Genomic DNA, 144,179 nt, shown 5'->3' with positions numbered 1-144,179 from the left:
AATTCAGTTTGCGAGATTACATCGCGACATAAATACGCCTTCCAATCTCATAGGAAATCGCGATTTATTGACTACGTTTGCACGTAAATCTCAGCGTATTAAAAATACGTTGCCATACGGGAGCTCAACTCCGAAAACTCCGCTCTCACATTCAAAGTCATACAGACGAAAGTTAGACGAAACTGAAGAAGACACGGTGTTTTTATCCGTCACTGACGATAGCGATGACGGTAAAACATTAATAAGTAACGAGGATTCACGGACAAAAAGGAAGAAAGGTTTATTTCATTGGAGCAAACTCGAATAATGGAACTCGAAAAATTGTATTACGATCCCTCGCACTACGCAAGCTATTCCGCGACGGAGAATTTATCTAGAGCTGCTAAACCACATTTTACGCGTAACGACGTCATTGAATGGCTTAAATCGCAAGATACGTACACGCTACATCGTCCAGTACGACGAAAATTTCCGCGTTTACATTATAACGTGACAAATATCGACGATTTATGGGAGGCTGATTTAATCGATATTCGTAATCTCAAGAGTTATAATGGTTATTCCTATCTGCTAACAATTATTGGCGTGCTTAGTAAATTTGTTTGGGTAGAACCCTTACGTGACAAAACAGCTATCTGCGTGACAAAAGCCTTTCAACGTGTGCTTTTGAGAAACAATAAACGAATTCCTGTATACCTGCAGACGGATAAAGGTAAAGAATTTATAGCTAGTTCTGTACAAAAATTCTTTAAAGAAAAAGGCATACGTTTTCGTGTAGCCCGCAATCCCGATATTAAAGCAGCTGTTGTAGAACGATTTAATAGAACACTCAAGGAGCGGATGTGGCGTTATTTTACACATAAAAATACGAGACGTTACATTGATATTTTACAAGATATCGTTCACGCTTACAATCATACTCGTCATTCTTCTATTAAAATGCAACCTGCAGTCGTTACGCGGGAAAATGCTCGTATCGCGCGTGAAAATATTAATTGTCGGTGATGACATCGACGACGACGTCAACAAGAAGAAAAAGTATCGCGGACGCAAACAAAAAGTTAAATATAATGCTGGTGATCTCGTACGCGTCAGTAGAGCAAAAGTAGCCTTTGAGAAAGGATACGAGGCAAAGTGAAGCGAAGAAATATTTCGAATTCACCGTGTTATCGAATGGAGGAAACCCTGCGTATACGAATTAAGTGATTTAGAAGGCGAAATTATAGACGGAATTTTTTACGAACAAGAATTAACACCGGTCAATAAAGACTTACAAGGAGAAGAATTTATCATCGACCACGTGATAAAAAGCAAGGGACGCGGAAACAATAAACAATTGTTAGTTAGCTGGCAAGGTTATCCTTCAAAATTCAATTCTTGGATTTCTGCATCGAGTTTAAGATCTTTGAGTCAAAATGAAGGAGGAGCAATTTTACATGATTCTTCCGAGCAATAGTAGTATGAGTTACTTTCCGGAAAATAAAACCACGTGTTTTACCACTGAATTACCTCAACGTATAGAGTTACATGGATGATGGGAAGTAGCGCTCGCTGAGATTCAGTTTCCATATAGTTTTTTACATATACGATCAGACGAGGAAGGAATAATCAGGTTTATTGATATTAGTGAGAAGGAAGCAGTAATTAAGGCTGAGAAATCACAACTACCGACGGGAGTTTACTCGAATATGCAAGATATTATAGATGCCTTAAATTTCGCAGCCAAATCTGTTGAATCGCATATAATTTGGCAATTCGATGCTAGCAAAGGTGGTAAAACTTTCATGAAACTTTCCTGTGAAAAAAAGAAATGTTCTATGGTTCATTATGTAAATTTTTCCGAAAAAATTCACAGCATACTCGGATTTGATATACCAGTAGGGAACTTGATCAACAGAAAAGTGATTCTGCTATAGCAACTTCTTTGCCGGCAAGATTTTATAATGAAATCAGTAAAGGTATACACAGTAAAGAGAATCTCGATAAACTCATAAGTGGTTCAGTTATCATAGACCTTATGCTGCCTTCATGGGTTTATGATGAAGAAATTTATTCGTTACAATTTTACAAGCTCTCGCGCAATTATCCGATCATATCCAATAAACCAGCTAGTTTGTTGTGTGTCATTCCCGACAAGCTCTTTGTCTATTGTGACATTTACGAACCTTATATTATAGGCGATGTACAAGCTCCACTTCTTCGCGTAGTCGCACTCGATGCACGAAATAATTACGCGTTTGCATCCAGTCAAGTAAGGCATTTCTCGCACATGTATTACATTGCATTGCAACAAACGTGTTTTCGCACGATCGAAATAGATATAAGAGATCAACTTGGAAAGAGTATACCATTTGAATTTGGAACGTTGACGGTGACATTACACTTTAGGCGAGTCGATTAAATATTATAAGAATACTCAACAGCTACGATAGAAAAAAAATAAAAAGAGAAAAAAGCAAATTCATTCCTATTAATGGAGCACTATTCGGAATATTACGAGCAATTACAGAACGGGGGTAGTCGCGGCGGCGGAATTCCGCGAATTTTTGTCGAATCAGCCTATCAATGTGGTCATGGTATCGAAAGTTTTCTCGGAGGATTATTCAGACGCGTGCTGCCTTATCTAAGTAAGGGTGTACGGGCGGTAGGAAAAGAAGCTTTACGTGCCGGTGTTAATATAATCGAAGATGTTGAAAATAATACTCCGTTTAAAGTAGCGGTAAAACATCGTTTTGAAGAATCACGCGACAATCTCAAAAGAAAAGCTAAAGAAAAAATAGGTAGTCTGATGAAAGGTTCAGGATATAAATCGGATGCAAAAATGCATGTAGCTCAGTTTCCATTTGGGGGGCTTGACGCACACATCGTTAAATCAGCGACAACAACAGGACGTAAACGACGACGTACGAGTACGAAAAGTTCGTCGAAAATCAAGACAGTAAAAAAAGAACAAAATTAACGAAGAACAAGAAAAAGAAGAAAAAACACACGGCAGTGAAAAGACTCAAGACATCAGCGAAACGACAGAAAATTGGCAAGAAACGCACCGTCTCCGATATATTTTCTTAAACATTATTATTCTAAACTCAGCAACAACAAAAAATTCTAGAAAATAAGTATGTCTTTTCTTCACACACACTCGAGCGAGTGTTTAAAGAGTGAATTCGATCTCTTTTCTTTACCGCCTACGCAAACTAGTATCGAAAGTTCGCAATGGATTTATTACAAGCCCGTGACCTCTCTCTCGGACGACTCACCGATAGAATTCGTCATCCCCGGTCACGGAGAAGAATATCTAGATCTCACACATACAATGTTGAGTCTTCGTATACGCGTAGACCCGTTCGACGTTTCAACGAGAGGAACTGCAGGAACAAGCAGCAGCAGCACCAGCAGCGAAAGCAACGTAGGCCCCGTAAATCATTTACTTCATTCGATTTTCAATCAGATCGACGTATACTTCAATCAAAAGCTCGTGTCACCTCCAAACAACGCTTACGCATACCGCGCGTACATCGAAGCATTGTTAAATTATTCTTCACCCGCAAAAACTTCCCATCTAACTTCATGCTTATGGGACGCGGATACACCCGATCGTATGGACGAATTGTTGGAATCGAAAACAGGCAATCCCGCTCTCGTGAGACGCGCACAATACATCCGTGGCGGACGAACGCTAGATCTTATGGGACATCTTCATTGCGATGTTTTCAATCAAGACAAATTCTTGATTAATGGTGTGGAAGTACGATTAAGACTCGTTCGCTCGAAAGATTCGTTTTGTCTTATGGAAAGTAATGGCTCCTCAAAAATTCATATTCTCGATGCCAGTTTGCTCATAAGAAGGACAAAAATTAGCGCCGCAGTATTACTAGCACACGCTAGAATGCTGAGTGAAGTTACAGCCAAGTATCCGCTCACGAGAGTCGAAGTCAAATCATTCACGATTCACAGTGGTGTTGTGGGTGAATCTTTAGATAACGTAATACTCGGGCTACTACCGAAACGTATAATTGTCGGTTTCGTAAATAATAGAGCGTTTAATGGTGATAGAAAATTAAATCCGTTTAACTTCAAAAATTACGGAATAAATTTCTTCTCGCTGTACGTCGACGGCACTCAATTTCCTAGTAGGCCGTTACAGCCAATTTTCACGTCGGAATAATCTCTTTACGTCGAAGCTTATCAAACTCTTTTTTCGGGAACGGGTATCCATTTTTTAAACGAAGGAAATTCCATAAGTAGAGATGATTATTCCAAGGGATATACACTTTTCGCTTTTGATCTTACGCCTGATTTGTCAGCTAATTGCGCCGGACATTGGAATCTCGTGAGACACGGAAGTTTACGCTTAGAAGTACGATTCGAAAAAGCTCTCACCGAAACCATTAATTGTATTGTCTACGCAGAATTTGATAACGTGATAGAAATTGACTCGTCACGTCAAGTTATCGTTGATTTTTCCGGCTAGATTTTACGTCACTCAAAATAATACTCTGTTAAAAATTTTTTACGTATTTTCCTCATCATTCAAAATATTATCATCATCACTGACGTATGTACTGTCACGTCTGGGTGATCTTCCTTCTCTCTCTATGCCTAGGCTAGTGAGAAAACGGGCGCTCTCTATTTTTGTGAGGCAACCTGCTTACACCGGCTATACCTCTGGGACGCCGAGAGCTAGGACCGAAGTTACGGATCTAGGGAATGTTGTAGGTCACAGGAGTGGGGTATTAGTTACTAGTTGGGAGTATCGAATCTATTAGCGATATCTTCGATGTCGTTTAAAATAGTTATGACTTGATCGAAAGTTATTTTACCATTCAAATATTCATAGATCAAATTGAGTATTAATTGGTAAATTGTATTGCAAATTAAGCCTTGAAGTTGTTTATTCATCTGGATAATAATAATTCAGGGGCTAATTAATAAAATGAATTTGATATTTATTTAATCGTCTGTGAATTCGACGCTTATTTGAGCACCAGGGATATGAAGATTATCTAAGCAGACTATGAGTTGATCGATATCAATAGTTCCTTCTAAAACGTCAGTTAGTAGCCCGATAATTATATTTATAATTGAATTTGCATCATCGTTTGTTAATCCTTGGACGTCTAATTCAGTAGATCTGGGTAGCATTTGAATTAATTGGTAGAGGCAATGATGAGAATAATATATTTATAATGAGTTAGATAAGGATTATCGTGAGATAACATGAAGGGGAACTAGAGAGAGTGAGATATCAATATCCGATACGTCTATTCATTTGGTTTTAAATATGAATTCAAAAGGAAGGTCGATGGTTAAGGAGAATGTCTTCGGGCATACGAAGGATGCCTGTCGTCGACGATGGAAATAACGTAGGGTGTTGATGGGAGCTTTGTCACCAGGCACTATCGCTGGGTGCTCGACAACGAAAGGAAGTTGAGGAAATGGCAGAAAGTTGCTTGTGCCTACGGTAAAAGTATGCGTTGCAACTATAGGTAAAATGAGGATTGGACCACGTCCAGAGCGAAATTAATTCTAGAATTCTATTTAAGAATTCTTACGCGATATATTGTCTCTTGTTATCGATATTATTAGGCGAGAGAAGGTAATGAGAAGTTGTCTTCGGGCATACGAAGGATGCCTATCGTCGACGATGGAAATAACGCAGGGTGTTGAGGGGAGCTTTGTCACCAGGCACTATCGCTGGGTGCTCGACAACGACGGGATGCTGAGGAAATGGTAGAGAGTCGTATGGACTTACGAAAGGTACGTCCAACGGCTAGAGGTAAAATGTGGATTGGACGACGTCCGAGTGATATCAAGAGTACTGTTTCTACACGTTAATATTGCTAGTTTCTGATATTGATACCTTGAATAAATTATGGAAAGGTAGTTGGATTCTAATTTGATAAATACCGATTGACAACGGGAAACTGTTAACTGCATGCAATGCTTAACAGTGGATTTCGTTTATTTGTTTTAGGAGAAGGTAGTGATTGAAAGAGAATTGTCAGTCTAACGTAACTTAGAATTAAAATTGGCGTGTTAAATAGTCTGGGTAATTATAAGTACTTACCTTGTGATAGACTGTGAACTTCAGGCAGTGGATCGTAATACGCTCGTTCGCCTTCTTCCCTTCTCTAGGACTTCGGTCGCGGGATGTTTGGCAAAATCAACGTATTCGAGTTTTGAAGCACAAGAGTTCTTTATTTAACTTTTACTTTATAATTCTATGCGCGACTAACAAATTGGGTATGTCTACGCAGTTGACGGCAAACGCGTGACTTTATACAGAGTATCGTAAGGCTACAGAAATGATGTACTGTAGAGCTACGGTAGGATCTCGATAATGAGATGCCGTAGAGTTACGGTGAGATGCTAATGATGGTATGCCGCTAATGAAGTTAAGAATTAAGGGTTTATATACCCATCAAATCGAGAAAAATCTGAGTGTCGTGTGCAATTCCCTTTTGGTGGGGATTTCTAAGAAAGACGTTTTCTTGGAATATGTCACAATAAATTGTACTAAGAGGTCATGATACGGTGACCCGCAGGAGCGAACGCTCTAGGTGTCAACTATCAATTTACGAGTTTTAGATAATCTGGACCGGATATCGAAGTTAGGCGGTGAGCTTGAGATGAGGAGCGACGATTCCAAGAAGTGTCTAATTTATTATTCTTTTGTGGTTTGAACGCTAGCATCCGATAACGCGAGGGAGATAACGGACGGAAGCGGCTTGTCACCTACGATCGGCACTTAATTACTTGCTGATTATGAGCTGTTTTTAGAGAGGTCTGCGCATAGATACATGTTAAAGTTTCTTGTAGTTCGCCAAATATTCATTTGTACGTTTATGGAATCATTTCTTATATAATTTATTTTATATTATTAATTAGAATTCTTAATGATTGATAATTTATAATAAAACTTGAGTTTAATGCAATAGGGTAAGATTAGGTTATTTCTAAATTATAGAATTATGATTCCATAACGTAATATCGAGACTTTCTTGTTCTCGTTTGACTTGATTCTGTAATAAAATATTCTCTTTAATTATATCCACTTGGGCCTTATTTATAAGTCTCTTCATTTAATAATTTACTCAATAAATCTTAATAATCTTGGGTTCGTTATCGAAATCATTTAATGACTGAAATAAGGCTTCGTAAATATAATTGCGGATGAAATCTTAAAATATTAAGTGTTTGAACACTTTTAGTAATTCATCGAATGCTTGTCGCAGGCTTGTCGTTACAATGCATCGCAAGATAAGGATTTATGGAACCTTCCTCATAATAATTCTGTCAGTGATTAAAATACTTCTAAAACTCATTACTATAAGTCTTAAATTGTTAAGTAAAGTTCGACAAGTTATTATGTTTCTGATTCCATAAATAATATTATTATATTGTTTAATTAATATTGAATATTCATATATAGGTGGGTTAGTCATGATTAAAATATATTCTTATTGCTAAGGGTTAGTTTCATTTAATAATAACTGGTTAGTTGAAGTATACGCTCAGGGGTCTCGGATGACGTTTGATTGGTCGGATCGCTAGTTCCTGGTAGCGGCTAGTTAGAACTAGATAACTGGAGACCCTAGATTTGGTATGGTTAGTAATTAATAATATAAATGCTTGATTTTAGTCTAAACAATTATATGTAAAGAGGAAAATCATTAATTATCCTTAAATTTTAAGTATTGGCGCAGGAAAAACAGTAGCGCGCAAAAATATGGTTTCGCGAAAATGACGGGACGTTACACCTCCCCCCTTATTTAAGAACAAATTGCGATGTATTCGAAGGAATTTGTTCGAGATCTTTTAAACGATCTCTTAAATTCTGATATGAATTAATATCAGAAACATTATTAGTAGTTGCTGATTCGATGTTGGATGAGGCATTATCATTTGGTCTTGAAAACCCATTAATGATTACGGTAGGTTCCCTGGAGAGGTCTTCAGGAGCAGAAGGTGACGGTGGTCCCTTGGCTGGTTTTTTATTATCGGTCTTATCGACAGGTCCTCGTGCGAGATGAAGTAGTAGATGAGTGAGAGAGCTCCAAATGGCTCCAGCCAAATGCATGCTCCATCCATAGGCGGAATGTAAGGCATAACCGTGAATAGCTGTATCGACGAAGACTTTTATGATGCGAATAATTATTAGAATGCCAAGGATTCCAGCGGTTGCGGATCCGAATGAAATAAATCCGGTCCATACTCGTGAGGCGGCACTCTCGGCAATTTTATTGAGAGAGGCTTCGTCCAATAAATTATACATGGAGACAGCGTCGGAGTTAATGGAGTATCCCGTAATTCCTCTTGCAATTGTATTTAGAAGAGCGGGTTTCTCTGCGGGGAACATAATGTGATCCCTCAGTTTTTCTATATCTTCTTCGGAGTATATTCCGCTGACAGCGAGGGCTCCTGGCGTCAAATAATCCCAGGTTAATGTCGTCATTGGTTTTAATTGTTGCGGAGGTAACTGTCTGATTTGAGGTTCAGGTGTAAATTGAACCCATGTATCCTCGATACGGTACATAGTTGGTAATTCAAAACTGCATTCCCTTTGATTTCCATATTTAGAAATTATCCGGGATTTCGGGGTGAGAAACAAGGAAGTGTTGCGGGTGGTTACAGGTAATTCCGTGTAACATTCCTTTGTTTTCCTTACTACAACATCTACAGGTATGCATTTGACGATGTGCGTGGTTTCCCCGGTTGTAACTGCCATATAGCCGGGTCCTTTCATAAGGCGATATGCGAATTCATCTGGTTGAAGAGTAGCGAAAGACAGGGCGTTGGTGATTACCTGTCTTTCTAATTCGCATTTTTGTTGCATAACATTATAATATAATGAAGTCATTTGTTGTCGGATGTGTTTTTCCACATACACGAATTTAGAATTCATATATGTGAATATATCCAGGTTGTCCACGGGGATGATACCTCGGCTGGCGAAGGTATCGCCTTGCTTTGTCTCTAGGATAAAGAGCTTAGGGTGCTCTGTGCGAAATAAAGTGTATCCGCACAAGGGTTGTTCTTTTGTCTTCGTAAGTGCGAACGTGACGTCCTGCGTAGTCAGACTATAAATAATCGGAGAAAGAGGGTTAGTTGAATTATCTGTAATTTTAGTTGCTAAACCCTCATAAAGAACGTCATATTGATGGAAATTGCAAGCGGATGTTGGCAAGGATTTCCAATACGAGTATCCGTTTTCGGAATCGGTGCAAAATCCTTCGCTCAAGAGACAAATGGTTCCGGATTTTAATATTATTTTTCCGGAGTTTAATTGTACGGGAACGTGCGATGTCCTCAAGGAGATCTTGACGACGGCTTGAACAACGACGTTGTCCCAGGTTCCGTAAGGGTCGGAGTACTGAGTGCCTTTGCAGGTTCCGTCGTTATTAGTGCGTCCGGCTAAGGTGAGACTATGATAAGTAGTCTGATTAGCTCTTAGTCCGTGAATGATATTGCTATCTCCGAGAGAGAATGTTCCATCTTGGAATGCCCTTCGGCACACTGTATATCCGGTTTCGTGGATATAATCTGCCTTTCCGTTATGGACTATGGAGACATGCGAGTGCATTCCGCAGTGGTAAATTGTCCGTGATATTTCCACCTTGCACTGGATGACTTCTGCATGATTGTAGTCCGAGAGTTGTAAGAGTTGCATGTAGACGTCAGTCGAATTGGGTTTCCGTATATCAAGATTGCATTCTCCAACATCGAGCAACGATACCGAAGTAATATTCAGGTGTTGTCCGCCACAATCGAATCCAATAAGAGCGTGAATCGGATTAACGAGAACGAGAATCGCGAAGTACGACAACATGTCTGTAATAATGCATAGTGAAGTATATATATATAGATATTCTTAATCTAATTGTCGTGTATGTGATATTGCTTTAAAATTATGGTTATATGTGTATGTTTGTATTCATATAGCTTTGTAATCAAGTAGGATATATATATATGTGATTATTATTGAATATATATATATTCTTATTCTAATTATACGTAAATATATATATATTGTTTTATTATTATTATATTTTTTTTTGTGTGCTTTTTGGGTTTTTTTCTTTATATATATATATATCTATATATATATATAGTATATGAGGTATCCTTTTGTCACCGAGTAAAGTATGGAATTATAATAGATTATATGCACGTTTTATTCCAAAATTATGAATATGTAAAATTTTTTTTTTTTTTTTTTTTTTTTTTTTTTTTTTTTTTTTTTTATATATATATATGCTATATGTCTTATAACTTTATTTTGCAACTGAGTAAGATATAAGAATTGTACTTGGGTATATATGTACGTTCTATACTTAAGATATATATATTTCATTAAAATTACTTTAATTAGATCAGTTAGAACCAATGCGTAGATGTTTAGGGTGAAGCTTATCGTAGCGAGGAATATATACTATATTAACTTACATAGATGCTTAATGATAAATAAAAATTCTCTTCTCTCTTTTTGTTATTATTTTTTTCGAGGACGCTTTCGTATTTTGCTAGTTCTCTGAATCAGGCCGCCAAGCTGCGAGGGTCTGATATTGCATCCATATGTGTAGTTTTTCGCTGGGAAAGGTTGTGTTTTAACGTCTTTGGTAAGTTAGAAAGGGCGTGTCAAGTCGTAAACATATCATAGGTAGAAGTGTATGTGAGTAGAGGGGGAATGGGAGGAAAAAGAAAATGGTTTTCCACGTGCAGGTCAACGAAGAAGAATCGCACAGTCGCACTTTAGTTTTTGCAGTGGTAAGAGTGTTGTGAGAAAAGAAAAATTTATAATGGAAATTGAAGTCCCGTATTCGAAAACGAGGGTGGTGATCAGGCGATTACCGATAATTCTGGTGATGGAGTTTGATAAGGAGAACGTAAGTAGTTATTCATGAATGTGTATGAGTCTGTTTTATTATTAATGCTATTACCTCTGATATTAATGATATTTGATATTTGCTTAATAATTTGGAACGGGGCGATCGAGATAGGGAAATATAATAATTAAGGGTTTTCTTTCTCAGCCCGACGTTATTCTTTCTGTGTATCAATACACGAAGAAGGATCGCGAAGATCGGCGAGTGAGAGCCGAAGAGAGACGGCGCTGGGAGGCTTTCCTGGAGGAGGAAGGGGATGATATTTTCTCCCTGAATAAATTATTCGAGGAATGGAGCGAGGAGGAGAGATTGTTCAGAGAGAGATTTCTGATCACCGATGAGATGCTCAGTAAGTTCTTTTAAATTTTTTTTTTTATGACGCGGTTTGTTAATATATAATTGATAATTCGATGTATGTAACCTTTATTTGTTTGTTAGAGGACGACTGGGATTGTGGACCACCGTGGAGGGTATGCTTGTGGAAGAACGTAGTGAAGATGAGTAGACTACGTGCTGAAAGAAGGGTGCAGAGAATGATCGATTTCGCGGCGCCGGTGAGGAGGTGTGAGGACGCGGGGTACGATGATTTTGAAGACGCGGAGTACCGTGAAGAAGTTTTACGCCAAGCGGGATTCTATAAGAATTAGGTAAGTAAGCTTTCTTTTACTTTGCCTTGGGTTTATCTCATTGCTTGACATTATATTATTTTTGTGCATTGTTTCAGAACTGCCTTGATAGCGTCATCGATTCAGGTTATTCTGAAGAGCGCGCGCGCGATTGCAAACGTATATATTTTTAATAGTTCCTTTATAATAATTATTATCGCATGTATTTTACGTAATTATTAAAATTATGCTTATCGAGAAACTGCGTTATTTTATTTCATACTGCCTTCATAAGTACTTTATATACTCGTAAGATTAGAGGAAACACCGTAGAAGCATTTTATTGTTTATGATTAAGATTCATTAATTAAAATATATATATTCTTATGATTTAAATCCATATATATATGATTCGTAAGAAGCTAAGAATGCACTTTGTTATATTATTATCGTATTAATTATCGTATATATATATTTTGTTTTTTTTTTTATTTTTTTTATTTTTTTTATTTATTAAATAGGACGAGCACTTTATTATCTACGATCAAGATTAAATAAATCAGATATTTGTCAGCCATATTTGCTTAAGACTAGTTATTTGTCGTAATGTAATTGTTTCGCCAGAATAATTATAGTAGTAAGATCGAAGGAAGCTATAAAGAGACATTTTATCATTTTATATATAAGATTAAATAGATAGGACACTTTATCGTATTAGGATTAAATAGATAGGACATTTTAAAGTTACTTAAAGTATAGTATATTTTATATAATTTTAACGATATATTATCATTTAATATATATATATATGTATTATCTCTATAAATTTGAACACTAATAATGATTAAATGCTGCGTATAATTTTCATATTACGTTTTAGACTGTACGTTTAACGAAATGTAGTATAACTAGTTTACTGTATCTCCTAATTTTAGTTAATTACGCGGAATTGCATTTGCCTTGGACTTAAGTATTTATAAGGTTATAATAAAGATATAATTTATTCTATACTTTGTTATAGATTAGTGATTTATTTGGTTAATAAATGTTAAGCTAGAGACCGTTTATAGAATTGTTTTAGTTATGACTAGATAACTCATCAAGGTTAGAATATAGGTTACATAGGAGTATGTAAATGTTAGAAAATAGATTTTGTTTTAGTAAATAGATTATTTGGTTATTAGGTTGGGGTTCTCAATTCAATTTCGAAGCCAGTGTCGTTATCGTACACCGAGAGGTAAAGAACATCCAGGGTAGCAGTGTCCAGAACTAGAAGTGCGATTTTGTTAGAATAGTATGTTTTAAAGGCATTCATGAATTCTATATAAGCGATAAAGCAATCGTTACATTGTAAAACAGAGCGTTTTTCTATGGCTATTTCGCTGCTGCAGATTTGACAGTCGGCAGGGCTCATATCTCCGTCTATAACTCCATGACCAATTATATGTTTATAACCCTTTGGGGTTGTGCGGTTATAGCATTTAATACAAAGTCTATTGCCACTTTCTTCAGCTTGGTAGCCAGATATTCGTAGGCATTTTATTTCATATAGTTCTGGAAAATGCTTTAACAAGGGATGTGGGTTGTATTTAAAATTCTTCCCGATGCGCATTTTGCAATTAGTAAGTATAGCGTTAGTATTTATTGTTGTTAAAGTTTTTTTTTTTTTTTTATGCGTATAAAGTGGGAATATTTAGTACGGTTGCTGCATTTAAGCAGAAATTAAGATGGTTTATTAGAAATGGAAAATTTGTTAATTAGTTAATTAATAAAAGATGTCAGGTGATCCGTAAAACAGTGTTGATAAAAAGGAGAACTGTTTCCACCTGAAGTTGATCCGGGGCCTTAGGGGCAGTTCGTAGTCACAGACGATGGAGAGCTGTTAAAGAGGATAACTGCTTTAGGCCCTGGAATAATGTTTCGTTGGCGCTGCCAACATCTGTAAACAAAGATGATACATGTTATTTTATCCTGGTTCAACATGTGCAATTTTTAACTTGATAACGTGAACAATTCTGGGATTTTTGACTAATAATTTGACGTTGCACTGCGGTAGAACTTCTATAATTTCATGGGGTCCGGTATATTGGTCGGCGAATTTTCCTTTTGCAGGTTCCTTTAGTAAAAATACACGTGATCCTACTTGAAAATTTTGTTCGTTAACTTTTCGATCGTAATAATGTTTACTTCGTTCTTTAGAGTTTATGAGGTTTTTGCGTGCGTCTTCTTGTGTGTCATGTATTCTATTAAATAAATCAGTCAGATAATCTCGATAGGTAGTCTCTAGATTTCCTTCGACAGGTGGGTGAGCGGAGGGTAATCGGGCTATTCTACCGAAGATTAACTCAAATGGTGGGTATTTAGTTCCTTCATGAACACTAGTGTTATAAGAAAACATTGCCATGTTAATATGACTATCCCAGTCTCTCTCTTTCTGGACCTGAATTTTAAGATATTCTGTCAGTACATGATGTGATCTTTCAAGAGAACCGTTAGATTGAGGATGATAGGCGGTGGTTTTAAAGTGTTGTATATTAAACATTTTAGCTAAATTTCGTATGAGACCAGAGAGAAAATTAGTTCCTTGATCCGTAAGGATGGCTTTAGGAGCGCCGTATATGCAAATGAAATTTCTAGTGAGCGCAATAGCAATGGATAAAGAATTAGCTTCTCTTAAAGGAACGGCTACAGAATATTTAGTCAATAAATCTTGCATAGTTAATATATATTGATTTCCAGAATTTGTTATAGGGAGAGGACCTACTATATCGAGAGCTACTTTGTCGAATGCGGCCCTAGGTGTATCTGTAATTACCATGGGTTGTCTTGTTTTTACACGTGTTAATTTCTTTAACTGACATTGACGACACCTCTGAATAAGATGCTGTATATCTTTTTTCATAGTGTTCCAATGATAATAAGGTCTTAATCGGTTATAAGTTTTAGTTACTCCTTTATGACCACCGTGAGCGGAGGAATGATTCTCGATAATGAGCGTTTCGCGTTCTTCGGCAGGGGGAATTCGAACTAAGTTTTCGCAGACTGTAATGTGGATGGGTAATTCTCTCAAAAATTCTTGAATTTGGCTAATCACGTATCGCCATGGTATATCGTCGAAACGATCAGTTTTACTGATACTAAAGGAGGCTAAACGTAATTCGGTTACGGCATCTAAAAGGGAACGCATACAATTTTTTAACGTTTGTTGTTCTAAGCGCGAACGATTATTTAATCTTATAGGAATGGATATTAATGTTTTTGATTTAACTGTTTGTACATTTACTCTTTCAAACGTGAGGTTCTCATATACAGGTAGTAAATTTGCTTGTTGATATTCTTTAGCGCCGTTATCATAAGGAGTTCCATCCATTTGAATAAAAATTACGTGATCGTCTTTTTGTCTTAATAAACAGTCGCGGCTTTCGGTTACTAGAATTAAATCTGTTTCCCGTGGTTCTGCGAGTTGGAGTACTTCTTCATATATGTGATCTCCTTCGCGTAGGTCAATAACTGTTCTTCGTTTATTGTCGCCGTCTTCGCTGCTGTCGTCGTCACTGGAATATTCTTCTACTATTACGTCAGGTTCCTGAGGATGTGGATTAGGTGGAGGAGTCTTAATAACTTCGCAATAAATATTAGGGTTACTAGAAACAGGTTCGACTAATGATTCGTTTGGAGGTTCATCATACTCGTGATTTACGAATAGAGGAATGGCGAGATTAATAGGTGGATTTCTGGATAAAGCATCTGCATTATTATTTAAACTCCCTTTCTTATATTGTATTTCGTATTCGTATTCAGCCAATTTTGTTCTCCATTTCCATAATCTGGAGGAAGGGTCCTTAATAGAATGTAACCATACGAGAGGTTTATGATCAGTAATAATAGTGAATTTCTTTCCATATAAATAAGGTCGAAAATGATTGACGCAATAAACTATGGCTAAGCATTCTTTTTCGATAGTAGAATAATTTTGTTCGGCGTTATTTAACACGCGGGAGGTATAAGCGATAGGTAAATCTTTTCCGATTTGCCCTTGACTGAGTACTCCTCCGACAGCATATCCGGATGCGTCGGTTGTTAAAATGAAAGGTTGAGTGAAATCGGGATATTGAAGTATAGGTTCAGAGCATAAAGAGCGTTTTAGAATGTCGAAAGCCTCTATTTGCTTTTGTTGCCAATTAAACGTATTATTTTTCTTTAGTAGGTCTGTGAGTGGTTTAGCGACCTTGGAAAATTGAGGGATAAATCGTCTATAGTATCCAGCTAATCCTAGAAATTGTTTTATGTGTTTTTCATTTTTCGGAGGGGGAAATCTAACTATAGATGCTATTTTCTTTGGATCGGGCCTGACTCCGTCATCTCCGATAATATGACCGAGGTACGCTACTTCGTGATGTAGAAATTCGCATTTATCGGGTTGTAATTTTAAATTCGCGTTTCTTAATCTTTGCATCAATTTATTAAATTTAATTTCATGCTCTTCTAGAGATCTGGCGTAAATAACTATGTCGTCCATATATACGAATAATTCATTACCCTGTAATCCAGAAAGAACGTTATCCATTAATCTTTGAAAAGTCGCTGGAGCATTTTTTAGACCGAAAGGCATTCTTTTAAATTGATAATGACCGTATGGAGTTGAAAATGCGGTTTTAGGGGCATCTTTAGGAGCCATGGGGATTTGATGGAAACCGGAGGCTAGATCGAGAACAGAGAAATATTTAGCGGATCCTAATTGATCTAAAATATCAGTTATATTTGGGAGAGGGTATGCGTCTCCTATGGTTTTTTCATTGAGACCGCGATAGTCGATGACCATTCGCCATCTTTTATTTCCCTGCGAATCTGATTTTTTGGGTACTATCCACACGGGGGAATTATAAGGGGATGTAGAATATTCGATTAAATTATTGGATAATAATTCATTAACTTGTTTATTGATCTCGTCTTTGTGGACAGGAGGAAATCGATATTGTTTCGTATGGATAGGGATCTCATTAGTAGTGGGTATGAAATGCTGAGTGGCGTTAGTAGCTCCGAGATTATCGTCAGGAAGATGAAATCTGTCGGCATGATTATGAATTAATGATTTGACATTATTGAACTCCTCGGAGTTTAAATGTTCTAATCGTAGAAGCTGCATGGTAGCAGATGTGCGATCGCAAGAAGCTTCGTCATTGCGAACTTCTTCGAGATATGAAGGGTTATTAATATATAAAGGAGAAGTCGTTACGAGCCCTCGGGTTGCAACGACTTGGGTAGAATTGTCTTCAAAATCTAATTGATCATTATGAATCACTGGGTGCCCTAAGGTTGCAGTGATATTTTCGTATCTAACCTTTTCATTGCATTCAGAAGAAGGACCATCGGTCGTCTCATTCCCTCGGGTTTTGACGACACCGTCTGGGATCGTGGATCCAGACGTATCCGCAAAGTCAAAATCTTCTAATTCGGCAGAAGGGACCTCTACGTGATAAGCACGGTCAGAGGTATTAATAATGGGTAGGTAAGCTTTACCGTTAATATTAGAGACTATAGCTTCTCCGAGATATACATCTTTGTTATACACGAAGCGAGGTATATATCCGTATGATTTATCTGGGTTAGTGATATTAATGAAAAAGGGCGAGACGGATCGCGGTCCGACGCGGAGAAAACTTGCCTCTGAGAATGGAATTCTAATATCGTCGTAATGTAAGCATCGATTTTTATAATCGATAGTAGCGGCGCGTGTTTTCAAAAAGGTGTTTCCTAAAATTCCATCCTGAGGAAAAGTGACGGTATCGGGAATTATATGAAAACAGGTAGGGAGACCAAGAAAATTTATAACAACGGAGCCTAAAGTCGGCATCACTTCTGAAGATAGTCCCTGAAGAGCTAGGACATCTTCTTCGCGAATTTTTATTTTTCGATCAAGACAGTGTCGTTTTATGAGATTTACTCCAGAGCCTGAATCGACCATGAAGAGGCAGTCTCCCTGAAGGTCTGGGGATGAAAGGACAACAGTGGGTAAGCTATGGGGTTTTGCTTTTTCTTCTATTCTTCCAATACTGGTGATAAGGTATGAGTCGGGCTTAGAGGTCGCACTGTAGTAACTGGTGCGCGTTGGAGAAGAGAAGGGCGTCCCGGTTGAGCATCGTTCCGGCGGGCGCCAATTGTTACCGGAACGCTCTGGGCGTTTCCCTGATTATTGTTACTGGTAGAAGGGTGAGGAGGGGAAGAATTATTTCCGAGGGAGCGTCTGTACGCGAGCTTGCGACATTCGTCAATAAGATGTCCGGGGTTTTTACAGTAGCGACAGATTTTCTCGGTAGGGTAATTAGGTCCGGGTTGTCCTGGGATAAGAGGTTTTATAAAGGGGATATTATTTCGTGATGATTTTGATAGAGAGGATTGTTGTGGATCATGAGTTATTGGTTGTTGCAATGGTCCGGATCTATTCGAGAAATCAGCGCGAGGAGGAATGTTAGTTCTATGCATGGAAGTAGCCCGTTTGCGCGCATTTTCTGCTTCTAGAGTTTTTGATAATTTTATAGCAGTCTCGAGGACGTGGTCGAGTGAGAAGGCTCCTTCTAATTTAACTCTAATCAACAAATCAGTAGGGAGACCGTTAACGAAACTAGTACTAACACTACGGTCGATGGTATCTTTGGTGGATTCGTCGATTTCTCCGTAACAGTCGCTTTCTCCGTCGATTATAGCTGCACGTAATTCTTTTACTCTGGCTATATAATCGAAAATATCCTCGTTAGGTTTCATATAGATGTTTGCAAGTTCACCGCGATACTGATCTACAGATTTATTTGGACCGAAAATAGTTTTTAACTGTTTTGTTAATGAAAAAACAGAGTTATATTCTCTTCCTTCTATTGCGGAGTAAGCATGTCCTTGTAATTTATTAATTATAAGTTGCACTAAGTAATGTTCGTGATATTGTGGTATTAATTCGCGGGCACGTTCGCAGATTTTACTAAATTGAAAAACAGACATTTTGTGTCCGTCGTATTTAGGGATAGAATCGACTACGTCTTTAAAACGGATCGGAGAAGGTATGTCGACGGGACTAGTCGCATGAGTGTTTTCTGAAGGGAGGTAATCAAAATGAGCTCTTCTTTGATTGGATGCATCGGAAGTCAGACTATTATTAATACGTTGGTTTAAAATTTCTACTTGTCTGGGTAAAGCACTAAGGTGAGAGATTTGCTCAACTAAAGTAGTTAATATTGAGTCATGCTGGTCGTCTGATTTTTTGGTTTCGATTTCTCGTAATAGTGCTTTAAATTCGTCTGTCTTTTCCTGCAGTAATTTGTGTTGTTCTTTGAGTGATTTTTCTTTTTCCGTTAACATTTGACTAAAAATTTCAAGTTCGGATCGTGATACACCTTCCTCAGCCTCGGAGGGAGGATTAGAACTTTGCGATCGTGTAGTCGGCATGGCGCACTTACCTTAGAGAGAAATAAGAGGCTGAAAGAAAATATATTAATAAGATTAGTTACAGTGTTCGGTCGCTTAATCGGGACCGAATAGATGTCGAATTTTATAGATTTTGCGACGGGGATCTGTACGTTCAATTGTTTTGTAATCAGGATATTTGCATTCGAATTCTATTGGCGTTGGGTTGTAATCGATACTCTTATTTTCGTTAGATAGTGGTTCGGGGTCGTTTGTATTATTAGTTAAATTGTATAATTTGGTAAATAAGGGAAGGGGATTTTGGAAAGAGGAGATTGTTTCTTTGATCTGGAAATTAATCCTCTTAATTTGAACTCGACGCCCGCCTTTCCTGGGCATGAGGGAAAATAAAATGTATTTGAAATTTTAACTTATTTCTCAACTGTTGCCACACTCTTCGTCAGCGACAGTTGGTGTTGTTGCCACACTTCGTCAGCGACAACTAAGTCGAATCTCAAATCAAGATAATCATTTAGGAAAGGAATTGAATATAATTGAAAATTCAATCATAATCGTCTGTTGCCACCCTCTTCGTCAGCGACAGCGATAATTGTTGCCACACTTGTCAGCGACAATTTGATCAAATTTCAAGTTACACTCGTTATTCACTTTCGATTTAAATTTTTAGAATTTTAACGCGAAAGAGGATTAATTCCTGAGACCTTTACACAGGAGGATCCTTATCAGTCCTTTAGGCAATCCCACCGCTGCCACCAAAGTTTTGGATTGTCACGTCTGGGTGATCTTCCTTCTCTCTCTATGCCTAGGCTAGTGAGAAAACGGGCGCTCTCTATTTTTGTGAGGCAACCTGCTTACACCGGCTATACCTCTGGGACGCCGAGAGCTAGGACCGAAGTTACGGATCTAGGGAATGTTGTAGGTCACAGGAGTGGGGTATTAGTTACTAGTTGGGAGTATCGAATCTATTAGCGATATCTTCGATGTCGTTTAAAATAGTTATGACTTGATCGAAAGTTATTTTACCATTCAAATATTCATAGATCAAATTGAGTATTAATTGGTAAATTGTATTGCAAATTAAGCCTTGAAGTTGTTTATTCATCTGGATAATAATAATTCAGGGGCTAATTAATAAAATGAATTTGATATTTATTTAATCGTCTGTGAATTCGACGCTTATTTGAGCACCAGGGATATGAAGATTATCTAAGCAGACTATGAGTTGATCGATATCAATAGTTCCTTCTAAAACGTCAGTTAGTAGCCCGATAATTATATTTATAATTGAATTTGCATCATCGTTTGTTAATCCTTGGACGTCTAATTCAGTAGATCTGGGTAGCATTTGAATTAATTGGTAGAGGCAATGATGAGAATAATATATTTATAATGAGTTAGATAAGGATTATCGTGAGATAACATGAAGGGGAACTAGAGAGAGTGAGATATCAATATCCGATACGTCTATTCATTTGGTTTTAAATATGAATTCAAAAGGAAGGTCGATGGTTAAGGAGAATGTCTTCGGGCATACGAAGGATGCCTGTCGTCGACGATGGAAATAACGTAGGGTGTTGATGGGAGCTTTGTCACCAGGCACTATCGCTGGGTGCTCGACAACGAAAGGAAGTTGAGGAAATGGCAGAAAGTTGCTTGTGCCTACGGTAAAAGTATGCGTTGCAACTATAGGTAAAATGAGGATTGGACCACGTCCAGAGCGAAATTAATTCTAGAATTCTATTTAAGAATTCTTACGCGATATATTGTCTCTTGTTATCGATATTATTAGGCGAGAGAAGGTAATGAGAAGTTGTCTTCGGGCATACGAAGGATGCCTATCGTCGACGATGGAAATAACGCAGGGTGTTGAGGGGAGCTTTGTCACCAGGCACTATCGCTGGGTGCTCGACAACGACGGGATGCTGAGGAAATGGTAGAGAGTCGTATGGACTTACGAAAGGTACGTCCAACGGCTAGAGGTAAAATGTGGATTGGACGACGTCCGAGTGATATCAAGAGTACTGTTTCTACACGTTAATATTGCTAGTTTCTGATATTGATACCTTGAATAAATTATGGAAAGGTAGTTGGATTCTAATTTGATAAATACCGATTGACAACGGGAAACTGTTAACTGCATGCAATGCTTAACAGTGGATTTCGTTTATTTGTTTTAGGAGAAGGTAGTGATTGAAAGAGAATTGTCAGTCTAACGTAACTTAGAATTAAAATTGGCGTGTTAAATAGTCTGGGTAATTATAAGTACTTACCTTGTGATAGACTGTGAACTTCAGGCAGTGGATCGTAATACGCTCGTTCGCCTTCTTCCCTTCTCTAGGACCTCGGTCGCGGGATGTTTGGCAAAATCAACGTATTCGAGTTTTGAAGCACAAGAGTTCTTTATTTAACTTTTACTTTATAATTCTATGCGCGACTAACAAATTGGGTATGTCTACGCAGTTGACGGCAAACGCGTGACTTTATACAGAGTATCGTAAGGCTACAGAAATGATGTACTGTAGAGCTACGGTAGGATCTCGATAATGAGATGCCGTAGAGTTACGGTGAGATGCTAATGATGGTATGCCGCAATGAAGTTAAGAATTAAGGGTTTATATACCCATCAAATCGAGAAAAATCTGAGTGTCGTGTGCAATTCCCTTTTGGTGGGGATTTCTAAGAAAGACGTTTTCTTGGAATATGTCACAATAAATTGTACTAAGAGGTCATGATACGGTGACCCGCAGGAGCGAACGCTCTAGGTGTCAACTATCAATTTACGAGTTTTAGATAATCTGGACCGGATATCGAAGTTAGGCGGTGAGCTTGAGATGAGGAGCGACGATTCCAAGAAGTGTCTAATTTATTATTCTTTTGTGGTTTGAACGCTAGCATCCGATAACGCGAGGGAGATAACGGACGGAAGCGGCTTGTCACCTACGATCGGCACTTAATTACTTGCTGATTATGAGCTGTTTTTAGAGAGGTCTGCGCATAGATACATGTTAAAGTTTCTTGTAGTTCGCCAAATATTCATTTGTACGTTTATGGAATCATTTCTTATATAATTTATTTTATATTATTAATTAGAATTCTTAATGATTGATAATTTATAATAAAACTTGAGTTTAATGCAATAGGGTAAGATTAGGTTATTTCTAAATTATAGAATTATGATTCCATAACGTAATATCGAGACTTTCTTGTTCTCGTTTGACTTGATTCTGTAATAAAATATTCTCTTTAATTATATCCACTTGGGCCTTATTTATAAGTCTCTTCATTTAATAATTTACTCAATAAATCTTAATAATCTTGGGTTCGTTATCGAAATCATTTAATGACTGAAATAAGGCTTCGTAAATATAATTGCGGATGAAATCTTAAAATATTAAGTGTTTGAACACTTTTAGTAATTCATCGAATGCTTGTCGCAGGCTTGTCGTTACAATGCATCGCAAGATAAGGATTTATGGAACCTTCCTCATAATAATTCTGTCAGTGATTAAAATACTTCTAAAACTCATTACTATAAGTCTTAAATTGTTAAGTAAAGTTCGACAAGTTATTATGTTTCTGATTCCATAAATAATATTATTATATTGTTTAATTAATATTGAATATTCATATATAGGTGGGTTAGTCATGATTAAAATATATTCTTATTGCTAAGGGTTAGTTTCATTTAATAATAACTGGTTAGTTGAAGCATACGCTCAGGGGTCTCGGATGACGTTTGATTGGTCGGATCGCTAGTTCCTGGTAGCGGCTAGTTAGAACTAGATAACTGGAGACCCTAGATTTGGTATGGTTAGTAATTAATAATATAAATGCTTGATTTTAGTCTAAACAATTATATGTAAAGAGGAAAATCATTAATTATCCTTAAATTTTAAGTATTGGCGCAGGAAAAACAGTAGCGCGCAAAAATATGGTTTCGCGAAAATGACGGGACGTTACAGTACATTGTAAAAACATGTAATGAAAAAGAAACATGTAATGAAAAAGAATTCAGTTATATTCGAGACACGAACGTCGTCGGTTCGCAAAAAAAGCACCTCCGCATTATGGATATAGTCGTCGACATACAAGGCTTTCGTGATATTAACGGTGAGTTCATTCCTAAGGAAGTAGCCGTTGTTGCGATTAACGCTGCAATCATTAGTCATTGGCTAATATTGCCACCGCATCCGTTTGGTGAATTACCCGAAAGAGTAAGACGAGAAAATAATTGGCTCACAAGAAATTATCACGGCATCGAATGGTTCAACGGCGACGTTGATCTAAAATATTTTGCATCACATATGCGCGAAATTACAAGACACGTACGTTGCATTTATGTCAGAGGAAACGAAAAAACACGATATCTACAGAATCTACACTCTAGAAATATAAATAATTTGGAAGGTGAATCGCCGGCATTCAAAAATCTATTGCTAGAGGCAGAATACGGACGACATTGTAATCATCACGGATTTCGAAATTTCGTCAACTTTCATTGTGCATTACACAACGCTTACAAATTAAAATCTTGGTTAGTCGAGCAAAATAATCTTGATACTGACGTCACGTACTACAAATGTCATCCTATTTGTAGTACCCCTGAAAATTGGGAAATAATCACCGACAACAACACCAAGGATTATACTTTCAACATTGAACCTTTCAAACTAAACCCGAATATTAAAGTACAATCTGATATTGAAAAAGGAGAAGAACAACTCAATTCTGTCAAAAACGCAACAAAACAGTCGAAATCAAAGCTTTTCAAAAATATTTGCCTTTTCTTTTTATCAAAAAGAAACAAATGAAGTCACGCGAAATACTACATGCATTGCGTCAACTCAATGTCAACCATGTGGGTGTCTATCCTGCGGACAGAGTTCCAAGAGTATGGACAAGATCAACTGCCATCATTGCTAATACAGACGATCATAATCGACCTGGAGAACATTGGATTGCTTTCTTCCTCAACAAAGACGGTACAGCTACATACTTTGACAGTTACGGATTGCCACCTTTGGATCCCAGATTTCTGCTACGGCTTCGTCGAAACTCTATCATCCATCGATGGAATAATCAACAATTACAAGGAACTTTCTCTCTAACTTGCGGACAATACAGCTGTGTATTTTTATATTACATGAGTAATGGTTACGATCTCAATCAGTTTCTTACTCTTTTTACCGAAAATTATGAACAAAATGATCGAATAATCTTACAATTATTTCGTAAAATTTTTCATCGCGGAAGACGTGCTTAGAGAATATCTTGAACTTTATTTACATATAATAAAGTAATATTGTCTTATGTAAAAAAATCAATTTGAATAAATGTGAACTTTTTCTCATTAAAATTATTTAGTATTTTCTTCCCATCATTTCCTTTTTTCCTTTTTACTGCGAAACACTCACGTTTTCTCTAAAAATTAAAGTTACATCATAATCAGTGCGATAATGTCTTTTCTTTATTCGATTCAGTCGTCCTAATGTTCGACTTTTCTCTCATTGTCACTAAAATTAATATTGTTACCTGGCACGCGAGCGGGGCCCGTCTCCCTAAACTTTAACCTGTGGTGGGACCGTGGTCGGGACCCCCGCTGGGTTAATGACCTGCGACGAGACGGCACCCCCCGCTGGGTTAATGACCTGAGACGAGACGGCCCCCCGCTGGTTTAGTGACGTCACCGGCGCCAGAGGGTGAGTGGTGGGGGTTTGTTTTGACGCACCATAGTGCATTACTTACTACTAACGATTTTCTTATAAAAAAATGAATCAAAATCCGAACTAGAGTCACTAATAGATACTTGGTGTAGCAAAATTATAAGTCTGTATAGAATTCTTAACATTTTTTGAATAAACACTTTAATATAGCAACAATTGTTATTAATAAATAATAATAAATTTTCTGGTTCACCTGCTGTTTTGATGATCTCGAGAACGCCATATTCATACCATTGTTCTGTCGGGATTGATAATTTTTGTTTTGCTTTAACAATTTTATACGATTCTCTCAAAGAGAACGGAGGCCATTTCGAAATCATCTTGTCCTTATTAAGCCATATGGTCGGTACGACATCAAGTCCTTCTTCAAATTGCACTATAGAGAACATTTTCTAACATACAAATAAATAAATCATTATATTGTAATTAACATTTCACGAAACTGAATAAAAGTCACTGTAAGAACTTTTATCTCGAAACCCAAGCAAATAAATGTTTTCTACAAAAAAAAATCTCAGTGAAATTGGTCCATTGTAACATTAGTCACATGTTGTCTTTATGTTGTCGACTTTTCAGTTTACTATGTAAAAAAAGGAGAAACAAAAGCTACGAAAAAATCTTAAAATTTATGAAAATTTTTGCCGACTTTCCTATTAAACTTACAATTTAGAATCATTTTTCTATTTCTTTTGTTTACAACTTTATTAAAATAAAAAAATGGCGTTTTTTCGATAAATAAAAAAATTTGTTTTAATTTACAATATTTTTCGTTATCATTATAACTCTTAAAAATGAATAAAAATTAACAATACATGAGAAAGTGCAACAAAAATTATTTTAAAAATTTAAGAATGTCGGACGGCTTATTAATTGCAAATTTTGGTAAAACGATCCATATGTATATACAGTATTGAGGATTTTATTAAATAAATAAAGAGGTCCACATTGCAAAATGTACAAATACAAAAATTTTAATAAAAAATTGTTAACATCTGATTATATATTTTATATTTACTAAAAATTAGCAACATAAATTTAAACATTTTGTGTATGAATAATAGGAAACAGAATTACATGATTGCGATATGGCATCTTGCAGAATATGCCTTTATATACCCATGCTTCAACCGATTTATAATTAGAATTAGTAACAATTTTTATATTAATAGATGTTGAAGAGCATGGTTTTGTATATAATTGTTTATTTTTCTCTTCTAATTGTTTGCCTATTATATATAATTTATTTTGTGATATGGCAAAGTTATAAATTTCAACAATAATCCCATTCGTAAGTTGTACGCAATTATTTCGATCATCAGTAGAATTTATGACTAAATTATCTATTTGTAATATCTTATATTGAAATTCAAAATTCAGATTATAAATTACTGGGCTTGTATTATGAGCTTGCTTTAAGTAAACATCGTCTTTGTAACGAATTTTATTACATTTGTTGAAGTCAATTTGTATATATTGATGACTTATATAATCTGATTCAGAAATTCTTCTACTAATCTGCTGAAGTGGTTTCTCTCCTTTTCTAAGTAAACATTTTAGCGATTTCAAATAATTTTCGAAGACAAATGCACTGAAGGTCTCTAATGCCCCGAATTTTTGTACATCTGCCGATAGATGCAACAGATTATGGACGTTAAACGTTACATATCTTTTTCCATAGGTAGCTTCAAAGCATTGTACAAAATGTTGTAGAAGTTTCCTGCGTAAATGATGTTATTTGATTCTTTTATTAGACCAGGATTTGCAAGTATCGTCACAGCCACGTGTAAAGTTAAAAAATTGTCATATAAATCGTCTTTTAATATATTTTGTAGCACTAAAGGACCCCAATATAATAAAAATTGTCTAAATTCCGTAGCTTTCCATTTCCTCCATTCTTTCAAATGTCTAGGACATCTAACAAATTCTGTCGGTTTGTATTTCCTTAAATTCAATAATCTATTAGAAATTTGATTGACTTCATTTGCTGATAATCTACTAATACTGAGAGGACCTGATAACCACAGCCGTATTAATGTACGCATCACACCTAGATAAAAACTAAGTGCATGGGGTCTAAAACAACATTTGATACTAAACCTACCAAAGGTAATTTATTCTCTCCACGTTGGTAATCATCTATGTAAGCTAATTGTTTGAATTCATTATCTGTTCTTAAATGATCGATTGATCCGGGGAAACATATTACGCCATTAATGCATTCACCTTCGATTTTACATTTAATGCAACTTTTATAACCACTGTGATACTTAACATTCAGAATGTAAGACTTAGCTGGAGAATCACATACAAACGCAACAATTCTTATAATGTAAGTCTTATTATTGTAATAAAATCCGTTATTAATTAAAATCATGGCTTCTTTGACAAAACATTGTAGATATTCATTACAATTTTCAGGCTTTCCTACTCCGCAAAAAATTCCAATAGGATGTATGATGTTTACTGTAGAATCAGTGCATAAAATAGGCCATAGACTTTTACTTATGAATTCTCCTACAGGGGCTCCGTCAATATTTATTATTAACTGTAAAGTATGAAAGATATGCTGCATTTTAAGACGTTGTTCAATAATTTTTTTACTGCAATAGTTAACCCAAAATGACAATAATGCCCATGCCCCATGACAACAACATCAGTAGATCGTGGAGTACGGAATAAAGTACGAGCATCCACAGGTAAAGTAATATCTGGAATTTCATTTAGCATACGTGTTGTGCCGCCGTACGGCACTGGGATTGCGCCGAGTGAAAAGGATGAGAATCCTCGGGTCGCACAGGATGTCGTAGGAGCCAAGGATGTATATTCTTAGAAATATATACTCGTTATTTCACTTAAATAGAGTTTTCCCTTTATTCTCGCCCTTCTCTCGATTTAGAGGTATTCTTATAGTAGTCGGTTGTTAGGTATTAACCGTTTCGTATTAATTCTGTTTAATGACTCGATCTTTTATTAGCGATTTCGTTACTTCTTATTTAGATCTTAATTTGCGACTCCCGTCGCGGGCTGACTCTCGGTCTTTTATATTCTTTGTTTCTTGGATTTCTTTCGGGAGAGGCCCTTGGAAACAGGTCTCTAATTGGTTAGTAATATTCACGCGTTTTTGTTCTAATTGCAAGCGAAGCAGGTTGAAGTCGCAGGTCTTCGCTTGCATCTCGCGGTTTCCGGTGCTTCGCGCGTGTCTCGCTGCGTTAGCGTTTTCACGCGACGAGCGTTTGTCGAGAGCGCTCTTTTATAAGCTAAATGTTTTACAGTATTCTATAAAGATATTCAATAAATTCTAATTTCTAATAACTACTGGTTATAGTTCGGGCTATAACATCCCTCCCCCGTAAAAAAAAGAAAAACGGAGGTACGAAGTTTTTCACTTACTTTCTTACATTATTTTAAGATTATTTATAATGTGTGTTACGTACAATTATAATTCCCGGTTACAATGTAGTTTTATAATCGTTTCTTATTTCTAAAATCTAGTACTTTGGCTTCTTTTTAATATTGATCTTGATATGTCAAAGTCATCGACTATCCTAACTGATGGTCTTCTTTTGTTTTTATTTCTTCGTCGTATTATTATCCAAAATACTATAATGGTTATTATAATTAATATTATTATTATTCCGCTAGATGTCATTGGATAGATAAATTGTTTCGTTGCGTAGAAGTTTTGTTCGTTGTTTTGTAAGTCGTTATCTATATCTGTCAATTTGGCTTTGAGGTTTGTTAATTCTAAGCGATGTTGTGAGATATTTTCTAGCGTGTCTTCATTATGTCTTGTTATATTTCCGTCTCTTGGGATTGTTATATTGATACTAGGTAGAAAGGTTTCTAGAACGGTTTCGTATGTTTTTTCTTCTGTTTCTATTGTTGTGTCTGGTGTTGTCAGTTTACAATTTCCGTTTAGCGTAATTTCGCCGGTATTTCTTATTATTTTATTTTCGAGCTGACCGTCACATTGTATGGTTATCGTTTGTTCGGCGTCCGTCGAGTATAACCAAGTGTGCTCTTGGTGTAATGCTATCCATAACATGTGGGTCGAGACATAGTGTCTTACATTACATTTGCTCTGATAATGTTGTCGCTGCGTATACATTTGAATTTCGCATGGTGCGTCTAAATCTACGCGGTGTACGGGTGAATTGCGTTTACATACATATTGTGTATTAATTTTATTACAATATCGCAATTCGCTTTCCGTCATTGTCGCATATGTTAATTTTTCTTTATCTATAACAATTATTTGATTATCTATTTTGATATAATTGTATACATGATTATAGGATGGTGTGGGGAATTTTATTACTTTTACAATATCATAAGTCGGTTGCGCAATTAAAGGGAAACGCAAAATAGTATATATTGTTGTCGGATCACAGTACGCTGTTATCGCGGTGTTTTCTTTTATCGCTGACCAGTCGTCTGTGCGGACTTTAAAAGGAAAATATAATCCTTCAGGCAGTTGCGCTGCCGCTTCTTTTAAATGGATTACAATGTCGTTAATCGGCATTAATTTAGGGTGCATTTCGTCTTTTCGTATATATGTTAAATATTCCATTATGTTTTCTGCGTCCTTTACTAATTCGTTTATAATTGTATCTATGGCCCTGAAATGGTCACGTATTTCCTCTAAAGAAATAGATTCGATTATGGTTCTCGCAATATTTTTTCGTTATGTTCAATTATATTTTCTAATTTATCTAAATGCGCTACAGTAGCATTTACTAATTTTAATTGATTTCTAATTGCGTGTTCTGTTACTTGTCGATTGTTTTCTAATAATTCTAGTTCGTTTATGCGTTTTTCGTCATTTGCGTCCATGGTCCCGAATAATGTTTTCGTTATTGAGCCTATTCCGTCTGTTAGTCCTCGACGTTTGTTTATAGATTTTTTGTATATAGTGTTGATTTGATTCATTATGTTATTCAAATATTTTAATTTTCGTTTCGCGATATTATTCGAATTGATACATATGTTTTTATAATAAGGGAGTCGTAAAATAGTTGAATCGCACATTGTTTCTGTTTGTTTTAGATAATTTTTTATTTGTTCCTGTCTGTAGTTTAGGGGTGCTAGGTCTAATTTTACTACTAATTTCCATGTTTTCTTGGAATAGTGTAGTTGACCAATTTGCTCAAAGTATATCCCTGGGCTATGCTTGAATTCCGTTATTTCATACGGTCGATTCTTCTCGCGTTGATTCGCGGATGCTGCAGCGTCGCAGATTAAGAGTGTGAGTGTCCTGTAATAATATATTAAGTGTTTATTTTATCTTTAATGGTATTGCTTTGGTTCGCAACTTTTTATCAGGTGAGAAAGGTGTTAGTTTCATATGTGACTCTTGAGTCCTGGGGTGCTTCTGCATCTCATCGTTTAGTCTTATGACAACTTTTGTGCCGCAAAGATTAATAAAAAAAAATTATAATGAGTTCTGATTTGTGGTTCAACTGCGTGGCTTGTGCCGACCTTACCCCGTGGTGGGAGCCTTTATGCTCCGGGTGTAGGCGTGCGGTGCATCGGTGGTGGGGCCGGAGCTACCCGCCACCAGTTTAGGACGGGCCCGTGCGGCTATCCGTCGGACCGTGGGCACCCCGTTTTCCCTTCAGGTGTCCGTTGACTTTGCAACGGGAGTGCGTACCGTGCAGAAGGTGGTGCCTGTGCCTCCCGAGGAGGCGTTCATGATTCCGGCCATGCTGACACTTGAGGCCCTTCAGCTGGGGCGGCCCCTTCCTTACGGTTTCGCTGGCCGTGACACCGACGAGGAAGATGATTAAGTAAGTATTAATTTTCTATAAATAACTTTAATCTATTCGTATGCATGCGCACTGCTTTTCTTCCCTTTTTAATTGTGTAGTTTACGTCGGAATTCTTTTCGGTTATTACATACGGTCCTGTCCATAGTGCATCTAATTTTTTCGATCGTCCCCGTCGGAGCGTCTCGTCGTATACTAGTACTTTGTCGCCTATTTTAAATTTTGTTTCTTTTGTGGATTTATCATAGTACCCTTTGGCTTTTATTTTTTCTTCTTTAATATTCTCTTTCGCGAGTTGGTTTGACGCCCGTATTCTTTCTTTTAATTCTTGCGAGTAATCGTCGTAACTATACGTTAGTTTAGGCGGTCTCGCTAGGGCTGTCGGTAAGTCCGCTTGATGTTCGTATACTAATTCGAAAGGTGTATGCCCCGTAGCCGTGTGTGGGGTCGTGTTATACGTAAACATTGCGTAGGGAATCCACTCGTCCCAGTCTGTTTGGTCGGCATTTAGAGTCTTAAATATTCGGCTAACGTACGGTGTGAACGCTCTAATGCACCGTTGCTTTCGGGGTGATAAGCTGTTGTCTGAATTTTATCGATTTTAAGTAATTTGCACGTATTCTTAAATATTTCACTTACAAAATTTGTTCCTTGGTCGGTTAGAATTTTTTCGGGAATCCCGTATTCGAAAATTATTTTTGTGGCGAATTCTTTCGCGATCGTGTTAGCTTCTTGGTTTGCGATCGGTATCGCTTTGCTAAATTTGGTTAAATTATCTTGGAAAGTTAGTAAATATTTATTTCCGTTATTAGTAATTGTTAACGATCCGACTATATCTAGCGCGCATTTTCGAATGGTTTACTCGGCGTGTCGGTAATAATGAGGGGTGCTTTTACTCGTCGCGATAATTTATTTTTCTGGCAGGATTCGCATTTCGAGATATATTTTTCGATGTCTCTTGTTAATCCTGGCCAGTTATGTTTTAATCGAATTCTTTTTATTGTACGTTCGATTCCCTGATGTCCTCCTGTGCATCGTGATATTCGTAGAGTATTTGTTGTTTCTCCTCTTCGGTATATACTCTAGCGTTATCGGCGAGTTTTTCTTCTCTCTCTTCTTCCTCTTCTTCTACTTTGAAGATTTCTCTCTTTCTTCTCTCGCTTGCATCTCGAGTTACGTGTCGACTTAGCGCGTCGGCGTTCGCGTTTGCTCGTCCGGCCTTGTGAATTATCTCGTAATCGTATTCTTCTAATTTTAATCTCCAGCGGATGAGTCTTGATCCGGGGTCCGTGACGTTAAATAGCCAAATTAGAGGTTTATGGTCGGTTATTATTTTAAATTTTGTTCCATAGACATATGGTCGAAAATGTAATTTAACTGCCCATACGATTGCTAACAATTCTTTTTCGGTCGTATTATAATTTTGCTCTGCTCGAGATAACACTCGGCTGGCGTAAGCGATAGGTCGGTCCTTGCCTACCGGTCCCTGTGACAGCACGGCTCCGATTGCGTAGTCGGAGGCATCGGTGGTCACGTTGAATTCTTCGATGAAGTCCGGATATTTTAGCACTGGCGCGGACATTAATTTTTCTTTTAGAGTGTCGAACGCGATTTGTTGTTCGTTTCCCCATACAAAAACTTCCGTCTTTTTTGTTAGTTTTGTTAACGGTTTCGCGATTCGCGAGAAATCTTCAATGAATTTGCGATAGTAGCCCGCTAGTCCGATAAACGATTGTATGTCTTTTATTTTTTGTGGCGTCGGAAAGTTTTTTACCGCGTCTAGTTTCGACGGATCGGGTAATATGCCGTTCTCGGAAATAATATGCCCTAAGTATATTACTTCTTTACGTAAAAATTCGCACTTTTCCGGTTGCAATTTTAAATTATGTTTTCGTAATCTCTGTAGTACTTCCGCGAGTCTTCTGTTATGATCCTCTAAGCTGGATCCGTATATTACGATGTCGTCGAGATAAACGAGACATCTGACCCTTGTATCCCTGTTAGTACCGAATTCATTAATCGTTGGAAAGTCGCAGGCGCGTTTTTTAATCCAAACGGCATTCGGTTGAACTCGTAAGTAGATATACTAGACCGGTTCTAACCCAGGGGCAATGAGGGGGGGTGAGGGGCGAGGGGAACCCAGGGCGAGGGGGAATGACGTCACGCGGGAGGCGTCCGCGATGTACCGCGAGGGGTCCGCGGGGAGGGGGAAGCGTCCGCGATTTTGGTGCCGGGTCCGCGGGGAGGGGGAGCGTCCGCGATTTTAGGGTCCGCGAGGGGTCCGCGGGGAGAGAGGAACCCGCGAAAGACCGCATGAAGCTTTTCGGGTGAGGGGTCCGCGGGGAGAGAGGAACGCGAAGGAGAGCGCGAGGCACACGTGAGAGAGATGACGCAAGCGAGGCGTATATGCAAGAGCGAGAGAGATAGTGCGAGATGGTTAGGTAGCGAGATGACGCGAGGAGAGCGCGAGGCGCACGCGAGAGAGATGACGCAAGAGTGAGAGAGATAGCGCGAGATGATGAGAGGTAGCGAGATGATGCGAAGGAGAGCGCGAGAGCTGATGCAGCGAAGGAGAATGCAAAGAGAGAGGCGTTCGTAAGAGAGAATTTTTTTTTTATAATAATATTCTTAATAATAATTTAATATTTCTTATGCTATTATTAATAGTAGGGATGCAAGGAGAGGACCTATTCTAAAATAAATACATTTATTTAATATTTAAAATAATTTTTATTTTTTAAACAGGAATGTGTATACACGTGTGATGTGTGTGTGTGTAAATTAAAAAATTTTAAATATAAAATATTATATACATATAAAATACATTGATGGCTGCGTTATGATGATCGAACCACATGAGTCGATATGATATTTCGTGACGATCGACCCATGTATCACGACTTGTGGTATGAGGCGGAGGCTGCGAGGTGGTGGCTGCGAGGTGGCGGTGGGGCGGTGGCTGCGAGGAGGCGGCAGGGCGGAACTCCTACATGACAGAAATTTTTATTAAATATATTATTATTTATTTTATTAATCAATTTATTATTTTAATAATTTATAATTGAAGAGAAATACTTACTAGGCCCATAATGGCTCCGGGACATGTTCGGGAGGATAAGGTTCCTCCCCGAACAACTGGCGAAGGCAGCACACATCATCCCATTCACCGTCAGGGAGCTCTTCATCCATATCGCCCCACAGCTGGTCATTGTAAAATCGGTCATATTCCCGACCTATCCGCACCCACCTAATGTGCACCTCACGCTCCGACTCGTACCACAAGTCGTGATACATGGGTCGATCGTTAGGAAATATCATATCGACCCACCTGGGTCGATCGTCACGGCGCACTATCTCTCCAATAAATTCCATTTTTTAAAATTGTTTTAGACACTAACACGTCAAACGCTAAAACTTTATGACGAACATCGCGGAGACAGACCTGCTCACGTTAAAAAGAGTAGGGGATGTATGACATAAGAATTAGCTTGAACGCTTACTCGGTACATGAGATAAGAAAACAGATGGTCCGAGACAAAGATTCCATGATGAGAATAAGCATATGAATAATATTTAAAATTGAAACCACAATCGAACGTCAATAGAACCACATTCAAACATCGATCAACCACCTTCAAACCACTTTCGAACCACGTTCGTACCTCGATCGAACGTCAATCAACCACCTTCGAACCTCGATTGAACATCAATCAACCACATTCAAACCTCAATCGACTACATTTAAAAATTATAACATAAGAATGCTGTCGCATACTGAAATTAATACGAGCACGTGCGGACATATAATTCTTGTATGCATATGAGGAAAGGAGAGAGAGAGAACAAAGAGAATATTATTTTAATATTAATTTATTAAAAAAAAGGGTGTGGCGAATCATTGCGATGATTTGACCACCAATTAAATATTTTAAATACATTTTCTAAAGCACAATTTTTTACATGTTTATCGCAACGTAGGCTATAGGTAGTATCTAAGTTGTTTAAGGTAGGAATATCTTCATAGTCTGCATCCAAGGTCTCAATAATGAAACCGTTTCTCGGATCGTCCATTATATCGATCAACCATTCTCGCTTTTCATGGCCTTTTACGTACACAAGAGAGGATGACTCTTCTTCTTCTTGTATCATACCAGCGATGGCTGTTGTAATCAAACGCTGGGCCATGCTGTATGGAACGTTTCCATCTACCCATTGCAATCCATGATGATTTCGAGTCAACCATGAGGCTTGACGTCTCTCCGATTTTATGAGCACACCCCATGGTACGGGGCATGCGAAAAAATAATGTGAAACAATGAATCCTCTTCTCAGGATCGCCGCTTCCTTCACAATAAACTGTTTATTGAAAATAAATCCTTGTAGATCCACAAACGTTGGTACAACCATATTGTTGCAAGAATGTTGGACGACTGATGTCGATTGTTAAAAATCTCAATCTTTTATATCGGAGGATAAATGCTGATTAAGTAATTTTACGAACTATGTTGGTCAACGGACAATATTCGACAACACGATGATGCAAAATGAGACAATAGGCGGTAGTATTTGCCGGTACATCTTCCTTACATTCAAATTCTATTCTCACGTCCACGGTAGAATTTTTGACAGATTTATTTTGTTGCGAACAATCAATAACTGTGAGAGGGCCGCAATGTAGAAATTTTGCTATAGTTAGTACATTCTCAATATCACACCCGTAATAAGATTTGCGAAAACGAGAGTACATATCATACAGAATCGACCATCTGTTTTTATTGAAATCTAAATTTAAATCATCATAGGGATAAGATTCCGAGTTTAGATATAGCTTACGTTGGCTAATTTACAATGATCGAATGTAGTAACATCTTTTGTCATAACATTCTTTTTACCAGTCTGCAGTGCAAAGATCACATATCGCGGCTTTTCCAGCTGAAAGGCGGTTTTCACAGTCCACGAATGCTTGGTCGTACTATGTAACAGCGGAAATTCATACAGATCCCAAGAGCGAAAACTCATGTTTAAGAATCGCCCGCTTTCCAATGCTCGTAACAAGGATAGTTTATTGATTTCGTTAAATATTACATGCGGCATACGCCATTGTATCTTGATCAATTCAATATCAGCTTCAGCAGGTCCATACAGACAATTGTTGTCGTTGCGCGAACGTATCAAAATTAATTCGTGGCGAGCATTAATCACAACTCGCTTGTAATCTTCGCAAAATCCCAACAGCATGTTGAGCGGTACGCAAAAGTTAAACATGCAACTATCACCACATGATCCATTATGTGTCATATCCCACCCGGCTTCAAGATTTTACTTCTCTCGGTAGTTAAAGAGACATAATTTTTCAACGTAGAAGTTATTCCAATGGTTCTGTTGCGATCAATCTCCACACCATCGAATTCATATCGAATTTCATCAAACATGAACGCAACGCAGTTATTTGCCAATACCAGCGTTTCATTTGCATCTATTTTAGATATCGTCAACTTTCCCTCAACATACAGAAAGCTTTCGCACGGTAACGTGTACAAATCCTGGTGGTGTATAGGTATCCGTATCTCATCGCTATGTCCAAGCGATGAGTTGGCGTATGGATTGTACGTATGTGTCTCAACCTTGACGATACGATCATCAAAGACTGGTTCACCACCAATATTCAAAATATCAATCATCTTTTCGTACGATGAATCCCAATGATTTTAAAAATTCGCGATTCAATGCGCTGAGTTTCTTTTTAGTGTAACGAGATCTCTGATTATTGTCGCTCACTGCCGCAGCTGCTCTCGCAAAAGTATTGTCCCTCGTAATGTCCCTCGTAAAATTATTGTCTCTCACGTGCTCCGTATCATTTAGCACGAGCATCACACGCTAATTTTGTCGACGCCGTACGTGCAATCTTACAGTAACTTCCTCTCCTCGAAAATCCAGCAATCGTCCTTCTTGATCAACAATGCGTATCGTTAGATCAGTAATGCTCCGTACGACGATCGGGAGATAAATGATCTGTGCAGGCGTTTCCGATATCTTATATCCTGGCGGCACGCTCGGTGAAAATTCATGTATCGTGTGTACGCGCTTGTCATTACTGTACGCACCAATGGTAACGCTACATTCTATACGGATAATATTCACGCTAATAATATTTATAGGTAAATCCGAATCATGCCATTTGTGAGGTTGCAATATACGATTCGACGAGAATCCCAACAGCGATCCAATGCTGTCTGGTTTACTAAAATTTATTCTATAGATGCATTTGATTTCGCTCTTTAGAGTATTATGATTGGCGCGAAGCGCTATTGCATCTTCATTCTGCTCTTTATTGGAAGGATATTGTGAAATTGCACGTCTCAGATACTCATCTATAGCTTGTATTTCGTATGATCCTTCGGGTATCGTAATTTCCTTGTCATCGTTATCAAAGTAAAATTTATTATTCTTAGAATTTACATTCGGTATCATATGATAAGTTTCAAAATCTGTTAAACCGAGCTCATAATCACCATTCGATAAATCTATAGCTGGAAAGTAGCTTACAGCGAGAACGCTACTTTTGCCAGTCAACGTTAGTGTTAGCGACATGTTGTCAAACTGAATCGTGATGATGGATTGACAGGCTTTATATCAGTCGTTTGAAGAAATCGTAAATACAATTGTCCACAATTATTCTGATTATAATTTTGATGGGATGTGTGATTGTATTCTATTTTCGCAACATTTAAATATTGCACCAATTCTTTGGGTGGTTGAAGATTGCCAAAACTATCGAAATATATTGATCGATTTCCTCTCTTTACATATGCTACCCAATGGGTACCGGAACCATCAACGTCATCCAAATTTACAATACCGCTTTCATTTTGTCGTATATTGCTTATTGGTAAATTATTGCGCATGAAAACACCTCTAAAGAATGGTATACGCATACGTCTTGCCAGTTGCAATTGTATATTAGTTGTTACGCCCACAGGCATTTTTAGCGTTTTTTTTTGATGTTTTTTTTTCTTAGTTGAGAATCCCTGTCCACGCTTGTATGGAGCGAAATAAACTCCACGACCTTCCATAGCGCGATTATGACGTTGCATTTCTTCAAGCTGACGTTGCGCAGCCTTGCTATCATTCACAGCCTTTGCGACTCCCGCTGCTCCACCAGCCAACGAACCGAGAACTCCCAACAATGGTAAAATTGGCAAGATACCACCACGCTTCGCCACAGGCAATATTCGTTTCTTTTTCTTTTTCAAAGATTTTTTCGTCTTCATCCCCATACCGAATTTTGTCTTTGCTTTCATAGCTGCCCAAAAAGTCGTAACGGCTGCTATTTCACCAAGAGTCGAATCTCTCGCAGTAATACGTTTTCGCGCTTTCGCAGCGAGTATATTGTCAGCAACGTGTCGTTCTCTGAGGGCGTTGCTTTAAGAATATGCAATGTCGTGCTCGCGACATGCGGCATCCAATGGATTAATACCTCGATCACCTCTAGCCAATCGCTTTTCCAAATGAGTTCCCGGACCGCAAAACTGATAGCCGGGGATATGGAATTCGATCGGAAGTGCGTTTATCGCGCGATTAAAGAGACCACTACCTATTTTCGTTGACATTCGCTGCAATCCTTTATCATCGGCGCTGGACCGTCGATGTGCGTTTGCTGCCACGGTCGATTGTAATGTTTGAAACAGCGGCGACAGGTCTGAATCTCTGAATCCGCCTTTATGTGTTCCGGAAGCTTGTGGATGTGATTTTCGTATCGCAATAAAAATGCTTTTGGCACAAATTGCAGCTGTTCGGCGCTTAAACCGTGAATATCGGAAGCACTTGTTAGCAGAACAAACATTTTTTCGATACTGAGCGATTCATGGTTCCGCGCAGCTATAAATAGGCTCTCCATGACTCATTCATTCATTCGAGAGAAAACATGCGGTTCGTTCAGCAATCGACGATAATCAAAGATACAAATTTCGACGATAAAACACGGTTAATGTTGGATAAAGAAATACGCAGACATGGAAACATGCTACCAAATACTATACGCGGTATCATCTGCGGCCCCTCAAATTGCGGTAAAACTAACACGTTGATTAGTTTGATAGAAAGCCCGTATGGTGTTCGCTTCGAGAACATGTACGTTTACTCGAAATCGCTTCAACAACCGAAATATCAATATTTGGAAAATTTGCTATCACCGATAGAAGAAATTGGTTATTTTACATTCTCTAATAATAGCGATGTCATTCCACCGAGTGAGGCGCTTCCGAATTCCATTTTTATCTTTGATGTGGTATGCGACAAGCAAGATATGATAAGAGAGTACTTTGCAATGGGACGACACTCGAGCGTCGACTGTTTCTATCTTTGTCAAACGTATGCCAAGATACCCAAGCATCTTATACGTGACAATGCAAACTTATTAATTTTATTTAAACAAGATGGGACAAACTTGAAACATGTGTACAACGATCACGTAAATACAGATATGTCTTACGATAATTTTCGCGCTTTTTGCCAGAAATGTTGGCAACATAAATATGGATTCGCGGCGATTGACAAGGACAGTCCGCTGACTAATGGACGATATAGAAAAGGATTTAATGAATTTGCAATACCGCAAAGCAATTAGTCGCTTTCAACACATTGATCGAGCAACGTCTAAATTGCAACATGATGAATAACGATCGTTAAAAGATTGTGAGAGAGATTGCGAAAACGAATGATTCAATCCGTAAAAAATATCGTTTCTTGAAAACTGGTAAAATGGAGGAGGACGATGCATTGGAGAGGCATTTTAAACCAATCTCTGAACCTCTGAAACAGCTTGTTGAAAATACAGTCGGTGTTGAGTCTGGTGAAGAAAACATTGAACCATCGAGTATGCTCGGAGAGAAAAAAGAGTTTAAAACAAAGCGATCAAATATATCATTGAGCGGTATAACTTCTACTCCAAAGCGAATCAAAAGCAGGCGAATGCAACAATTATTGGATGCAACTACTTCTACACCGATACAAGATGTACAACCAAGGCAATTATTGCATGATAAGACGTCTATCGAAGAAATTTTCGAGACTTCACCTGAATCGCTTGTGACATCGATTCAACATTCATTACAAACATCTGAGGGTCAAAATTCATTGCGTAATCACCTGGGTCCACTTGCTCAAAAATATGTGGCAGCTATATTGAGTCAAGATAAAAATTCCAAGATGGATTACGTATACGGTGTTAAATTTATCGACAAAGGAATGATGCTCGGTAATAAAAATTTCGATGTGGATAAAAATGATAATATAATTATCGATGGATCAAAATACGTTGGAACAGCAGGTCTTTACGAGTTGGTTTTCAAGAGAATTCCCGACGATGAAATATATACAGCAAACGACTTGCAGAACTACAAAAGTATATTAATAAGAAGAAATGCGCACAGACGAAATGGTAATGTGAATCAGCCAGTATTAGGTAACAAGGGATACAAATATAAATATATAATCGCACCATTATTCTCTGATAAAAAATCTGGAAAAGGTATACCGCATGCTATGACCTTAAACAATAATAAGATTGATTACGTGCATTGCAATGATCCCAACGAGTTGGTAGATCGTCTGCGATTGCTCGAAGCTTCACGTCAAGCCGGCAACAACGCCCACGGTAATGAAATATTGTCGATTATCGAGGAACTTTACGAAGCTGGCATTATTATAAAATAAGTTATACATCCACGGTACGAGTCAGTCTGTCAATATTAGTGGTATCGAAATGTCGATTAATAAATTTGGATTATCACTTGGAACGTCGAATAATAATAATTCATATTATCAATGGAATGGATTACTAAGAAATTACGTGCGCGATAACACTCTGTGTCTAACAACCTCCGGCTATGACGCAAGGTCGCGCAAGGTAGCGCAACCGGAAGATGATAATGATGCAGCCAACAAACGATATGTCGAAGCGAGTGTCAAGCTTTTGAGAGATCAACAGAAAGAAATTGAGAAAAAAATAATCAGGCTTGAAAGGAATATGCAGGCGCTATTATTAACGCTGGATAAAATGGTTGTAACGCAGATTACATCAAAAGATACATAAAGAACTGTATGTGAAAATTATATCACATTATTACAAATATGCCTCGATCAAACACCTCTGAAAAGCAGCTACTCGTGGAGGAATTGCACGCTCCAGCGAGAAGAAATTTTCCGCGTAGACGCGTCATAGTACGTGGATACGACGACCTGTGGCAAGCTGACGTGGTCGAGATGCGTCCTTATGCAAGAGTCAACAAAGGATACAATTACATACTCACCGTCATCGATGTGTTGAGCAAGTATGCATGGGCCGTGCCGCTCAAGAATAAGAGCGGACGCGAAACAGCTGACGCTATCGCTGAGATAATTCGAGATAGCAAGAGATGTCCGAGAAACATACAAACCGATAGAGGAAAAGAATTTTACAATGCAAATGTGCAGAAACTCGTAAAAAACACAACATCAATCATTACTCGACGTATTCTGTTATGAAAGCCTCAGTGGTGGAACGATTTAATCGTACTTTAAAGAACAATATGTGGAAAATGTTTACACTTAATGGCAATTACAAGTGGACCGACGCGCTGTCCCGACTCGTTGCAGAGTACAATGCGCGAAAACATCGCACTATCGGCATGAAACCTATCGATGTTACTCCGGAGATTGCCGAAAAACTTTTAAATACGATATACAGTAACGTAAAAATTGCTGCTCCGGCAAGATTCAAAGTAGGCTGTCAGGTACGCGTGAGTAAATTCAAGACATTCTTCGAAAAAGGTTTTACACCAAATTGGACTACCGAAATATTTAAAATTATCGAAGTGCAGAAAACTAATCCTGCGACATATATACTTGAAGATTCGCGCGGAAATTCCGTCGCCGGAGGATTCTACGAGTATGAGTTACATCATGTTGCAAATCCCGATGTATATCTCGTGGAAAAGGTTTTGCAGAAAAAAGGCGATGATGTTTATGTGAAATGGTTGGGACTGGATAAATCTCACAACTCATGGATTCATAAAAATAATGTATTATAAACATTTATTTAAAATATTTGTACACTGTTTATTTTATAGTATATTTATCTAATAATTTTATAAATACACATATACATATAATATACATATTTATACAAAATATACATATTTTACAACAAATATTATTTACAAATGTATTTTATAATGTCCCCATGGTAATGTATCAGTGGTTTCAGGTATGATATACCGCTTGTCATCGTGAGGACTTAGAGCAATTTTCGTCTCGCGAATGGTGTATACTTCATGCAATTTCGATCTTATACATGACTGACTACGTGTCATTTCAATCTCTTCATTCAAACACCGCGTATAATCATCAAACGTTATCGTTCTCGCGACAACGTTACTCTTGACTCCTTTTACTTTTTTCGTATCTTTCTTGCCATCCACTCGCAAGGCATACATTTTTGCTCTAACCCCTACAAATTCAGTCATAATCACACCGTTGTTTTCATCTTTCTTTAGACCAGCCTTTTTATTCACGAGCGGTATACCGTACACATTGTCCGCAGTGTAATCGCTCGTATCAAATTTGTCGAGGTTGCGCTTTATATTCTCGTACACATCTTCGCATTCGATGTGGTATATTAGGCTGTCTGTGTCGGTGTACATTACCCGGCATCTGTCACGATACAGCGGTGACATGTACTCATGATGAAATTCATATAAACATGTTTTGGAGATGTCGAGTATGCACATGCCAACATAGATTGGTTTATAAAATTTTACCTCGAGTTTGCGTAATTCGACAGCGATTAGATTTTCCGAAAAGATACTTCTACTGTGAAAATTTGGTTTCGTAATCATTGCCTCTGCACCGTATCTTCCTTCCCAATGTGTGATAAGTTTTACATCAACCCGATTACGCACATTTTCCATCGTTTTGCCGAATACTGCATTATTCATCAATTTATATAAATTTTTTTCAAAATCATTTTTTGCTTGCGTTCTAAATTGTGTATTAAGTTCGATATAATTTCGAAGCCATGGAGATTGCGGGAATTGTAATATGCGATGTATTTTTGCAACGCGAAGGCCGTGACGCGTACATTGCTGCAGGTTGCGGTAGTGTATCACATATCGCTTCTTGTCGTATAGCGTTGCGAGAAGCTTATCTTCCCGCTTGCCTGGCGGCTTGTCGCGTGTCGGGCAAAACGGTAGGTCAGTGTGCGTGTCGTGAAGATGTCGCGGATATTCTAAATCTACCTCGAGGATGTAGCCTGTGGGTGAATCGAGCGCGATAGATGATGTGTCGAAATTAGATACATCGTCGACCCATTGAAAATCAGCATAAGGCAATGGTTGACACATTGCCCATCCATACAAATTATTTACATCGAAATACATTAGATATGAAGATGGTTTCAATGGATCGTACGACTGCATGTACTTGTTATTAGCGTGTGCATATCTGTTTGAACATTGACTCAATCCATCGCGTATACCCCGTTCGATAAACATTACCATATCAATGTCTGTGAGCAGTTCGAACGTAATTTTTGTATGCTTTAACATGGCGTCCCACGTATACCCGGGGAGAGTATAGTAATACGCGGGGTCGAACCCATAACTCTCGATACATTTATCCCGGAAATTTTCAAAAATGTCAGCTAATAACAAGACATCAGTTTTTAAATATAAGTAGCTATATTCGCCCAGCGTTTGAATGGAGAACCGCTCCCAGACGTTTTCGGCTTGCGCGTAATCGCTCTCGGATATTGTGTCGCTGGTCAAGGAACTGTAGAATGATTCGCGGGGCGGTAAACACGTATCTTGCAACCTTTCAAAACAGTTGATATATTCGTATGGAAAGACGCCCTTCCGTGTTAATAGATTGAAATTTTCGGTTGATAAATTTTGAAATTCCGAATGTAAAATTTTGAGTTTTTCTTTATTCCAAAATGATGCCAATTTGTCGAGACTAGTATTGAGAAATTTATATGAATCGATAAAACGTAATTTTATGCAAGCTTTCCAATCTTTGTCATCGTTGGTACTATTGACAGTTTTTGTAAATGATATATATTTTTCTTTAGTTATTGGAAGTAAATCGATTCCCCCTTCGAACGCTGTAGCTATTTCCTTAATTATGAAATGTAAGTCGTAACCGGATAAATTATGAAATACTATTGGAATACAAAAAGAGTTTTTATAATTTAAGTTGCAATTTGAGTGTGCTGGACCTCTGTATCGCCCGGTCAGATGGCAATGATCGCGTACGCGTGTATCGTCATCTTGCATGAATTGTTTCTCACATATATGACAATGCGTCCCGCTATGAAATTTTTCCCACTCGTCTGATGTTAAATTTACCATGGGGACGTTAGTTGCTAAAATATTCTTTACGCGTATCGCTAAATTTTATAGTTGTTCGGAAAACCACGAAACGCAATCTACACTACGAGAATAATACTCGGATAATAAATCGTCATATGAGCAATGTACATAATATGCTATATTAAATACTTGGTGATGTTGATATAAATTCTTTTCTTCTTCCTTCTTATCCGTCTTCACACATTCAGCACACATTCGAGGTCAGCGTATACGACAAAAGGAAGTCGCTCTTTCCTGGTGTAGTTGGTGAAGCTGAGCCACTTGTCCTTATCGCTCGGTAACCGGATAGCGCAGTCATTCATCTTTCCGCAGTCTACTGTATGTGACTGCAACTTGTCTTCCGAACCGAAATAATGCAGACATCTGTAAAATAACAATTATAAACAATTTTATTTTATATACATATATAATTTACAATAAATATGCATACCGATCGCAGATATATTTCTTGTGATCTTTTTTGCTCAATTGTGAGCTGACAAGTCGGGAGAGATTCTTGATCCAGGCGAAATGTCCAACGCTGTTGCTGTCTTCCACGTATAGCAAGTTGACGTGTCTGTCTTTCTTCTGCTCACTGAGACGTATCGAGACAATGTTCTTTTCTTCGATGCTGTACACATTTATCGAAATGTTTGATAGTTCAAACTTTTTAATTTGATTCACAGTCACTGGAAACTCAATGTCTTGGAGATTCAGCACTGTTGTGTAATGCGGATATGAAGATTCCCGTTTCACTTTTCTATCAGCAGGATATAGAGCAGCGACAACTGCCCATGCAAAACATGCATTGTCTTTTGATTGCACATTAACCACTGCTCTCTTCATCATTATTTCTCGCGGTAATTTAATGTGGCATCCCGCACGCATTGGATTATACTTGTTTATATTTACAATTAAATTGATTATTCGCGACAATGCCCAACCACTATCGCGTTCTTGAAACTCTTCTAGCGATGCTAGTGTGGGGTCGATAACGCGGCGTTTGTACCAATCATGTAAATCGGAGGTGCGAAAGATTTCAAAGTTTTTCGTATTGATACTTTTATTAGCACGCTTATCGCCCGACATGAACTCGCCATTAAATATAGTGTTCACTTTGACACTTGGTGTTTTTACAACACTTTTTGCACGTGTCTGATCACAATGTCTTTGGCCTCCTCTAGAAATTGACGAGGTTCGATGTGATTGCTGTTTATCACCGCACCAGTCAAGATGCGGTTCTCGAACGCCGTATCAATCTCTCGCCATATGAGTCCGATGTCTCGCGAACTGCTTCCGGCACCTGCATGTACAAAACGTCTGCGTACCGAATTCTTCAACCCTTCGAGACGCGCGATTTGGGAGACAAGCGATTGTCGAACTCCGATCGGTAATCGTGGTCGTTTTATTCGACTTTGTTCTTCCAGTGATTCGATGTATTCGTCACATTGCTGCTCCCACACAATATATTCTTCCACCGAATTCACCCTTGTGGCTTGCTCCAACAAACTTGCTTCCACTTGTGCCATATTTGAGATGCTCTTGCTGAACCTCTGACAAAGATACTGACAGAGTATGCCTCCTTACCAGCATTTTTATTTGATCACTGACACTTGAAAAACTCGAGTATGTTGCATTTTGCACATTTGACCTTGACAATAATTCTAATATTTCATTAAGGATGATGTCATAGCAGCCGTGCATCGGCGCTTGAAAATTTTGAATATGTTGCATTTTGAACACCTGGGGGATGACAGCAGCCGGTGCATTGGTGCTTAAAATTTTGAATATGTTGCATTTTGCACATTTTGACCTTGACAATAATTCTAACATTTCATTTGAGGATGATGTCATAGCAGCCGCGAATCGGCGCTTGAAAATTTTGAATATGTTGCATTTTGAACACCTGGGGGATGACAGCAGCCGGTGCATTGGTGCTTAAAATTTTGAATATGTTGCATTTTGCACATTATGACCTTGACAATAATTCTAACATTTCATTTGAGGATGATGTCATAGCAGCCGCGCATCGGCGCTTGAAAATTTTGAATATGTTGCATTTTGAACACCTGGGACTGATGTCATAGCAGCAGCTGTGCATCGGCGCTTTGATTGGTTGAAAATAATATCGGATCAGCAATAATCCCCACCCCATCACAATGGATATTATGGATAAAATTTAAAAATAATTTAGTATTACATTGATCACTCGATTGAAAAAGTTCTTTTAAAATGTACTCCGCCAGCATGAATTATTACGTTCCAGTACAATAGAGCAATGTTTTGTACAAGAAGAAATGTGACAAGTAAGTTTCAATATTATCTGTTAATGAATTTTTCAATAAACAACTTTTTTTTTTTGTTGTTAAATAATTATTTTCAATAAAATTTTTGTAGCGCTTCATCTCATCGTGCGGCTCGTATACTTGGAAGAAGATACGTCTTAACCCCAACATCATACAAATATTTGGAAATAGGAATCAGCGTCGGAATAATATCCTATGTGGAATTGGCTCTCGGTGATAATCGAGGCAATCAAATAATATTACCCATTGAAACATGGAAATCTCTAATGCGGAAACGAGCAGACATTGAGCAGCTAACTGGAACTCCGCTATGGATTAGTGATCTGACACTCGAAGCGGTTAACATGTATACTTCAAAAATTATAAAAATTACTTCATCTGATAATTCTTTGTACATGAAACCATCAACGTTACTACATTTATTCGATTTCGACAAATGTATTGATCATATGTATTCCTGGCTGTGTGAGAATACTCATAGTGTTAATGAAAAATTTAAACAATTTGTAAATATTTTACAATGTGATAATATCCGCGATGTGAGCAATGCCGCAAAGGTGATACGTGATAGTAATATGTTTAATAGCGAATCACTTATAGATTGTGAATTGATAACTTGTGCTATAAATGAAATTGTTTATAATGCTTGCAACAAATAAATTATTTTACTGTTAAACTGTGTGTTTAATTATTTCTTTCCCGCCCCTGTTCTATATGTATATGAATAGTATGATGTGCACATGCATTATCAACAAAACTCTTTGGAGATGTAGAAAAATGATGAGCTAGATGATACTCCAGTTAGAACAGAGAGATGAAGAGAGATGTAGAATTAAAATCAAGAGGGGAGCAACATTATAATATATGTGTCGTGTCATAGAGTAGCAGACTTATACTCGCATGCTCGTGCTGTGCGGTTGCATGAAACTGTAAGATATACTCTAATTGAAGGGAAAACCCCCTGTTGTAAAGATGATAACTCTGGAGGAATACATTGCATCGCTGGAAAAAGATGTGTTAAAAATTGCTGCTGCGTTTGAAAAAAAAAATTTTGCAGTGCGTCCGACTGAAAGTGATAAAGTGAGTTATAGTAAATGGGAGTTGGAGTGCGATGGATGTATCGATTTGCTAAAAGGACAATGCTCACAAGAACTATTGACATTTGTAGACCTTACAATAAATCCAAAATTATTGATCGGAGATTTGCAGTCACGGACCGCTCGAATCGCGCGATTTGAAGAAATAAGAAGATCGCTACGCAGACGTTACTTAAGCGTAGATACCAATGTTCCAGCACTATCGACAAACACTCCAGTAAATTCAATCGTGCAGGCAATACACGGGCGCGAAATAGGTTTCAAAAAACGTCACACGGAAAACCTGTATGATTGCATCTTTACGCATAATTTGTATCATTCTCCACTCGACTATTTTGATTGGCGAGTTCAAAATTTCTATGTAACAGAACTCAATCCTGGTTGTATGGCAAACGAGTTTTGGTAATCTGTGTAAGTATCATTAATTTTATAATAAATAAATTAAAATATTTATAAATTAAAAAATTAGGAAAATATTAATAAATTTTTTTTGTTATGCAGAAACCGCATCCACCTCGCCCTGCCATGCCAACGTCCGCCGACACCCACCACCTCGCAGCTGCTGTATGCATTTTACATTTTTATATTATTATTGTATTATTATATTTTATATTTTAAATTTTATATACTTTTTTACATTTTATATTAATTTATATTTTTATATTATTATTGTATTATATTTTAAATTCACACACACACACACAAAATTGTATGATTGCACACACACATAGTTATATAATAAATATTATTTTAAATATTAAATAAATGTTATTTTAAATATTAAATAAATATTTATTTTAGAATAGGTCCTCTCCCCTTCCTCATCCTAAAAATATTAATTTAAAAAAATATGAAAAGAAAAAAAATATTTAAAAAATTCTCTCTTACGAACGCCTCTCTCTTTGCGTTCTCCTTCGCTGCATCAGCTCTCGCGCTCTCCATCGCCGCATCATCTCGCTACCTCTCGTCATCTCGCGCTATCTCTCTCGCTCTTGCGATATCTCTCTCGCGTGCGCCTCGTGCTCTCCTTCGCTGCATCAGCTCTCGCGCTCTCCTTCGCGTCATCTCGCTACCTAGCCATCTCGCACTATCTCTCTCGCTCTTGCATATACGCATCGCTTGCGTCATCTCTCTCACGTGTGCCTCGCGCTCTCCTTCGCGTTCCTCTCTCCCCGCGGACCCCTCACCCAAAAAGCTTCATGCGGTCTTTCGCGGATTCCTCTCTCCCCGCGGACCCCTCGCGGACCCGGCACCTAAATCGCGGACGCTCCCCCTTCCCGCGGACCCCTCGCGGACCCGGTACCAAAATCGCGGACGCTTCCCCCTCCCCGCGGACCCCTCGCGGTTCATCGCGGACGCCTCCCGCGTGACGTCATTCCCCCTCGCCCTGAGTTCCCCTCGCCCCTCACCCCCCTCATTGCCCCTGGGTTAGAACCGGCCTAATATATCTACTCTCGTAGTATCCATAGGAGGTTGAAAAGGCGGTTTTATTTTTATCGCGCTCGGCCATCGGTATCAGGTGATATCCTGATGCTAGATCAAGCGTCGTAAAATATTTGGCGTTCCCTAACTGGTCCAATATATTGGTAATATTAGGCAGGGGAAATGAGTCGCCTATAGTTAAATCGTTAACTTTCTGGAAATTTACTACCCTGAGTCTTTGTTTTCCTGACGCATCGGCTTTTTTCGGCACTACTAATAATGGAGCATTCCATTGACTGATGTTTGTTCTAATAATTTGGTCTTTTAGCATTCCTTGCACTTGCTTATTTACTTCTGCTTTATGCTTCTCGGGAAGGCGGTATGGTCTTACGTTGACGGGCGAGGTGTCGGCGCGCGTGTTTATCTCGTGCTTTATCGTCGCGGTGCATGTCAGTGGTTCTTCATTTAAATGAAATATATCGCTATACTCTTCGCATATCCGTTGTACTGAGTGTTTTTCTTCGACGTTTAGATGATCCGTGCGTAATAATTGTCAGATTCGTTCGTCGCGCGTTGACGAGTTATGAGTGTCGCCCGTGTGTATCGTGTATACTTTGTGTGCGTTATCTTCACATATGTCTTCTACGGTTACGAGCGGCGTACTAATCTCTACGGTCTCATCGATCGTATTAATTATACTGACGGGGCACAAAAAATTTTTTGGTTCTACCAGGCATCGTCTAATATATATTCCCGGTGCTGTTTCTTCGGCCTTTATCACGCCTATCTTATTACGATTCGTTGCCGCTTGTATTATCGTTTCGCTACGCGGTTTTAATTGAATTTTATTGTACGGTCGTAATTTTAATATGGCGTTTCCTATTTGAATCTCCTGTTTTTTGTAATCGCACGCGACTTGTTGCTTTTGTAGAAAATCGATTCCTATGATCCCTTCATCCTTATTCCATTGGGAAGTCGTCCTTTACGACATAAATCGCGTGTTTGATTTTTCGGTTGCCTAAATCGATAGTCGCGTAGAATTTTCCTATTGTTCGCGCTTTATGCCCGGTTATGCCGATCAAAGTAATTTTGTCGTTGTATATCTCGGTTTCACCTTTCAGATGTTTAACTTTTATTAGAGAGACAGTAGCTCCAGAATCGTAGAGCATGTTAATCTTGCCGTTCTTTACTTCGCGTATAGATAGAGTTATTAAATTCAGGCTCGCTGCTCCACGAGGCGTCTGTCGCACGTGAGTCACCTGATATTCTATCGCGCGTGTCTTTTTATTTTTTCCTTCTTGCCGTTCTTCCTCGTCACTGCTATACTCGGATTCGGTATCTCTTTTTCGCGATTGCGGTTTCTTACGGTTTTCAATTTTATTTATGCTTCGCGATTTTTTATTATCGGTTCCCTTATCGCGGTCCAATGTACTTGTTTTCGGCCTTCCATTTAGAGTCCAACACTCTTCGCGATTATTGCAGAATTTCTCTACGGTATTTGCGCGAGGGGGCTTTTCCGGTTTTGGGAACGCGTATTTACTGCTGCGGCAATCGCGTCCGTAATGTCCCGATTTTCCGCATTTATAACATTGCGTGGTTTTATGTTGACCTAGTCGCGGTTGTTGCCCAGTTTTGCTTTGCGATGCATTTGTCGTTCGCGACGGGTTAGATCCTATTAACTTTTCTTCTGCGGTTGCGCCCGTTATCGCTTCTTGGAGTGTTGTGTATCGTTGTGATCGCACGAGTATTTTCAATTCGTTACGTAACCCGAATTGGAAATTGAGTAATGCTTGGCTTTATATGGTTTCTAAAATAGCACGCTTATAGGTACTCGAACGCTTTTCTCCCTCAATCATTGAGCTATATAATTTCCTGGCAAGTTTGTCGACGCGTTGTCCGAAACTCTGTGCCGGTTCGTTAAAGTTTTGTTTGAGCGAGATTGAACTCGATTTGTAAATGCGCTGTACTCCGCTTACTTTGATAAGAATTTTCTAGTTGGTCTTTCAATTCTTCGAACGTTTGAATGTCTCGTGTCTCGAAATCTTGCATGGCTTTTCCCCGTAATTTAGTAAATAATATTCCTTGAATTAACGATTCCTCGTCATCGGGGTGAATATTTTTAATTGCGTACGTACAGGAGTTTAAAAATTCTTGTAATCGGGTTCACGTTGTGCCGTCGAATTCCGGTATCATTATTCGCGCTTCCTTTAGTGACATGTATCGTTGTGAGGCATTCCGCCGATTTCGGATGTCACGCTCGGTTCGTCCGTAAGCCATACGAGGCTCGTGCTCTTCGTCCGAATCTCGATCATAAGCGCGTTCGCGGGATCTAATCTGCCTATTGTAGCGCTTATCCGCTCCCTGTTCGCGTGTGTGTTCGCGTAGATTCCGTCGATCTCCTGCGTCTCGATTGCGAGGGTGGTCGCGGTGATCACGTTGATTATTTCGGTCTCGCTCGGGAGTGAGTTCGCGTAAATCTTGCCGACTGTCGCATCTCTCTTCCGCATCTTGATTACGGGTGTGTTCACGGAGATGTCGATTATCGCGGTGCCTATTTGCATCCCGTTTGCGTGCGCGTTCGCGGGAGCTTTGACGACTGTCGTCTGATCTCTCTCCGCGTGACCTCGAATCGTACATTTTATTTATTTCTGTCCGCATTTCAATTCGTAAGTCTCGTAGGCCTTGTAATACGTCGCGCATCAAAGGGTTTTCCTCTTTCGCGTTGTTTTCGACGGGTGTCCTATGTTCGGCGGGTGTCCTGTGTACGTCGACTTCTACGCGATGTACGTTTCCGCGCTCTATAGTTTCGCGTAGGCGACCAATTTCGCGGTCTACAGCACCCACGGATACGTCCGCTGCATCATTTGGTGGAGTGTGCATTACCGACATGTTGTCTTCGTTAGAGTCAAAATCGCTACTATCGTACGTAGTTGACCATCCGCTTTTCTGCGACGCGTTGCTAGGGGTTTGGCTTGCGCGTATTTTAATTTTTTTTATATTTTCGTTATTACCGTCTGTTCGCGTCTTTAGTATACTTTCGTCAAAACTATCGAAGGGGAACTCGCGTTTAACAATGACGTTCGCGGGTAATTCGTCTTCGCTTTCGCTTGAATATTCGTTCTCTAATTTTCTACGAACTCGCTCGAGTCTTTCTACAGTTAATGGTAACGCTTGAATCGCTCGTTTGGCTGAGTCGCTATGTAGCCAAGATTTGTTCGCTATCGGTTTCGGGGGTGTCTTGTTCCCTTCCGACATTCACGCAGAAATATTATAAGGATCGGACTTAAGGCTCATTCAGACAGGACGCGTCAAGCGTCAAGCAGCGAGCAGCAACCATTCAACAACCAATAAGCGAGGTAATATTAGCAATGGCGTAAAAAATATTGCCTCGCTTATGGCTCGCTGCTTGACGCTTGACGCGTCCTGTCTGAATGAGCCTTTACAGTATTACGGCTCGCATCTTTACGCTCTATATCGCTCGGTACGGCTCGGCTGCTGCAACTCGATCGCTCGTGGGCTGATAACGGCTGGCGGCTCGGTGCTCGTGATTGATACGGCAGGTCGTCGCTCGGTGATGATGCGTTGTCCGTGAGATCGTCGCAGGTCGGCGTTGTCCTTGGGACGTTGGCGATCCTACTCAGCTGCTTGCTTATCGCTCTTCGTACTGCTTGCGTTGTCCATCCTTCTCTCTCACTGCACTGTGGCTTCTGCTTATTTCCGTCAGCTGTTTTTCTAACTGACGTGCCTGCTTCCACACGTTGTGTATGTGTGTATTGCGGATCTTAATTTTTAGTATGCTGCTTCCTGTGTTGTCCGTCGATTATTTCGACGTGCCTGATTTTTCTAATACTTTTGTATTGTTTTCAGGTCTTCAGGTTCCTGCTGGTCCTGGCGGTCCGTCGACGCGATCCCACCGCTGCCACCAAATTGTTGTGCCGCCGTACGGCACTGGGGTTGCGCCGAGAGAAAAGGATGAGAATCCTTGGGTCGCACAGGATGTCGTAGGAGCCAAGGATGTATATTCTTAGAAATATATACTCGTTATTTCACTTAAATAGAGTTTTCCCTTTATTCTCGCCCTTCTCTCGATTTAGAGGTATTCTTATAGTAGTCGGTTGTTAGGTATTAACCGTTTCGTATTAACTCTGTTTAATGACTCGATCTTTTATTAGCGATTTCGTTACTTCTTATTTAGATCTTAATTTGCGACTCCCGTCGCGGGCTGACTCTCGGTCTTTTATATTCTTTGTTTCTTGAATTTCTTTCGGGAGAGGCCCTTGGAAACAGGTCTCTGATTGGTTAGTAATATTCACGCGTTTTTGTTCTAACTGCAAGCGAAGCAGGTTGAAGTCGCAGGTCTTCGCTTGGATCTCGCGGTTTCCGATGCTTCGCGCGTGTCTCGCTGCGTTAGCGTTTTCACGCGACGAGCGTTTGTCGAGAGCGCTCTTTTATAAGCTAAATGTTTTACAGTATTCTATAAAGATATTCAATAAATTCTAATTTCTAATAACTACTGGTTATAGTTCGGGCTATAACAATACGTAACAAAGAGGATGTAGCATTCAATGGTATTTTAAATTGTTGAGCCCAAAAGCATAGTTTTTGTTGTAATTTCTCTTCTTGCTGTTCTGAATAAGTATATTCAAATAAATTCGTCCCAACAATTTGTTCATTTTCTATGTCTTTAACTACGACACATTCATCGTTATTGTCATCATCCTGACTTTCTGCATCCGATTCAAACTGTTTCTCACTGAATTGGTCAATGTATTTGATATAAGATACATTAGATATATCCAAATCATCTGCTTGATCAACATTGTCATTTGGCGACGAAGAATTTGTAAGATCTGCGAGCTGTACATTACTGTCACAGACTTGAGCACCATTATAATATGTATCAGCATTTGTAGAAGATTCGATAAAATTATCTTTACTAAAAATCCGTCTATGAATTTCGTTTGTCATTTAATGTTTGCTGACGAATTATACGACGAATGTGCCTTTTACTGTAATATATGTCTTCAGCCTTTTTTCGTTTATTAGACATTGTTGAAAGAAAATTAAACAAACTACAAAAGAAGCGAGATATATGTATATAAGATTACGCATATTCAAAGTAACAACGTAATTGTATATATACCAACTGCTAGCAGCGAGAAAAGAAATATATATGAGACATTATTCTTTTACTTATTCAAAAATTATGCGCACTCATCTATATATAATATAATAATAATATTATTTGTAATACTAGAATGAAATATGAAATGACTCCTTACACTCGGTATATAAGAACACAAAAAGAAACAAAAAAGGGCAAAAATAAACAAAACAAATTGAAAACAATTAAATTGAATATCTTACCTTTCACTAAACTCGTTTTTTTCTTCGTTTTGGTGTGGCACCTGCTTTATTCTTATGAATTAAATCTTCTTTTCGGTATATAATATATATATCAGCACCTTAAAAATAATATTTAACCTAACCTAGAACAGATTGAAAAATAATACTTAACCTAGAACAGATTGAAACGACACCCGGACACAAAAAGAAACAAATGTAACAAAAAGGGGCAAAAATAAGGAAAACTGAAATTGAAAACGAATAAATTGAATATATCTTACCTAAACTCGTCTTTTCTTCTTTTTTTGGCATCTATCTTTCACGAATTATATATGTCTTTTTTTAGCTTGTAATACCTACCTTTTTACGAACGTTAATACTTTCAAGGGGAGGTCGCGGTTGACTCTTCACCGATTTTGATCTCCTTTGATATGGTGAATCTACATCGAAAAAAAGTTGCTCCGTGTTCTAGCTTTTCGTCCAATGCGCCATGTAAAAAAAAATTTTTTTTCCCCGAAGTTTAGAGAAATTGTCAGGTTCGTTACGAGGCCTGAAGAAAGACACACTTTCGTTCGGTGCCGCTAGTGCAGCGGCAAAGCACAAGAATAGTAATCCCGGGATCCCAGGTTCAGAACTTTGGGCTGTCATATTTTTTTTTTTTTTTTTTTTTTTTTTAATAACGTATTATTTATTATGATAAATAAATATTCGGCATATTTTTATCGTTAGTTATGCATATATCTCTTTATATATTTAAAATTAATAAAATGATCGTAATATAAATAAAATATTTTTATAGAGAAATATTTTTACTTTTTAAAAAGATTTATACATTTTTTCAAATTTTCTTTAATCTAATAATGTTAGAATACACACTTTTCATAGCTTTACAAAATTCGGATTTTCTACCTGCTGTGAACCGTTGGATGCAACCGCTGTCCAGCGGTTCACAGCAGGTAGAAAATCCGAATTTTGTAAAGCTATGAAAAGTGTGTATTCTAAAATTATTACATTAAAGAAAATTTGAAAAAATGTATAAATCTTTAAAAAGTAAAAATATTTCTAAAAATATTTCTCTATAAAAATATTTTATTTATATTACGATCATTTTATTAATTTTAAATATATAAAAAGATATATGCATAACTAACGATAAAAATATGCCGAATATTTATTTATCATAATAAATAATACATTAAAAAAAAAAAAAAAAATATTATGACAGCCCAAAGTTCTGAACCTGGGATCCCCGGATTACTATTCTTGTGCTCTGCCGCTGCACTAGCGGCACCGATCGAAAGTGTCTTTCTTTAGGCCTCGTAACGAACCTGACAATTTCTCTAAACTTCGGACAAAAAAAATTTATTTTACAAGGCGCATTGGACGAAAAGCTAGAACACGGAGCAACTTTTTTTTCGATGTAGATTCACCATACCAAAGGAGATTAAAATCGGTGAAGAGTCAACCGCGACCTCCCCTTGTTAGTGTTTTATACGAAGATCAATATATACACACAACAACAATATATACGGCTATATATAACGCGCCTGCAGTTAGAGATCGAGAATAGTCGGGGAATAGAGTCGTTCCCCACTGAAATTAATATATATTTCAGTAAAGAATTCAGAGCTGCGCGACATTTTTGTCAAGATGATGGTGTCACATCGCGGTAAATACAAAAAATTGTAAATTTTGATTGCTGCAAATTTCATATACATACGTATGTGAAAAAACAATTTCCAGATATATTTCCATCAAAAATAAAATATTTATAAAACCATTCAGAGAGAAAAAGATTTTCAAAAATTTAATAAGTTCCTCAAAATATTTTTAAGAATAATAATTGAATATAGTAGAATATATAAAGAACATTTTTAAAAATATATTGATATTAACTTTGTAACTGTGGGAAAATATATAATCTATTATAAAATCAATAATAAATAAATGTAAAATAATATTTTTAAATATTTTGGAACAAGATTATAAAATAATAAATATATAGATTTATTAATATTTCAAAAATATGTATCAAATATTTAAGAAAATATTATGTGAGTGATTAAGAAGAACATTTTTAAAAATATTTCTAAAAAATTTTTTAAATATACTAAAAAATGTTACCACAAAAATTTTTAAATTATTATAAAATATTCCTAAAACCATTTTAAAATGTTTCTTGCAATATTTTTATAGAATATTTAGAAATATTTTTTGAAAACATTTATAATATTTTGTGCTGTATGGGTAGCAGACGATATCCATAACGAATTGCAATAAAATTGGATGATCAGAATATTCATCCAATAGATATAATGTTAAGTAGATTAAGTTTTAGGAATTATTTTCTATATCATTTTATTATTGCTCTCCTCTTTTCACGTTTTCACAAGTTACAAAATAATTTAAATCTCTTCTCTATCTCTGTCTTATAAATAGAATAATATGCAATAAATATGTGTGTTTAAAGATGTTTCTAAAATATTAGTTTGGTTTCAAATTTCAGTTAATATAATCACGTTTTCAAATTTAAACACTTTAACGAGAATAGAAACGATATTGTAACAGAGATATCGAAAATAAATGTGTGACCAACATTCTTGAAAAGCCTCGAACATCAAGCCATCACTTCACTAGTTTCATCGCCTTATATACTTTCTTCGCCAACTTCTTACTACGGAAAGATTGTTTGCCGCGGAGCCATCTCGCGGTACAATGGCGGTACTAACTGTACCAGCTTAAAGCACTCGCGAGAAACTCACTTTAAAATGCAAAATAAATCTAATATTGAATTTCTAAACAAACTAATAAATATTGAAATTAAAAATTATTTATTAAATATTAAATTTCGAAATAATTATTTATTATACTCTGAACGAGTTTATTAAGGTTATAATATTTTATAATAAAAATAAAGAAAACACGAATTTATAGAAGATTCAAATGTATTAAAGGTATATGTATATATGTATATATAAAGGTAGTTATATATATATATATATATATATATATATATACCGGGTATTCAAAATAAAGCGTTACAAATTTTTATCTCCAAAAATATTGTTTTTAGAAAAAAATGTTTCAAATAAAGTGCAGTATTTCAAAGGCGAGATAAGTTGATGTTATAGAAATGTTTGTAGAAGATGGTTTTCAAGGTTATTTTAAGGTCAACTTGATTTTTTTAAATGGAATAACCCTAAATATTTTATATAAATAGATTCCTTGTAAGAAAGAAAATACATACTTGTTTTTGAGAAAAAATATGTAATTGCATGTTGCAAATTGTATATTTTTTCTGTAAAATAAGTATGTATTTTCATTATATCAATTGATTTGTCTAATTATTCTATATATAAAAGCATTAAGGTAAGATAATTGAAAACTAAATAATTTACGAGATATTTTGTATTTTTATATCAAAATATGTCAGATATTAAGATGTAAATATCTCGTGAACCGTTCGATTTTTGACTATCTTACTATTATAATTTTTTATGCAGCATGTTACAAGAAATCTATTTACATAAAATATTTAGGGTAATTCCATTAAAAAAAATCAAGTTGAGCTTAAAATGACCTTGAAAACCGTCTCCTACAAACATTTCTATAACATTATCTTATTTTCCCCTTGAAATACTGCAACTTTTATTTGAAACATTTTTTTCTAGAAACAATATTTTTGGAAATAAAAATTTGTAACGTTTTATTTTGAACACCCGGTATATATTAAAAAGTATTAATATAGCGAGCTAATTAAATTATAAAAATTAAAATAGCAATATGTTATAATACATTTGCCTCGATTATTATTTTTTAACAGAAATCAGCTGATTAAAACTTTAATTTGTTAATTAAATTTAAAAATAATAGTATGTAATAAAAATTATAAAATAAAAATATGCTTTAAATAAAATATTATAGTACTTTAAACTTGATTAATATTTTTTGACAGTTATCAGTTCATTTCTGTCAAAAAAATATTATTCGAGTTTATAGTATTATAACATATTATTTATAATAATATGTTATAATACTATAAACTCGAATAATATTTTAATTTTTGAAAAATGAAGATGGCCGTCGGAGTAGTGACAGGTGACGGTCGGTGCTCCGAGTTTAGGTGAGAAGTGGTGGCGTTATAGAGAGGGTGAGGAGGAAAATGGGTGTGGAGGAGATGGCTTGGGAGCAATGGAGTGAGTGGCCGCGAAGGAAAAGAAAAGGATGGAACGGCGGAGGTGCACTGGCGGAAGGAAAATTGGAGTGTGGAATTGAAGGAAAGATAGGCACGGGATGAGGAAGGATGACGTGGCGGATAAGGAGAAGCGTCGGTAAAAGGAGGATAAGGTAGAGAGCGGTAGTTTGGAGAAGAGGCGCTGTCAGAGAGGGCGCTGGATGTAGCAAGGAGAGACACGTGCAGGATCGAGGGCGCCATGATAGCGGCAGAGAGAACGGAAACAGGTGGTTGGAACAGTGGCACGTGTGCGTAGCAGTATAGCAGCAGTATAGAAGCAGGATAGAAGTAGAGAAAGGAAAGAGGAAGAGAGAAGGTGGTACAGAACGGTAGCCAGTGTTGTGAGACGGGCCGGGTTTTCTCGCGCATGCGCGGCCATAATGGCTGTTAGCAGTGATGTATCTATCTGTAGTGAAGAGGTGGTAGGAGATAGGGCGCTGACGGTTGACACTCTTGGCGGGAGAAATATGTAATATATATTTAATAATACAATATATATGTATATATATATAATTGTGCATATGTATGCTGTATTATTAATTATATATTACAAATTTTTCCTTATATTACAAAAAATTTTGCAGAATTATGTGATCATGGTACATCTTTTTATCTGTACATATACTTCACTGATGCTATGTCCGCCGCGCATGCGCGAGAAAACCCGGCCCGTCTCACAACACTGCGGTAGCAGTGCTAATACGGAGTTGGTTGGATAGAGTGGTAGCGGAATGATGGAGTGGATAAAGGTCGGTATGAGAGAGATTAAGGAGATGAGGAGGATGATGGAGAGGATGCTGAAGTTGATGGAGAGAAACACGGAGAGGGAGAATGTGGAGGAGGAAAGGAGAAGAGGAGTGGAGAAAAGGTTAGAGAGAATGGAGGCGAGTGAGAGGTTATGGAGGATGAGCATGCAAGGGGAGGCAGCGAGAGAGGAAGAGAGAAGAGTTGGAGGAGAGCGGATGGAAGATGGCAGGAATGAGGCAGTGCAACGGAGGGAAGAGGTGGCGGAAGGAGAAGGGTATGTGAGCAAAAGGCAGAGAGGAGGAGATATGCCGGGGAAGGAGGAGAGCGGAAGAAGAGAGAAGAAAGTTAGCGCTGGCGGAAAGAAGAGAGAAGGGAAGAGAGACGAGGTAGAGGAGGTCGAGGAGGAAGGAGGAGAGAGGACATCGGACGAAGGCGAGAGGGGGGTGGTGAGAGGGAGGAACGTGAAAGGGGAAGGGAAAACGATGAAAGGGAGAGAGGGGGGGAATGAGAGGAGTAAGACAGAAAGGGATAGTAGGGAGAAGGAAAGAGTCGGGAGGGAGAAAAGGAGAGAAGTAAGCGTAGAGAGAGGAGCGGGGGGTAGTACGGAGGGAAATAGGAGGGACTGGTGGTGGAAGTTGATGGAAGAGAATGAATAGGTGTGGTAGATGTTAAATCAGAATCACCAGTAATATAAAAACAAATTAATGGACACCTTATCTCTCGACCAAACTGGCAGTATATTTATTAAGAAAATCACAACGTTTCGACCTCTATATTTGGTCCTTATCAAGTGATCTGTACAGCAAGATTTTATATCATTAATGAGGGATTAACAAATGAGATAGTTAATTTACACTTACATAGTTTCTTAAAGTTATACACTTATGTCAAAATTGATACGCGTCATGCTAGACAGACAGTTTATTGCCGACTAAACGATCTTTATTATTTTGTCATAGATATTATTAAGATTCTCAATATCCTTATGTGAATTTATTGTGTTGTTATTTTTCTTTATATAAAACATCTCAGCTATCTCTCTTTTTCTTATATGTTTTTCGTTATGTAAAATGTTTGGGGTAGACCAATCGAAATCATGGTTAAAATCAATCCTATGCTTACTAACCACTGAAAGATTACTGTTGTGAAGTTTTATATTATTTGAATGTTCTTTGATTCGCGTGCATAATTGCCTTTTTGTCTGTCCTATGTATGAGGCGCTGCAATCCTTACAGTTTATTTTATAGACTATTCCCGTTTTTTCCTGTAAAGATAGGATATCCTTCCCAAGTTTTATTACATGGTTTAATTTCTTAGGAATGTAATGCACAATGTTAAGACCGATCGTTTTGAAATTCTGATAGATATTATTTAGGCCTTTTACGAAAGGGAGCGATATAGTATTAGTAATTTCTCTTTTCTCCTGATTGTTACTAACGTTATTTGTTACGCGATTTTCCAAGGTATGCAGTCTTTTGTGAACAAACCGATTTATGAATTGTTCGGGAAAGCAATTGTTTGTCAATATTCGTTTAACAATTTCAATATTATTATGGTGAAATTTTTTATCTGCTAGTAAAATTGCATGATCGACTAAATTAAAGATCGTATTCATTTTATACTTGAGAGGATGATTTGAGTAGAAATTTATGTATCTATCTGAGCTAGTAGGCTTTCGGTACCAATTAGTAACCAAACCTCCGTTCGATCTAAAAACCGTTGTGTTAAGAAAATTCAGACAACCATTAGATTCTAATTCATATGTAAACCCTAACCGCACATGATAATCATTAAAGACCTTCAAGATTTCCTGGACATTATTTTTTGGAACGATCGTGAAAATGTCATCCACGTACCTAAAATAAGTTTGAATGTTAAAACTTAGTTTTGACAAGCAAAAGGTCTCGAGATCGTCCATTACTAAATCCGCCAGAATAGGCGAAAGGGGGGAACCCATTGGACTGCCAAAAATCTGTTCGTAGAAACTTCCATTGAATGCGAAACTTGTTGAGTTTAAAATGAACTCGACAGCATAGGAAAATTGTGTAAGACTAAAATCTGTGTTAGGAGAAATTTTATTCCAACGTTTCTCAATGGCGTTTAAAGCCAATTCTTTAGGAATATTAGTATAGAGAGCCGTGACATCCAATGACAAAAGTATTTCGTCGTTTGTTATATTTTTATCTTTAATTTTAGTGGCAAAGGACCATCCGTCTTTAATATGTGAGGTAGCTTGTAAATTTGATTTATGTAAAATGTTATGAATATATTTCGCGACATTATAGATAGGACTTCCAATCGCTGAAACAATAACACGTAATGGGAAACCCTCTTTATGGATTTTTGGCAGTCCATAACATGGTAACGCGGTAAATTGCCGTTAGTAGTATTTAATTGTCTATAAGTGCGTTCGTCGATTAATCCGTTATCGCGCCAGGATTTTAATAGAGAATTGAGTTTGTTAGTGAGCTGTTTTACGGGATTTCTGTTTAATTTCCTGTACGTTGTCATATCATTTAGTAAACATTCCATTTTTTCTCCGTAGTCTTTTTTGTTCCAGATCACCGTGCATTGTCCTTTGTCGGCTTTTGTTACTAAGATGTCGTTATTTTCCCGAAGAAACTTATTACAAGTTGAAATTCCTTCACTGACAAACCTATCGATATAACTAATATGCTTATTTACACATAAAAATTTTTCCAGAGATTCAGCGATTGATATTCTAGTTGTTTCAATTAATTCTTTAGGAAACTTAGTTAGATTGACCTCTGCATTCTTTATAATATCAAGTGAGATTAGCATACGGTCATTTTTGTTGTTTGAATTTATGATAGATACATAAATTTCTACTCAAATCATCCTCTCAAGTATAAAATGAATACGATCTTTAATTTAGTCGATCATGCAATTTTACTAGCAGATAAAAAATTTCACCATAATAATATTGAAATTGTTAAACGAATATTGACAAACAATTGCTTTCCCGAACAATTCATAAATCGGTTTGTTCACAAAAGACTGCATACCTTGGAAAATCGCGTAACAAATAACGTTAGTAACAATCAGGAGAAAAGAGAAATTACTAATACTATATCGCTCCCTTTCGTAAAAGGCCTAAATAATATCTATCAGAATTTCAAAACAATCGGTCTTAACATTGTGCATTACATTCCTAAGAAATTAAACCATGTAATAAAACTTGGGAAGGATATCCTATCTTTACAGGAAAAAACGGGAATAGTCTATAAAATAAACTGTAAGGATTGCAGCGCCTCATACATAGGACAGACAAAAAGGCAATTATGCACGCGAATCAAAGAACATTCAAATAATATAAAACTTCACAACAGTAATCTTTCAGTGGTTAGTAAGCATAGGATTGATTTTAACCATGATTTCGATTGGTCTACCCCAAACATTTTACATAACCAAAAACATATAAGAAAAAGAGAGATAGCTGAGATGTTTTATATAAAGAAAAATAACAACACAATAAATTCACATAAGGACATTGAGAATCTTAATAATATCTATGACAAAATAATAAAGGTCGTTTAGTCGGCAATAAACTGTCTGTCTAGCATGACGCGTATCAATTTTGACATAAGTGTATAACTTTAAGAAACTATGTTGAAGTGTTAGATAGAAAGAAGAGATTAGAGGGAGGGGGAAGGGAAAGAGAGGAGAGAGAGAGGAAAGAGGAGATAGAGAGGAGAAGAATTAGGAAAAAGAATATAATTTGGAGAGGGATAGAGGGGGAAGATGAGGAAGAAAGAAGAATGATGATGGAATGGTTGATGGCATGGGCAGTAGGAAAGGAGGTGAAGGTGAGGGAAGTTAGAGAGAGAGAGAGAACGGGGGAAAGGGGGAAGAAAGTGCTGATAGTGGAATTGGAGGATGAGAAGGATAGGGAAAAGCTGTTAGAGAGAAAGTGGGATTTTAGGAGAAGGTGGGGAGTCGGTATAGACGAGGATTTGACGATGGAGGAGAGGAGAATAAGGTGGAAATTGTTAGAATGGGCGAGAGAGGAGGAAAGGAAAGGGAAGGCGGTAAGGGTATGGAATAGGAGATAGAAATAGACGGGGAGGAATGGGGGTGGGATAACGAGGGAGGAGAGTGGGTCAAAAGATAAAGGTAGGGAGATGATAAGGGGAGAGGCCGTGGAGGGGGGAGGGCTGGAGTAGGGTAGGAGGTGGGAGGAGGATAAAGAGGAAGTGGAGAAGAGGGGAGAGGGGAAAAGGGTGAGGGAGGTTAGGTGAGATTATTGTGAGGTCTCCAATTGGCCAGGTTAGGGGATTGAGAAAAAATTGTGTAAAAGGGTGAGGGAGTGAGGAGCGGAGGAGAGGAGAAGGAAGAGGAAACAGAGGCCCGGGAGGAGATGGCGCAGAGGGAGAATGGTTATGGTTAGGTCTATGTTTAAGTTTTGATTTATGTGTGAAGGTAAAGGAAAGGGGACTTGGAGAGGAAGGAGCATACGTTGAAGGAGACGAAGGAGACGGAGTAAGACTGGAGATAAGAGAGAAGGAAGGATGAGTCTGGATGAGAGGAGAGAAGGAGGAGAGAAGATGGAATAATTTTGTATTTTAGAGATATTGTGAGGTCGCAAGTGGCCAGGTGGAAGAAGGGAGATTGTAATGGGTTGGAGCTACCCTAAAGCTCCTAGGCAAATCCTTAGGGGACGCCGAATAAAGTCATCTATCTTTCTATTATTTTAATTTTTATAACATTTTTATTTTAAAATTTAATTAGTAAATTAATGCTTTAATCAGTTAATTTCTGTCAAAAAATATTAATCATGTTTAAACAAATTTTATATAAAAATATCATTTTTTAATATAAAATCGAAAAATGGCGCGCGCCTAGCGCGCGCTTGTGTTGTTCTAGTACGTACAAAAAGTGCGGTGTCCTTTATTATTGCAATGTTCTTCACGTAGGAAATAACAAATAATTAAAGACAAACAGTGAATAGATCGTCAAAACAATTTTACGAAAAGGATTTACATTTTATACATTTACTACGTTTACGCGAGTGCTACTTCTGTAGAAACTTACTCAAATTATCGTATCTTACGATAATTCACTTCGCGTCATGAAGTACAGACTAGACCCCCATTTACGCGAAGTGAATTATCGTAAGTTACGATAATTTGAGTAAGTTACTACAGAAGTAACACTCGCGTAAACGTAGTATAATTATATTATAAACACTTACCTGTTATAAGTTACAGATTGGAGTTCTTGCTACTATTTCACTATAATTATCGATTACGAGTGAATATCTGTCAAATGTCTTTCTGGCTCAAAGTCTCTCAGACGACTAATTCGAGATTTTTGTTTACATTGCTGAACGTGTGGATTAATAGGAGAATAATGTTGTGAATGTTTTGATGCTCAAGCGGTACGGTAGTAATTACAATGTCATGCGGTCACGCAATGATGATAAACCTCCCAAAGCACATCTTTTAATTCAAAACATTCAATTGAAAATTAAATTTTTTATTGCATTAAAATTTTAATTATTTATTCACAATCCTGCGCGACGGTGCAACTCTTAACTCTCCTTCAGTGTCCGCCTATACTCTTATCTCACTACTGCCGCTACATTAGTTGAGTTCGCTCCTTATTGCATGATTCTCTTAACCTATAAATAACCACAAGTTCAGACTGCTATAAGAGGAAATAATTGTTATATAAAGAACTTTTTTATACTTATCTAATTATAATCCAGTCTTCTGTTAATAATTTTATCCATCTACGCGCGCCTCCGAAAGGGCGAGCGATCCTTGACATTCTCTCCTGCTCTATACCCAACTCTCGGGAAGCGCCTCTATAAGGGTGAGCCTCCGCCTATCCTCAATGTCACGTCTCTCTCAGGGCGCAACGCACTTGCTTCTCTACCTGCAATTAATAAAAGACTGAACTAATTATATACTAATAAATAAAGTCTGTAAATACACACACATATATATATATTTTACATCAATTTAGCATTATTTCTTACCACAAGCAATAACATAGTATATAAGAGGTCTCGTATTTATTACTTACACTTCCTTCCATTGCAATCATACACGCACCCATACTTAAGCGTGCGTATTAATTTTCACTCAAGAATAAATATGTCGTCCTGGCACGTCGCGTTCTCCACGTAAGCCCTGACCACGCGTCTTTTACCGCTTGGCCCGCGAGCCAGGCATACTATTGCGTACCTTTGTAGAGTCACGCCAGAACGCGTTAAAGACTTCCCACCAGGCCGTAACATATCAAAATTGGTTACAGCGAGGTGAGATATCGACACTCATTCGAAATTCTGAAACAAAATAAAATAATAATTTATTTTAACGCGATTCTACAAATCCTTAACACACATTTTTAATATATAATACATATACATTTATAAGTAAATTACATTATATATAATACACATAATATTAATTGACACTACATAATAACTAGTAATTATTTCGAATATTTATAGCAAACATATACAAACGCGTAATTATAAAAAAATGGATTGTTCAGAGGACACTTCAAATTATTCTGCGAAAAACGAGGATCGCGTCAATTATGAAACCGCGTTCAAAGAAATGCACGAAAAAGAAATGGAACTTAGCAAACGTACCGAAATGTTGGAAAATATGAATCTTACTTTTAATTTTCCAAATTCGCCAACGCAAACGGCAACCACGATGAATAGTATTCCTCAAACAACGGGATATCTGAAATCGTATCTCCGCGATGCTCTCAAACTAATAACAAAATACAATGGGCACAATATTCCCGTCTGGCAGTTCGCAAGAGCCTGTAAAAAAGCAAAAGAGTCAGTACCGTTAGTGGACAAAGCATGTTACGTAATAAGTTAACTCACCACGCGTATCTCGCCGTAGAAGATAAAATTCACCTAACGGTAGAAAAATTCGTCGACTGTCTCAAACGCACCTTCGGACCCGGTAGAAGTTTCAATTATTATCGCGGACAATTAAGTATGACCTATAAGAAAGGTCGGAAATCTCAAAAATCCGCCTAATAATAATAATAATAATAATAATAATAATAATAATAATAATGATAATAATAAAAATTCAGAGAATTTATTTCAATCCGTAGCAGAAACTGCACACAAATACGCTGAATCCGCTACAAATACGCAAACCATGTCTAATCGACCTAAAAACAATTATAAAAATAACTATAAAAATAATTCTAAACAATCACGCACCAAAAACCAAACACTAAATAATAAATGCAATTGTAACCTTACTCCTTTTGGCGCGCAAACGCGAGCTGCTGATTTAGATCAGCATCTTCACGTGCAGGAGCACTGCTTTTCTTTTGCTGCATTAAGGTGCGTCGTCGATTCAGATCGACATCCCAAAAATACCTCTCCACTCCTCGTATCCTCTCCTGAAACAAAAATGATTTCCAAATTAACAATTGTCTCCACACATGCAAACAAATCTTCCTCTATTCTTACTATTTCTTCACAAATTATCGCCGCAAAAAGCACCCCCTATCACGCCAGCAGACGACGCCGACGTACTCGCTCTGGTGCAAACTCTTTTTCAAAGTGATGACCTGATGAATCCAGGCACTCCTTCTCTTACTAATTATTCTTTTTACTCTCTCCCTCTACTCGCAATCGCGAACTATTCCTTTTCATATGTGGCTGCAAACAAAAAAGGAAATCAGTCTAATATAATTAATGAGAATTTGCAAACCTTTTCAGAAACGATCGTCGAAAACGAATCGAAAATTAATCAACATCAAAAAAATATTACCGCCAGCAAAAAGGGTGATAATATCTTAGTAAATAAAAATAAAATAAATATATCAATGCGTGTAATTACCAAGAAATTTTGCGAAATGACAGTAACGATAATAATAATAATATTAATAATTTCAGCGAACCGCTATTTAGTAACGATACATATGACGAACAAATTGTAAAACCAATCAAGGCTAACGAGTATTGTAATAATCTACATGATAAAAAAATTGTAATCACGAAACACAATTTAGATCCCGGTGAAAATTGTAATATCAAAAGAATAGACAAAATCTTACAATTATTATGACTTGTTAAAGTCGGAAAGAATAAATTCATATATGTTAAAATCGCGAATAATAAATTTACACCTGTTAAATTCGAGAATAATAAATTTATATATAAGACTCGAACATAATAAAATCTTATCGCCGTGCTGCCTTTACAAAGCGGATAATCCGCAAATACGCGTTCAATAACAAACGTCTTTGTTCTCGATGTGTTTTCTCGTCTTCGTATTTATATCTCATATGTAATCAACAGACAACCGTTTCCACGTTTCATGGAAATATTCGACGATTACCCGGAGCTTGGGATTCCCTTTCTCCGTTCTTCGAAATTTCTAGACGTTTCCCCGAAGAGTTTAAATACCGAGGATACGACTGTCTCGGGCTCTTATCGAAAATATAATCGAGTAATAAACATACGCTAATACAAATCTGTGAGTTAAGTGCGAACACGGCGATAGATTAACTTTCTGCATCGCAGATCTTTCAGTGACTGCGAGTGCGAAAAAGACGAACTCTTTATAAAAGACGTGACTTTAATTGTTCTCGGACACTTCGAGAGTTAATTTAATCTGTGGATTAACCGCGTTCGCAATTTCGCCATTAATAGAATAAAGACATTCTGTTCTAATAACGGACCACCTGTATTATCGCACTTTTCTTAAACTCTCAATCTCCTCGTTCTCTCTCACTCGTTCTCTCTCACTCTTTCTCTCTCACTCTTTCTCTCTCACTCTCTCACTTTATCACGCTTCGCTGTTATCTCTAAACCTCAACCGCCAAGCTGATACACAATAGCATTCGCTATCCTTCTCGCTCCTCAGTCTTAGTGAAATCACATTCCCTGTTTCCGACTTCGATTCTCTCTCGCGATCAGCAAATTCTCTCTTCTCATCAGTTTGCCGCGACAAAAAAGTGATCGCTCGCGCGCAAACATAATTTTGGTCCTTCGAGCCGGATACTGAGAGAAATCTGTACGGAACTTTCACGGTGATCTTTGGAACAAAAGGTGCATCTCAGTGAACAAAATGAGTGAAACTATCATAAAGCAGCAAACGCTGTTATACTCGATCTCTCGCGCACTAGACAACTTTAAAAAAATCGGCAGAAATAATTACACGGGAGCCAAAATTCGGTCGCGAGTGACAGCGCTTAAGGAAACCTGGGTGCAATGCATGGAAACGCATGCGTCTCTGCTGCTCGTCATTCCAGACGACAAACGAAGCAACATCGACTATTTCAAGGATCAACATTTCGAGAAATACGAGGAAATTTACAACAACACATTGGACCACATGGCCGACTGTCTTGAGGAGATCGAGCCACACGAAGGGTCTTTCAACCCAATAAACACGGATTGGTATAAAAAACGTATAAAAAATCATAGAACCATACGTATCGTACGGTGTAAAAACGTATCAGATAAACGTATATAATCGGTGGACATGTCCTCAACCCATCCCATTTAATATACGTTATTTAGAAACGTATTTATAAACGTATTCACGAATACGTTTATAAATATATTTATAAATACGTTTATAAATACGTTTCTAAATACGTATATTAAATGGGATGGGTTGAGGACATGTCCACCGATTATATACATTTATCTGATACGTTTTTACATCGTACGATACGTATGGTTCTATAATTTTTTTATACGTTTCTTATACCAATTTGTGTTTATTTGGGGCTCTAGTTGATAATTGTTATTAACGCCATATTCGCTTTGTTTGTTGAAATATAAAGAATCGGTCTTTCCAGAATTTTGCCCTATATAATATAAAATCCAGAAAATCTTGACTTCAATGTACGCAAGCTTTTAAATTCATCGTATATGCTATATAATACACAGTACATATTAATGTATTTTTAAAATAAATAGCTGATATATGTATATACATATAGATAAATAAATGAAAAACTACGAAAGTAAAAACTTATAATTCTTATAATTTATTATTATAAGAATATTATAAAATAGTATTCACACACACAATACAGAATAACTTTATAATAAATTATAATAAATCATAAAAATGGTTATTATATAGATTTCTTATTAAGTGGATTAAAAAAAATACGTAATAAAAAGAATTATAGAAATAGTTAATTATAGTAATTATAATATTTAAAAAAAATTATAAGAATAGTTAATTAAGGTAATTATAAAAAATTAATTAGTTTTTTTAGTAATCATAGAATAGCTTAACCGATTATTTGCTAACTTTAACCAGTCTTTTACGGCGCTTTCAATAACCTTATCTCCTGTGGATGGGGGTCCATTTATCTCATTAAAGGCAAGTCTAGCACTTTCTAAAAGAAATAATAAATATATATTTATGTGTATAATTTTTTTTTACTCAATTAGGTAAAAAAGTATTAGTAAAAAGTTAATAATAATATTAATATTTTTATATATTATATGTTATATGTATCATAAATAACCCATAAAACATTAAAATATACATAGTATATGCGGTATATATACATTTATGTATATTGTATATTCCATGTATATACCTCATTTAGCAAATACACATACAATGTATGTGAAAAGTATATGCAAATGTAACCGGAACTATGTACATAATAGATCCATAGTATATACATATGCACATGATTAGTACAATCTATGTATATACATTCTGTATATACAATTTACATTTAGTATGTACATACTGTGTATGTACATCTGTATGTAAATTACATATCAAATAAACATTAAAATAATATACTTAGTATATACATCGTATATACATTTATATATTTCATGTATATACTTCATTAATCGAATAGACATACATTGATATATGATATGTATGTGCAAATGTAATCTTTACTCTGTATATACATAGAAGATCCATGGTATCTCTCTCTCTCTCTCTCTCTCTCTCTCTCTCTCTCTCTCTCTCTCTCTCTCTCTGTCTCTGTCTCTGTCTCTGTCTCTGTCTCTGTCTCTGTCTCTGTCTCTGTCTCTGTCTCTGTCTCTGTCTCTGTCTCTGTCTCTGTCTCTGTCTCTGTCTCTGTCTCTGTCTCTGTCTCTGGCTCTGTCTCTCTCTCTCTCTGTCTGTGTGTGTGTGTCTGTCTGTGTGTGTGTGTGTCTGTCTGTGTGTGTGTGTGTGTGTGTGTGTGTGTGTGTGTGTGTGTGTGTGTGTGTAAAGTCATGTAGAAGAGAAGCAATTCTACTATATATTTTATGCTTTTACTAATCTACCTATATTATATATATATTATATTATACTATACTATTATTATATATACATATACATAAAAATCATGTAAAAGGGAAACAACACTACTAAAGAAAAAACAGACTTAAATAAACCACACATATATTGCATATGTAACTTCGGATACAATTATTTATGTCTTTATAAAAACATAAATTTTTCTTGAATATATAATATTGAATACAATATTATATATTACCATACATGTAATCTCGAAAATGGATAAAAAAATTATTTTTTGATATTTTTGGAAATTATAGGCTATTTTATTAATTAATACATCTTGTTATTGTAGTTATATAATTATTGTAATATAATAAAAAATGTAAACAAGAAGAAACTACAAATATTAAAATCTATTATTATTTAAGCAAAAAGAAAATTATTTAACATGTAAAAATAAAAAATTGCACAAATTAATTTAATTGATTTAAAAATTTAAACAATAAAAAAACTGCAAACATGTTTTAAATTTTAAAAGAAAATAAAATATTAAAATCCATTTTAAAGTAGGCAATAAGAAAATTAGATTACATCTAAAAATTAAATTGCACAAGTTAATTATTGATTTATAATATATAATAAAACAAAAAATAGATTAAATTATATATATATATATATATATATATATATATATATATAAAATACAGAGTATTACATAAAGTGTTGCAAGTTGTTTTCTTTGCCAGTACTAAAGATTAACTTGAATTTTTTTATTAAATGGAACAAGGTACCTGAAAATTTGATGGATCAAAAAAAATAATGTTGGGAGTTTTTAAGGAACAAAAGGGAAACTTTCCTTTTATTTTTCTTAAATAGAACTACTATAATTTTTTTATATAAATCGATTTCTTGCAATATTTAGCATAAAGAATAAGAATAGTATATGATCAAAAAGTGAATAGATATTTTGTACTTTAATATGACATAATAATCATATATAAACAATAAAATATCTCTCAAAATATTCATTTTCCAATAATCTTATCTCAATATTTTTATGCATAAAATAATGGAAAGAATCAATTGATGTAAAGAAAACATAGTTTTTTTCCAGAAAAAATATGTAACTGCTAGTTGCAATTTATATACTTTTTCTTGAAAACAATACGTGTTTTCTTTACACCAATTGATTCCTTTCATTATTTTGTGCATAAAAGTGTTGAGGTAAAATCATCAGAAATTGCGTATTTTAAAAAATATTATATAGTTTATGTAAAATTATGCCACATTAAAGTACAAAATATCGTATAAAATATTCACGTTTTGATCATCCTACCCTTATAACTTTTTGTGTCAAATATTGCAAGAAATCGGTTTATATAAAAAAAATATAGTGGTTCCACTTAAAAAAATTAGGAGAATCCCCTTTTGTTCGTTAAAAGCCTCCGACATTTATTTTTTTATCCACCAAATTTTGAAGCTCTCATTTAATTCAAAAATTCAAATTAATATCTCTAGCAGTTGCAGAAGAGACAGCTTATAATACTTTATGTAAAATACCTTGTATATTGAAATAATATTATTACTTAATATTAAGCATGAACTTTTTACGTCAAAATTTCTTTTCCATTGTTAATGAGTCGACTCTTCAGTTCTTTCATCTTCTTCAGAGATGATGTTTTTATTTTTGTTATTATTGTTAAAGCGATCTTTGCTTCTTACACGCTTTTATAAAACATATTATTTCGGAATCTGTACAATCTTGAGTGTTCTTATTAAGTCGTACAGCAGCTGTAAACATTTATACAAGATATTATATATATAGAAAAAAAAAAATATATATATGTATATATATATATTTTTTTTTTCTATATATATAATATATATATATATAAAAAATATATATATATATGTCATAAAAGATTAATTTCAGAAATGTTATACATTAAAGAGCAAAAGAACAGTATTAATTTAAAAAAAGACACCGAACTTCTTGACAGTTCTTATTTTGATGTTTTATCTAAATTGTCTGAGTCTTCATAACATAGAAATATATATAATAACCTTGTAATAACTAAATAAATATTAGTTGGCGTTGTCCCTTAGACTTATCATCATGCTCTATAACAGTTACGTTACACAAGAACAATTATAATGAAGATAATAATCGCGAGTTTCTCTTGACTTGACACTCTTGTAAGTACTGTCGCTTTATTTTAAAATTAAAAAAAGATATGTCTGTAAATTGTTTTCTAGAGTTACATGTCACATTATTTCTACAGCACATGTTTAACACACTGACGAATATCGGATCATAAAATTAGACGTTGTTCAAAATGTGACATCGAGAAAAACCTGATTGTCGGTTTTATGCGTTTACCAGCGATAAAATTAGATCTATCAGCGTCCGGTTTCAGTTGAATATTTGTTACCTAATATAACCATGTACGTGTCACGTTGCGATATATTCAACATTTATAGTAATTTGTTAATTAATCTAGCAGTTAGATATAGTCTCTTTATAAACAAATTTTAATTTGTCATTTTCAAGGTAATAATATGTCTTAAGTTTTTGTATTGAAAAAGACAGTTGTACTGTCGAAACGTTTACATGTTTTTTTAATAACTTAATTTATTCCTTAATAAAGAATCTGTTTAACATCTTGATTATTCGGCTCGCAAGTTGGCCTATTATTGATTGTTTGATTTTAATTATACACGAGCCTTATCTTAATTTTGATATTATTAATTTTATATATATATGTATTTATTTAAAAAAAAAATATATATATATATATAGTATATCTTTTATGTTATAAAGTATTAAGGCATACGCGTGCTTGTGCCACAATATATATATATATATATATATATATATATATATATAATTTCAAATATATTTTAAGTAAAATACATAAATATACAGTATACAGTATACATTGGTTGAGGACGGTCGTGTTTTGGTTCGGCGGCCTGTTTTCGTTAAATTCGTATACCGCCTATTTCGCTGTTGCCGAGTTTTCTCTAGTTGTGATTCTAACGAAATGGATGGAAAAAAAATATGCAAAGGATACGGTGTAGCCGTGGCAAAGCCTGTAACTTGTGGTGGATGCAATATAGCATCGCATCCGAGTTGTCTCGCACGTAGCGGTCATCCCTTCTTGAATGGTCAGTTCTTGAGTTGCCCTTCCGGAAGTTCGCCTCAAAGTTTGAATGCGAGTCCGCGGCTCCTAGAGGATATCAGAAAGGTAATACATGAAGAGTTTCTCACTTTCCGGAGAGAGATCGTGGAGATGCACCAGGCTGATATGGACAAGGTCAGAAATGAAATTCAGAGCATATCGAATAGAGTGGACTTACTTGAGGGCCGGTCGACAGTAATTCAACCATTGGACCCCTTGTGCTCAGTTGAGACGGATGTTATCGAGGAAATGGAAGATAGAGAGAGAAGATCGACTAATTTGATATTTTTCAATCTGGAGGAGTCCGATAACAATGGCTGTGGAGATGATGATCTGGTGAGGGATATCATTCGGACTATCCAGCCTGGCGTGAATTCCGCAATGCGAACGGAGAGACTGGGAAAGGCGAAGCGAGGTCATTCTAGACCGGTGCGTGTCTCTTTTTCCACAAAATGGGAGGTGCTGGAAATCCTGAGGAATAAATCGCGATACTCTGGTCCTGTCAACATCTCTCAGGATCAAACAATGAAGCAAAGACAATATCTTAGGGACCTGCGGGCCGCTCTGGGGCGCCTGAAGGACGAAGGAGAAACAAATAAAACAATTCGTTATATAAACGGTGTGCCGAAAATCGTCGATGTAAAGTCAAGTTCAAAAAACTAACTCGCTCTCCCCTTATTTATTATCAAAATGTTCGCGGTTTGAGAACGAAGCTTTGTGATCTGCGGTGTGCTGTGGCGTCCGTATCTGTTGACTATGATATAATAGTCTTGGTTGAGACGTGGCTGCATGAGGGTATATCGAGCTTGGAGCTGGGCCTTGATAATTTCACCGTGTTTCGCAATGATAGAAATATTGCTAATAGTGTTTATTCGCGCGGAGGAGGTGTGTTGATTGCTGTGAGAAATTCTATATTTAGTCGTGCTATAAATATCTCAGAGTCACGCGTCGAACAGCTGTTTGTTGACATTCGCCTCGATCATGTACAATTTATTGTCGGCACTGTTTACATGCCTCCTTTATCGGAGCCGTCTCTATACGAGGCTCACTGCCTCTCTGTTGAAGAAGTGTTAGTCGCGTCACCTAATGCTAATTTTCTTATTGCGGGCGATTATAATCTTCCGCATATTCAGTGGCATAATAATAACAATTACTTGCAATATGAATCAGATCGACACTGTAATATGTTACCGCATGCTAACATTATCTCACACTTCTTCAATGAATTTAATTTTTACCAGCACAATAGGATCATTAATGTGAATCGGAATACCTTAGATCTAGTGTTTTCCACACTGCATAGCGCTTCAGTGGAGCTAGCCGTTGATTATTTATGTGCGTGCGATCGTTATCATCCGGCCATCTTGTTGACTTTGCCACTGAAAACATCGCTGTCATCTCACATTGAACATAGGTGGAACTTTAAACGTGCGAACTATGATGCTATTAATGATTACTTGGGCAGTATCTCCTGGGATGAAGAACTAAAATTTCTGGATGCAAATGAAGCTGTGGATTTTTTGTATGGGCATCTTGATTATGTCATCTCTAATTTTGTTCCTACATATATGACCCGCAAATCACAGCATCCTACATGGTTCTCAAATGAACTGAAAACTCTCATCAAGGCCAAAAAGAGTGCTCACATCCGATTTAAGAGAACTAATTGCTTTTCGGATTATATGGAATTTTCGGGTCTGAGGGCTCGATGTAAATCCCTTTCATCGGCGTGTCTGCGGAGCTATGTGCATCGTACGGAGGAGGCTATCTCGAGTAATGTAAATGTTTTCTGGAGCTTCACAAAATCCATGTATACTTCTAATAAATCTCCAATGTCAATTTATCACAATGGCTCGTCTGTCTATGATGGATCAGCCATAGCAAATTGTTTCGCAGACTATTTCGAATCTGTTTACTCCGGTTCGGATGTGCATGGTGGCAGCGATGTTGATGTGTGTGAGCATGATCTGAGCCTATTGAATGTAGATATCTCCATCGGGGATATATTTAATTGCATAAATGCCACGAATTTGGCATCCAACTCTGGCTATGACGGTATTCCTCCGCTCTTTCTTAAAGCAACCAATTTCATACTATCTAGAGTACTTTGGATTATCTTCAATAAGTCTTTAGTAAGTGGCATCTTCCCGAAATCCTGGAAGCTATCCACCGTTACGCCAATATTTAAGGACGGTGATAGAACTTTGGTCTCTAATTATAGACCAATAAGTAAGCAATGCCTCATGCCTAAATTATTCGAAAATATAATAGCGAATAAACTTGCATCATTATTTAAGTATGTTTTGATTGAAGAGCAGCATGGCTTTATTGCCGGTCGTTCCGTCGTGACTAATCTGCTACTTTATCAGAATTTTATTAATTCAGTGATGGAGGATGGCTCCCAGGTCGATGCAGTTTATACGGACTTTAGAAAGGCTTTTGATAGCGTTGACCATTCCCTGCTACTCACTAAGTTGCGGGCCTTTGGTATTGATGGTACTTTGCTGAAATGGGTATCAAGTTATGTAACAGACAGGTCACAGATTGTAAAGATCAATAATTGCCAATCTAGAATTTTTAAAGCATCGTCTGGCGTGCCCCAGGGTTCTCACCTGGGCCCGCTTCTTTTCAATCTATTTATTAATGACATTAACAAGGTCTTTAATCACTGTAAATTTCTACTATATGCGGACGATTTAAAAGTTTTTCGACGAGTAAATAACCTTGAGGACGCGGATCTGTTGCAGCTTGATCTGTTTCGGCTCGAGCGTTGGTGTAATGTTAATAAACTACAGTTTAATATAGCGAAATGTCATGTAATCCACTTTAGTCGGAGGAGAAGCGTTTGCATGCATGAGTACTCGATAAACGGGGTGCGTCTCTCTGAGGTAGATTCTGTACGCGATCTTGGGGTCACCTTTTGCCCTGATCTATCGTTTGAGAAGCATATAATGAGTATCACGAACTGCGCGTATAGAAAACTGGGTTTTGTCTTGCGGACTGGCAAATACTTTAATAATGTGCACACCTTAAGATTGTTATACTGTGCGCTAGTACGGCCTCATTTAGAGTACGCCTCCATTGTCTGGGCTCCGTTTTATGCCAAATATGATATTCAGATTGAGGGAATCCAACACCGTTTTTTTGCGTAGAGTGAGCTTCATAACGAATAATCCAATGCGCTTTTTCGATCACTCTTATGATGATATGCTGAATAACTTGCGGCTAATTACTTTAGCAAATAGACGCACTTTTCTAGATCTACTGTTTTTTTTCAAATTGATTAATGGGAGTATTACATGTTCGGAGCTCCTAGAGTATGTGGGGCTGCGTGCTCCGGCTAGGCCTCTCAGGAAGGGCGTCATATTTAATGTTGAGTCTCACCGTACCTCTTATGGAAGATACAAGCCCCTGAATCGAATCTGCATGCTGGCGAATGAGTTCTCTGATCGTGTGGATTTCTTTCAATCATCACTCTGCACCTTCAGACGAACGTTATCCCATCTACGATAGACTTGTTATTTCCTTTCTGTGTTTTAGTTTTATTGCGATAGGCTCTTAATGTTATAAATTGTGCGTAATCATATAGCGCTAACTTTGTACATTTTCTATGTTCTCAACTTATTTTATTTTAATTTGTTTTTAAAGGGATATCTCCCGTTTACCTGTACATAAATAAATAAATAAATAAATAAATATTTAAAATTATGTTACACGTAAATACACATACAACAACTATGTCTAAATTGCTTTATTTTCTTTGTTAATCTTTAAGATTCATACTATAACCCCCTCAACCAAATAAGCAATCCATCTTACTATTTACTACACGTGTGTTTTGTGCACAGGACACGCGACAGTATCCCTTAATACCTTATATTAAAATTAAGTATGTGTTTGTATCATATTTAATTTTAATTTTTATAATTTATATGAAAATTATAAAACATTATTTGTTTTTCCAGTTCATATAGTTTTATTAAACTGAATTAAAATTAGATCATACCACATTTTTAGTTACATATAAAATATAAATATATGCCGATAAAAGTATATCAAAATATGAATGCTTGCAAAGATGTTGTACTCGTTTTGAAATTCTATTTCAAATAAAAAAATATTAACGATTTTATACAAAACTTTTTTACCATATGTTTGGCTATTAGATAGGCTATTAAAAGCAAAAACTCTATATTGCATTATAATATATGTTACAGAAATAATTATAATTTTTTAAAAAGTCTCGTTGTTTATGTGTATATGTCAATAAATAAATAATAAAATATTATAAGTTTATGTAATATTTATAATATAAAATAAAATATAAATATACCTTAAAATAAAATTATTTATAACTTTAACGAATACACATGATACTTTTCAATTATTCTTTCTTTATTTTCTTTCATTTCATTATGTAATATTAATGTTTCCACTTTAAAAAATACTTAATATTATTTATTTTTTGATAAAATTAGACAAAAAGACTTTATAAAGTAATTTAATAACTTACAGATAATAGATGCAACAGCTAAATTTTTGAATACTTTTTTTTTCTTTGCTCCTTCCCAAGAATAAGACATGCCGACTTCATTAGTAAAAACCCGATACATTATCCTTCGTACAACTTCTTTAACGTTAAGTCCTCCAATACGACTTAAATTTTGAGACTGGAATGATAAGAAGATCGTTATTTAATTATTTATATTTATTATTCAATATAATATATATATTTTCACAGACCTTTTTAAATATAGAAAATATTGAATATATTACAAATTATTTATATTATTATATATTTCTGTATATATATAACCTTACAGAGATTTTTTTAGTTAAATAATATAGAAAAAAAATGTTAATGTAGAAAATATAGTGCTAACTATAGAAAATATTGAACATATATTATATATATTACATGATTACAGAATATTCTAATATGATATATTAATTCTTTGACACTACTGCACTCTTTATTTAGTAGAGAAATATTTTTATTTCTCTTACCAATATTGTTTTATTTTGTTCGGAACTCATTAACCAATCTTCCAATTGAACCAAAACATCATCATTTACTGGGAACAATTTGATAATATCGGGAGCTTCACTACATGCAGATAATTTATTCGTTGCAACTGCTTTATTTTTCAGTACAGCATTCATAATTTCAGAAATGTCATCAATTTTCAAACTGAGAATGTACAATTCTCTCAAAACCCGTTTTTGAAACTCTAAAATGTAAATAATTATATAATTGTAAATATTGTGTAGTAATATTTTCTTACATATAATAATACTTTCTTCCAGAATTTAATTTAAAAACTCTCTCTCTCTCTCTCTCTCTCACTCTCTATTTATTTATTTACATATAGATAGTATAATAAATTATTAAATATCAAAATACCTTTCTCACTAATGTTTTGTTCAAAAGTCGAACCAGATTTATGATATAGCGATGCAGTTTTCATTATAGTTCCAGATGTACAAGTAGTATGTGTATTAGAAGTAGAAGCTTTGAGCTGAATATTCTTATCAATATTATTGTCTACTCTCATCTCTAGAAAAATGTAAATTAAAAGTACTTTTTTCGCATATAATTATTAAACTTTTGTATGTATAATATACAATAACTACTACAAATAATTAATAGGGACAAAATGCTAATAGAATTTTAAACTTTTTCCTGTATGTTTTTGTATTTTTTTAAATATTATTTTTATTATAAATATTTTCCTAAAAATTGTCTAATTTATTTTGTATTATAAAACATTGAATTAATACAATAACATATTGAATGAATATAATATATTATGCAATTATCGTGTTTTTTACTTACTATCGCTTGAGTCACTTTGTTCAATTGGAATGTCAGGATATCTTACATCATCTGATGAAGATATTTCTGTTTCAGTGGACAATTCGTATTCATTATCAGATTTGTTAGAATGCCTTCCATTTTTCTTTTTATTTCGTCTATATTTTTGTTTTAATTTTTCATTGTTGGAGGAAAGATTGTTCGTATTCCTTGCCTTATTAGCTTTCTGTTGCGCTGTTTTATAATTGTCTATAAAACCATATTTTAAATAAATAATTTAATTAATATTAAATTGTAAAAGTGAGAAATCTGTGTTTTTACTTAAAAAATAAATTATTAATAAACCATGAGTATATATAATTATTACTTATATAATACAGTTTCTATATACATATATAAAGATTTCTAAAATTATTTCTAAAATATATTTGTGCCATATATATATTCTGTACGTATATATATTTTTTATATTACATAGAAAGCAATTATACAATAATGATATATTTTATATGTTTAAAAATATATACTTTACCATATACACCCAAAAGAGTAGCTTCATAGAGTATCCAATTTCGGGCATATGTTTCTTTTTTATGAAGTCTATTATAACGTTTTTTATAGTACCTTCAGGTGGCCAATAACATTGTGCATTTTTTTTTATATACCATGTATTCGGTACTGCTTCTACTGTATCTTCAACATCAAATTTCACAACGAACCAGGTCATCTTGTCATCAGATCGTTGTTAATTTTATAACAAAAAAAATAATATTTTATAATATGTATATATGACAAAAAATATTAAAACACATGCAAATAAATAAGTTTATAAAATATAGCTAATTTTACACACTTTTACTTATTTGATAATAGAAAATAAAATTTGTATGTAAATTTTTATGCAAAAAAAGGTACAAATATATTAATAAAATAAGCATATCTTTCTTATATAAAAAAAATTATTATATAAATATTATATATTATATACAAGTAAATTTAAATTATACATTTTTTGATAAGTTTAAAATTAGCAATCATTTAAATATGTAATAATGGAAATGAAACAAGATTGTGCTTGTAAGGTAGTACTATCAATTTTCTTTTGATAAAGTCAATATTCCATACTTTAAGTGAGTTAGTTTCTTTCTTTATATATTGGATATCAAATAAAGACGAGGAACATGGCTTTGAGTAAAAATTATCTTGCTTACTATATCTGTATCCTAATAAGCATATAGAGGTTTCATAAGAAGCAAAATTTTTAATTTCAACAATTACATTATTTTTTAATTCGACAAATCTATCGGCTATTTTTGAAATATCTAAATAATAATTATTTGTCTGTATCTTTCTGTATTGTAGAGATGTGCAATTATTAATCAAAGGACCATTGAAATGTTCCATTAATAGTTTTACACAATCATTATTCGTAATATTAGAGAAAACGTTTTGACTTATATTACTTTCCTCAACACACGATGTATGACTTGTTGTAAAGGCAAAGCAGATTTACGAACCTTTTTTTTTAATTGTTGCATATAATTTTCAAAAGGGAAAGCGCTAAAATTATCAAGTGAGCCATATAATTTTACACAGTCACTTAAATGTAAGAAGTTATGTATGTTGTGTGATATAAAGTCTGGACCGTAAATTTTAATAGATTGACAAATATAAATTTTCATTAAACTATTAGCATATAACACATAATTTTCAAATCTCGAATAATATTGACTGATCATTATAGAACTTGCAAGACTTAATGTAATGAAATTATTGTAGACTTTGGATGACAGAACTTCTTTTAAAATTATAGGACCAGCATATAGCAAAAAAATCTAAATTCCGTAGCTTTATACCTTTTACACTCAAGTATAGAACGTGTCTTTCTGGAAAACTCGTGAGGAACATATCGTTTTAATTTTAGAACATTTTCTGAAATTTTATTAACATCACGAGCTCGTAATTTATGCGGTTGTTTACCATAAATCCATCCATATCGTTTGTGACAAAGAAGTCTTTTCATGCCACCTAATAAAAGATTATGCATATAATCTATTGGAACACTGTCTATCATATTAAAGTTCGGTATATCTAATAGCATACTTCTACCAATATGATGTTCTGGTTGAGCAGTAGTTCTAAATGAAGTATTCGGTTCTTTTACAAAAACGCTCTGTTTCAATAAAGCATAATACATGATTAAATAATTCACCTTCTTGGTCACATTTTGTACATGAAAAATGGCCTGTATGATTTTTAATAGCTAAAACAAATGATTTTGCCGGTGAATCACAAATCAACATTAAAATTCGGAATTTATATGTAACAGAATTTATTAATATTCCGTTAGTCGATAGATAAATAGATTCATTTATAAAATCTTTAAAAAAATCATCAGATTTTGGTTTTGCTGAACCATGATATAATGCAACTAAAAACACTTGATTTATAAGAATTTTTATTGATTTTACCGAACATAAAATAGGCCAAAACGAGCTATTAGAACTTTTGCTTAAAGATAAACCATCAATATTGATAGCTAATAAGAACTCTTCATTTTGTTGTATGCTGATTTTATGATTTATACAAAACGAATTTAACGTTTTCTCTATACCAAAATAAAAATATGTCCCACAACCTATAGATTTTACATTTATTTTTCTGGGTGTTTTGACAAGTGTCCTTGGATCCTTTGGTATATCATAAGATCCCGGTATTTCTCGTATTATAGGAAGTAGTTTTCCTAACGCCGCTAAAGTTATATTTTCGTTTATAGCCCATGCAGCTAGTTTTGAAGTTAACGATACATTATTTTGGGCATTATTACTATTGTTATTATGATTATGTTCAATATTATTTGATGATTCATCGACATTATTAGTAGATAACTCATTGTTGTATGGAATATTAACGTTTATATCATTATTTGCACTATCAATAGTAATATTATCATCTGCGATTTTTCTAATGTTATTAATATTATGAGAATCGTTAAAATTATCTGATAGAGAATCACAAGATAACACTGAATTGTTGCTAATTAATGCTAGAGATCGATTAATCTTATTTGTAAGCTTTCTATGAAACTTTATTTAATTCCTCGTCTCTGACTTATTCATGGCTATTATTATTAGGTTAGACTAAAAACAGAAATGTTCGAGTATCAAGTATTTATATTATATTTTATACATATATAATATATCGTACTTACTTTGAAAAGGAAGGTTTCGTCCAATAACCATATACACAATAATACACAATAAACGAATATGATATATAAAATATGTGTATCACACTACAGAAACTTTTGGCGGGAAAAGGGTATTAACGATCGCGAAATGCAGGCAGCACGAGGTCTTGGCTTACCGTAGCGACTTGGCAGTGAAGAAGATAAAACAAATGTGAATCGCGTATTTAATGCGCATGTGATGCGCAGAGCACTCTGCACATCGCATGTACGCGCGGCCATATTAAAAGCTATTTTATTGATGCTCAAATAATAAATTAGTATTCTCTATTATAATAATAGAATTTATAATAGAAGATACTGACAATTTATTTTCTATTATAATTAATATATATATACGCAATAATATATTAAAAATTAAATATATATAATAAATATTTAATATATTATTGCGAATATATATATTGTTTCGTTTAGCGCGAACTGAAAGTGAGCGTGAAGGCAGGGCGGAAGCACAGCACAAAGAATACGAATCTTATTTTTAACACTAGCAAAACAAACAATTTATTCTCATCAATACGAAATCGATACAAGGTTCCGTGCCGACGGGATGCCGACGCGGGTCGAAGCGAGCGACTTCAAATAGAGGCGATCGACAGTTCGAGAACAATAGCGCGTTCTGCAAGCGACAGAGTACTAATCACTAATTACGCGTGAATAACTGCGACCCTTTTCGTTAGCGAGCCAGAAACGATCTGATCTCCAAAATCGACCGAGCTCTGCTTCTTAATTGTTTTTCGACCTTTTTTCGCGTTTACGTGGCGGCTGTGTTTTCTCGACTTTTCGTTTATACCTTTAACCGTCAGCTGATCGCGAAAACACACAAAAAGCGCGGTCGGCGGTCGTTGCCTCGGGATCTTGACTCCGTGCGTGTTGTGTTTACAAGGGTCTGTCGCTCTCGAATCAAACTGTCACCTCTATCTTCTATAATGTCGGATGAATAATAAGACGCTTTATGGTTTCATTATTATGCAGAAAATGTAGTCCTGATTTAATATTAATGTTTCGACTTATTTATCCTTTTTACATTGACAGCGACTTTGCAAATGCACAGAGACTCGTGCTCTGAACATATATTAATATATATATTATATATAATATAATTATATAATATATATATTATATATATTGTATATAATATATTTATATAATTATATATATATATAATGTTATTTAATGTTTTAACATATACACATTATTAATTAAAATATAAATTTATATATATACACACATACATATATATATATATATATAATTTATATATTATATTAATATTATTTATATTTATAATATTTACTTATAATACTATATTATATCATCTTATATATTAATAATATTATTATAATTTATTATATTGGGTGTCTCTTAAAAGTGAGCCGCTATTTTAGGAATTGCATTCTACTCATCGAAATGAGCAAAAAAGTTCATATAAACAAAAATCCAAAATTCATTTTTGCAGTCATATTTAACTTGAAACTTAAATAAGATAATTACAAAGCGTGTTTTAATATATATATATATATATATAATATATATATATATATATATATATATAGAGAGAGAGAGAGAGAGAGAGAGAGAGAATGAATGAATGAATGAGTCTTTATTTAGCTTTCTCAGCTATTTGCAGTGTACAGAATTAGATTCAATTGACCGCAGACATAACATAATTTCTTAAAGTACGTTTGAATACATTTATGTTTGTACATTCCTTGGCTACAGCCGGTAGGGCATTGTACATTTTCACACCTTCATAGAATAAACTTTTTTGCGCATTTCTTGTTTTCCGAAAATGAATTCTAATGTCTTCAGCTTGTCTTGTTTGAATTCCGCTTAATTCTTTTATTACTTGTATTTTATTGCATAGTTGTATTGGTAGCATTCCTATTACTAATTTAAATATAAAAGTACATGCATTGAAATATAATCTCTGTCTTATTGACATAAACTGTAACGCTTGTATCATTACTTCTATCTTAGTATATCGATTACACTGCAATATAACCCTCATTGCCCTATTCTGAGCCACTTGCAGTCTATTAAGTTGTGTTTCACTCATACATATTAATAATGTTGCGCAATACTCAAAGTGAGGAGCTATAATCGCCTTGTACACAAAACATCTAGTATATGTTGATAAATTACTTCCTATTCTGTTTAGGAAACCTATTTTTTTTCCTACCTTTTTTAATATGTAGTCACAATGATCTTCAAATTTTAAATTACTATTAATAATTACCCCTAGATACCTGATTTTTTCAACTCGCTCAGCTGTGAGATGCTTCTCTCTTTGTTGGTATGCCAGGATATGCGGGTGTCAGGAAAGCCGCGGGAAAGGCGAACAAAGGATCTTGCTCGTGAGATGGTTATAATAACTGTAACCTCGTTTAACCGGACTTATCTTTATTCACGTGTATTCCACGTGTAGCAACAATATTCCCGGCGAGTGTTATACACTTACAACTTGGCTTATGCCATATATACGGTCGCGACGTCGTTGTCCTCCGCGTACACACGTCCATGCTCTCTCGCCGTCATGGCCGTCTTCCTCCTTGACCACGAGGCTCGCGCCGCTGCGCGCGCACCTAATACCTGCGCGCACATCCATCAGATGCGCGCGCCAAACCGCACGCAAGCATACTCACGTTATGCAAGTAAGGTCTATCTTACAGCATCGGCCATCCTGGCCTTGACATTCGTCCCGAATGTTATACTGGACTATCGGAAACGAGAGTAAATTAAAATATAATAAACGTCATTGTAGACTAAAATAAATGCATATAATAAAACTTGATAATGCAACTTTTACTCGGAAAGAAGCATATCTGAGCTTGAAAGGAAATATAATTATCTTAATAAATCAAACCAATTTTCAAAATTAAATTAAAGCTTAATTAATCACAGTGGATAGAGTGTATGTTCGCATTTTGAGATTGCTTACAAAAATTTAGTGTAACGCAAGTTTGCTTATCGCTCAATTACAGCATCCTCACCTTTTAGCATGATATTCTCTAACAATTTTTTTCGTACGCCTCTTACTATCATATATTTTGTTTTGCTCGTATTTAATTTTAGTGTATTTATTTGCAACCAATTTTTTACTCTATTAAACATAAAATTCATTTTATATTCAAGCTCTTCACAGCTATCTCGGGTTACATACAGTATAGTATCATCCGCAAACATTTTTATATTATAATCATTATGACAGTTATCCACAATATCATTTATATACACAATAAACAGTAAGGGTCCCAACACCGAACCTTGCGGCACACCGTATTCAGTAGTTAGTATTTCCGACCAATTATCATTTAATTTTACCCGCTGTTTTCTATTATTTAGATACGAATTTAGCCATTCAAGAACTCTACCTCTTATCCCATAGTCATACAGTTTATTTAATAATCTTGCTCTGTTAACTGTTTCGAACGCTCTCTTGAAATCCATAAAAATAACTCCCACCATTTTACCTTCACTAATGACTAATTTCCAATTATCTATAATGACCTGTATCGCTGTTTCACATGAATGATGCTTCCTGAAGCCAAATTGATGTTCCGATATAATGCCTTTACTTTCTAAATACGATTCTAACTGATCTTTAACCACTAATTCTAATACCTTTTCGTACAATGGTAAAGTGTTGATTGGTCTATATTCGCTAGCTTTTTTTGGATTTGCAACTTTCGGAATTGGTATAATTGTTGAAGTTTTCCACCCCTCTGGGCATTGACCTTCAATGAGCGAACTATTGATTACTCTTGTAAATTCTTCTTTGATAACAGGCACTGCCATTTTTAATATATTACTCGATATGCCTTCATCTGTTCCTGTTTTATTTGGTAAACTCATAACTATTTTCTCTAACCTATTGACTTCTACTCTCACAAATCTATCCATAATTTCCTCATTATTTATAGCTTTAATAGATTTTGTACATAAGATTTCTTCCTGACTACTTTTTATAGAACTAACTATTTTATTAATACTTTCCACATAATATATATTAAATTTGTTAGCTATATCACAGTTATTCCTAGCGTCTAATATCTCAAAGTCTATATTATTTATTTCTTTATGGATCTCTGGTTCACCGTTTATTACTTCTTTTAATGTTTTCCACAATTTTTTTTGATCATTCCTGTTATTATCAATCATGTTCTCGTAAAATTCTTTCTTTTTACATCTAATGATTTTAACTACCGTATTTCTCTGACTCATAAACTGTTTCCAATCATGTTGTCCCCTGTAGATACTGCTCTCTTATATGCTATATCTCTCTTATTAGCTGCAATTCTTATCTCATTAGTAAACCATTTTTTTCCTTCCCACACCCTTGGAATTCTGTAACCTTTTTTTGGAGCGATCATATTTAATGATTTCACTATACTTTCTACAAAATTCTCAGCCCTTATATTTACATCTACATCAAGATCATTTTCTATGATATTTTTGCTTATTAATTTATTAAATTCATTTACATCAAATTTACTGAAATCCCTACTTACAAATTCTCTATATTTATCTTCTAATTTTTTAACATTAAAATTAATTTTTAACCATGCATGGTCTGTAATTTTTGGTTCACTAATTACTTGAATATTTAATTTTTTATTGGCAAAAACTAAATCTATTAGTGTGTGACTATTTTTAGTAACTCTTGTTGGTTTAGCCACATATTGCTTCATATCCAAACTCAACATTGATGTTTGCAATTTTCTCGCATAGAATGTATCGTTTAATATATCTATATTAAAATCACTTATCACTATACAATTTTCTTTGTTTAACAGATTTTCTATAATATTTTCTAATGATCTTATAAAATCGCCATCACTCGCACTCGGTGAATGATATATTACCGCTAATTTACCTTTATAAAAGTTTACCTTTATATTTAACGCAATACACCAATAATTAGAGCTTATTTTATCAACTAAGATTATTTCAAATTGAATATCATTTCTCATGTATAAGGCAACTCCTCCTGTGAATCTGTTTTCTGCATCGTATCTAACTAAACTGTATCCTGGTACGTTTAGCTCGTTATCCTCAATATCAGGTGTTATTCTTGTCTCCGACAGTGCCACAATTGCAGGATTCATCTTCTTCAGGATCAAATGTTGTATTTCATCCTTATGTGCAACCATACTTTGTGCATTCGTGTATAGAAATGACTCTTCTCTTATTTTTAATTGCTATTCAGCAGTACTCCAGCCAGTTCTTTTTTTTTTCTTCTTTTAATGCTTTTATAAAGGTTGGACATTCCGGACTCAATGCATCATGTTCCTCATTTATTCTAAGCTTATATTTCTCGTTTTTGTACATACAATTTATACATCTCTTATTTAGTACAGTACATTCGCTTGATTTATGCATACCTGCACATTTGTAACATGTATCTTGCTTATTACAATTACGCGCGATGTGATTGTAACCCCAGCATTTGTAACATCTTTTAACATTAAAGTGTTCATATACTAAACACTTTCTCCATCCTACATTTAGTTTCTCCTTTTTCAATATCAACTCATGAGTTATTTTGTCCACCTCAATCAGCACCGATCCACCTTCTCTCCTTCTTCCTTTCGGTTGCTTAGCATCTCTATCTTCTTTAATAATTTTCTTAATCATTTTCATATAAAAACCTGTTCTATTTCCATTAATCTCATTCTGCTTTATAATTGTGTTCACAAAATTGTCCTCGTCTAGACTGATTTCTTCATCGCCTACATTTATGATTTTTAGTTTTGGATTTATCAGCTTTGGTTCGGTGACTCTGTAATCCTCACCAAGTTTAACTTGCACCGTGTCTTTCAATTTTCTCATCTCCTCCATATTCTCGCATCCAAGAATAACTGAGCCATTATTTCCATTTCTAAGTTTTGTAACTCCTACTGCCAGGTTTTTTATGTCTACTTTTTCTTTCATGACTTTCTTGGTGGCTTCACTCTCTTGCTGCTTCCTAGGTTTAATGATTATAATATTTTCGTTCTTCTTTTCCTGTACTACCTCCGAAAATTTTCTTTTTGGATGTTCTTTTGCTGTTTCACTAAGTGTTTCTTGTATATAATTTTTAATCTCATCCATTTCTCGCTTTATATTAGTCATTTCTTCATGTAATATTTCCTTCATAAAGTTTTTAATCTCGTTTTTACATATCATTTCATCTTTTATCTCTTTTATAGCTCTTACGAGCAAGTCTACTTTAGCATCGATATTCAGTGACTTACTCGCTCCCGATCCTTTAGTTCTACTGCCTGTTGATGTGAGCGTGCTTGTATTAGAGCCTGTAGATCCTTGAGATCCTCGTCTGTCTTTGCTGTCCTTGCTGCTTCCCGTCACAGCCGAGGCTTTCTTCATCTCTAATTCAAATCTATCAAATGGACCCTGACACAATACTAACTCTTCGTTTTTATCATAGATTTTATGTTTGCTAACACATCCTGGATGATAAAACAGCTTATTACGATGTTCGTGGTAACAGCCTTTACATGACACCACTTGACACTTTATATCTTTTTTACATGCCGAACATCTATATTCTGCATATTCATTGTTCATGTTGGTAGTGTATACCAGACAATACAAACATAACAAGACAGTCACCTCTATCTCACTTTATCTGTCATGCCAACTTTGCTTGCCCGTAACCGCTACAAAAGTCTTGGTATCCTGAGTATGTGATGCACTTCTCACACCTATATTTAAGAGCTTTTCGGCTAGATAATGCTCATGGCTAATACTTGTAACTTCTCACCATGCCTTGAGAAACTTTTTATATCCCTCGCGACTATATCACTGTTTAAAAGGTTCACTTTTGAGGAGCGATCTTTAACACGTCTTTCCTCTTTTCGAAAAGAGAGAGAGAGAGAGAGAGAGAGAGAGAGAGAGAGAGAGAGAGAGAGAGAGAGAGAGAGAGAGAGAGAGAGAGAGATCTCTTGATAATTACAAATTGTAATTTATGTATATACATCTTACGTACAGCAAAGTATATATGTATTATGTATGTGCAATGTATGTATTTAGAGACTGCATAATGTATGTACGTATAATGTACAGCAATGTATATACATCTTACGTACAGCAAAGCATATACATATTATGTATATGCAATGTATGTATTTAGAGATTGCATAATGTATGTACATATAATGTACAGCAATGCATATACATCTTACGTACAGCAAAGCATATACATATTATGTATGTGCAATGTATGTATTTAGAGATTGCATAATGTATGTACGTATAATGTACAGCAATGTATATACATCTTACGTACAGCAAAGCATATACATATTATGTATATGCAATGTATGTATTTAGAGATTGCATAATGTATGTACGTATAATGCACAGCAATGCATATACATCTTACGTACAGCAAAGCATATACATATTATGTATAGACATTTGACATACATTTGACATATATTTATTATATATACATATAAAATACATCAATGTATATACATATTATATATTGTTATGTATATCCAAATCATGTATATGAAATGTATAAACATTTTACATACAAGATATTATTTTCATATCATGGAGAAAATATGCATATTCATAGAATGTCCGATGTTATATGGGAACGTTCATGATCTTTTTCTCTTTAAAGGCTATCTTTTTCCGTCCAGCCCAATTAAAATGTGTTGCTAATTCGTTAGTTAATAGAAATCGTAACATGCTCATTACACAGCAACGTTGATTTTCACCACCGATTGATGCTAGTCTTTTGCGCTGTGATAAAAGAAAGAAATGTTTTATAATTTATAATATAAAATATTATATAAAACATGTGATTTTATAAGAATCTTATTAATACGTATCTTAAAAGTTTCTAATACATTTGTTATTTATGCTTACATAATAATTGAAGTTTTCTTCAACTGCTAGTAATTTCTCCATTTCCTCAAATTGTTCCATGGTTGAAAGAGGAAGTTTAGGTAACCATCAGGTTTCGTCCATGTTGCCATTCCTGCTGAATTCATATGTCGCAGAACTGCATTCACTTTTGACTGAATTTGCTCATACGTAATCTCAATACTTTGTAAATATGATAGAACGACGCGCTGAAATTCCATTTCAGACAATGGTACAAAAGTCTTTGTGCGAGGAATCTTGATAAGAGAATGATGATTAGATGTCTGAGCAACAGATTGACTTTCCTGGTCTATATTATTTGGTTCCATGCTACTAGACAAAGTTTTTTCAATATTTTGACATCCAAGTCTTGCAGATGATTGTTTAACTATTCCACTAATAGATTGAATAGATTTAATGACAGGGCCAGCAGGTTTTTGTTGCAATGAGGATTGCATACTTGTTATAGATTTTAATTGATTTTGAAGCGGACTACTGCTAATTGTTCTTTGCAGCAAAAAACTTGCATCGTCATTCTTTTCTTTCTTCATAAAGGTGCACTTTTTTATGTTATTTATTTTTTCAATATACGAATTGTTATTTTTATTTGAATTCGTATCACTTATTGAAAAATCGCCTGTATCATCAGTATCTGAAGACGGAGTCGGACTTTTTATAATTATCTTTTGTTTCTTAGATGACATTTTCTGATCTTTTTGTTTCTTCTTACGTTTTGTAGTTGGCGTAGTACTCGATTCGCTATTTTCTAATTCATCATTTTTAAAGTCAACTAAATTCTTTTTTTCAATTATTTCTTTTTTTTATTTGTTGAATTATCTGATGATGAAGTAATTTGTTCAATATAGTTATTCATAAACTGCTCAGCCACATCATAATTATCTAAAACATTCAAACAAATAAATATTAAAGCAGATTATTTGCAGATTTCTTTGTCTAATAAATTTACATGTTTCAAAAATAATTTATTTACCTTCTGTATGTAGAACAGTATGAACGTCAAATTTTTTCCATGACGATTCATAGACTGCATTAGATTTTACTAGTGCGTTAAATTTGACATCAGATTTGGTATTTGGCCAGTAACAAACTGAATTATTATCTGTTAACCAGATGAGAGGGACGACTGCACATTCCTTCTGAGTTCCATTTAAAAATTGCAACACTGCATACACTTATTGTAGCCAGGGGGATGTCTCGTTTTTTTCGCCTTATTCAATATCTTTTATGGTATATTGAGGAAATATATGCAAAATTAATATTTAAAAAATGCAACTGTAAATTATAATGTAAAAATTTATCAACTATTATTTAAATTTATTTATATTTATATTATAATAATTATCTCTATAAATTAAAATTTTTAATTCAGAAGAAATTCTCCACGCAATTAAAATAATTAAAGTATTTTTCTCACAGTCTATATATGTACATCTCTAAAATTTATGTTTAGGAATGCAGCTATCTATATGCACGTAAAGTACACGTGAAAAGTGCTACGTAATGTACATAAATCTGTAAAACTTTATTAAACCTTATTTATTTTCTTGTTGATGCTGAATTGGAAATACAGCATATCCATTTTTGAACGGAAAAAGTAGGCATTTATGATTTATTTCTTCTACGAAGAATGTAATTGATAAGTCACAACCGTGCAGAAAAAATATTCCTAGTTTGGAAGATGGAATAAGAGTGTTATACAGATCATGCATATATTTAAACGGTGTTCCAACACATTTATAACGCCCATCTATGTAAATAATATGTTTAATTTCAACAATTCTATTAAAAACCGAAACAATATTGTTTGGTCTTTTTACAGAAAGTTTAAAACGATTAGTTATTAAAGTTAAGCATTTAAATGAGTTTTTATTTTGCGATTCACCAATAATTTGTTTTGGAATATATTTAAGTTTATTAATGGAACAATTTAAAGATGAAGAATCTAATTCTGTAATTCGATTTGCTATTTGTTGAAGTGGAAGCCTGGTACCACGAACTAATCTTTTTATTTTACCTAAATAATTTTCATATGGAAAGCAACTAAAACTTTCTAATGGGCCATACATTTCAACATCTTTGCAAATATGAAGTAAAGAGTGTACATTATATACTACGAAGAATGGACCATATATTTTTGCTGCTTGCTGTACAAATTTAATTATAGCTTGTTTTGCAATATGTAAATACGAAGCAATTAATGTTTTGCTGCATAATATTGTTACAGCTATATGTAGCAATAGGAGATGATTGTATCTTTTGTTGTCTAAATTATTATACATTACAATAGGAGAAAGATATATTATGAAGTTTCGGAATTCTACAGCTTTCCATCTTTTCACTTCTTTAAAACTACGAGGTTTTCTAGCGAATTCATTTGATATATATTTTTGTAATTGTTTCATCATACAATTCATATTAGCTAAATTTCCTTTTGATAATTTACATTTACGTGTTCCCTCTATCAAATAGTTTACTATAATTCGTCTTACAACACCTAAGTATATTAAGTGCATAGGATCTAAAGGGAATTGTGTCACTAATCCTATATCTTTGATTTTAAGTAAGGGAGATGTACCTTTAATATGTGTACAGTTAATAGTAGAAATTTGATTTAATGAAAAGTCACTATTTTTTCTTTCTTCGTATTCTTTTTTTACCGGATAGTACAATTTTTTTTTTAAATGAAACTTAGAAAATTTATTTTGTCCTTTATTGAAGGTTTTGCTTTTTGCTACTATGCAACATTTTTCGCAACCATGCTTACTTGTATGTCCCATAATCATTTTTAACATTGCTCTCGCTGGAGCGTCACATATAAAATTTCTTATTTCTATTTTAAATACAGTGCCTTGGCATTCAAGATTATTTAATATTAGATAATTTATTTCTTGTATAAAATCTTCTAAAAATAATTCCAACGGATCAGGTTTTCCACTTCCACAAAATAAGTTTACCATACACGGCGAATCATCAATTAATACATCACTTCGTAATAATATAGGCCAAACCTCAATTGAACTACTTTTAAACAGTGGTAAACCGTCAATGTTAAAATCTAATTGAATAACATTATCTATTAATGTTGTTTTAAAACCATGTTTTAATTTTTGTTTTAATTTTATTTCTATGCCAAAATAACATGTCACCATTTTATTTCTATGCCAAAATAACATGTCACCATTATTTAAACTTAATATTTTCATCTGTTTCGGAGTCTTTAAAAGAGATCTTGCAGTAAGCGGTAAATAATTATATGTCTGTTTCAACATTTGCAAAAGTTCATCGATTACAGAGTGCGTGATATTATTTCTGAGAGCCCAATTACGTAAGTTATTTGTACTGAATATTGCACTTTTGATTTCATTACATTCAGAATAATTATTTTCGTTTAGATCATGCACAGGCGTATATCTTGTACTTATACATAAAGGATGAGTTTGTATGTTATCATCAGCAATACTAGTCGCAAGTATATCATCTTCATTTACAATAAATACATCATCGCTATTATTAACACTATTTTCAAAATTCGATTCGTTTTCATTAATATTAGAAAGACCTAACATATTTTTATAGTTAATTTCATTATCAGATAATAGTTTTGTATCAATGAAATCTGATTTACACATAGAGTCTATCTTTGTAACAGTTTGAAATTTTTCATAATCTTTAGGATTTAATTGCGTGGAGACAAAAGAAATATCATTATTTTTTGAAATATTGTAACCAGCAAGTACTGCTTTTAATTTACGTTCAATTTTACGACGAAATGTCATTTACTAACAATTTCCTTTTCTAGAGGCATATCAAATGTAAATTATTTTCAAAGATTAAGAATAAAATTAAATTAAAAATTGCTTTTGTTACCAGATTTGGAAATTAAAATCTATTAATATACATTATGCGTGAATTAACAAAGATTTAATAAATCTGAAACATAAAAAAATATTAATAAATAAACGGGCTAATAAGAGCCGAGCGCGGATAGAATCTCAGAAAAATCTTACAAGCTAATGAATTGCTCGGATAGTACATTACCGCGTGCTTACGGATTGCCAAAAATTCACAAGCCGGATTGCCCTCTTAGGCTAATCGTCTCTTCAAAAAACAGTCCATTATATTTCTTGGCTAAATTTTTGCACGATACTGTACATGCCTCGCTACCTGCAGCCGACAGCCACGTTGCTGACAGTTTTGAATTAGTAGAGAAACTTAAAGACGCATACATTGATAATCAACATAAATTAATTTCTCTTGATGTTGTCTCGCTATTCACCAACATCCCATTAGATTTAGCAATGGACAGTGTCGCTAGTAGGTGGCCGGACATAGAAAGGAAATGCGTCATACCAAGAGACAATTTTCTATCGGCTGTGAAGTTTGTGCTTGATTCTACGTACTTCTCCTTCAATGGCGTATACTATAGACAAACATTTGGCACCCCCATGGGCTCACCGCTGTCACCGATTATTGCTGATCTAACGTTACAGGACCTAGAAAGCAAAGCGCTTGCGAACTTGTCGGTTGCACTTCCTTTCTATGTTCGATATGTCGATGATGTCGCGTTGGCGGCCCCCTCCTCCATGCTCAAAGACATATTAAAGACCTTCAATTCCTTCCATCCGAGACTCCAGTTCACAATGGAGGAGGGCGTCGATAATCGACTTAACTACCTGGACGTCACTGTTATTGTTAACGATGGAAAGTTGGAATTCGATTGGTTCCATAAACCGACGTTCTCCGGGAGATATCTAAGTTTCGAATCACGACACGCTCTTTGCCAAAAAAGAGGCACAATTTTTTGTCTCACAGATAGAGTTTTCCTCCTGTCACATCCCAGGTTCCATAGAAAGAATTTCGAACTCGTTATAAATATTTTGCTCGATAACGGGTATCCATTGCAGTATATCTTTGATACAATTAACGAAAGATTGAAATTTCTGTTCGCGAAATTTAAGGAGAAAAATAATTCTTCTCTAAGTAAGAATGACACAAGCAAAAAAGAACAGCTTCCAACCACTTTCTTTAACATTCCGTATGTCCCTGGCATTTCCGAGCAATTTAGTCGTGCAATTCGAGATTTGGATACAAAAATATCATATACCGGTATCAACAAGCTTAACAAGTTTATTAAAGTGCATAAAGATAGCTTGCCGAAAGACCTTCACACGAACGTTGTATACAAGATCTCCTGCAATAACTGTGACGCTTCTTATGTCGGTCAAACGCGCCGTTTCCTAAAAACGAGAATAAGCGAACACCGCAACCACATCAATAGAAACACGACGCAGCGCTCGGTCATAACAGACCATAGACTTCTAAACCATGAGTTTGATTGGAACAGCGTGGAGATCCTGGATGAGGAGCCGATTCTAGGGAAAAGACTCGTGTCCGAAATGATTCACATCAAATTACAAAAAAATAGCATCAATTTACAAAATGACACGGAGTGTTTAGACCATATATATTTCCCGATGATAGAACATATATATAATATCTAAAGCCAAGCGTGCGCTCATTTATCATCTGTTTTCGGTTGACCTCAGTTCTGTGTTTATATTATTGTCTCGATCTCATCTTTCCATTTAAAGACCAGTCGCGATGTATCGTTTAACAAGTGCGATTATATGTCACGTTCCCGTATGCCTCTGTGTTTTCTAGCATCGGTAAGTTGCCTCTTTCTTTCGTGTTTCTTTGTTAGCTCGATCAATTTTTCTTTAATCAACACAGGTTTGCAATAATATGCATTCACAAACGTTCTCTTTCCGTTTGGTAACGATGAGAGGTGACGCTGTTGCGATTATACATTGGCTGCGGGGCTCTTCGCCGTTTTTTGCCGCACGATTCTTATGAATCATTCTTTCTTTCTTTTATGTACGTATTGTTTCTATCTTTAATTTTTAATTATTCTTTATCTCATGTTGACCCTCCTTTTTATTATAATTATACTAAATTTCTGTTTACCATCGCCTCACCGTTTTTTGTTAAATAATTTTTGCCATTTTTTCAATTTTGTATTTTTTATCTTTTATTTTTATTTTATGTTTGTACAGCTTACTGAGGATGGTCCGAATCAGGGACCGAAACGTTTGAATAAATTAACTTTGTAACTATAAGTTCGTTCCTTTTTTTTTGTCGCGCTTCTATCCGCGCTCGGCTCTTATTAGCCCGTTTTTTTATTAATTTTGAATAGTCAGAGCCTTGACATTATATGTTTATTATAAAAAAATATGTTGTTAGTTTTACATTGCATCATCATTACTAGTATTTTGAAAAATTATATAATATTACAGTAAAGACGCGAGTATACTAATATAAATTTACAATAGATTATATCAATATTCATAATGAAAACTCATTTATATTTGTCCAAATCTATCAAACATATTCTAAACATATTCTATAAAATATTAAATGTGATAAATGTGATGAAAAACGTAAGAGAGCAACATATTTACATTATAACATTGCAGCATTATAATTTATAACAGAGATCTCCAACCTTTGTAAACCAAAAGTAAAATCAAATAATTATTAAAGGACAGCAGGCCACATTTTCTTCAGACCTACATTTATAGTTACAATTATTAACATACTTATATATCTATAATTATTATCAATATTGTAATATAAATTAATTAAATAACAATTAAAAATTAAATAATATTCATTTTTAATAATGGATAGCATATAATGTATTTTTTAATTCAATATCTTTATTTATTAGAATAAGTCTTTGAATAATCACAAAATTATTAATGCATTTATTAATTGAACACTATATTGTTTAAATAAATATTTGAAAAGTATAGTTTATTAGACTAGACAAAACATTCTCGTGAGCCAAAGGTTCGAGATCCTTGATTTATAGTATTGTATTATATACGGTTGTAATAATATATTATTTTATTAAGTATACTTACATTTATGCGTTTGTATTCAAATGATATAATAACTGTCTTAAACACACTTGTTGTCTCCTTGGACAAAAATGATTTACTTTTGTCAACAACACTACGTCTAACCTAATGTATATGATATTATAAATGTGACGAAAACAGTACAAGACTATTTTTTCTCGCTGGCTAACATATGTATACCTACCACTAATGTAATGTATTATAGCAATACGAGGCCTAATAAAAGCTTGATTGAAGTCAAGATTTTTATACAAAGAATACTGGAAAGATCTTTATGCCTCAACAAACAAAGCGATAATATGGCACTAACCTAACCTAACATTTATTAACAGCGGGAGGGCAAAGTGCGGGGCGAGCTCGCTGCTTGGCGCGCTACTCACAATCAGTGCCGTAAATACGGCACACTTTGGCCCGGCGCAATTATTGTTAGCTTAAAAAATTAATATATATACTATATAATAATATACGTTAAAAATTAGTAATAAGTATATACGTCTTGGAAACGTTTGATTATATTGGTATAAAATTTGTGATATATACACTGCGATTATACGATCGTATAATTACAGTATATATATCACAAATTTTATATCAATATAATCAAACGTTTCCAAGACGTATATACTTATTACTAATTTTTAACGTATATTATTATATAGTATATATATAGTATATATATATATACTGTAATTATACGATCGTATAATCGCAGTGTATATATCACATTATATAGTATATATATATAATATACGTTAAAAATTAGTAATAAGTATACATACGTCTTGGAAACGTTTAATTATATTGGTATAAAATTTGTAATATATATATTGCAATTATACGATCATTCGAAAACGTAAATATAATAAATCAATATATTAAGTGTATATATATATGTATATATATATATATATATATATATATATATTAATATAATAATATAGAAATGACATTTATTATTTGTAATATTTATATCAATTAAAGTATATGCTGGATATACGTATATCATACGACATTTAGATTGATAAATGTTTATTAGAAACGTTTAAAAAATATATATTTATTACAATATTTTAACGTATTCTATTATACGGTATAAAAATCGTTTATATACCAATCCTAAACCATTGATACGTATATTATACTATATTTATACCAGTGAGTGTTTATTGGGAACCGAGGACATAAAACCGCTTCATGCAGCTCATCGTTGTCGCTGTCTCATCTACCGCCCATAAAAATCCCTCCGTTTTCGGGTAACTATGAAGAATGGGAAACCTTTCGAGACCGATTCACATCGCTTATTGTAGAAAATAAAGATTTAACAGCGTTTACGCGTATGCACTTTTTGTCATCAAGCTTAACCGGTCGTGCTCTCGAATCAATAAAAAATATTCCTGTTACCGCCGCTAATTTCGACATTGCGTGGAAAACTCTTGTTTCTCGATATGAGAATAAGCGTCGATTGATCGAAGGGCACCTTTCTGCATTATTTCATTTACCGCAAGTTTCACGCGAATGCGCGGTTGAATTGATTGAACGAACTGCGAGATAAGGCAAATCGAGCGATCGCGTCATTAAAAAATTTAGGCCGGTCCTCTGATGACATGTTAAACGATATACTCGTATACAGCGTATCTCATAAACTTGACCACGCCACGCGAAAGGCTTGGAAGTTAAAAGGAAGTGACGATACGAAAATTCCGAATTTCGCAGATCTTGAAAAATTTATGGCGAGTCGCGCTCGTGCGTTAGATGAATTGGTTCCTCCTAACGCAACAAAGACATCACAATCTCAAAAATTAACAAGCGCTACCGCCTCCACAGCACCGGCATTATCGTGTCCGCTATGTAAAGCTTCACATTTTATTAATAAATGCCCAAAATTCATAAAGAAAAGTCCGAGTCAGCGATTAGAAATCATCAAGCAAGCTAATCGATGCGTTAATTGTCTGAGTACCAAGCATGCGGTATCCTCTTGTCAGAGCAAATATTCGTATCGCACGTGCCAAAAGAAACCATTCAATGTTACACGCTGACTTGAACTCATCTTCTAATGAAAAATCAAGTACGGCATTACTAGAATCAAACCAGGATACTCGGATCGAATCGTCCGTTATTGCATTGAAAGCAACATCAAAGTTGCCGTCACGACCGAACGTTTTGCTAGCGACTGCCCGTGTAAAGATTAGCTTAGCTGAAGGTCGTTCGATCGTTATTAGAGCGTTACTCGACCAGGGCTCCGAATTAACCTTTATCACCGATCGGCTGAGACATAATTTAAAATTGCGCCGCTTTCGAATGCCTGTCTCGATCTCCGCCGTCGGATCCATCGACGCCGGCATTTGCCGATATGCCGCGTTAATTCAATTACATCCGATTATTGATTCCCATCCTGTAATTACGACCACCGCGTCAATATTAAACTCGCTAACTTCATATTCCCCGTCGTCAGTAATATCTCATGTTAATTGGCCGCATCTCGCCGATCTCAATCTCGCAGATCCAAATCCGCTGAACACTGATCCAATTGACATGATCATAGGCGCCGATCTTTATAGCGAGCTACTCCTCGAAGGAGTGCATAAGGGAAGCAAAGGACAGCCCATTGCGCAACAAACGATCTTCGGCTGGGTATTCTCGGGCCCAACGTCGATTCCGATTGACGCGCATCGCACACTAACGGTGCAACATTGTTCAAGCACGCTTTCGCTTGACCAGGAACTTCGCAAGTTCTGGGAAGTTGAAGAAGTTCCGTTTAAAACGCCGTTAAGTCCTGACGAGCAAAAATGCGAGGAGCATTTTCTCGCGACGCACTCGCGTCGTTCGGACGGCAAGTATGTCGTCCGCCTTCCGTTCATCAAGGGGCCTCCGATCGAAATCGGAGAGTCTAAGCAAGTTGCGGAGCGATGTCTAAAAGCGCTCCATCGTAGATTTAAAATTAATCCCGAATTGAAATCGGAATACGCGAATTTCATGAAAGAGTACGAGGCGCTCGGACACATGCGAAAAGTTGCCAGAGTCGCGGAATCCTCCGCTCAATGCGTTTACATTCCGCATCATCCGATAATTCGCGAAGCCAGCCTCACTTCGCATTTGAGAGTCGTGTTTAACGCGTCAAGCAGAACGAGCAATGCGACATCGCTTAACGACCATATGCTTATCGGTCCGAAATTACAAGCAGATCTGCCTTCGATTATACTACGATGGCGACAATATAGATACGTTTACTCCGCGGATATAACTAAAATGTATCGCCAAATTCTTGTCAACGAAAGCGAGATCAATTATCAGCACATCTGGACCGAAAATCCGACGGATTCTATACAAGAATATCAACTCTTAACGGTAACGTACGGCACCGCGTCCGCGCCGTTTTTAGCGTTACGCGTACTTAAACAACTCGTCGAAGACGAGGGTGAATCGTTTCCGTTAGCCGTTCCGATATTACAAAATAACACCTATGTCGACGACGTTCTGTTCGGAGCGGACGATATACCTCTACTTCGACTGATTCGAACTCAAGTGTGCGCCTTGTTGCAACGCGGCGGATTCGAATTAAGGAAATGGTCGAGTAATTCATCTAAGCTCTTAACAGATATCACCGCGGATAATCACGGATTAGCTTGCCACAAAGATTTGCAAACAGACGAGCGACTTAAGATTTTAGGGATCAGTTGGAATCCGTCGCTCGACGTTTTTCAATTTAGAGTATCGCTCCCTCTCGTTACGTCAAATACTAAGCGATCGATTCTCTCCACCATCGCGAAATTGTTCGATCCGTTAGGTTGGAGCACCCCTGTAACGATTTCCGCCAAAATATTTATGCAGCAACTGTGGCAAGTTAAATTAGACTGGGACGATGAACTTCCATTTTCTCTCTTAGAACAATGGAAATCAATTCAATTATCGTTGGCAGGCATCGATAATCTCAAAATCGATCGGTGGATACAGAGAGGAGCGGATAGCATCAATTGCGAGCTACATGGGTTTGCCGACGCGTCGAACGCAGCCTATGCTGCAGTCGTTTATATTCGCTTAACGTCGCTTTCGGGTCAAATAACATCGATGTTATTAATCGGTAAGGCGAAGGTCGCGCCGGTTAAAACGTTAAGTATTCCACGACTAGAATTATCCGCCGCCGTATTATTAGTCCGATTAATAGAATTCGTCCGCGTCTCACTTAATCTCAATAACGCTCCGTGTCATTGCTGGACGGATTCCAGCGTGGTGCTCGCATGGGTCATGCAACACCCTTCAAAATGGAAGACGTTTGTTTCTAATCGCGTTACCGATATCCAGTCGCGAATTCCGTTCGCTTCATGGAGACACGTCTCAACCGGAGAAAATCCCGCCGATTGTGCTTCCCGCGGAATTCAAGGGAAGCAGTTACCTTCTCATTGCCTCTGGTGGCAAGGGCCATCGTGGCTGCGGCTACCTGAATCAGAATGGCCTTCGACGATCAATCCGTCATTCTGCGAAACCTCTCTCGAAAAAAATACTCGCGCGACCGCGCATCTTGCTGAGGCGATCGAATCACCGGACTTAGCCACGCGATATTCATCCTGGCCTAAGCTCCTTAGAATCACGGCATATATTTTTCGATATATCTCGCGAATACGTCGTCTTGCGGAATCTCGCGCGGGAGTCAGCGAAAGTCCGGCGGCCCTATCCGCCGACGAACTTCAAAAAGCTCGAATATTTTGGCTCATTCGCATTCAAGACGAATTATTTTCAAGTGAAAAGAAAGCGTTATTACAGGAACAATCGATCTCGTCAAAAAGCACGATCGTATTGCTAAATCCGTTCCTTGACGAAGACAAACTAATTCGCGTTGGCGGGCGATTATCCAACGCTCCGTTTTCACATCAAAGAAAGTACCCGACCATATTAGCTTCGCATCCATTAGTCACGCTAATAATTAAACACGCGCATCTAAGGTCGCTGCATGCTGAAACGCAGCTAACGCTTGCAACATTGCGACAGGAATTCTGGGTGGTGCGCGCTCAAAATCTTGTAAAAAACGTCCATCGATGTGTTATATGCGCTCGCGAAAAAGCTAAGACGCCGATTCAGCTTATGGGAAATTTACCTCGATTTCGAGTCTCGCCGCCCTCTCGCGCATTTCTGCATTGTGGAGTCGACTACGCAGGCCCCGTCTTCATTCGCGCAATGTCCGGTCGCGGAATCGCGTCGCGAAAAGCATACATCGCAGTTTTTGTATGTATGGCAAGCAGAGCGATTCACTTAGAATTGGTCGAAGGTTACCACACCTCCGCCTTCCTGGGCGCTTACTCGCGATTTTGCGCGCGCCGTGGACTCCCGGAGTCAATTTATTCTGACAACGGCACAACATTCGTCGGAGCAGATCGTGAAATGACCGCCGCCTTTCGAGCGGCTTTGCGAGATCCGAATTTTTTAAACCAAACAGCTAATGAAAAGGTTTCGTGGCACTTCATCCCGCCATCCGCTCCACATTTCGGTGGCTTATGGGAGGCCGGAGTACGCAGCGTAAAGCATCATTTGCATCGAGTAGTCGGTACGCATAAAATGACTTTCGAAGAATTCGCGACGCTCCTATGCAACGTCGAAGCATGCCTAAATTCAAGGCCACTCGCGCCGCTCACCGATACGGTCGATGACTACGAGCCCCTCACGCCCGGTCATTTTTTGATCGGCTCAGCGCTTAAAGCGATTCCGGAGCCTTCTGTCCTCAATATAAAAGAGAATCGCTTATCACGTTGGCAACTGGTGAGGCAGTTGACTGAACGATTCTGGAAACTATGGCTCAATGATTACGTGAACACCCTGCAGCAGCGAGTAAAATGGCAAAAGGTCACTAACAAGGGGAGGTCGCGGTTGACTCTTCACCGATTTTGATCTCCTTTGGTATGGTGAATCTACATCGAAAAAAAGTTGCTCCGTGTTCGAGCTTTTCGTCCAATGCGCCTTGTAAAAAAAAATTTTTTTTTCCCGAAGTTTAGAGAAATTGTCAGGTTCGTTACGAGGCCTAAAGAAAGACACACTTTTGCTCGGTGCCGCTAGTGCAGCGGCAGAACACAAGAATAGTAATCTTGGGATCCCAGGTTCAGAACTTTGGGCTGTCATAATTTTTTTTTTTTTTTTTAATAACGTATTATTTATTATGATAAATAAATATTCGGCATATTTTTATCGTTAGTTATGCATATATCTCTTTATATATTTAAAATTAATAAAATGATCGTAATATAAATAAAATATTTTTATAGAGAAATATTTTTAGAAATATTTTTACTTTTTAAAGATTTATACATTTTTTCAAATTTTCTTTAATCTAATAATGTTAGAATACACACTTTTCATGATCAAAGAAATAAAATGAAAGAAAAGGAAAAGAAGTCGCCGCCGAGTAATAAAGAAAAGAGCACAAAGATTCAAGAAGTAAGTAGATTTTTATTTTATTAATTATATACGTCTATTATATGTTCACACGACAACAAGAATGGCTTAACACAATTTTACGCACATATCGAAATATATTTGCATTTTTTATATGCTCTGATGTGTGCATAAATTTGTTAAAGCATTCCTGTATCGTGTTTACATACATGCATACATGCACGCGCGCACACACACACACACACACACACACACACACACACACACACACACACACACAGGGTGCTTTCCAGCAACGACACAGTGCGACAGTGTATCATTCTATCTTCTTTCAATACCAGTGAACAACAATAAAACAAAGATAGAATGATACTCTGTGTCGCACTGTGTCGTTGCTGGAAAGCACCCTTATATATATATATATATATATATATATATATATATATATATATATATATAGAAGGAAATTATTAATTTCATTTTTACTTTTATTTTTTTAGCAGGACAACTTAATAAACGATGACTACAATGCAAATGTAGAGAATCAAATGTTAAGAATTGAACTGCAGCTCCAGCTCCTGCAGCTCCAGCTCCTGCAGCTCCAGCTCCTGCAGCTCCTGCTTCTCTTCGACCAGCTCAATCATCGCAGCCACCACAGCTTGCAGCGGTGGCTGATAAAGTCACTAATAATGGTGACAACCCCCCCCAACCTCCCACAAGAAAATGTTGTATGTAAGTATAAAAATTAATTAATTTTAAAATATAAAAAAAATACATATATATATTGTATATATATTTATATATAAATTTTGTTACAGTAAAATATAAATAAAACTGCCCGTTGGTCACGGGCAGGAAGTCGGCGAGGTCGAGGACGTGGCCGCGGACGCGGACGCGGACGCAGTACGATATACATTCAAATGTAACATTTTTTAAAACTACATATTATACTATAAAATAATATATTTTATATATAATAATATATTATATAATAAATAAATATATAAAATTATAAATTATATGATTATATCTCTCTCTCTCTCTCTCTCTTTCTTTCTCTCAACTTTATTCTTTTTCTCTCTTTGTCATCCTCATTCCCTCTATTTCAAATGCATGTAAAGAAAAAACCGTTATTTCTTTAGAATCTACATTTTGCAATACTATACATATATATGATATGCGATACCATATATATATGTGATTTTCTTTCATAATCATTTTCATTTCTTGTTTCGCTACAATCCTATTACGTCTTCATAAGTGTTGTCAATATGTTATTGTTAATATGGAATAAAGAAATGAATAAAAGCTAATAATATATAATTAATAAATAATGTAAAGAAAGAAATTTATAATATGCATTTTTGATAGCTGAAAGCATTAACTGTACAGTATAGTTTGTTTCCCGCTTTATAACTCGCCAATAAACAATTCAACACATTCGGCGTCATTCGATAATTTTCAGCAACTCTCAGCTGTCCCGGTTCCGAATATTTCGAATGCCATATTTCGTAATAAGCATCACTTGATATATCGCTTAAATGCGTGATGTTGAATTCCTCCTGCAGTGCAATTTTCCACACCTGGGATATATAATATGCTCGATTATTATTATTATTTATATCATTTATTTATCATATAATATTTATCTATTGTAATTTTTTTTATATTTAAACAAAAGTAATTTAAATTTAATTCTGATTGTGTAATAAATAAAATCGATACTGTTTGACAAAATAATATTTAAGAATCAAATGAACATAGCGTAAAGACTTACATTATCTTCGGGTATTTGCATCTTGGCGGGTATGTTACCAAATTTGCTTTCGCCGTCGAATACATGCAAGTGATACAGCAAATAATTTAGCATGTGCATTTTGTCAGGCTCACTGACACTGAAAGTCACGGATATCGGCGAGCAGCATTCCTTTTTCGTCGGATAGACAGCACGTGTAAAGTAGCTATCCGGTCTGATGATACCCCATAGAAGGTTTTGTAAAGAATAACCGTGGAAAGTACCTCTTAAGTACTGATCTCTGGTATCGGACGGATATATGCCCAAGGACGACAGGTGCTTTCCTGTAAAATGAGAGAGAAAATCAATATTACGCATATATAGAGCATGTTTCAAATTGTTTTAAATTTAAATGAAAATATCACATTATTTACCAAGATAATAATCTTCCTTCTTCCAATACTTTCCACCCGCGATGCATTTTTCTGTAGTATTAAACATTTGCACTACTTTAGCCAATGCCCCTCTACTAAGAACGTATCCAGATTGAGCAACGTTATAAATTTGACCCCATAGAACTATGGGATGGCCTAGATAATAATCATCTCTGTGGTCTAATGGAACAATCATGTAACGCAGATTCTCCGGTATGACCATAGTATTGTCTCTTACAAAAATAATCCATTCCAATTTGTCCGTCGTTTTTTTCCAAATATAATTCATAGCTTCGCATAGCAATTGCCAGGAAGACACAATCTTTGTATCTATATTTACAATAGGTAATTCGGTGTCTTTCAAATGATGTGCAAAGAAATAAATATTGTTACAGCGTTTACCCCATGTAGCCTGGATTGACTTCCCCATTTTGAGTTTTTCTACAAAAACAATACTTGTAATAGATACTCGTTCTTTTAACCAGTTCCATTCCATGTTTTCAATCTCTCTTATACTTACTTTTTAGGGATCATATAAATATCTATCCAAATCAAGTTTGTGTAATTTCAAGTTTTGCGCTACCAACCAAGTGTAGTATGTAACGTTATTAAAATAGCCAGACGTCTTCTTCACTTTCTCCCAATGCCGTAAAACAATCTCTTCATGGTGAGGTGATTTACTCAGATAATATTCAGGCTGCCACAATGATTGATCTTCGCACGTCGAATCAATCACAAATATATTCCTTAACAGGTGATATAAACAAGTCATCTGTTTGCCTAACCTATAGCGCACTATAGCGCACTCTTGTACCAAAAGCTGGAACTGTACAAGAATCCCGCATGCGCACATTGGGGACTTGCGAACGATGACGACGTGGACGTTTCTTAAAAGAAATTTTTCATATTGAAACTTTGCATCGTGATATCTTCGTTTATAATGAACGTAGAGCAAAAATAAAGACACTTTCCTTATTTAATTCGACCTCAATCTTTCGATTAAGACTAGTAAAAACTCAATCGCTTCAGCCGTTATTGAGCATCCGAAATCTATGATTACCTCAACTGTCCGATTCGCGTAAAGATACACGGTGCCTCGCTTCTAAGGGGTCGGCTTCGCCCAAACTAGGCGCGAGACACTACCGTGTCTCTTGATATTATATTATATGTATCTTTCACATATTATGTATAGTCGTTCTCTGATATTCTCTATTTCTATCTCCGCGTAATTAGTTTCCGTTCACTTGTCTTTGTTGATAACCAATGTAATTAACACACCGATCGCCTCAAACGAATTCTCTAAATTCATGCGCTTATGCACTCTCCTTTCGAAACGATAGTTTCGAGGCGGGCGGTATGTTAAAGTCGGAAAGAATAAATTCATATATGTTAAAATCGCGAATAATAAATTTACACCTGTTAAATTCGAGAATAATAAATTTATATATACTCGTCAAAAAAATTATCGCAACACGTAATTAATATCAAAATTTCGCATAAATTCAAATAAGCGTATCTCCGCGAAAAATTGTCGTATTTCAAAAATTTTTTTTTGTTTTAAAGGGTAAAGTCTCTACTTTAAGGAACTTTCGTTCGATTTTGATTTTATTCTTTCCCTCTTTCACCATCCCTTTAAAAGGAGGGACGTGTTTTTTTTTCCCAAAACTGCATAGTTTGACGAATTCTACGGAGTGTACTAAATTTTTTTCGCAAATATCATCATAACTATCGTAAAATATGGACTTTTCTCTACAAATTAAAAAAAAAATTGATTTTTTTTCGCGAAGTTACAGCATATCAAAGTTACCTATGCATTTTTGACTATGTATTCAATTACCGCCAACATTAGCATTATCTGATGGGCACTACGGGGAAGTTGCTGGTCGGATTTTGCCCATCGTGTGTGTGTGTGTTGGGGCAGGGATAATGTTCGTATTTAAAATTGTGTATTTTTGCCTCGTCTTTGGATGACCTTTTATGGGAAGATGGCTGCATGATTTTGAAAGACTACCAACCAATTTCCAGCAATTGGAAGCAGCCCTACATCGAATATGGTTCGAAATTCTGCAAGCCACAATTAGAGCCTGCATTAATATGCGTGAGCGCCTGCAAGAGGTCATCCGAAGACGAGGCAGAAATATACAATTTTAAATACGAACACATATACCCCTGCCCCAACACACACACACACACACACACACACACACACACACACACACACACACGATGGGCAAAATCCGACCAGCAACCTTCCCGTAGTGCCCATCGAGTAATGCTAATATTGGCGGTAATTAAATATATAGGCCAAAATGCATAGGTAACTTTGATATGCTGTAACTTCGCGAACAAAAATCGTACGGTATTCAATTTTTTTTTAAATTTGTAGAGAAAAGTCCATATTTTACGATAGTTATAATGATATTTGCGAAAAAAATTTAGTACACTCCGTAGAGTTCGTCAAACTATGCAATTTTTTGAAAAAAAAACACGTCCCTCCTTTTAAAGGGATGGAGAAAGGGGGAGAGAATAAAATCAAAATCGAACGAAAGTTCCTTAAAGTAGAGACTTTACCCTTTAAAACAAAAAAACAATTTTTGAAATACGACAATTTTTCGCGGAGATACGCTTATTTGAATTTATGCTAAATTTTGATATTAATTACGTGTTGCGATAATTTTTTTGACGAGTGTATGAAACTCGAACATAATAAAATCTTATCGCCGTGCTGCCTTTACAAAGCGGATAATCCGCAAATACGCGCTCAATAACAAACGTCTTTGTTCTCGATGTGTTTTCTCGTCTTCGTATTTATATCTCATATGTAATCAACAGATAACCGTTTCCACGTTTCATGGAAATATTCGACGATTACCCGGAGCTTGGGATTCCCTTTCTCCGTTCTTCGAAATTTCTAGACGTTTCCCCGAAGAGTTTAAATACCGAGGATACGACTGTTTCGGGCTCTTATCGAAAATATAATCGAGTAATAAACATACGCTAATACAAATCTGTGAGTTAAGTGCGAACACGGCGATAGATTAACTTTCTGCATTGCGATCGCAGATCTTTCAGTGAGTGTGAAAAAGACGAACTCTTTATAAAAGACGTGACTTTAATTGTTCTCGGACACTTCGAGAGTTAATTTAATCTGTGGATTAACCGCGTCCGCAATTTCGCCATTAATAGAATAAAGACATTCTGTTCTAATAACAGACCACCTGTATTATCGCACTTTTCTTAAACTCTCAATCTCCTCGTTCTCTCTCACTCGTTCTCTCTCACTCGTTCTCTCTCACTCTTTCTCTCTCACTCTTTCTCTCTCACTCTCTCATTTTATCACGCTTCGCTGTTATCTCTAAACCTCAACCGCCAAGCTGATACACAATAGCATTCGCTATCCTTCTCGCTCCTCAGTCTTAGTGAAATCACATTCCCTGTTTCCGACTTCGATTCTCTCTCGCGATCAGCAAATTCTCTCTTCTCATCAGTTTACCGCGACAAAAAAGTGATCGCTCGCGCGCAAACATGACTCGACCATCATAATGCTATAGAGAAAAATAATATCATTACAATAGTAAAAGAAAATAGCGATAGATTCTACTTATCAGACAAGTACTTGGGAGAAACAATAGACAAGATCTTACAATTATTACGACTCGATCATCATAATGCTATAGAGAAAAATAATATCATTACAATAGTAAAAGAAAATAGCGATAGATTCTACTTATCAGACGAGTACTTGGGAGAAACAACCGCGATAAAACATAAAATAATTACCAGCTACGAAGTGCCGATACACACGAAGCAGTATCGATTTCCTCCGATATACATCGTCAAGAAATAACTAAATAAGTAGATGAACTTCTCCAGAAGAAGATTGTGGAACCATCTACATTGCCGTATAATTCACCTGTATGGATTGTTCCAAAAAAATCAGATTCAATGGGAAACAAAAAGTGGCGCATGGTTATTGACTATAGAAAAGTAAACGAAAAATCTTTAGGAGATGCTTACACTCTACTAAATATCTACGACATATTGGATCAACTTAGTGGAGCAAAATATTTTTCGGTACTCGATCTCGCCAGTGGATTTCATCAAATAACAATGGATACAGCTGATGCTCACAAGACAGCATTCTCAACGCCACATGGTCACTATCAATTCTTAAAAATGCCGTTTGGTCTCAGAAACGCACTTGCGACGTTCCAACGATTGATGGATCAAATACTGACCGGCCTGCAAGGAACAGAATTATTAGTTTACATGGATGACATTGTCATATATGCAAGCTCCTTACGCGAACATGACATTAAAATGGGAAAATTAATGCAACGACTCAGAGCAGCTAATTTAACTCTACAACCAGACAAATGCGAATTCTTACGACACGAAGTCGCTTACCTCGGACACATAATCACGGATGACGGAGATCGACCAGACCCGCAGAAAATTACTTCAGTCAAGAACTTTCCCGTTCCATGCAACTTGAAGAACGTACGACAATTCCTTGGATTAGCTGGATACTATCGACGCTTTATCCCAGACTTTTCAAGGATCGCCAAGCCACTATCAGATTTTCTGAAAAAGGACAAGAAATTTATATGGACCGAAAGAACACAAATCGCATTCGACTTTACGAGAATTATTATGCAAGGAACCAATATTGCAGTTCTCCGATTTTAATAAAGATTTCGTGCTTACCACAGACGCATCTGATTATGCAATAGCCGGTGTATTAAGAGTACTCAATGCAGCTGAAAAAAATTATTCGACTATAGAAAAAGAACTTCTCGCTATAGTATACAGCGTTAGTCATTTTCAATCATATCTACATGAGCGCAGATTTATTCTTGTCGCGGATCACCAACCTCTCACTTGGATACACGGAGTTAAAGATCCTACTTCTCGACTCATGAGATGGCGTCTGAAATTAGAAGAATATGATTATACAGTGATATACAAAACAGGCAACTCTAATAAAAACGCAGATGCCTTATCACGAAACCCGATAGATAACGTTACTTATCTTTCAATATGTACTGTAGAGAAACGATCCCGAATCCTATTCGAAACTGGAATGTTCGAAGATTTTGACGAAGAAACCGACGAAGAAGCTCTCGAACCGCCACTGAAGATTTCGACGAGCAATCTTCCCGCACTACATTGCGAAGATCCAGACGAAAACTCTGATATATCGGAAGAAATCTTTACAGTTCCACGAGAACAACCGTCTGCGAAACCACTTGATAAACAAAAATAAAAATAGCTAAATTTGCCGAAACCGTTGACAAATATAACAATCTCGAAAACGGAAATGTAAAAAAAAAATTCAAATAGGAAATTCGATAAAAGTTGTATACACGAATAAAATAAGAAAAACGTACTATAGCGAACCAAGATGATACCTCCTTTGTTACAGATGCTTCTTCCAATTTGTTAAATCCTCCTGGCTTGTTTCAGCGACGCTCTTATAGGATACGACTGTGAAACGTCGTACGATAATGGCACCACTGTGTCGTTGCTCGAAGACGATACTTGTCATTTCGGCGAAAGAAATCTTGTATTCCGCGATGTATATATTGTTGTGTGCCACGTAACGGCACTGGGGTTGTGCCGAATTAAAGGATAGGGACTCTCGGGTCGTGCAGGACTTCGTAGGAAGTTAGGAGTGTTGTACTCTTCTCGTTCTTTTAAAATACACTTTTATTTGAGTTGAACAGGTTTACACTTTATTGGTTCTTCTTTCCAGTTAAATAGATATATAATAATCGGTGATTAATTAACAAGCGTAGGTCTTTCCTAGCGTTTCTCCGTCTTAGTCTTTTAGATGCTAAGTCTGTTAGCAACTGCCCTCGCGGGCTGACTCTCGGTCTTATATATTCTTTGTTTCTTGGATTTCTTTTGGGAGAGGCCCTTGGAAACAGGTCTCTGATTGGTTAATAGTATTCACGCGTTTTTGGTCTAAGTGCAAGCGAAGCAGGTCGAAGTTGCAGGTCTTCGCTTGCATCTCGCGATTTCCGGTGCTTCGCGCGTATCTCGCTGCGTTAGCGTTTTCGCGCGACGAGCGTTTGGCGAGAGCGCTCTTTTATAAGTAAAAATATTTTATAATGCTTTATAATAAATTCTTAGTTCTAATACTATTTTAATATTGGTTATAGTTCGGGCTATAACATCCCTCCCCGTAAAAAAAAGAAAAACGGATGTACGAAGTTTTTCGCTTTTTTTTTTATTTTACGTTAAAATTATTTCTAATGCGTACAATTATAATTCCCGTTTACACTATAGTATTATAATCGTTTTTTATTCCTAAAATCTAGTGCTTTGACTTTTTTTAAATATTGATCTTGGTATGTCAAAGTCATCCACTACTGCCGTGACGCTGGTGAGGAGGACGATTAAGTAAGTATTAGTTTTTTATAAATAGCTTTAATCTATTCGTATGCATGCGCGCTGCTTTTCTTCCCTTTTTTACTGTGTAGTTTACGTCGGAATTCTTTCCGGTTATTACGTACGGTCCTGTCCATAGCGCGTCTAATTTTTTCGATCGTCCCCGTCGGAGCGTCTCGTCGTATACGAGTACTTTGTGGCCTATCTTAAATTTTGTTTCTTTTGCTGATTTATCGTAGTACTCTTTGGCTTTTATTTTTTCTTCTTTAATATTTTCTTTCGCGAGCTGGTTTGTCGCCCGTATTCTCTGTTTTAATTCTTGCGAGTAGTCATCGTAACTATATGTTAGTTTAGGCGGTCTCGCTAGGGCTGTCGGTAGGTTCGCTTGATGTCCGTATACTAATTCGAAGGGTGTATACCCTGTAGCCGTGTGTGGGGTCGTATTATTTGCGTAAACGTAAACATTGCGTAGGGAATCCACTCGTCCCAGTCTGTCTGGTCGGCATTTATAAAGTGTCTTAAATATTCGGCTAAAGTACGGTGTGAACGCTCTAATGCTCCGTTGCTTTCGGGGTGATAAGCTGTTGTCTGAATTTTATCTATTTTAAATAATTTGCATGTATTTTTAAATATTTCACTTACTTTGTTCTTTGGTCGGTTAGAATTTTTTCGGGAATCCCGTATTCAAAAATTATTTTCGTGGCGAATTCTTTCGCGATCGTGTTAGCTTCTTGGTTTGCGATCGGTATCGCTTTGCTAAATTTGGTTAAATTATCTTGAAAAGTTAGTAAATATTTATTTCCGTTATTAGTAATTGTTAACGGTCCGACTATATCTAGCGCGCATTTCTCGAATGGTTTACTCGGCGTGTCCGTAATAATGAGGAGTGCTTTTACTCGTCGCGATAATTTATTTTTCTGGCAAGATTCGCATTTCGAGATATATTTTTCGACATCTCTTGTCAACCCTGGCCAGTTATGATTTAATCGAATTCTTTTTATTGTACGTTCGATACCCTGATGTCCTCCTGTGGGCGCATCGTGATATTCGTAGAGTATTTGTTGCTTCTCCTCTTCTGTATATATTCTTGCGTTATCGGCGAGTTTTTCTTCTTCCTCGTTTTCCTCTTCTTCTACTTTGAAGATTTCTCTCTTTCTTCCCCCGGTGACATCTCGAGTTACGTGTCGGCTTAGCGCGTCGGCGTTCGCGTTTGCCCGTCCGGCCTTGTGAATTATCTCATAATCATACTCTTCTAATTCTAATCTCCAGCGGATGAGTCTTGATCCGGGGTCCGTGACGTTAAATAGCCAAATTAGAGGTTTATGGTCGGTTATTATTTTAAATTTTGTTCCATAGATATACGGTCGAAAATGTTTAACTGCCCATACGATCGCTAACAATTCTTTTTCGGTCGTATTATAATTTTGCTCCGCGCGAGATAACACTCGGCTGGCGTAAGCGATAGGTCGGTCATTGCCTACCGGTCCCTGTGACAGCACGGCTCCGATTGCATAGTCGGAGGCATCGGTGATCACGTTGAATTTTTCGTTGAAGTCCAGATATTTTAACACTGGTGCGGTCATTAATTTTTCTTTTAGGGTGTCGAACGCGATTTGTTGTTCGTTTCCCCATACGAAAACTTCCGTCTTTTTTGTTAGTTTTGTTAACGGTTTCGCGATTCGCGAGAAATCTTCAATGAATTTGCGATAGTATCCCGCTAGTCCGATAAACGATTGTATGTCTTTTACTTTTCGTGGTGTCGGGAAATTTTTTACCGCGTCTAGTTTCGACGGATCGGGTAATATGCAGTTCTCGGAAATAATATGTCCTAAGTATATTACTTCTTTTCGTAAAAATTCGCACTTTTCCGGTTGCAATTTTAAATTATGTTTTCGTAATCTCTGTAGTACTTCCGCGAGTCTTCTGTTATGATCCTTTAAGCTGGATCTGTATGTAACGATGTCGTCGAGATAAACGAGACATCTGAACCCTTGTATCCCTGTTAGACCGAATTCATCAATCGTTGGAAGGTCGCAGGCGCGTTTTTTAATCCAAACGGCATTCGGTTGAACTCGTAGTGTCCATAGGGGGTTGAAAAGGCGGTTTTATTTTTATCGCGTTCGGCCATCGGTATCTGTTGATATCCTGATGCTAGATCAAGCTAGATCGTAAAATATTTGGCGTTCCCTAACTGGTCCAATATTTCGGTAATATTAGGCAGAAGGAATGAGTCGCCTATAGTTAAATCGACCTCCACTAAGCTATCAGGACCAAATCAGCAGAATCAAATCAGACCTATTAGATTATTTAGTACCCATTTTGTACTAATATGTACCATTAATAATAATTTTGTACCCCATGCCATTTCCAAAAAAAAACGTGGCGCTGCTACCTCAATAATTAAGCTAGCAGAACCACATTAAAAAAAAATAAAAATAAAAGCAGAAATGCAAAGGACTGAATTTGTACTAATTTGTACCAGCAAAAAAAACTCAAAATAGTCATCCTTTCTGCGTCAAAACAACCCTCAATTGAATTCGGCCCCATTGAGCTCAAGAGTAAAGTACCTATCACCACGAGCAGAATCAATCGCTACTTGCACATTTAATTTGGCATAGTTTGTACCGCGAAAATATGAAGTTCCAGATTTTGTACCCCTGCTGTACGTTCAGCAACTACCCTTGATTCTTATTAAGGCCAAGAGTAAAGTACCTCTTTCCACAAGCAGAATCAATCGCTACTTGCACACTTGATTCGGGATAATTTGTACCACAAAAATATTGATTTTGAAATTTTGTACCCCCGCCGTTAGTTCGGAAACTACCCCCGACTTTTATTATGCTCAAGAGTAAAGTACCTCTTTCCACGAGCAGAATCAATCGCTACTTGCACATTTAATTTGACATAATTTGTACCGCGAAAATATGAAGTTTCAGATTTTGTACCCCTGCCATTCGTTCGGAAACTACCCCCGACTTTTATTAAGCTCAAGAGTAAAGTACCTCTTTCCACAAGCAGAATCAATCGCTACTTGCACATTTAATTTGACATAATTTGTACCGCGAAAATATGAAGTTCCAGATTTTGTACCCCTGCCGTACGTTCAGAAACTACCCTTGATTCTTATTAAGGCCAAGAGTAAAGTACCTCTTTCCACAAGCAGAATCAATCGCTACTTGCACATTTGATTCGGAATAATTTGTACCACAAAAATATTGAGTTTGAAATTTTGTACTCCCGCCGTTAGTTCGGAAACTACCCCCGACTTTTATTATGCTCAAGAGTAAAGTACCTCTTTCCACGAGCAGAATCAATCGCTACTTGCACATTTAATTTGACATAATTTGTACCGCGAAAATATGAAGTTTCAGATTTTGTACCCCTGCCGTTCGTTCGGAAACTACCCCCGACTTTTATTAACCTCAAGAGTAAAGTACCTCTTTCCACAAGCAGAATCAATCGCTACTTGCACATTTAATTTGACATAATTTGTACCGCGAAAATATGAAGTTTCAGATTTTGTACCCCTGCCGTTCGTTCAGAAACTACCCTTGATTCTTATTAAGCCCAAGAGTAAAATACCCCTTTCCACAAGCAGAATCAATCGCTATTTGCACACTTGATTCGGGATAATTTGTACCACAAAAATATTGAGTTTGAAATTTTGTACCCCCGCCGTTAGTTCGGAAACTACCCCCGACCCTTATTAAGCTCAAGAGTAAAGTACCCTTCTCCATAAGCAGAATCAATCGCTACTTGAACATTTAATTTGCCATAATTTGTACCGCGAAAATATGAAGTTTCAGATTTTGTACCCCCGCCGTTCGTTCGAAAATTACCTACCCCGACCCCTATTTGTCTCAAGAGTAAAGTAAAATAGACATCCTCTATGACATCCTCTCTAACATCCTCTATGATACACCTTAATGTACTGCTGCATCTGCAAGAACCTGAAGGAAAAATAGCGTCTAACTATATCTTCGTGAATAGAAAGTTGCACATATAAAAACATATTTATATGTACTATCTATGAAAATAATTGTATATATATATTTTTTTAAGAAATAGAGCAAAACCACACATGTCTTTTCATTATTTTTTAACCTTTTAACTATGGTTGAATTTGAGAAGCTGCACTATACCGCTCTATGCGAAATTTTATTGCTAAATGCGCGTAATAGATAAGAGCAACGGGAACAGCGTTTGTTAATTCACACAATCATTTAAATCATTGTATTTGCGTTAAAAATGATATAAGCGGTAAAGCTCTAAATTTATTAATTTTAAACTGAACATTACTCTAGCGTAATAATAATGTTTATAAAATTTTCAGATTTTTACATCTTGCTAATTACAGTAATCTTACCATTAATAACACCAGTTTTTGCATCTGCAGAAATATAGTGGTTTTTAAATTGAAATCCACATTTCATGCGCGTGGCTTCCCAAAATTTATCAGTCATTAATTCTTGCCATTTGCCAGGTTGAAGCACATTTTGTAAACGATAATATGTTTTTCCCTTTTCCTTTATTCGTCGATTGTACACTTTTTCAATCAATAGATTCGTAAAGTCTTCTCTTAACAAGGAAATAATAAAATGTTTTTCGTTGCAACTATCATCCAGCGAGCAGCTTACGGACTTCTTTTCACTCCACACTGAACCGTCACTCAATACAGTCTCGTTCGCGGAATTCCTCACTGTATGAATCTTTGTTCAAAATTTCATTTTTTATGTTACTTATAACGATTACACATTGTAAACACATATAAATTATTAATAGTCACTTTATTTTCTAGCTCTTGTGCTATTACGTTCCAAATACCATGCGTTTTCGAAATAATGTTATTGTCGTTATTAATAATATTTTTATATTTTAATATCACTTCTTTCAATTTGGTCGGATCAATTTTTCCCGGTCTGCCGCGTACTGGATTCATATTGAAAATACTTCTCCGTTAATACTGTCTCATGTGACGAACTGTCTCTTCCGAAGAGTTGCTCGAAACTGAAGAGTGATTATTCGTTCTTGATTCTCGACAATCGAGTAACGCGGCTTTTCTGTATCTATCAAAGATTTTCACTCCAAGGCGGCACTCTTTTGCAAGCTTCGTCGGCTTGCCCCACGAGCATAATGCGTAAACAATGGTTCGTTATCAAAGATTTTCAATCGAAGACAGCTTTATTTTGCTACTGCGCTTCTGAAATCTGAAACTTCATATTTTCGCGGTACAAATTATGGCAAATTAAATAGCCTAAATAAGCTTGAGCTTAATAAACGTCGGGGGTAGTTTCCGAACTAACGGCGGAGGTACAAAATTTTAAACTCAATATTTTTGTAGTACAAATTATCCCGAATTAAGTGTGCAAATAGCGATTGATTCTGCTTGTGGAAAGAGGTACTTTACTCTTGGGCTTAATAAGAATCAAGGGTAGTTTCTGAACGAACGGCAGGGGTACAAAATCTGAAACTTCATATTTTCGCGGTACAAACTATGCCAAATTAAATGTGCAAGTAGCGATTGATTCTGCTCGTGGTGATAGGAACTTTACTCTTGAGCTCAATGGGGCCGAGTTCAATTGAGGGTTGTTTTGACGCAGAAGGGATGACTATTTTGAGCTTTTTTGCTGGTACAAATTAGTAAAAATTCAGTCCTTTGCATTTCTGCTTTTATTTTTATTTTTTTATTTTTTTTAATGTAGTCCTGCTAGCTTAATTATTGAGGTAGCAGCGCCACGGTTTTTTTGGAAATGGCACGGGGTACAAAATTATTATTAATGGTACAAATTAGTACAAAATGGGTACTAAATAATCTAATAAGTCTGATTTGATTCTGCTGATTTGGTCCTGCTAACTTACAAGGGGAGGTCGCGGTTGACTCTTCACCGATTTTGATCTCCTTTGGTATGGTGAAACTACATCGAAAAAAAGTTGCTCCGTGTTCGAGCTTTTCGTCCAATGCGCCTTGTAAAAAAAAATTTTTTTTTCCCGAAGTTTAGAGAAATTGTCAGGTTCGTTACGAGGCCTAAAGAAAGACACACTTTTGATCGGTGCCGCTAGTGCAGCGGCAGAGCACAAGAATAGTAATCCCGGGATCCCAGGTTCAGAACTTTGGTCTGTCATAATTTTTTTTTTTTTTTTTTTTTTTTTAATAACATTATTATTTATTATGATAAATAAATATTTGGCATATTTTTATCGTTAGTTATGCATATATCTCTTTATATATTTAAAATTAATAAAATGATCGTAATATAAATAAAATATTTTTATAGAGAAATATTTTTAGAAATATTTTTACTTTTTAAAGATTTATACATTTTTTCAAATTTTCTTTAATCTAATAATGTTAAAATATACACACTTTTCATAGCTTTACAAAATTCGGATTTTCTACCTGCTGTGAACCGCAGGATGCAACCGCTGGTTGTGAAAGTGTAAGGAACGTTGGAGGGAGAGGAGAGGGTCGTCTGATCCTCTCTACTAATAAGGGTTCTAGAAGGTCGGTTAGAAAATATCTTACTTATATATTTATGACATATTTGTTACATATTGAAGCAGAAAATAATAATGAGTAATAAATTAAATTTTGTAAAGCTATGAAAAGTGTATATTCTAACATTATTAGATTAAAGAAAATTTGAAAAAATGTATAAATCTTTAAAAAGTAAAAATATTTCTAAAAATATTTCTCTATAAAAATATTTTATTTATATTACGATCATTTTATTAATTTTAAATATATAAAGAGATATATGCATAACTAACGATAAAAATATGCCGAATATTTATTTATCATAATAAATAATACGTTATTAAAAAAAAAAAAAAGAAATTACGACAGCCCAAAGTTCTGAACCTGGGATCCCGGGATTACTATTCTTGTGTTCTGCCGCTGCACTAGCGGCACCGATCAAAAGTGTGTCTTTCTTTAGGCCTCGTAACGAACCTGACAATTTCTCTAAACTTCGGGAAAAAAAAATTTTTTTTACAAGGCGCATTGGACGAAAAGCTCGAACACGGAGCAACTTTTTTTCGATGTAGATTCACCATACCAAAGGAGATCAAAATCGGTGAAGAGTCAACCGCGACCTCCCCTTGTTAGTGGAGGTGTTAAATCGTTAACTTTTCGGAAGTCTACTACTACCCTGAGTCTTGGTTTTCCTGACGCATCGGCTTTTTTTGGCACTACTAATAATGGAGCATTCCATTGGCTTACGCTCGTTCTAATAATTTCGTCTTTTAGCATTTCTTGAACTTGCTTATTTACCTCTGCTTTATGCTTCTCGGGAAGGCGGTATGGTCTTACGTTGACAGGCGAGGTGTCGGCGCGCGTGTTTATTTCGTGCTTTATCGTCGCGGTGGGTGTCAGTGGTTCTCCATTTAAATGAGATATATCGCTATACTCTTCGCATATCCGTTGTACTGAGCGTTTTTCTTCGGCGTTTAGATGATCCGTGCGTAATAATTGTCAAATTCGTTCGTTGCGCGTTGATGAGTTATGAGTATCGCCCGTGTGTATCGTATATACTTCGTGTGCGTTATATTCACATATGTCTTCTACGGTTACGAGCGGCGTACTAATCTCTACGGTCTCATCGGTCGTATTAATTATACTGACGGGGCACAAAAAATTTTTGGGTTCTACCAGGCATCGTCCGATATATATTCCCGGTGCTGTTTCTTCGGCCTTTATCACGCCTATCTTATTACGATTCGTTGCCGCTTGTATTATTGTTTCGCTACGCGGTTTTAATTAAATTTTATTGTACGGTCGTAATTTTAATATGGCGTTTCCTATTTGAATCTCCTGTTTTTTGTAATCGCACGCGACTTGTTGCTTTTATAGAAAATCAATTCCTATGATCCCTTCGTATTCCATTGGAAAGTCGTCCTTTACGACATAAATCGCGTATTTGATTTTTCGGCTGCCTAAATCGATAGTCGCGTAGAATTTTCCTATTGTTCGCGCTTTATGCCCGGTTATGCCGATCAAAGTAATTTTGTCATTGTATATCTCAGTTTCGCCCTTCAGATGTTTAACCTTTATTAGAGAGACAGTAGCTCCAGAATCGTAGAGCATGTTAATCTTGCCGTTCTTTACTTCGCGTATAGGTAGAGTTATCAAATTCAGGCTCGCTGCTCCACGAGACGTCTGTCGTACGTGAGTCACCTGATATTCTATCGCGCGTGTCTTTTTATTCTTTTCTTCTTGCCGTTCTTCCTCGTCACTACTATGCTCGGAATCGGTATCTCTTTTTCGCGGTTGCGGTTTTTTATGATTTTCAATTTTATTAATGCTTCGCGGGTCTTCATTATCAGTTCCCTTATCGCGGTCCGGTGTATTTGTCTTCGGTTTTCCAGTTAAGGTCCAAATTCGTCGCGATTGTGTCCGCGTTTTTTACAATAATTGCAGAATTTCTCTATGGTATTTGCGCGAGGGGGCTTGTCCGGTTTGGGTAACGCGTATGTACTGTTGCGGCTATCGCGTCCATAATGCCCCGATTTTCCGCATTTATAACATTGTGTGTGTAGAGTGTGAGTTTGTTGCGAATAACTTGATTCGGCTTTATTTTTGTCTTGAGACCGAGGATTTTCGAGAAGTTTTTTTCTTTTTCGCCCGCGCCGGTTATCGCTTCCTGCAGGGTCGTGTATCGTTGCGCTCGAACGAGAATTTTGAGGCCGATTCGTAGCCCGATATGAAAATTAATCAATGCTTGTTTTTTGATTGTCTGGTGAATAGCGCGTTTAAACATGGGGAGGGGTGGTTTTCCCCCTCAATCATTAAGTTGTATAATTTCATGGCTAGTAGGTCGACGCGTTGGCCGAAATCATGCGCGTTTTCGTTCGTTTTTTGTTTTAACGAGTTGAATTCTAATTGTAGATGCGTCGTGCTCTGTTTCGTTTGATAACAGGCTTCTAATTGTTGTTTGAGTTCTTCGTAAGTTTGAATATCATGCGTTTCGAAATCTTGCATGGCCTTTCCGTCTAATTTTGTATATAGTATTGCTTGAATTAATGACTCTTCATCCGCGGGATTGATGTTTTGCATGGCATAAGTGCACGCGTTTAAAAACTTTTGGAGTTTTTGTTGCGAAGTTCCGTCGAAGTCTGGGATCATTGTCCTTGCTTCTTTTAAGGTTAAATATTGCAAAGAGGTGCTACGTCGGTTCTTAATATCATTTTCGGATCTTCCGTATGTGTACGTTGCGTTGAGGTCGTCGTTGTATGTTTCGCGATCCGTGTATCGGTTGCCTTCGGGGCGGTTTCGCGTCTGTCGTACTTCTCTCGTATTTGCAGGGCGATCGTGTATTTGGTCGCGCAAGGAATCTAATTTGGTTCTCATTTTCCGAAATTCTTTTACGAGTTCAGTGAGTAGGGCGTTATTCGGGTCGGATACTGGATGTCCGGCGTCTGCATAACACGCGGCGGCATTACCGTCGATTATTGATCATCGATTATTAAGTGTTCGATTTCTCTGTCGACATCTTTAGGGGGGGCATTCCGCGTCGGAAGGTTTCGTTTCATGTCGTCCTCGCTTTGCGTGTCTAAGACGCTATCGTTGACTGATACGGGAGAATAGTTTCTCCTAACCGAAATTCGCTCGGAAGACGCGCGATCCGAGGGACGTCTTCTTTCATCTATATTAGAAGGACGTGCGTTTTCCTCGATCGGTTCGGCTTCTGATTCTGGCGAGCTAGCGCCTGAGTAATGTTTATCTAAATTTGCGCGTACGTTATCGCGAATGTCGCGTACCGCTTCCTCGGCTACTTGTACTGGCGTTACGGAACCAAGTCTACGATTAAGTCGAGCTGGTCCGCTCCAGAATCGTGGTTTAAATGAGACGCGTTTTTTCGATCGTTCCGACATTGAATAACTTCGGGCTTATTTCTCGACGCTAGAGGGGTTGATTCCTTTTTACAAGAGTATTTTATAATAGTTAGTTTCGCGCTTACTGTCAGTTCGTGCCTTTAGTACGCTTTCGTCAAAGCTATCAAAGGGGAACTCGCGTTTAACGGTGACGTCGCGGATAATTCAACTTCGCTTTCTTTTGAATATTCGCTCTCTAATTTTCCACGACCTCGCTCGAGATTTTCCAAAGTTATTGGTAACACTCGAATCGCTCGCTTCGCGGGATCGCTATGTAACCACGACTTGTTTAATATCGGTTGTCGAGGGGTTTCGTGTCCTTCCGACTTTCATGCAGAAATATTATAAGGATCGGACTTAAAGTATTACGGCTCGCATCTTTACGCTCTATATCGCTTGGTACGGCTCGGCTGCTGCTGATGCAACTCGATCGCTCGTGGGCTGATAACAGCTGGCGGCTCGGTGCTCGTGTTCGATACGACAGGTCGTCGCCTGGTGATGACGCGTTATCCGTGAAATTGTCGCAGGTCGGCGTTGTCCTTGGGACGTTGGCGATTCTACTCGACTCTCAGCTGCTTGCTTATCGCTCTTCGTACTGCTTGCGTTGTCCGTCCTTCTCTCTCACTGCACTGTGGCTTCTGCTTATTTTCGTCAGCTGTTTTTCTAACTGACGTGCCTGCTTCCACACGTTGTGTAGGTTTGTATGTGTGTATTGCGGGTCTTAATTTTTAATATACTGGTTTCTGTGTCGTCCGTCGATTATTTCGTGCCTGCTTTTTCTAATATGCCTGCTTTTTCTAATATGGTTGTATTGTTTTCAGGTCTTCAGGTTCCTGCTGGTCCTGGCGGTCCGTCGGCGCAATCCCACCGCTGCCACCAATTTTGTTGTGTGCCGCGTAACGGCACTGGGGTTGCGCCGAGTTTAAGGATAGGGATCCTCGGGTCGTGCAGGACTTCGTAGGAAGTTAGGAGTGTTGTACTCTTCTCGTTCTCTTAAAATACACTTTTATTTGAGTTGAACAGGTTTACACTTTATTGGTTCTTCTTTCCAGTTAAATAGATATATAATAATCGGTGATTAATTAACAAGCGTAGGTCTTTCCTAGCGTTTCTTTGTCTTAGTCTTTTAGATTCCTGTTAGCAACTGCCCTCGCGGGCTGACTCTCGGTCTTATATATTCTTTGTTTCTTGGATTTCTTTTGGGAGAGGCACTTGGAAACAGGTCTCTGATTGTTTAATAGTATTCACGCGTTTTTGGTCTAAGTGCAAGCGAAGCAGGTCGAAGTTGCAGGTCTTCGCTTGCATCTCGCGATTTCCGGTGCTTCGCGCGTGTTTCACTGCGTTAGCGTTTTCGCGCGACGAGCGTTTGGCGAGAGCGCTCTTTTATAAGTAAAAATATTTTATAATGCTTTTAATAAATTCTTAGTTCTAATACTATTTTAATATTGGTTATAGGGCTATAACAATATAGAATTGCTCTATCACCCCAGAGTCATTACGATAGATGTATTAACCTGCAGAATCGAAATCAAATATGTTATAAATGACTCTGATTATAAAAATATTAATACATTAAGAAACAAGCGACATTACGCGCCTATAAATATATCTTCCTGCGCATATATACCTACACTGTTGTGTGCCTCGGGTAAGGGATCGCGTCGAATTTGAGATTGGGATCTCTGAATGTCATGGTTGTCCGATCCGGGATCTTATATTTTATAAATAAACTGTAGCTCTTCATAAAAATATACTTGATTTTTATTTAACTGTTTACACTTTTATTTAACTCTTATCTCAGTTAGAGTACTCGCTCTCGTGTCGTATCCTGGAATGGTTTGGGATTACGGTCGTTCCGCGACGTTCGTATAGCTTAGAACGTTCGGTGAGTCGCGTATGTTATAATCTTAGCGACGGCGTTACACTTAATTCGGTTCTTAATTTGTGACTGTCGCGAGCGCATCTATTGTTCGGTTTTATAGCCGGATTTTGGAGTCTTTTGATCGGAGGGGGTGCCTGGTAACAGGCCCTCTTGGTCAAAGTCCCGGGTGCAAGCGAAGGAAATTCGAAGTCTCCTTCGCTTCGCTTGCATTTTTGCAATTTTTAAATTTCGCGCGTGACTCGCTGCGTATGCGGTTTTTTCGTAGCCAACGCGTTGTCAAGCGGATGTAATTTAAATAGTTATAGCTATTGAAGGCTATAACACCCCTCCCCCGTTGGAAAAGAAAAACGGAGGTACGTAGTTTTCCGCTTAATAATATAATATACAATATATTTTCCCGTGTACAATATAATTATAATCTTCCTTAATTCTAGAAACGCTAGTGCGCGTTGTGCTTTGGCTTCTTTTCAATATGGATCTTGGTACTCTCCACTCGTCATCGAAGACGATAGATGGTCGCTTCCCGATTTTATTTTCTTGTTTGTTCTTACTTTTAACTATAATCCATATTAAAAATGCTGTTATTAACACTATGATTATTCCACTAGACACCGTAGGATAAATAAATTGTTTTTGTGTATAAAAGTTTTGTTCGTTGTTTTGTAGATCGTTGTCTATACTTTCTAATTTGACCTTGAGTTTTACTAATTCTGCATGGTGTTGTAATGTACTTTCTAATTTGTCATGTTCGTATATTGTCACGTTATTGTCCTGTGGTAACGTTATATTAATTTCGGGTAAATAGGTTTTTATTTTTATTCCATAGTTTGCTTCTTTTGTCTATTTCGTCATGTCTGTCGTTGTTAGTTTGCATTCCCCTCTTAGAGTAATTTTACCCGTATTTTTTTATTTCTCTTTTTTCGGATTGTTCGTTGCATTGTATAGTGATTGTTCGTTCCGCGGCGATAAAGTATAAGTCTGGGATTGCTGTAATGTGATCCATATCATATGGGTTGAAGCGTAATGTCTTATATTACAAAAGTGCTGATATTTCGGTTGTTGTGTATATATTTGTACTTCGCATGGCGCATTCGAGTTTATTCGATATACTGGCGTACTTCGTTCGCATATATAATTTGAGTATATTTTATTACATTTTTGTAAGTCGTTTTCTGTCACGGCTAAATACGTTAATTTTTCCTTATCTATCGCGATTATCTTATTAATTTCTATATGACTAAATATATTTTTATATGAAGGTGTGGGGAATTCAATCGTTTTTATTATATCATATGTAGGTTGCGTAATTATAGGAAAGCTTAAAATAGTATATACATTTTTTTTGCAATATACGGTTATTGCTATATTTTCCTCTATTTCTAACCAATCTTCCCTGTGAATTCTAAACGGAAAATATTCTCCTTGCGATAGCTGAGTTGATGCTTCTTTTAAATAAGTAATGATACTATCGATTGGCATTAATTTTGGATGTAACATCCCTTTACGTAAATACGTGAGATGTTCTATTATATTTTCTATGTCTCGTATTAGGTCTGTCATAATTGCTATAATGGTTATAAAATGTTCTATGATTTCCTCGTGATTTATATATTCAGTTACGCGTTTTTGTAATAATTTTTCGTTTCGGTCAACTATATCTTCTAATTTATCGAGATGAGCTACCGTGTCATTTAATACTCTTATTTGATTTCGTACTGCGTCTTGAGTGATTTGCTGTTGTGTTTGAAGTATGTATAGCTGTTCGTTAATATGGTTTTCGTCGTTCGCTTCCATTGTTCCGAATAATGTTTTTGCTATTGTACCTATTCCATCTATCAGTTCTTTGCGTCTGTTGGTTGGCGTTTTATATATGGTATTTATTTGCATCATAATATTTTGTAAGTACGTCAATTCTCTTTTTATAATATTATTTAAATTGATGCAAGTTTCTTTATGATATTCGGTTTGAAATTCCATTGTGTCGCATGTTTTTGTTTGTTGTAAATAATTCTTTACTTGTTCCTGTCTGCGGTTTATTGTTGTTAAGTCCAATTTTATTACTAACTTCCATTTTTTTGTGGAGTGATGTAACTGACCTATTTTTTCAAAATACACTCCTGGGTTGCTGATGAATTTTTCGATTTCATAGTCCTGCTTTTGTTCTGGCTGTCTTATTAACGCTGCGTTGGCACTGAATATGAGCATCCTGTAATGATATAATTCTTCTTATTCTATCTTTATATGGGATCCTATTACTGGTTTTAAGTGGGGCGTTTTCAACTTCTTTTCGCCTCATGGGATATTACTGCGAAAATTTTTCTTAGTCTTGTCTTGACTATTCATCGCATCATGTGCTCTTTTTATTCATGTTGTGAGTGCGACGTATCTCTCTGTGAGAGGCAGTGTACTCCCCTTTGTGAGTCCTGTTATCGCCAGCTTGTGGTGGGGCTTGAGTTGCCATACGACCCTATGTTACGGGCCCTTTTTTTTTTTGGCGCTGTGGAAACCTCATGGTACCACTCACCCACCGCGTAGGGAATGAGGGTTATGTGGGACTCCTTGTCCCCCATCGCCGATCCACGTATGGATCGGCGGTGGGGTCCAAGACCTACCGCACTAAAACCACAGCGAGTGCCTTCGCTGGCGCTTACGGGGATGGCAAGGAACTGCCGAAGCATTACTTCTTGCCATCCCCTGGCCCTGCCATCTCGGGAGAGCATCTTCCCCGAAAGGAAGATACTCTCCCCCGCGAATTGTTTTTGCGGACTATCCCGGTTGCGGTGCAGGGGGCACCGCCCCCACGCCGCGCCCTCCCAAAAAGTTTGGGGGGCGGGGTCACGGCTCGAGTATTCCCGCTCGAGCCGCCACCCCCGCTCCCGGAACGGGGCTCCCTCTCCCTCCCTAAAGGGACGGGAGATTCGGCCGACGCTCCGGGAGCTCTTCTCCTGAGAGTTCCCCTCCAGAAGGGGGGGAACCCTCCCGCAGGCAGTGGTGCCCTCCCACCGGCGCTCTAGGGCACCGGTGAGAGGGCCGCCCATGCCGCGTCTCTTCCCGGGGGGATCACGTGCAATGGGGCTCGTTGGTCTGAGCCCCTGTGATCCCCCCGTGCCCCCGGACCGTGGTTCCCCCCCTTTACGGGATTCGACCATCGACCCGGGGGCACCGCCGAGGCCCTCCCCTAGGGGAGGAACTCGGCCGTGGCGGGGGCGGATGCCGCCCGACTCCCGGCCGCAGGGCTTACGCCGTGCGGCCGCCAGCCAGGCGACACCCGCCCTCGCCCTCCTCCTGAGACTACTTCGTCTTTGCGCCGGGCAAGGGGGGGCACAGCGCCCCTCGCCCAACTACTCCATCCTTTGTTCCATTACCGGGCGAGGGGAGCACCGCGCCCGTCGCCCGTCATCCCGCCGAGTCAGCCCCCCGAGGGGGGGACTTGATCTCTATCTGGGCGGACGCCTCCTTCTTCTCCTATTTGGTATTGGAAGGGGACGTCCGCCCACCCCTCCTCCGTCTCCACTATTTTGTTGGAGGATTCTTTCCTCCTTCTCTCGCTCTCTCTCCGCCACCTCCTTTGCCAGCATCACTGCGTTGCAAAAGGAGGTGACGGAGTCCCACTTCTCTTCGCTCTCCAGCATCGCCTTAACGATGCTGGAGAGCGACAAATCCTCGCCCACCTTGTCTTTGAGGACACGGCGCTCACCCTCGAACGCACTACAATGTTCGACGATGTGTTGCGCCGTATCCTCCTCCTCTTCACAGTGGCAGCAGCCTGCCGTGCGCGCCCTTCCTATCCTACACAGGTACTCCTGAAAGCATCCATGGCCTGTGAGCACCTGTGTAGTCCTGAACGACGTCTCGCCGTGAGCCCTCTCCACCCATTCTTCTAAGAACGGGCCCATGGCCCCGACGACGCGCGCCCCCGAGTGCGTTGGGGGCGCATTGGAGAGCTAGTTTTTCCACCTCTCCATCATGTGTCGCCGGGCCCAGAGTTTCACCTTATCTCTCACCCCAGCTGAGAGTTTAATGCCCCACCCACGGAGCTCCCTTCCTCGCGTGTATGATTCTTCATACATCTTCGCTGAGAGCTCCATGGGAGGCATCCCAGCTAGGGTAATTGCCGCCGCATGGGACACCGTCCGATAACCGCGGATGCAGCGAATGGCCACTTTCCTTTGGGTACGCCTGAGCGTATCCCGAATTTTTTTGTGGCCATCGCCGCATCCGCCCAAATCGGGGCCCCGTACAGGGCCACCGAATTCACGATGCCCGCATACAGACGGCGCACTCGACCGTCCGGCCGTCCCAAGTTGGGCAGCAGGCGACAAAGCGCGCCTGCTACCCCTTCTACTTTTTTCGTCAGACGGTCGAAGTGCCCGGTGAAACTCCAGGTACCGTCCAGGTATAGACCCAAGTACTTAAGGTCTTTTCCTACCTGGACGGAGACGTCGTTTACTGCGACATGGGCTCTTGGCGGCACTGCTTTTTTTGTTTTTCGAGTGCCGTCATGGATGAATAGCGCCTCCGTTTTTCGAGGCGCTACTTTCAAGCCCATGTCGCTTATCGCGCGCACGGCGCATGCTACTGCCTGATTGGCGATCGCAATCGCCTCTTGCCAGTTGTTCCCCCCGGCTAGTACTAGTGTGTCGTCTGCGTAGCAGACGACACTACAGCCGGGGGGAAGTGCCGACCGGAGGACTCTGTCATAGGCAAGGTCCCACAACATAGGGCCAAGTCCTGACCCCTGTGGGACCCCGCAAAACATTTCCCTCCTGCATTCCGTGCCATTTCTGTCCCGGAACATTATTTGTCTGTGTGCAAAATAACTCCTAATGACCCCCATGAGGTAATTTGGGACGCGATGATAAACCATCGCGTCCCCGATCCTGTCCCAGGGCAGGGTGTTGAACGCGTTTACAATATCTAGTGATATGGCGACAACCCTGCCCTCTTCTATGTGGGACTCCGCGAGGGACCTCACCCGCCGTATGGCATCGATGGTGGATCGTCCCTCGCGGAACCCATATTGTTCCTCATGGAGGCCTATACCGTCCCGGGACAGATGCCCGACGAGGCGGTTCACTATAAGTCTTTCAAACAGTTTACCCGCCTCGTCCAACAGGCATATTGGCCTAAATGCAGGAGGGGAGCCCTCCGGTCTTCCTCCCTTGGGGATCAGCACTAGCTGTGCTGATCCCCATTCATCAGGGAACTTTCCGTCCCTGAGGCAGTTATTGTATAACTGCCTCATGAACCCGGACAAGTGGCCCTCGACCAACCCTCAGATCCGGTCGGGTATTCCGTCGGGACCAGGGACTTTATTTCCCCTGGCCCTCAGTCTTTTGAACACCTCGGCCATCTCACGCTCCGTGATCTCCAGCTCCTGGTTCCACCCGATTGGCTCCTCCGGAATTGGAGGAGTCCGTGTTGTGGGAAACAACTTTTCTATAGTTTCCTCCAGGAGCCGGAGATCCATACTTTCCGTCGCGGGGGGCGCCCATGGCTTGTTCATAACAAGCCTGTATGGGCGCCCTCAGGAGTCTGCGTTAAGGGCGAGCAGCTGCTCGCCCCACGCTTTGGTCTTAGCCTTTCTGATGGCCGCACTGAGGGATTTCCTGGCTTCCCTATATCCCTCCAGTGCGTCCGCCGTCTCCTCTTCGTTGCCGCGCCTCCTCCTCTCTCTCACGAAGCGGTGCCTTGCATGGACGGAGACCCTGCGGAGTTTCGCTATCTCCTCCGTCCACCAATACGCCGCACAGCGCGACAGCGATCTGGCTCGGGGCATGGCGAAATCACACGCATCCGCCATTACGCCCCGGAGCCAGCTAACCTGACCTGGCACATCCTCTTCCGGCACTTGGATGCCAGGCCAGGTAGCTGAAGAGACAGCTGCCAACAGTTTGTCCGGGTCCATCTTTTTGAGGGCCCATCTCTTGGGGCGGGTGTTCTCCCCCCGTTGCCACGGTTGAGCACCCGCTGACGGGTTACCTCTACATCAAATTTGATGTAAAGGTGGTCGGACAAGGTCTCTTCGTCCGACACCCGCCAGTTTCTTATTTTGCCGGCCACAGAGGGCGTGGATCATGTTAGGTTATGACCGAACTCGTAACACACACTGGAAGCATGCAAGACTCACCGATCAGACAGGTTGCTGCGCTTTCGCCTTTGTCGTAGTCGCCAGGTATTTTAACCTATTTAAATACCAAGGTTCGTGGTTGTTGTACGTCTCCAGTAACGTATCACGTGCCTCCTCTGCTTTACTAATCCTCCTTTTTTGTTTCAGGTCGCCGTTAGACAAGGTCAGCTAGGGTTCACCGCTCGCCGCCTCTGGATCATCCGTCGGGTCGTCAGAAAACAGGATCACGAATCACTCGCAGGGATTGATGGATTTTACATAGGTAAGTGATTAACACTATGTTCCAAATGACACTGAATTATATTTATTGAGATAGTATACACTATTCAATATTCGTTACGTCGTGTGCACAGAAACTCGCGTCACGAGTATTGGTCGCGTTCGCGTTGGTTCGCGGAACTTGCCTTACCGTGTTTTTATTACGCGCGTGCGTTTCGACGGAGCTCTCGCGTGGTTTCGCGTGATTGACCTCGTGTGAGGTTATTCGGACATGCGATCGTTCAGGATTACAGTCATTCACTTTTTCGCGTCGCGTCACGATACTTGTTCGGACGAGTTTGTTATACGCAGTGAGTTGACGTGTATATATTTCCGTTATTCGACTTGCGCAGGTTTTACGTCGTCGAGATCTGCAGCCGAAAGAGCTCTGGAGCTCTCCAAGCGTCGGTACTTATACTATGTCTCCCCACCATGTGTCCGTCAGCCAATCCGCGCGCGTAGCTGCAGCGCACCAATAGCGCGTCGGGCCTCCCGTAATGGTCCGCGCTCTAGACCCTGGCCCTCGCTTATTCAACTCGCTCGCTCGCTTCAGATAAATTATCAATTCACATATGTTATGCTCTGTTTTTCATTTTCAGCGGATATTATGCTTTCTCTCGCGATTTAGGCTTCTCACCTTACGATGGCTTTCGCGATCTGAACTACCCATGTGTGAATTGACTGAATTTATCTTTTTCGGATCTGTACAAGTGTCAAAATCTTTTTTCTTTACATTTTTCCTTTTCATATAATATAAATATTTCGATCGGGTCGAATCTTTTAACATAGAATAAAATAAAATAACTCGCCAACTATCGGCACGTAGAATCTAATATAATTCGGAAAATAAAAGTGAATCAGCTGTCCGATGCAATTGCGCTCTCCGCGTGAACTGGTTCTGCGCTGAAATAAAAATTATCGGTTCGCTGTCTGTCAGCTTGGAAGCGGGAATGAAAACATAAAAGAAACGTATTCCAATTAACCCTAGTCGTTTATTTTATATCTCGCCACTCGCGTCGGCTAGTTTTCGGCTACGGTTATCATCTCTTCCAAACGTCGCTTAATTCTTTTTATATCTTACGCTTTATTTTATATACAACTTATTTACTAACTTAATTCTACTATGTACAATCTTGTCAGGCTAGTCGTTAGCCGTCGTCTCACTCCTGTGCTTCGGGTGATGGTCCTTGCGTCGGAATCGGCTTGGTCATCAGCCGTCGTCTCACTCCTGTGCATCGGGTGATGTTCCTTGCGTCGGAATCGGCTCAGTCGTGCTGCGAGCATCTGTCGGTCGCAAGGTCCACGATTGATTCCCCCTGCGGCCGGACAAGGGTGCTCCTCGATCCTGTGTTAATAAGACACAGGTCGAGTGCCGCGGCCCACGTCTCTAGGACCCTGCCTCTCCGATCCGTGGCACGGGAACCCCAACGCGTTGACTTCGCATTGAAGTCCCCAGCCAGGATCATTGGACGAGGGAGCCTCCCGCGGACGTATTCCGTGATTTCGTCCAGCGCTCCCTCGTACCTGGCAGAGTCCCAGCTGGGGGGGATATACGCCCCCACCATTGTGATGGGTCCCCAGTCTGCCGCAACAAATGCGTCGCCCTCCCCTGCCTTACTGCAGGGGTGGCGACTCTCCTCGTGTCTCCAATGGATCGCGACCGAGCCAGCTGCGTTGAGCGCCCAGCAGGGGTGGCCACAGGGCACCCCCGGGGTATATGGCTCGGCCGCGATCCCCATGCCACAACCACGCTCGCTGAGGGCTTGGACAAATAAGTCTTGTGCCCTGCGAGCGTGGTTGAGGTTTGTCTGGAGGACTCTGACCATCCTATTTGACGTTCGTGCAGTCCTCCTCCACGTCCATCCTTTCTGGAACGTCCGTAGGTTGCTCCCTCGCCTTTGTAGCCTTGGCTACCTTGGGGCTGTCCGCCCGGGAGGTACTCTCCTTGGGCGGACACCCCTTCTTCTTATCCCCCGTTGGAGGAGCCACCTTTTGGCCCCTCTGTTTAGGCGGGATACATTTAGTGCTTCCCACCCTGTGGTCTGACCTTAATCCAAGGTCAGAACAGATGGGGCACTTAACTTGGCCCCTGCAATCCCGTGCTTTGTGTCCAGAGGCTCCGCAATTATAGCACAGGTCGTTCTTATTGACCTGGCTTTTGCATTGCCCCTGGACATGCCCTTTGCCGAGGCACCGGAAGCATTGCAGGGGCCTTGCGTCTAGGAGCTGCACCCCTGCTCGTACCCACCCTAGGGTGAGCGATCCCATCTTTGCCACCTTATTGGCGGCGGCTAGGGGGCAACGGATCCACGCCGTGCCCATCATGCTCCCCTGAAACTTAATGTTTCCCACCTTTACGTCAGAGGGGTCGCAGCTCCCCACTCTTGCCACCTCGGAACGAATTTCGTCCGAGGTGACCGATTCGTCGACCCCTTTGACCCGGAGCTCTGCCGTCTGCACCGGCCGAGAGACTCTTACGCCCTCCACGTTGTGCAGGACGTCCCTCAGCCTGCGCGCGAATTCGTTGGCCTTCTCCGCTCGTCCTTCTCCCGCGACTTCATACTTGAGGCCGCCGGTGGCCGCTCTTGTGGCCCTCATCCCCGAGATCCCAATCTCCGCAACGTTGATTTGGGATCTCGCGAAATCCACCACCTCTTTATAGTGCCCCTCCGGGCAGGTGAAGACAACTGCCGCCGTCCTCTGTATTCTCCTTCCTTTCCCCTTCTTTTTCGCCGCCTTGTCGGCGCTCCCCATCTGCCCTACACTGCTGGAGGGGGGGAGACTTTGGCGGCTTTTTTCTCTGCCTCGCGGGGGGCGTTTGTCGCCGGTTGGTCGGGCTTGTCTTTGGCCACCACTTTTTTCTTCCCCTTTCTCCCCACCACCACTGTCCAGGCATCCTCCTGGGCAGCGGGCTGAGGTGGGGATGGGGAGCCGGTGTGGACGGCATCCGCGGGTCTGAGGCTTCGGGGGGCACGCGTGGCGTCCTTCCCGGATGGAGGGGGGTTGCTCGGGGCTTTCCCCTTGCTGGCCACCCCTTTTTCTGGGAGGACTTCGCGCTCTTCTCTTGCGCGGCGCTGGTGCCGGGGCTTAGTCCTTTGGGACCCTGGCCTACGGTATTTTTCGCCGCCCTGGGGGGAGCGACACGTTGGGTGTCTTCCCCGGCATTTCCTTGGGGTCCGGTAGCGGGCTTCTTCTCTTTAGCCCCTTTCGGGGTTTTTGGGGTGTTTGCTCGGTCCGGTCTGTCCTGCCTGCGGAAGGGGGGGTCTGTTCTTGGACCTTAGACCTTGGACAAATTCCTCCCTAATTTGTAGGAGGTTCTGGATGCCTATCGACATTTCATCGTAGGCATCCTTGTCCTCATCTTTCTCAATTCCTTAGGGGTATTCTGCCCCCAAGGCTTTCCTTACCCCCTTGATTGGGGGCCTCTGCGGGAGCGGTTGGGCCCGTGTGTCCGGGAGGTCGACCTCCATGGGGGTCGGTCCCTTCGAAGGCTGCGGCTCACTTCCGCTGGCGTTCGCGCTTTCATCTCTAGTTGGGGCAGTGTTGCCCCAACCTGTGCAGCCACAGTCCTTAGCGGTACTCGCCTTAAGTTTCGACCTTGCATGCGCCGCCTCTCTCTGCAGCCTGCTATTTTCAGCCCGCAGAGATCGGATCTTTTTGCGGAGGGTCTCCGCTTCCCCATCCTCCTTCTCTATTGTCACGGGCTGTGCCCTGTTGGCCAGCGTGGTGACTGCAGCCTCGAGATAGGAGGCGGCCTCTTTTAATTGTCTTTGAACCGTACCTTTAGGGTTCTTGGTCATGTTGGCCGCCTTCTTTACCGCAAGTACCTGTTCCATCCCTTCTGCGGCTATTTCAGGAGTTGGAGCGTTCCTGAGTTGCTCCATCTTCTCCTCAGTTAGCTCTCTTATCCTCGCCTCCGCAGCCGTGTTGGGGAGAGGTTTACGGAGGTCGAGCATCTCGGCCTCATGTTTCTCCTCTCTCCTCTTTGCTTCCTTAGCCTTCCTTTCCTGGAGAACGTAGTATTCACCCATTGTAGGCGGGCGTCCTCTCTTCTTGGAGCTGGGCTCCAAGACATTGATCTCTTCTTCATCTGTTGATGCCATTTTACCTGCCCTGCTGGCCCTTGTCGCCCCGCTGTCCCCGCAGAGAGCGGCGGGCGACTGTTTTTGTCAGCCAGCCCCTCAATGAGCGGACGACTCATCTTCACCTGATTTGAGCGGCCCCGATATTCCAGCCTCTTTACCATAACCGAACCCCTTTTCATTCCAATGAATTTGGGCTTTGACGACATCGGCCCTGGTCGGGCATGAGATATCAGTACTCCCTTCTCCTTCCCAGCAGCACTTGTCGCCGCCTCTTGTTCCTCCCGCACGTCATTTGTGTTTGTGTTTAAGTTCTCCATTTCTTTTCTTCCCACGATCCCGCTGCGGCTCCGTCCCCCAGGGTATACCCCCACCGGCCAAGGGGTGCCACGAAACATGACCGGCCACACCCCAAGGCCGGGCCCCAAGTTCCCCCGGGGAGGGGACATAGGCCGGGGGGATACCACACCCCGGCCAGGCCCCGAGCCCCTTACTCCCCCATGAGGGGTTTGACTCCACCATGGGGTTTCAGGGGTCCCACACCTCCGACTGTGTGGGCACCGCAGCGGGTGGCGCCACCCGGGGGGCCCCACGGACGCTTTGGACAGGGTCGCCGCTCCCCGGCCCTGCCCTACACGCCGTGGCGACCAGCCGTCCCCCCGCCGGTTAATCACTGCCGGCGAGAGGGACACACCTTCTCCTGACCGGCCGGTTCGGAAGGGGAAACGGTCCCGACCGGCGCCCCGGGGCTCCTCTCTCGTCGCCGGGCCCCGCCTCGGAAACGTCCGAGCGGCCCCGACGACAGACCCGCATGGCACCCTCCGAGCAATGCCTCTTAGGTAACCCCTCCGGGCAAAGCCCCTCGGGTAACCATGCAGGCCTCCTCCGCCGCTCCCGGCCCGAGCTCGGAATAATTCCGAGTGGCCCGGGTGCGGCCAACCCCAGGGACGCTGGGACGAGGGCGAACCCTCCAACCAGCACCCTGAGGCTCCTACTCGTCGCTGGGCCCCGCCTCGGAATCGTCCGAGCGGCCCCGGCGACTGACCGCCGTGACTCCCTCCGGGCAAGGCCCCTCGGGTAGTCACGGCTGGTCCCCCTCCCCCTGCGGCCCCCGCCGCACGAAACCCCACCCCGAGACCCCGGAGGGGGACACCCCCGGGAATAAAAACCGAAAATACCCCCCCCCCCCAGAGACACGGAACAGAACCCCGGCGGCCGAGGCCGCAGACTGCATGGCGAGAGGACAAGCGCCGAAGCGCCGTGCAGTGTCCTCTCCTAACGGTGCCATGCCACCGGGCGTTTGAATTCCGGGTCGCCATCCCTTACCACATACGAGCCGAAGCTCTAACGGGGAAGTGGGCCCCCCGGACTGTGAGAAGACTCCCACAGACCAGGAGGAGCCCCCAGAAACCAGGGGCAGCCCCCAGAAACCGGGGGGAAGTGTACTTCTTAACACGAGGTACGGACCATTCTTGGCACCCCTCGCAAGGCTATCCCCTTGCGAAGGGTGAGCCTCCCCACCATGCCAAGGTGGTGGTCCACGGGGGGGCTATGTTATGGGCCTGCGAAGCGGTGTATCGATGTTCCGATACACCGTATTCGTTACGTGTGACCTTTGACGTTACCACTAGTGAATGTGTGGTTCAGGAAGTTGTGCCTGTGCCCAAGGAGAGGGTGGCCGATGTTCCTCTTCGGTGCGCCTTACAGGCTGTTGAGGAAGGTCGGCCCTTCCCTTATCACGGAGGTATGCCGTCATCGTTGCTCCCCTATGAAGGATTGTCTCCGGTTGTGCCGGAGGATGCTTGGTCCATGGTCCTACTGCGGGTATTGCTTTCTTCCGCCAATACTGATTGTAAGGAGGAACTAGCGGATGTCAAGGACGAACCAGCGGATGGGTAGGTTTAAGTTTATTTTCTTAATTTTCTATGTACGGTTTCAACTTGTTTGCATGTATTCGTATCGTCCGTCTTCCTCTTTTTATGGTATAGTTGACGTCGGAGTTCTTTTCGATTACCGTGTATGGTCCCGTCCATAGCGCGTCAAGTTTCTTTGATCGTCCGCGTCGTAACGTTTTATCGTGCATTAGTACTTTTTCGCCGACTTTGAATTTTGTCTCTTTCGTGTCTTTATCGTAATATTTTTTCGCTTTAATTTTTTCTTCCTATATGCGGTCCTTCGCGATCTGCTGGGTGGCCCTTTATCTTTCCCTGAGTTCTTGAGCGTAATCGTCGTAACTGTATGTTGTTCTCGGTGGTTTTGTCAATGCCGTCGGTAGGTTGGCTCTATGTCCGTAGATTAGCTCAAAGGGTGTGTATCCCATTGCTGTGTGCGGGGTTGTGTTGTACGTAAACATTGCGTACGGCGTCCATTTGTCCCAGTCAATTTGATCAGCGTTAATATAATGATGAAGATATTCGGCTAGCGTCCTGTGTGATCGCTTGAACGCTCCGTTTGTTTCCGGATGATACGCGGTTGTTTGTAATTTTTCGATTTTTAATAGTTTACATGTATTTTTAAATATTTCGCTGAGAAAGTTCGTCCCTTGGTCTGTTCAAATTCTATCCGGAATTCCGTGTTCGCAAATTATTTTGGTTACGAATTCTTTTGCGATTGTTCCGGCTTCTTGATTCGGTATCGGGATAGCTTTACTGAACTTTGTTAAACTGTCTTGAAAGGTAAGCAAATATTTATTTCCATTTGTAGTTATTTGTAATTAATGGTCCTACAATATCGCATTTTTCAAACGGTTGATTAGGCGTATCCGTAATTATTAGCGATACTTTATTTTTTTGCGATAATTTATTTTTTTGACAAGATTCGCATCTTGCGATATATTGTTCAACATCTTTTGTTAAACCCGGCCAATTGTGGTTTAGGCAAATTCGTTTAATTGTTCTTTCGATTCCTTGATGTCCTCCAAATGGGTGCGTTGTGATATTCGTAAAGTATTTGCCGTTTTTCTTCTTCAGTGTATAATTTTTCGTTATCGAAATCGTTTTTTTCTTCTTCCTTTTCTAACTTGAATTTCTTCTTCCCGTTCTTCTTGGTTGGCGTCTCTTGTTACATTTCGACTTAGCGCGTCGGCGTTCGCGTTCGCTCGTCCGTCCTTGTGTATGATTTCATAATCATATTCTTCTAATTTCTATCTCCAGCGGATTAATCTTGATCCGGGATCGTTTACGTTGAAAAGCCATACCAGGGGTTTGTGATCCGTAATGATTTTAAATTTCGTTCCATAGACATATGGTCTAAAATGTTTCACGGCCCATACGATCGCTAGTAATTCTTTTTCTGTTGTGTTGTAATTTTGCTCCGCGCGAGATAATACTCTGCTTGCGTAAGCGATGGGTCGGTCGTTGCCTGTCGGTCCCTGTGACAGCACAGCTCCGATTGCATAGTCGGAAGCATCTGTGGTCACATTAAATTCTTGACTGAAATCTGGATATTGTAGCACTGGTGCTGTCATTAGTTTTTCTTTTAATATATCGAATGCTATTTGTTGTTCGCTATTCCACGCGAATGTTTCACTTTTCTTCGTTAATTTTGTTAGAGGTTTCGCGGTTCTTGAAAAATCTTGTATAAACTTGCGATAATATCCGGCTAGTCCGATGAATGACTGGATGTCTTTTACTTTTCTCGGTGTCGGAAAGTCTTTTATCGCTGTTAATTTTGATGGATCCGGTAATATTCCATTTTCGGAGATAATGTGTCCCAGATATATTACCTCCTTCCGCAGAAATTCACATTTATCCGGTTGTAGCTTCAGGTTGTGTCCTCGTAGTCTCTGCAGGACTTCTACGAGTCTTTGGTTATGATTCTCTAGGCTAGATCCGTAGATAACGATGTCATCTAAAGACTAGACATCTGAGCCTTCGTATTCCAGTAAGTACTGAATTCATCAGGCGTTGGAAAGTTGCTGGCGCATTCTTCAGTCCAAACGGCATTCGGTTAAATTTGTAATGTCCGTAAGGGGTTGAGAAGGCTGTCTTGCTTTTATCCTGTTCCGCCATTGGTATCTGGTGATGCCAGATCCAAGGTGGTAAAATATTTGGCGTTTCCCAGCTGATCTAATATATCTGTGATATTTGGCAGCAGGAATGAGTCGCCTATCGTTAAATTATTTAACCGCCTGAAATCTACAACTACCCTTAATTTCGGTTTTCCGGATGTATCTGCTTTTTTCGGTACTACTAGTAATGGCGCGTTCCATTGACTAACGCTTGTCCGAATAATACCGGCCTCTAACATTTCTTGCACTTGTTTGTTTACTTCTGCCTTGTGTTTCTCCGGCAGACGATACGGTTGTACATTGACCGATGATGTGTCAGCGCACGTGGCTATCTCGTATTTCACTGTCGCGGTGCAGCTCAGTGACTCTCCGCCTAAAAGAAATAAGTCGCTATATTCTTCGCTATCCTATGTATTGCCTGTCGTTCTTCTGAGTTGAGGTGCTCTGTCCTTAGTAATTGTCATATTTCTCTGTTCCTTTCGGACGAATATTTCGGAGTTTCTGTTCCTATACCGTTTATTTCGTGCGTTGGTGTTATGTTTACGTCGTCTATTGTTACCAATGGTGTTCTGATTTCGACGATCTCGTCGGTGATATTGATGACGCTAATCGGACGCTAATTCGAAATTTTCCGGTTCGACTAAGCATCGCCCTATATAGACTCTAGGTGTGATTTCCTCGGCTCTTACGATTCCTATGCTATTTAGATTTGTAGCGGCCCGTTTCGCTGCGCGGTTGTAACCGGATCTTATCGTACGGTTGTAGGTTTAACACGGCGTCTCCTATGGTGAGTTCCCGTTTCTTAAAATCGCAGTTGGCTCCATGCTTCCGCAAAAAATCTATCCCGAGGATTCCTTCATATTCCATGGGAAAATCGTTTTTGACGACGTAAATTATATGTTTTATTTTCCTCTTGTCTAAGTTGATTGTTGCATGTATTTTTCCTACTGTCTGCGCTTTATGTCGTGTTATGCTAATGAGTGTAATTTTTTCTCTATATATTAGTGTATCGTCTTTTAAGGATCGGCAGGCGACCCAGGCAAACTCCGAATTGATGTTGGAGACTTCACGCGGTGACAACGCGAAACTCCGATTTCAGTGTTGCCAACGCTGAGAAACTAACTCTCAGGCAGTGTTGCCAGGTCTATCAAAATTTTGTCACCAGATCTATGATCATTTTGTCACCAGATTTAAAGAGAAAATCACCAAAATATTTGGATCTTACTTTCTAGTTTTAAGACTCAATTTTTCCATTTCTTACCAATTTTTAAAAAGAACTTTATTTTAACCAATATAAATTTGTAAGAATTGATTGAATTTAAAGAAATTAACATTAAGTTAAATTTTTCTCTGTCAAGTAACAATTAAGAGATAGGAAAATTGAGTTTAACATTTATTTTAATCAGGAAAAACATCATTTAACATTTATTTAACATTTATTTTAATCAGGAAAAACATCAAAAGTAAACTATAAACATATATTCATTAAGTAAAAAAATCTTTTTGTATTGTTAAATAATGTTTTTATTGAAGCAACTGCTGAATATTATTGAAAATGAACAATACTAAATACCATAGCAGCAGTACATATTAATAAATAAAATATAATTTTATCAAACTATATAAACGTATATACAATAAATAAAAAAACAAAACAAATTCTCAGGTACACATATTCTCAGGTACACATATTCTTTAAATAAACGAACTAAAAATATTCTCATTACAAACAAATTAATATTGATGCTATCTTTTTCATTTGTTTATCTCCACGATGCATGAAAAATTTTCATAGCACCAAAATCACCAGATTTTGCCTAAGATGAGAAAATAATCACTACGTCACCAGGTGAAATAAATAATCACCAGATCTGGTGATAAATCACCAACACTGGCAACACTGCTCTCAGGTTTTATGTAGTGGTGTATGTCTGTACACGTACACACACCATTGCATTGCTCACGCGGACGCACGGTAGAGAGACAAGGATCGATAATCACGTTATCCTTGTTCCTCTACCGTGCTAATCACGTGACATGCTACACGCGAGATACGGCCTGAAAATGCTTTCTGGCCTTCTGTAGCAGAAGGCAGTAACGTAGCAAGACTAATAAGCACTCGTTTGTTGTTAATTTTATATATGCTTATGCATATATGTGCATATACAGTGTCCGGTGGTTCGCGTTTCACCTGTCGTGGGCAGATTCCTGAAATCATTTGGAGACGATTTTTCCTCAGCGAAAATGTCGAGGAAAGTCATTTTTTGCATGTTCCCAATTTTTGTCATCGTGTATCTTTGTAACTAAGCCTTAAATTAAAATTCTATTAAAGTAAACTCTATCTGAAATTAACTGAAGAATGTGATTTTGTTAATATTTTATTTCCACAAGTCTTAGTTTGTGAAAAATCCTTTATTTTCAATCGCTTATAACTCGAAAATTATTGGTGCTTCGACATTTTCGCTGAGGAAAAATCGTCTCTAAATGATCCCAGGATTCTGCCCACGACAGGTGAAACGCGAACCACCGGACACCCTGTATATATACAAATAGTATCAAAAATTTATGTTTCCAAATTGTACAATGATATATAATAATAATAAAATAATAATTCGTAGCGTTAACTAATACACAGCATGTAAGACACGGGCGCTTATTAGGCTTGGCAATTTATTGCTTTTTCACTTATACTTTTCATCGATATTTTTTATGTATCGTCAGCGCGATAGAGAGATAATAGGAGAGTCTTGTTTCATTATCCTGTACCAATTATAGATTGGCGAATATGTTGAATCTTTATTTCTTTTACATTATTGATGTTATTGTATAATCTCTATTCCATAAATACTTATAACGTGAAAGAACTTTTAGGAATAACGTATGATGGCTCAATGAAAGAATAATTTTCAGCCTGTCACCCAGAAAACTTGAGTTCAAATTTATCAATATCAATTTTTTTATAATACATTGGCATATACAAAAATTATTAAAAAATATATTTTGTAAAGGCGACAAACTTAAAAATTTTTAAATATTGAAAATATTATCATTTTACAACTACACACATCCCAAGTAGCACAAGAATGTATAAATAATGTAATTCATTTTCAAAGATATTTTAAAAATGTTAAAATAATGAGAAGTCCCTTTTTATTCATTAAAAAAACATTCATTATTTTAACACTATTTTTATTTAAAGTTTATTAAATATTTAATATTTCATTAATAAAATATTAATAAAATATTAATGAAATAAATACATATTTATTTTATTAGTATTTTATTCATATTTTATTAATGAAATTAAGTAAACGTTAAATTAATATTTATACGTATATTACATTAACGTGAAAATAAACGTTTTTTTAATGAAAGAGACTTATTTTTATACTTTCTCTCTCTCTCTCTCTCTCTCTCTCTCTCTCTCTCTCTCTCTCTCTCTTTTTCTCTCTCGCTACTGGGACATATAAATGCAAAATAATTCTGTAAATAAATTAATCCAGTAATAAATCTATATAGCAGCTGTACGTGTGTGTTTGTGTGTGTGTATATATATATACTTATATTTTATAAATAAGAAATGAATAAATATTATGCAGATAATATTAAGTACAAGATATTCAGTCTGTGCCATATATGTTTAAAGCTCAAGCTTCCATCAATAATAGTCCAATGAATATAGTAATCAACAATTATTTTTATATATTCAAATATACAATTTTATATAAAAATAATTGTTGATTACTATATTCATTGGACTATTAATTATTGTTGGAAGCTTTGAACTTTTATATGGCACAGACTGAACATCTTGTACTTAATATTGTCGGCATAATATTTATTCATTTAACTTATTAATGCTTTCAAATTATCAGTACTTACAATATACTAATGTATAGCAAATACTTTTTTTTTTATAACGATGATAAATGCATTTACGCACACACACGGCCCCCTGAGGGAGGGATTGCTAGGTCCGAGGACCTACCGTGTGTAGTGCGGGACTCGTGGCCTGACCGGAAGGGCCAGACCTAGTAATACCCGCTAAAAACCACCGGTAATCCCGTGCACTTTCGAGGGCCCACCCGGAACCGCTCGCGCATAACTTCAGGTGGGCCCCCATTTCGCTGGCCCGTTGCCGGGCACTTCCCCGGAGAGTACGCCGGAAGAGCATACTCCCCGTCCAAAACCCGGTCTCCTCAAAAGTGAGACTTGGGGGAGCGGCAGGATTACTTGCCTGCTCCCCCCCACGTCCCTGGACGACGTGCAATGGGAAAGAGAGCCCTCACTCCCCTTCCCTGCCGAACCGGACGGCGAGTCACGCAGTGACTCGCTCTCACTCAACAATCATACGACAAGAACGCGTATGGACAAAGACGGAGGGCGTAACCGCGCCGGCCGCTCTCCCTTTAGGGAGAGACACGCCAGCCGCAGCCCCCATTACCACGCTAGACACGACAAAGGACAGAAGGCGTAACCGGACCTCTCGATCCCCAATAAGGGGAACATGCAGGCCGCAGCCCACATATCCACATAAGACATCCACATAGTATCTGATCACGGACAAGAGACTCAACCGAACCAGTTACTCTCCCCAGCGAGGGAGAGGCGAGCGCCGGCCGCGTTCTCTGTACACCAACTATATAGATATTGCAAAGTATAATAAACAAATAGACGACCCATTCATCCACGTAAAACAGGAGAGGAAGGTGGCCCGACGATAGCCTGGTCCACCTCCATCCCCTGCAACACATTCTCAGGCACACTCGTTGCGGGCGATCCCCCATCGGGGCGCCCCGGGGCCTGCCTCCGACTCTTTGGAACGTCTTCGCGTCCCCCGTCCAGCCGCTTGGGCGGTACGACCGCCTTGGCACAGCTGGCCGAGCCCAACCTATGCCTCGCAGAACTTCCACTCCCCGCGCATGCAACACAATGAGGAGGGGCTGCGCACGAAGCAGCCCGGTGCCTCTCCCTGCCGCATCGAAAACAACACGCGGTGCGATCCACTAAGGAATCGCATCGCGACGCCGTATGCCCGAAGCTCAGGCAGCGGAAGCACTGAACGGGCCGACGACTCAACGGTTGAACCGTCAACGTCGTCTAGCCCACGCAGAGTCTCCGCGCCGCTGCCAGTTTGCGCGCAGCAACTGCCGGACACCTTAACCACAAGGTGTCGGCCTCAGAGTTCGGGGGCATCCGGACTTCACCAGCCCGAATGTCCCCGACACCGCATCCTCCAACAGAGGCCACCTCGGCCAAAATTTCATCCCTCGAGACAAACCCAGTGACACCCTTGAGGCGCACCTCCGTCCTCGAGGGACGAGCCATCCGAATGGTTCGTGAACCCGAAAAAACCTTCGAGAGGCGGGCAGCCAGAACATCGGCTTTCTCCACCGATCTCTCACTGGGAATCGTGAGGAGGATCCCCCCTGCGACTCCTCTCCGCATCCTCATCCCGCTGATCCCTAAATCCTTTAAACTGACACCCGTCTTCGCCTCGGACAGAACCGAAGCATAGGATGGGCGATCCTCCCCATCCCCTACCACCGTTAATGAGACAACGGAGGCAGGAGACACGCGCACTGCTTTCCCCTCTATCCGGATCCCCCTCGCGGAGCCCGAAGGAGCAGCATCAAACTCCCTCCCGGTGATCCCTCCAGGCGGACGTCCACGACGGGACCTCCTCTGCCTTCTTTTGGACGCCCCGACCCGGGGGGCATCCGCAGAACCCTCCGCAACCACAGAGGGCGCGGAACCTCCCCAAGACGGGGACAACCCTGGC

At 37.9% G+C, this 144,179-nt stretch overlaps 8 protein-coding genes and 1 pseudogene across 9 annotated transcripts; 4 read left to right on the top strand and 5 right to left on the bottom strand.

Moving 5' to 3' along the window:
* The first annotated feature begins 3,118 nt into the window (after window positions 1-3,118).
* On the top strand, window positions 3,119-4,471 carry LOC145946858 (uncharacterized protein F54H12.2-like). The gene is made up of 2 exons (XM_083056607.1): window positions 3,119-4,007; window positions 4,305-4,471. The coding sequence occupies exons 1-2, from the start codon at window positions 3,119-3,121 to the stop codon at window positions 4,469-4,471; spliced, it is 1,056 nt and encodes a 351-aa protein (XP_082912733.1).
* A 1,079-nt stretch (window positions 4,472-5,550) lies between these two features.
* LOC145946843 (uncharacterized) lies at window positions 5,551-11,668 on the top strand. 2 transcript variants are annotated; one of them, XM_083056592.1, is made up of 4 exons: window positions 5,551-5,757; window positions 11,034-11,235; window positions 11,325-11,533; window positions 11,611-11,668. In XM_083056592.1, exons 1-3 carry the CDS (start codon window positions 5,728-5,730, stop codon window positions 11,531-11,533), a joined length of 441 nt encoding a protein of 146 aa, XP_082912718.1. In that variant the 5' UTR covers window positions 5,551-5,727; the 3' UTR covers window positions 11,611-11,668. The 2 variants fall into 2 exon arrangements, with proteins under 2 accessions (XP_082912718.1, XP_082912717.1); XM_083056591.1 differs by lacking the exon at window positions 5,551-5,757 and adding an exon at window positions 10,448-10,886.
* Window positions 7,769-9,066, bottom strand: LOC145946845 (uncharacterized). The gene has a single exon (XM_083056593.1). The coding sequence runs from the start codon at window positions 8,903-8,905 to the stop codon at window positions 7,769-7,771; it is 1,137 nt and encodes a 378-aa protein (XP_082912719.1). The 5' UTR covers window positions 8,906-9,066.
* Window positions 11,669-71,795: 60,127 nt separating the features above from the next.
* Window positions 71,796-79,887, bottom strand: LOC145946857 (uncharacterized; annotated as a pseudogene).
* A 14,432-nt stretch (window positions 79,888-94,319) lies between these two features.
* On the top strand, window positions 94,320-95,807 carry LOC145946855 (uncharacterized). The gene has a single exon (XM_083056606.1). The coding sequence runs from the start codon at window positions 94,320-94,322 to the stop codon at window positions 95,805-95,807; it is 1,488 nt and encodes a 495-aa protein (XP_082912732.1).
* Window positions 95,808-99,248: 3,441 nt separating this feature from the next.
* On the top strand, window positions 99,249-104,117 carry LOC145946854 (uncharacterized). Its single transcript, XM_083056605.1, has 2 exons — window positions 99,249-103,075; window positions 104,105-104,117. The coding sequence occupies exons 1-2, from the start codon at window positions 99,249-99,251 to the stop codon at window positions 104,115-104,117; spliced, it is 3,840 nt and encodes a 1,279-aa protein (XP_082912731.1).
* A 38-nt stretch (window positions 104,118-104,155) lies between these two features.
* LOC145946853 (C1GALT1-specific chaperone 1-like) lies at window positions 104,156-106,514 on the bottom strand. The gene is made up of 4 exons (XM_083056604.1): window positions 105,774-106,514; window positions 105,382-105,683; window positions 104,990-105,187; window positions 104,156-104,275 (listed from the first exon to the last, which is right to left on the bottom strand). The coding sequence occupies exons 1-4, from the start codon at window positions 106,267-106,269 to the stop codon at window positions 104,156-104,158; spliced, it is 1,116 nt and encodes a 371-aa protein (XP_082912730.1). The 5' UTR covers window positions 106,270-106,514.
* A 4,093-nt stretch (window positions 106,515-110,607) lies between these two features.
* On the bottom strand, window positions 110,608-127,814 carry LOC145946852 (uncharacterized). Its single transcript, XM_083056603.1, has 2 exons — window positions 127,491-127,814; window positions 110,608-110,703 (listed from the first exon to the last, which is right to left on the bottom strand). Exons 1-2 carry the CDS (start codon window positions 127,812-127,814, stop codon window positions 110,608-110,610), a joined length of 420 nt encoding a protein of 139 aa, XP_082912729.1.
* A 3,757-nt stretch (window positions 127,815-131,571) lies between these two features.
* Window positions 131,572-132,132, bottom strand: LOC145946851 (uncharacterized). Its single transcript, XM_083056602.1, has one exon. It carries the CDS (start codon window positions 132,130-132,132, stop codon window positions 131,572-131,574), a length of 561 nt encoding a protein of 186 aa, XP_082912728.1.
* Window positions 132,133-144,179: the final 12,047 nt, after the last annotated feature.

The sequence above is a fragment of the Prenolepis imparis genome, unplaced genomic scaffold (assembly GCF_030444845.1).
Source record: "Prenolepis imparis isolate NDT839.2.m4 unplaced genomic scaffold, iyPreImpa1.0 SCAF_24, whole genome shotgun sequence".
Lineage (NCBI taxonomy): Eukaryota > Metazoa > Arthropoda > Insecta > Hymenoptera > Formicidae > Prenolepis > Prenolepis imparis.
Note: the sequence above shows the minus strand (reverse complement) of the source record. Positions and strands in the feature narration are given on the sequence as shown.

Bases quoted from the DNA above. Each gene is read 5' to 3' on its own strand.
- LOC145946853 (XM_083056604.1), bottom strand. From the start codon at position 106,269: ATGGAATGGAACTGGTTAAAAGAACGAGTATCTATTACAAGTATTGTT. The intron at 105,684-105,773 runs GTAAATAATGTG...CTCATTTTACAG, and splicing joins GAAGGAAGATTATTATCTTG to GAAAGCACCTGTCGTCCTTG. The intron at 105,188-105,381 runs GTAAGTCTTTAC...TATATATCCCAG, and splicing joins TGCAAATACCCGAAGATAAT to GTGTGGAAAATTGCACTGCA.
- LOC145946854 (XM_083056605.1), top strand. From the start codon at position 99,249: ATGTTACACGCTGACTTGAACTCATCTTCTAATGAAAAATCAAGTACG.
- LOC145946855 (XM_083056606.1), top strand. From the start codon at position 94,320: ATGAATTGCTCGGATAGTACATTACCGCGTGCTTACGGATTGCCAAAA.
- LOC145946845 (XM_083056593.1), bottom strand. From the start codon at position 8,905: ATGAATTCTAAATTCGTGTATGTGGAAAAACACATCCGACAACAAATG.
- LOC145946851 (XM_083056602.1), bottom strand. From the start codon at position 132,132: ATGGTCAGAGTCCTCCAGACAAACCTCAACCACGCTCGCAGGGCACAA.
- LOC145946843 (XM_083056591.1), top strand. From the start codon at position 10,800: ATGGAAATTGAAGTCCCGTATTCGAAAACGAGGGTGGTGATCAGGCGA. The intron at 10,887-11,033 runs GTAAGTAGTTAT...TTTCTTTCTCAG, and splicing joins TGGAGTTTGATAAGGAGAAC to CCCGACGTTATTCTTTCTGT. The intron at 11,236-11,324 runs GTAAGTTCTTTT...TTTGTTTGTTAG, and splicing joins GATCACCGATGAGATGCTCA to AGGACGACTGGGATTGTGGA.
- LOC145946852 (XM_083056603.1), bottom strand. From the start codon at position 127,814: ATGGGCCCGTTCTTAGAAGAATGGGTGGAGAGGGCTCACGGCGAGACG. The intron at 110,704-127,490 runs GCAAAGGAGGTG...TTCTAATTTCAG, and splicing joins TTTGCAACGCAGTGATGCTG to ACGCCATCTCATGAGTCGAG.
- LOC145946858 (XM_083056607.1), top strand. From the start codon at position 3,119: ATGTCTTTTCTTCACACACACTCGAGCGAGTGTTTAAAGAGTGAATTC. The intron at 4,008-4,304 runs GTATAATTGTCG...CTGATTTGTCAG, and splicing joins ACTCGGGCTACTACCGAAAC to CTAATTGCGCCGGACATTGG.